This window comes from Pithys albifrons, chromosome 8 (assembly GCF_047495875.1).
Source record: "Pithys albifrons albifrons isolate INPA30051 chromosome 8, PitAlb_v1, whole genome shotgun sequence".
Taxonomy (NCBI): Eukaryota; Metazoa; Chordata; class Aves; order Passeriformes; family Thamnophilidae; genus Pithys; species Pithys albifrons.
In genome coordinates this window covers 6784256-6926150 of record NC_092465.1, presented here as the reverse complement: position 1 = coordinate 6926150, position 141895 = coordinate 6784256, and the positions used below count along the sequence as shown (strand labels likewise).

The 141895-nt window shown below is 44.0% G+C and overlaps 5 protein-coding genes across 16 annotated transcripts in view; 2 read left to right on the top strand and 3 right to left on the bottom strand.

Annotated features, from left to right (window-relative positions):
* The window catches only part of ZRANB3 (zinc finger RANBP2-type containing 3), a 42257-nt gene extending 22594 nt beyond the window's left edge, over positions 1-19663 (bottom strand). Inside the window, exons 1-2 of the mRNA XM_071561674.1 lie at positions 19110-19663; positions 13167-13319 (exon numbers count right to left, since the gene is read on the bottom strand). Coding sequence (XP_071417775.1) covers positions 13167-13319; positions 19110-19552 — 596 coding nt within the window. The 5' untranslated portion in view covers positions 19553-19663. The remainder of the gene's footprint in view (positions 1-13166; positions 13320-19109) is intronic.
* A 30746-nt stretch (positions 19664-50409) lies between these two features.
* Positions 50410-97253, top strand: R3HDM1 (R3H domain containing 1). 11 transcript variants are annotated; one of them, XM_071562799.1, is made up of 26 exons: positions 50410-50500; positions 51371-51581; positions 58245-58286; positions 58732-58821; positions 64056-64170; positions 66120-66198; positions 67690-67749; positions 67831-67971; positions 70421-70529; positions 70625-70720; positions 71879-71916; positions 71999-72049; positions 72178-72404; positions 74779-75033; positions 76374-76525; positions 77626-77727; positions 79984-80235; positions 81161-81281; positions 85831-85985; positions 86480-86628; positions 88518-88621; positions 92372-92535; positions 92739-92889; positions 94090-94169; positions 94923-95007; positions 95970-97253. In XM_071562799.1, the coding sequence occupies exons 2-26, from the start codon at positions 51411-51413 to the stop codon at positions 96299-96301; spliced, it is 3321 nt and encodes a 1106-aa protein (XP_071418900.1). In that variant the 5' UTR covers positions 50410-50500; positions 51371-51410; the 3' UTR covers positions 96302-97253. The 11 variants fall into 11 exon arrangements, with proteins under 11 accessions (XP_071418900.1, XP_071418898.1, XP_071418909.1 ...); XM_071562797.1 differs by having other exon boundaries at positions 85831-86087; XM_071562808.1 differs by lacking the exon at positions 67690-67749.
* A 3690-nt stretch (positions 97254-100943) lies between these two features.
* UBXN4 (UBX domain protein 4) lies at positions 100944-115167 on the top strand. Its single transcript, XM_071562327.1, has 13 exons — positions 100944-101146; positions 106117-106219; positions 107054-107082; positions 108082-108200; positions 108760-108928; positions 109367-109469; positions 110901-110955; positions 111048-111212; positions 111970-112097; positions 112890-112992; positions 113323-113454; positions 113792-114000; positions 114545-115167. Exons 1-13 carry the CDS (start codon positions 101068-101070, stop codon positions 114681-114683), a joined length of 1533 nt encoding a protein of 510 aa, XP_071418428.1. The 5' UTR covers positions 100944-101067; the 3' UTR covers positions 114684-115167.
* A 365-nt stretch (positions 115168-115532) lies between these two features.
* Positions 115533-133885, bottom strand: LCT (lactase). 2 transcript variants are annotated; one of them, XM_071562229.1, is made up of 17 exons: positions 133231-133885; positions 132315-132391; positions 131003-131086; positions 130244-130346; positions 129604-129679; positions 128159-128843; positions 127135-127780; positions 124324-125883; positions 123596-123864; positions 122852-123142; positions 121758-121956; positions 121120-121322; positions 120644-120753; positions 119937-120071; positions 117871-118094; positions 116477-116719; positions 115533-115842 (listed from the first exon to the last, which is right to left on the bottom strand). In XM_071562229.1, the coding sequence occupies exons 1-17, from the start codon at positions 133883-133885 to the stop codon at positions 115631-115633; spliced, it is 5772 nt and encodes a 1923-aa protein (XP_071418330.1). In that variant the 3' UTR covers positions 115533-115630. The 2 variants fall into 2 exon arrangements, with proteins under 2 accessions (XP_071418330.1, XP_071418329.1); XM_071562228.1 differs by having other exon boundaries at positions 128159-128865; positions 129620-129679.
* Positions 133886-136369: 2484 nt separating this feature from the next.
* Positions 136370-141895, bottom strand: part of MCM6 (minichromosome maintenance complex component 6) — a 12696-nt gene continuing 7170 nt past the window's right edge. Inside the window, exons 11-17 of the mRNA XM_071562595.1 lie at positions 141708-141863; positions 140553-140681; positions 139433-139594; positions 138259-138394; positions 137825-137992; positions 137193-137332; positions 136370-136581 (exon numbers count right to left, since the gene is read on the bottom strand). Coding sequence (XP_071418696.1) covers positions 136468-136581; positions 137193-137332; positions 137825-137992; positions 138259-138394; positions 139433-139594; positions 140553-140681; positions 141708-141863 — 1005 coding nt within the window. The 3' untranslated portion in view covers positions 136370-136467. The remainder of the gene's footprint in view (positions 136582-137192; positions 137333-137824; positions 137993-138258; positions 138395-139432; positions 139595-140552; positions 140682-141707; positions 141864-141895) is intronic.

Sequence of the window (141895 nt, the reverse complement as noted above, 5' to 3'; positions counted from 1 at the left end):
AACTACAAGGAGTGAATTTGGTCTGAAATTGAAAGCATGCCAATGACTCTAAAGAGATACATTCCATTTCTAGCATTACTGGAGAACTTGCCATTGCAAAATGGGATTGCTGCTTAGGTCTAATGATACACTAATTGTAATCTTAGGAGATGTTTTCAAGGCAGAAAGAGCATCTTCAATTCTTTTATGTCCTTCAGAAACAACTGGGTTTTGCTACTTCATGTCTAAAGATTATTTATATGTCAGACTGATTTTAAAGATCTGCCTTCCAGAGCTGTCACATTTATTTGGAAATAAAAGCAGACACTCCCTCTCCCCCACCAATTGCACCAGGTAAAGTACCAGAAAATTAATTTGATTTTCAGTCCATTTTGGAGTCACTTGGTCACCACTCCATATAAAGACAAGGACAACTCCAAGTCCTCATCCTAACCCAGGAAATTCTGCTCAGCACATTGATATTTTCTAAACATTAAATGCTATCCTTGATGTGAATTTCTTAAGGGTATTTTAAGATATTTAGTTTACTGTGTGCATTTTTACCCAAATTGGGTCTGAAATGTTTCTGGCTCATGGAAGCTCCTCATGTGGAACTTGGGGATCTTTAAGTTCCTCCCAACCCAAACCATCCCATGATTCACTTTGTACCCTCTCTCTGCCAGTGCCAACACCAGGGTCTGCCCATTTCCTTAGTGTCTTTCAACCAAGAGATTAATTCAAAATTAATTCTTACACAGCTCCATTTTTGATGAGTAACAAACTGTGTCCTTGCAGTTGCTGCTGGGGATGGAGCCATGAAAACAAAGGGAGAAACCAGAACAAGACAAAGCCCCCAGGTCTACTCAGACTTCCAAAGGGAAAAAGGCAGGAAGGGAATTATTTGTAGTGGCAGCTCCTGAGTCTGGGGCCTGTGATTTGCAGCTGGGCAAAGACAATTATTTGCAGGCAACTAAGACACAATTCTAATTTTAAAATAGCAGGGTTTGCCCAAAGACTGATTTTTTTTTTCATTCAGTGCTCATTGTTAATAGCTTGAATGGAAGTTTACAAAACAAGCATTTCTTTCTGCAGAATCTTTGAGGCCAACTGCTCTCGGTGCATTAATCATGGATTTTAAAAACAGTCTGAGGCCTGAAATCAATTGGAATTCACAACAACCCACTGCTGCAGTTGTACTTCACACACAAGTGTAGAAAATGACTCAGACCACAACAATTAGAGCAGAGGCATCTCAGAAACAAACCACAGACCTCCTTCAACAATACAGGTTATCTAATATGAGGATATCAGAGCAAAGATACAAACACAGCAGTGCCCAAGCAGCATCTGGTGGGAGGGAGATGTGGTGAAGAGGACAGGAACACAAATATTCCTTGCCAACGTGTGCTGACAAACACAGCATTTCTCAGCATATCCACTGAAATTCCAGTAAAATGCACAAACAGTGCCATGTTAACAATGGCAGTTCAGACACACAGACCAAAGTGAGAGCACACGGGACCCCTTTGCACTGTGGGACCCCTTTGCACTGTGGGATCCCTTTGCACTGTTCTTCACAGAATCATAGAATTGATTGGGTTGGAAAAGACCTCTGAGACCATCAAGTCCAATCCTTGGCCCAACTCCAGTCCCTTTACCAGATCATGGCACTCAGTGCCACGGCCAATCTCACTTTAAAAACCTCCAGGCAAGGTGAATCCACCTCCTCTCTGGGCAGGCCATTCTAATGCCTGATTACTGTCCCTAGAAAGAATTTTTTTCTGATCTCCAACTTCAATTTCCCCTGGCAGAGCTTGAGCCTGTGCCCCCTTGTCCTACTGCTGAGTGCCTGGGAGAAGAGACCAACCCCTACCTGGCTAGAACTTCCCTACTTTGGCATATGTGAGTTATTTGGAGCCTCCTCCTTTGGTTTCAGGATAAGGAGCTACAATGAAGAAATCCAGAGGGATTTACAAATCACTCTGACAATTAGAAACTGAAGAGCAAATAAAACAGAAAGCTTTACAATTGCATCAGCCACAGGAACAGATGGTTTTTCCATAGGATTTTTTCATTGGAGTGAACTGCAGCCACTTAATCTTTGATGCCTTGAGTACCTGCTGATGAATCAGAAACTGTCCTGCTTTCCTTTCTGCACTCCTTTTCAGACTGCAACCACAAAACCTTTGGGGCCACAGAGGATCATCTCCTTCCATGGCTGTTGATTTCCATTTAATATGTCTGAAGTGAAGCTCCTCATGCAGCAGCAACAAAGCTTTTTAGAGCTCCAGTTATAGCTCTGAAGGTGTCAGGCCCTCTGCTATGATACATTCAGCAACACAAATCACTGCTTTGACCCACACTGCTCATACCCAAATTCCCAAAGCACTACTCTTTTTAAATTGCTAATTTATGCCAGTTAATTAATATTATTGACACTCACACCTGATCAGACTCTGATGTGGCACACCAGGTTGAGGTTATGGTACAGGTAGGAGTTAATAAAACTAATGTAAGTGGAAATGGAGGATATTCAATTTAGAATATTCAATTTATTTTATGACATAACACATTTCAGAGCATTCATCTTCTGGAGCTTTCACAGTGTTAAAACAAGAATCCTAAAGATGCCTGATTAATGTAGCTGCAAAATATAAGTCCCAATTTTTTCCATTACATTCCAGGGCATTGAAAAACAGCTTCTGTTACTGAGAGGAAAATCATCAAGTGCTTCCAGTTTATAATCACAACAATTAGATTTGAAAAGCAAAGAACCTCCCCATCCTCAGAGCCCACATCACACAGAACTTCCAAGGTGCCCAACAGTTGCATTAAGCTCTTAAAAAGCAACACTTTACATAACCTCAGAAATATGCAGCCCCTATTTAAACCAACCCCCAGCATGTTCTGTATCCCTGGAGTCAGACAAGCTGCCAACATGGACAGAAAGGTTCTGTGCTGTCAAAGCAGGAGAAACAGACCTTCAGCTACACTGAAGGGACAAATATGTATTTTTGTTTCACGTATTTTGACTGCAAGAAGACAGACTTCTTGTTCTCTGAAGTTCAATTAGTCATTTCCTCTCCACTGGTAGTTACCCAATCTGAGCTTCATCATTCCTACCCCATCTGTTCATATGACACCTTAATAACAGCTCTCTCCAAGAATATAAACCAGAGCCACGATACACACATTCATATCCTGTTAGAAGCTCAGCCCACATGGGCACAAGTTTCAGAAAAGCACAGAAAAAAATCATTTTAGATGTCTCAGTTGCACTTACTCTCAGCAGCAAAGTCCAGCCCTGCAAAAAGCACCACAGTCAATGGCAAATTCTTGCAGGTCTGTTCCCATTTCATTTTTAAAGGTTTCCCTTCTTCAGAGCAAGTCCTGTGGTTGCACTTGAATCTCTGTCCATTTATCCAGGAAATCTGCTATTTTTTCCCAGCAGAAAGCACTGGGATCTGATCAGGATGCACAGCACGTGCTGCTCCAACCTTCCTACTATTCACAGACTATCTCAGGATCACAGACTATTCTGAGTTGGAAGGGACCCACAAGGATCATCGAGTCCAACTCTTAAGTCAATGGCCCACACAGGGGATTGAACCCATGACCTTGGCATTATTACAACCAAGTTTTAACCAACTGAGCCAATCTCAGGGTTGATAACATCTTGCAGAGTAGGGGCAGCAATGGCTTTGGACACAGGAGTGTCACAAACAGAAGGGAACCACAGCTTGGTCTCCACTAGGATTTAACACTCCTTTCATCTTGAGATGTATCAGCTTTCAGATAACCTACATTTTCCTTTAAAATGCACCCTGGTGAGTGAAAGCACATGCAGACAGCCAGGTTTGTGTCCTGGCTCACCTCAGGTGCTCACAGCCCCAAACCCTTAGCCCTGATCCCTGAACACAACATATGCAGACACCTGAGGGTACCAAAAACGCATCACTGGGTGTGAAGATTTCCTCTAAATGCAGAGGATCATGAAATCTAAGGCACCACACAAAGCTGGGTGGGGCAGAACCTCAGGACCAGATTTTCACACAAGTCTTGTAAAGGTATCAAGCCCCAAGCAAAGGTGCACTTACAGATTCTTCCTGCCCAACCCTGTAGAGAAACCAGAAGTAAGTGAAAAACAGGTAAGGGAACTAAGAGAGAAACCCAAACCCAAGCACTCTGAAAGCTCTCATCAGGAAAGTTCTGCCTCTGAAAGGATAAAAAGAATATTTTTTACATCCTCAGAGAGTACAGAAAAAGCTCCTGGCTGGTTGATGTCAAGAAGACTGGAATCAACTTTGCAAAGCAGAAGGAGAAACAGATCTTGAAAATTTTATGCAGATGAGCTCATTGGAGAAGCAGGAGGAAACTGAGGCTAAGCTTCTGTGGCATATGCCATAGAGCCACACAAAAATAGACTGCATAAAGAGGGTAATGCTGGAAGAGTCTCATAAAATGAGTTTCAGGGAAGAACAAATGTTTAAATGAAAGTCATTTCTATTTCTGTGTGTCAGGGTTGCATTCAGGTCACCCCTTCTGAAATGTTAGCACTGTTAACCAGGCAAACAACACAGGTAAAGTCTCCTAATTAATTATGTCTCCTTCAGCAAGATATCTGTAAAGAGAAATAATCTTTTGAGCTTTGCTCTTGAAGGAATGTTGATTAACAACACATTGGCACATGTATAAGGTCTGTACAATCAAGGATCCCTCTAAATCATACAGCTGGTGTTGGAGACCTCTTGTAACTACAGAAACATTTTGCAGTGATATCCTCTCCAAATTAGACTTCCTTACATGAAGGACTAATAGCTGAAGGGCCACAGCAATCCAATACACCTATTGCTTGCTTGTGGGGATAATTGAACTCCTTGATTGATCTTCAACAGCCATTTATCCATCAAACAAGAACAGCCAGAACTGCAGGTTGCTTTCCCAGAGCAAACTCCTTCCTTTTAAATGCATTTTCCAAGGCAAACAGTCAAAGCAGTAGCACTTCAATTTTTAAAAGGCTGGAAAATTTAGTTACTACTGAGGCAAGTGAAGGCTGTTTTGTGTCAGGGCAGGCTTTGGAACACGCTGTGCAGAGGAAGCTCACGTCTCTGCTTCCCCAGTGTGGGTGTCCTGATATTCTTGGGATTCTCACCTACTCATGTGAGTCAGTTTTATATAACGCTACAACATATAATTTACCTCCTACTCACAAGCCAACACTTCAGCACCACCATCTTCTCCCAGGGTTATTTAAGGAATCTGAACCTGGTACATTTTCGTGTGGAACTGCGCAAGCACCGCTCCATTTGTGTGTCAGTGATCACAGCAGGCCTGAACTGCAGCAAAGAGCTCCCTGCCCTGCAGAAATCAAGGTTGTTTCCCCAAAATAGTGCTCCAGGAGATGTGAGATGGGTTGTGCCCCTGCTCCTGAAATACACTAGGTCCTTAAAAAACCCTAAATAACAAAAAACAACCTTTGGTGCAATGTAAGATGCACTAAATTGCCACATCTGCGGTGTTGGTGATTCTCCAAAGGAGTGTAGAGGAGAATGGTTGTGCTGTCTTGTGCTTTCCTCCAACACTCCTCAACTGGAAAACCCACCTAAAGTGCTTTATTAAGATTTGAAAGCTCTCAGACCACATTTTCTAGGATTTTAGCTTTGACAAAGATGTGTGGAGTTATCTGTCTTGGGCTGAGCTGGCGAAACATCAACTGTCCAAGACAAACACATACGAGAGTGGGCAAGTCGAAGGTTAAACTCAAGGCACATCAAAAGGATTTCAGAATATATTAATTGAACTGTTCACTGAGAGAAACTCATCAATGAGACACCAACCAGTGATAGTGAAAACTCTCTACCTATTCAGTCACTGGCTGCAGAGACAGATTGGTTCATCAGCTGAGTCAATACAGGGAAAATAGACTTCACTTCACCAAGTAGTTGGAGTAACATGAACTAATTTCAAGTCCTGATGATCTAGGCTGCAGACACTAACCTTGCTGTTAACTGGCAGGGCTGGAACACCTGTGAGCAACAGGAGGTCTTCTCTAGTATCCAGACTTCCAGGAAAATTTAGGAATTTGGCACCATTTTCCCAATGATGTCTGCATTCCCAGGTGACTCTCCCTCTGCATTTTCTGCACTGCAAGAGCTGCAGAACTACTCTCCATGTCTTTCTCCTGTAAGTTTAGCTGAATAACACAACAGGGGGAAAAATTACCTAGAAAACTGTCTCATGACTAGTCTCCCCATTTTCAACAGTTCCCAGGTTCAGTCTTTTTTTATTCCAGTACCCCAGTGTTTTCTCCTACACTTGGTTCCTCCTTCATACCAATCCTTCATATTACTTTTATACCTTCCAAATACTTCAAAACAACCATCCATTCAGCTGTTAACAGAATACCCACTTCTTTTCTGACATGTATCTCTGGACTAAGCAGTATTGCTGATCTTTTCTACACTGATTTACCCCCTCTACTCCAACATGTACCCCCTTCAACACAACACAAGGACATCAGAGAACATGTGGATTTAAATTGCTGCCCCAGTCACCCTTGGGGGAGTTTCCCCTTCTGCTCTTCCTTTCCTTCCAGCTTCCATTAAGTCAGTCAGAATGTGACTCAGACTTAAGGCTTTACTTCTCACTCACATTAAAGCCACTCAAACCTGACCACTCCCATCCTTCCTCTCCCTGATGTTTTAGTTGAACACACTGACTTTTCATGGATTCTCACACTGCAAACTCCCAGTGCACAAAACTATTTCCTCTTCCCCCTCTCTCCATCACTGCTGACAACCTATTACCTGCACTTGTCTTTATCTCACCTGGTTCTCCTTTTCCATTCTAACAAATTGGGCCCTGTATGCACAAATCTGTATTTTCTCTCTTTCCTGCTGCTGCAAGTCCACATTTAAGCCCAAGTAAACTCTCAGATTACTACCATTGCTTTCCTTTTTCCTTAAATCCTTTTTTTTAACCCCACACAGTTCCTCTCCTAAATGATATTCCACATTCACTTACTGACAATGCATTTTCTGTCCCATCTGAATTGCTTCCCAGTTCCTTCAGCACCACTTCCAAAGGAGCTTCCCTGGCTGGGAAAGCTCTGCAGAGCTTGGCTCAGTCTCTTATTCATCCTTCCTGCATCTGAACCTCATCCTGTGAGCCAGCACCTTCATTGAATCATCTCTCTCTTCTCTGGCACTTCTCAGATGTGAGATGTTCTCTGAAACATCACAGACTAACATCTTTTTTAAAGAAAAAGGAAACATTTCTTTAAAAACACAGTACACTCAGAGCTGGAATGTATCCACTGTTTGATCCTCTACATGTTCACTAAATAGTCATCCCATTCTTTTTCCCCAGAGGTTGATTCTGTGCCTTGTTCTCTCAGACTGGAAACAAGTGCTCACCTGATACTATGCAGGGCTTAAGGACTCACATTTATGACAAAGTCATAATAATGTTGTATCTGAGTTGCTGAATATATTGGACTAAAAATTTCCTTTCTTACTCTAGCAAGAGACCTGTGCCCTGTTTCAAATCTCTCAGACTATCAAACCACAAACCACTAGAACTAGAGACAAATCACACCAAAAAAGGTACAGTTCTTTTATTTATTCACAACTCTCTCTGACCAGAAGATCTACAAATAATAGAGACGCTTGTTGGTGGCATTTGATGCTGCAAGACACCAAGTACAAATTAAAATAAAACACTCAAAGAAATATTCTTGACTGAAAAAAAAAACAAGAAGTGAAAGGAATTTCATTTTCTAACATGCAGATTTAATTAACTTGGCTTCTATTGAAGCCAGTGTGAGAAAACCAGAGAATAAGTAGATTTTCCAAAAGACAGTGTGATTACCTTCATCTTGTCTGTGAATTTATCTTCTTCAGGTTGAACTCTGAACTCTTCTTCTTAAGATCAAACTGGTCAGGAGTTTAATAACAGGAATTCAAATTATCTCCAGACTCACAACAATGATACTAAAAGCTGTGGAGTCATTAAAGGATATTCTGTTTGGTACTTACACCTTACCTGCAGCACATAAGAATGATAAATAGTCACTGTTTTGTGCTTGCAGGGAAACACCCAGAAGGGTCACTAAGTCTTTTAGCAAATTAAGCACAAAATGGCCCAATATGAGCAAAATCTGAAGAAAAATTCTTCTTATGAATGTTCTCCATAAATACTGACAATTACCAGTATAAATACTGGCATAAATTCTGATAATTACCAAACAACAATAGCTCTATTAAATACTAACTCTTTATGTCAACCATTTCTGTTACTTTTCTCTTTGTTTAGAAGTTAATGGTTGATTAATGTACAAATGAAGTTGTGTGCTTCTTGTTTAAATTAAACTAAGACATTCAAGTAAACTAATACAAAGCAGTGTTGTGAGGTCTTATAAAAGAGATGAAAATAGCGAAGTAAAATTCACCTGAACAAAACCATGACTTATCTCCCAGCAGAGAAATACAAGTAATAGTGGGGGGAAATTCAACAGAAGCCTGTAAAATATTTTTAAGTGCTCCTTTAAGCCATGTAGCTGATTCTGAGAAAAAAAATAATTTAGAGAATGGTAAGGAGCAGTTGCTCTTGCATTTAATCACAACATCGACTTGCAGCAACCTGTGACCTTTCAAACAAAGGACAGAAAAATCAGACAGGGACAGGCACAGAGAGGCCACCAAGCTTGGGGCTTCAAATGGAAATGAAGACAAATCTGTTTTCTCATTCGTACCTACTATCAAAGATAAGAAACTGAAGAAAAGAAATACCCTGAAAAAGCAAATCAATCAGTAATCATGGATTGAAAATGGTAAAGATAAAAGCAAAGGAAAACCAAAGCCCTGGTAACTTCAAAGGGCAACACGAGACAGAAAGCAACAATGGCATGTGCAGAAGGAGAGAGGAAGGTTAATGCACAACGTAGAAATCAGAGGCAAACTCAGTAATGATGACAAAAATAAAAGTGAAAAACAGTTAAATGAAAATGTAAGACAAAAGGCCCCACTGCTCCAGCACAAACTGAAATGTGCATGGAAACAAATGAACTGAACATGTTTTCTCTTACCTTATCAACTTCCAAAGTCTAGAACTGTAATTCCCTTGGACACCCAACCCAGATGGAAGGGACACCTTTCACACTACCCCAGAAAGTTGAAGAAATCTGTGTAGAAATTTGCCCTAGAATTTAAATGGTACTTATACCAGAAATTCCTGGCCCTACAAAGGGCTGTGCCTGGGAATTTTGAACATTTCTATTTGCTTCCTGCCCAAGAGCAAATATTCCTATGGTCCAACCACTAAAGCCTCAGCAGGCTGTGGGTGCTCCACCTTTCCAGTGGGAACCTTTCTCTGCTCATAAGCTTTGAGGAAATCTTGATTCAAACCTGTTTTTTGGTGCCTGCACATCCTGATATTGCCCTGATATCCATTAAATACTCTGCACATCCTGATATTGCCACCCAGGGCCATTCACCTTTTGTGCTGTGCCTGTAGTCAATGAACAACATTAAACCAGCACGTATGGGACACTAAAATCACATGCTCCAGAATAATAAATTAATGTATTAGCTCTAAAACTAACAGAGGAAACAAGATTACTCCAGTAAAACAGTTTGAGCACACAATTACAGGTGAAAAGCTCTTTTCATGGGTGAAATATCTCCAAATCTTCTTCTGCATCCACAGCTTAAACAAACTGTTCTGCCAGCAGGACTGGGGTGGAAGATACCTGTGTGTCTGAAGGCACCCACAAGATGCCACCCACAAGGCAAGCAGAGCTGAATAATGATGTTTGTTACACCACCTGATAAAGCCTTTAGAGGTGCCCAGGACCAGAAGGGCACTCTCAAACAGCAGCACTTTCACAGTGCACTCAGGTGACCAAACTACTACAGCACAGACTTCCCACACTTCTATAAAGAGCGGAGATCAACCAGGAACACATGGTAAAAAGAGACTGAGTTTCCAAGTGCCACATCAGTGAACAGCAGCAGGAAAACTCAATAATATTCAGAGAGATGTGGGCTCAATACAATCCTTATCAGCACCATCAAGTCATTTGCCCATATATCTCTGCATTTTGGACATTCTGCCCAAGCTTCTACCACTTTTTCATGTCTTGACACCACCCCTTCCTCTTCACTAACACCTGGTGACTCCTCAATATTTCCTAAGCCCATTCCTAAGAGTTTATGTTCCTAAAAGGGACAGGTTTGCTGGTTTTTTACTTAAGAGACAGTTTAAAGCACTTACAAATAAATAAATACACACTGTTGCTCAGTTTAAAAGTAATTTACACCTTTACTGAATGAAAATCACCTAAATAAAATACTCTTCAAAGACATAATTTGTGTGCACCCATCTTTTCTGCACAGTAATGTCTGAGGTTAAAGAAAGACTAAATATTGCAGGCTATCCCTAGGTGCATTCCCAAGTGCATTTCTGAAGAATAAACTCTAGGAAGGAGTAGCCCTGCAGTTATTTCCCTTTATGGCATGTCTGTGAGGTAAAAGGTATCTTAGCATATGTGTCTTGTTAGGTCTAGAGTTACCATTTCCTAGAAAAGTATCTCTGTTACTCCTGATGATGCCTTCGGAGCATCTACTGAAAAAGCCTTTGATTCACCTGCTAATGAATCAACAGCACAAACCACAACACTGTATTTCTTTTATGCTGTCGGAACCAACAAGGGAAATAATAGTTTGCTTCCAGCCCCGTCCATGCAAGAAATAAAAGTTTGTTCCAATAATAAGTCCCTTTTCCATGCTGGGTGCTTGTCTAATCTAATCTAAGATTAGTTGAATCTCTTCAGCCAACAGCAGAGCACTTGCTCTTCACCAGTTTCCTCCCAGCACAGCAAAGCCTGGATTAAGTGATGACTGCAGGGAGTGCAGAGCCCCGGGAGGGAAGAAAGATGAGCTGGGATGCACATCCTGCTTCTTCCTTCAAGACTTGTGTTTATGTATTGTTAAAACTGGAAAAGACACTCCTACAGAAAAGCATCAGACCCTGCTAAAACACACCCTGGGGATACTGAAAGGAGGTTTAAATCATTATGGAGTACACAAAAGGGGAAGATCTGGGTGAGCCACGGGCTGACAAACTAACAAGAAAATTCAGCTACAAGCACCAGAGGTTCTTGTCTGTTTTAGGACAGGAAGAGAAATGGATCTGCATGAGCAAGGGACAGATTTGCAAAGTGCTCCTCAGGAAAGTTTGCCTGCAGACATTTTCCTTCAGACAGAGCTGGCTGAGGGCACAGGACATTTTCCTTCAGACAGAGCTGGCTGAGGGCACAGAACCCCTCAGTCTGAGCCAGCTCACACACAGAGTTTGGCAAGCCCAGGGGAGAGGTTTCCTGCCATCTCAGGAACACATTTCCATTTGATGCCACACCAACCCCAGCAGTGCCATGTTGGGCAAACCCCCTGCTAGTGAAGGGCTTCAAGAAAACAAAACCATAAACCCCATAACCCTAACAAAAATAAGATCATTCCCTCCTTGACAGAGAGTCATCAGTCTAATTCCAGACTCTCCCAGATTACTCACTGCAGGCAATTGTTACTTCTTGAACAAAGAGAATAAAGAAATACCTGATTAAAATTTATCTAGTCCTAGAGTTAAGCTGCTTCCTGAGGAACCTCTATATTATATAATAGGCTGCAAAAGACAATGCCACTTTCAAATACATCCACTAGCCTACACTAATTAAATGTGTATAGTTTCCTTAATGTTAATGGCTTCTGTTATTTCACTAATTGTACATGCAGATGCACCTCAACTGCATATTCCACAAACTTCAATTCCCCTTATTAGAATCAGATCAATTAAGATATGGGAGTCAAGGGCTTTCCATATGTTAAATTCAACTCTTAACACTGACTTTGCTGTGTATTCTATCAAAGCCTTAACTGGCCATTAAAATGATGTGCACCCACTCCCAGTCACCCTGTGCAGCAAGGAAGGGCCCAGCGTGGCCCGTGGGCACAGAGAATTTAATGCCAAAGCAGCACACAAAGCTTGTCACACCTCAGGCTGACACATGAACTGGGCTCCTCTTTCTGCTCTGCCACCCAGACTGGCAGCACCAAAGGGATGTCTTGTTAATTCCCTGAGACAGCAGTGCTGGAATTGCCAGAGGTTTTTGGCCAAAGGAGTAGAATCAAAGGAAAAAAAACTCAGAGGAAATTCTAATTGATTAGAAGTTCCATATAGTTGCAAGAACTGGGGATAAGTATTTCCTTTGCAATTCTTCACCCTTAGAGGAAAAGATGCACATTTCTTTCCTCCTGCAAATAATCACAAACGTTGGCAAGCAACCCTCTTAGGCCCCGAGCCTCTTGCTCCAAGTGAGACAAAGAAATGATCAGAAATTAACCTGATCCCTCTCTACAACCAATTCCATTGCAATTGCATTTGTGCCAGACCTCTCAAACACCATTACTTTCCAAGAGAACAGCATACAGGCCTTCCATGGCTTTAGGTTATAATTGCCTGCATTGTCTAAAATTTATAAACGTGGAAATAGCATTTCCCTCCCTCCTCTTTGCCCTGTACCTCAGTACCAGGCTCTTACTCAGCAGAATATTTCCAGCCTCTGCTGCACAAACCACTTTTTGTGATTTATCAGGTACTCAGCTGTGGAATGCCTCCCCATCAGCTGCTGCTTTGCTAACCGAGCACTCGGCAGGGTTTCTCTGCTCTGCTGCTGCAGCTCAGCGAGCTCCACCACACCCTCCTCTCACACCAGAATTGTACCCAGTTTAAAATAGAATTAGCACACAGATGCATCAGGACCTGTTAGTCATTCCCTTAACAGCTCTGCCATGTCATTAAGAACTGAAGAACCAAATGTGAATTAACTTATTTTAAGAATTCTCCATTAACATAACAAAAATTATGGTCCTGCTGATATCAGCCTCCTTTTTCAGGAGAACTTTGATACTACAATTCTCTTTTGCAGAATGCATTATTAGACATTTCTTCATCCTCTGTGGAAAAAAAAACCCCACAACTTCTCATTTTAAAACATGTTATCTTAGAGTTTATGAAATATTTCTGTAAGACAACTTAGGTAAGAGCTGCTGCTACTGAATAACCTTTGTAAAAATTAATTTATGTTTACCTAAAATAACTATTTTGAGCATGTGATACAGTAAGGATCTTACCTGCCACTTCTCTGAAGGGCAAATATGATGCCCTTTTCCTGAAAAGGAAGCAGCTTCTTTCTCAGTCTCTCAGGTAGAAAGGACAGCTCAGCATCAACATTTTCTGCATGAGGAGCCTCAGGTGTTTCCTGGAGTGCACCAGCCATGCTGGACCTGAGGAAAACCAAAGAAAACAAAAAAAATGTTTTACTTGCCACACATGTCTGCAATACATTAAAAAAAATAAAGATTCATGAAACAATACTAATCCTTTCACCTCAAAATATTCAGTAGCTACACAACTTTCCTTGAGTCTTGAGAGTTCCCTCTGGAAAGCATAAAATAATGCACGTGCTGGAGGAAGAGCCCACCATCTAAGTATCAATAAAATGTTCTGAGATGAAGAGGTCAGCAAGTATCACTTCCCTTATACTATGAAATAATTATGTAAGGAAGTCTCCTATTCAAGAATGAAAGTTATTGGCCATGCAAATAGCACTTGCTCATGAGCATTGAAATGGAACTCCACTAGTAAACACTTTTCAGAAGAGTTCTAGGAAATAAACTCTGCCTACTTAACCTTCTGATGTTGGAATTAATAGCCTTCTAAAATGTTTAATCCTAATAATGAAATCAGAAAAAAGGGGGAAATATGCCCACTTTGGAGCAAGGAAAAAAGAAGAAAGAAAAAAGAAACAACCTTAAAGCACAATCAATAAACATTCTCATAGTGTGCTTAAGATTAAAAATGTGGATTCTTCACTCATTTTTGTCCAGGGACAGGGTCAGACATTTCCCAAGAGCAGTGGAAGGTCCCTGTCCCAGAGTCCCCTCTGCACAGAACTTGTCCAGGTGGTCGTGGCACAGGGAGCCCCCAGCCAGAGTGTGGGGCAGAGATTCCAGAGTGGGATTCAGCTCCCAGGTATCCCAGTCAGCCAGGTCCTGTCTTGTTTGATAGTTAAAATTATCTTAAAATCAGGGAGATACAAAGAAAAAGGAGAAGAATAGAGCACAGCTTGTAACTTATAAGGAATTTGCCCCATTTGGAGGAAAAAAAGAAAGAGGAGCTCCCAGTACTGCGGATAACAATGAGAAAAGGGAAAAGGACAGGACCTGAATGTTCTGGAAATCCACTAACTGTTGCAGAAACACAGAAAAATGAGGATTTTGGAGGATCTGTCAGTGGCATTGCCAGTCAGACTAATGACATTCAGGCAGACAGAAAATGAATAAGTGCTTTTTTTTGGATATAGGATGAATTACAGGCACGTCTATCAAGATATGCCTCACAGACATTCAGGGAATGTGAAGAAAATGCTGTGGATGAGCCTGCAGGCAAGTTCCAAGGCACTCTCATTGTGAAAGAACTGAACTGGAGAACTTCCATGCATTCCTTCCTGGGTGTCTATTACCCCTCCTACAATGAAGGGGTGTGTGAACACAGCTGTTTGGATGCATCATTCTGCTGGGCCAGGAGGGAAAAATAGTGAAACTAAATTTAAAATACTGATCAACACTCAAAGTTGAGACAAAAAGGATGTGTTTCCCATTGCTATGGATTTTGTTCTATTTTGTATTAAATCACTTAGCTGCTAAAGAACCTATTTTAAGAAGAACACTCTTGAAGAGGTATCCTTTGTCCCACATATAAAGCCCTAAAACTGCTATTGCACATGTATGGAAGCAACAATCCTGCCTGGAATCATAGAGATGTGTGTGTACACACTCAGGACTCCTGTACAAAGTGGTCCCAGCACTGCCCTCAGAGGGCTGAGCACCTGCTGTCCCTCACTGCACAACTGCAGGTGACAGAGCAGGGAGAGCTCCACAGCTGGAGAGAGGATGATGTGCTTCCAACAGGAGGATCGAGGCATAGAAAGCCAGTTCTCCAGTCTGGTACTACCAGCAGAAAACCAGGACCTTTTCTCCCTAAATTCCTACCAGGTTATGCACTCAAGACGCTGAACTACTTAGAGACGAGCCCAGTGCTGCTAAACATAGTCCTGATACAGAGCACTGGCTAAAGACTTCTGGAACATACCCTGTCCAAAGACAGAGGGGGACACCTTTTGAATGTCAGGGAAATAACTACTTATAGAAAAAAATATCAAAAATAGCGTGGCCAGCAGGCCCAGGGCAGTGACCCTTCCCCTGTACTCTGTGTTGGGGAGGCCACACCTTGAGTGTTGTGTTCAGTTCTGGGCCCCTCAGGTCAGGAAAGAGATTGAGGGGCTGGAGCGGGGCCAGAGAAGAGCAACAGGGCTGGAGAAGGGACTGGAGCACAAGTGCTGTGGGGAGAGGCTGAGGGAGCTGGGGGTGTTTAGGCTGGAGAAGAGGAGGCTCAGAGGTGACCTCAGCACTGTCTAGAACTCCCTGAAGGGAAGTTCCAGCCAGGTGGAAGTTGGTCTCTTCTCCCAGGCACTCAGCAATAGGACAAGGGGGCACGGGCTCAAGCTCTGCCAGGGGAAACTGAAGTTGGAGATCAGAAAAAAATTCTTTGCAGAGAGAGTGCTCAGGCATTGGAATGGCCTGCCCAGAGAGGGGGTGGATTCCCCATCCCTGGAGGTTTTTAAACTGAGCTTGGCCGTGGCACTGAGTGCCATGATCTGGTAAAGGGACTGGAGCTGGCCCAAGGGTTGGACTTGATGATCTCAGAGGTCTTTTCCAACCCAATCGATTCTATGATATCTAGATTTCTTCTGTAAACCAGGCATTCTGTGCCACTTGAGTGGAACTGCACTACTGACCGTGGTAATTCCTCCCACCCCTTTCACAGATCTTTAAAAAAACAATACTCCTGGGCCTCTGGAACATTCAACAGCAGACACAAATCCTGTGATCAGCACCAGGGCCCTTCCATGCATGTCCACCACAGAACTCAGTTTCACAGAGGATGGAAAGCCTTTGCTTGCCCAAGAGATGCATCTCACAGAAAAGCACTCCAGTAAACACCCAATTCAGCTCTCAGTTGAACAAACAGAAATGTTTCAGCTCTAACTGTTGGGAAAGCAGTCATAACCACTTCCACACTTCCATCACAATATTTTCCACAGAGTATTTAATTCCTTTAAAAGTTGATTAAGGTACTTCAAGAATGGTGGTGAAAAAACAAACACTAAACATTTCTGTAGAGCCAAAGCTTGAACACAAATACTGCAGGACTGGTGGACCCAACAAACCTGTTCAACACTCAGTTCTGTGATTCACCTCCAAAGGAAATTGGTGACTCATTTTCTGTGATAATTTTCTATTCTATAAAAGCAGAGATAATGATATACTTCTGATCAGCTTGCTCTATAGTCTGCTGTGAGTGACAACGTGAGAATGAAACGGTAACATAATTAACTTTCTGTTGAACCAGATCACGACAAGATTCTTTCACTGAAACACTGAGTAGGGACAATGCAGGTTCAGAAGCAGAGATCTGAATTAGAGGAGGCACAGATTAGTCATCAGCACACAGCAAACAATCACGAAAGTGTTCCTACATCAGTCATTAACAAGGTTCAGACTGACTTTGCAGTTCCAGCTTGGAAAGCAGCAACACAGAAAGCACCAACTACCAGATACATATCTGGTTTTCTTTAGCTTTTTCTCTAGGTGAATAATTACATAAAGGGACAGTGAATAATTAAATAAATGGACAGTGAACAATTATAGACTAGGTGAATAATTAAAGCACTCCATGTGGTGAACAATGACTATTATAAAAACACACACAGTGACTTTGGCAGTGGTGCTCATTTATGTTTTGTTTTGAGACAGATTAATGATGGACAGCACTGTGGTAATGTCAAGGGAAAAAAATAGCCTTTTTTAAAAGAAATTTAGTCAGTGTAGGAGAAGACCAGTTTGTATCTGTTGTTGTTCTACCCATTGCAGACTCAGAAGATGTAAGGGGAGAGAGTAAGATTAGTGCACATATTCTTTAAGTACAATATTTCATTAGTTTCTGTGTCCCTGATGTGCAGTAATATGCATTCCATGGCTCCTCCCACTTCTCCAGATCACACACTCTGGAACTGGGTCTTTTCAGAAAAGGTTTGGTGTGGAGACTCAGCTTTTCACTCAGAGTTCCTTCAGCTGCACAAGTCTCATGAGTTAAAAACCCCAAACTGTACAGTATTTATTCAAGTGTTTTAAAGGAAATCAAGGGTGAAATTGAATAGCTATTCATCAAAAAATACTCAAGTACTCAGCACTAGCTGGTGGCAAATGATCCCAGCATTTAAAAACAGGAATGAGGAAGGCTCATGGACCTTGATTCGTTTACAGGACATAAAAATCAGTAAAAATTATGCATTGCAGGATTTGTAAACACCAGGATAAATTCACCTATTTGCTCTGAGTCACCAGGTGTTTTGCAAAGGTGAATCTCACCTCGCCAGTCTGCTGAAGCTTTTTTGAAGGGGCTCTACAACAATGTACCTATAGACTATTTGATGCAATCTGGTTCACTATTTTTCAACACTAAACTAAAAGAGACACTACGTTTTATAAACATATTTGTACAGTAATTATAATTTCCAAGAAATCTCTTGAGAAAGTCCTTTGAACTTTTAAGAAAACTGAGCTTTCATATAAAAATTGTGCTGAAACATTTTTTTAAATTCCAGCAAGTAGACTGTTCATACATGAGAGAAACAACATCAGCAATATTTCCAAGTAATCTGCTCCAACTTCTATTGTGTTCAATGAATCATAAATTATCTGGAAAAGTAACTCCTGAGGGATAAGGGCAGTGCAAATACTAGGAAAATAAAATCTAACCTGGAAAAAGCCCAACCTTGGAAATCTTTCTGTCACTGCTACTGCTGTACTGCATTTCACTATACACTGTTATCCTTCTGGAGGCAGGAACAGACCCAGCTTGCTGAGGATGTCACCCCATCTGACATCTCTATTGGAAAGCTGAGTGCAAGACTGATGGTAACTTAAGGACTGTTTTAAGTTTTCCAATAGCTGTTTGTCAACACAAGCTGATTACATAAGCCCAATGCTTTTTTTTAATAGGTCACTAAGTATAGCCTTCTAATGCAGCTCAGCAGCAGATGTCTAAAACAGACAAGTCTTTCCATTAAGGGTTTTACTTCATAAATTTTCTCTTGATGGCCTTAACTGCTCCATGAGTGTGTTCAATCGAACTTAACAGGGAATTCCAGGCTCGAAGAACATCATGGGTCCTCGGCTGACTGATTAATCAACTATTTCACAGAATCACGGAATTATCAGGGTTGGAAGGCACCTCTGGAGATCATCCAGCCAACCCTCTGCCAAGGCAGTACCCAGAGCAGGTAACACAGGAACGGGTCCAGGTGGGTTTGGGTGTCTCCAGAGAGGGAGACTCCACCACCTTCCTGGTCAGCTGTTCCAGTCATGGAATGGTCAGGGTTGGAAGGGACCTCTGGGGATCATCCAGCCTGGCCTCCCTGTCAAGGCAGGGGCAGCTGGAGCACGTGAGGCAGGAATGCTTCCAGGTGGGTTTGGATGTCTCCAGAAAGGAAACTCCATGACCTCCCAGTGCTCTGCCACATTCAAGAAGTTCCTCCTCATGTTGAGGCAAAGATCTGTGTTTTAGTTTAAGGCCATGGCTCCTCATCCTGTTGCACAGGACACAGAAAGGAGTCTGGCACTGCTCTCCTGGCATCCACCTCTGGGATATGCACTGATGAGATCCCCTCTGTCTTCTCCAGACTGAAGAGGCCCAGCTGCCACAGCAGCTCCTCCCAAGCGAGATGCTCCAGACCCCTCGTCATCTTTGTGGCCTCTGCTGGACCCTTCCCAGCAGCTCCTTGTCTTCCTTGTACCGAGGAGCCACCAGCGGGGTAATAAAGAACTGAAAAGACTACCCGAGCCAACAGAACACAGCATTTAAAAGCAACCAGAGCACAGGCCGGCGAGCCGGGCTGGAGCAGCACAGACACCTCAGCACCTGCCCGGAGGCGACATTTTTGTTTTACTTACGCAACTCCTGCGGCACCGCCCGCGACGAGCCGGCACCGGAGGGTCTGCGGGCACCGGAGGGTCTGCGGGCACCGACGGGCTGGGCACGGCGGGGGTGGCCTGTCCCTGCCTGGGGACACGGACCGAGCCCCGCGGTCACTCCTGGCCGGACACACGGACTGAGCCCCGCGGTCACTCCTGGCTGGACACACAGACCGAGCCCCGCGGTCACTCCGGGCTGGGGACACGGACCGAGCCCCGCGGTCACCTCGGGCTGGGGACACGGACTGAGCCCGGCGGTCACTCCTGGCCAGACACATGCACCGATCCCATCCAGCCGCCCCAGCCCGCGGGCTCCGCGCTCGAACCGCCGCCGGGAAGTGACGCGCGGCCGCGGGGTCACGGCCGGGAAGCGCTTCTGGGCCCGGGAACCGCTTTTCCCGTGTTTTTCCTGCCCTCCCCATCCCTCTCCCCGCCCCGCCGGCAGCGCGTTAAAAGCCGTTTCAACGTCGGTCCGGGATGGAAAAGGGAGCGGAGTGGGAAGGGAAGCGGGATAGGAGCGCAGGGCTCTGGGGCGGGCCGGACGGGGCTCGCCGCGCCGGCTGCGGGGTTGGGAGCACCGAGGAGAGCCGGGGCCGGAAGGCGAGAAGGGGAGGGGGCAAGCCCCGACTGCAGCTCCCAGCCTGCCTCGCCGCGGTGCGGGAGGGCTGGCGGGGGCACCGGCGGGGTCAGGGCGCTCAGCACACCCCGCACCCCGGGCGGGAGCGGCGGGCACCGGGACCCCGCGGCGGGACCGCGCCGCCCGCTCGCGGCCATCGGCGGCGCGCCGGGGCGGGCCGTGCTGTGCCGGTGCGCGCTCCTCATTGGTGCTCGTGCCTGTCCGTCAAGGCAGCAGAGCCCTCCGATTGGTCACTGCCATGCGGGCGGGCTCGTCTTCGCGTAAGCGCCGAGCGGCGCCTCTCCGCGGCAGCGCCGGGGGAGGGCACGGCGTCGCTGATTGGTCCGCGGGCCTGTCCATCAGCGGCGCTCCCCGCGGCCATTGGCGGCGGCGGCGCGGGGGGCGGGGCGCGGGGCCCGCGGCAGCCCCACCGCAGCAGGAGGCTCCGGGCGGCGCTCGGCGCTGCCATCGCGCCCCGCGTGTGTGAGAGCCGGGCGCGGCCGCCCGGGGAGGAGCCCGGCCCGCGGCCCGGGAGGGAGCGCCCGGCCCGGTGAGCAGCCCGGCAGCCGCCGCCGAGGCGCTGCGGGGGGCGGGGGTCGCGGGGAGGAGCGGGGCCGCGGCCGCAGTGCGGGGCCAGCGCGGAGGGAGCGGCCGCGCCGCCGGCCCAGGCGGGGGTCGCGGTCCGGAGGGGCCATCCCGACCTTCCCCTGCCCTAATATAGCCGGGGCTGGCCGCGGAGCGGGCGCGGCGTGGTTCGGGGGCCGTGGGGTTATTTATTTATTTATTTTTATTCCTGCTGCATGTTGGGCAATGCCGCGTGTGGATGTACCTACCATGTTATAATCCAAAGTGTAAGTAGACTCGGGAGCAAACTACGCCACAGCCTGGTTTTAACTGTCTCTTAATAACGTTTTTAAATGAGTTTTCAGCACTGGAGGGTTTCGCTTTATGAGGAAGACGGAATGTGACAGGAAAAGAAGTGAGGTATAGCTGTTTCTTACGTGGAGTCGCAGAATTACTCGGGTTATTCACTTTAGGAAATTTGCACACATCCTGCTTGTTGGATTTGTGTGATGTCTGTAGAAAGCTGGATTAGGAAAGTGATGGGAAAAAAAAACCCTAAGGAGTGGAGCACACTTTTCTTAGGGGGCATTGCCAGAGTATAACCTACCATAGTGGTTTGGGTTTTTCTTTTGGGGGTGGGGGGTTGTTAACAGTCTTAATTTTTAATTTTGGTGCCCTCTTGTCATTAACCCGAAGCTGGAGAGATCCTGTGTGCCCCACGCAGAACAAGGGGATGTGCTGGGTTTTTTCTCCTGCAGTGCCTGTGACACTTGCCTTTTTCATTGACACACTAACCTGCAGATTTTAATGGGGTTCCTTTTTCATCGCTTGTCTTCTACAAGCAGTAATGTATTTGAGACTGGCTTTTTGCCTCAATATTAAGCAGGAATCTTACAGGGCACTCTGTCTTGTGAATGTTGGATTAAGAATAAGTATTTGCTGTTGAAGTGAAAGCAAGTATGAATCTCTGAAATTAATTTTTCGAGATGTTTCGTTCAAATAATTGGCTATTCAGGAGAAACAAGTGGCAATGGAAACACGTTTTCTTTGACAGTCTTTCATTGGTTTATTGGAAATTATAGTACTTGCCTGCACCTAATATTAAGCATTTGTTCCACAATAAATACTGTGATGTCAAGAGGGTAAGTATTTTGTAGAAATTAAGTAATTTATACCTCGTACTTAATTAAAGCAAACCCGATGTCAAGACTTGTGTCTTCACATCTTGAAAGATGAAAAAATGTAGTACTTGTAACTGCGTTGCTTGGTCACTTTCTATTTTACAAACTATAAAGTGCTATCAAGATCAACTAATACTTTCTTGGGAGTAGAATAGGTTTGACTAAATACCAGTAATTCTGAGGGGTGTGTAGCATACTGGGTTAGGTTTGTTAGCAGTTTTCCAGAAACTATGTTAAAGCTTTGGGAGGGGTCAGTCACCCAAATCTGTTGCAGTGGTTGTCTGCTTATATTTTAATTTTGTATGTCTGTTAAGAGAAATAAAAAAATTGAGGAGGATGCCACTCCTACTTTGCTCTTTCTCCTCTTAAACACAATTCTGTCTGTGCCTTTCTTTTTCTTTGAACTTCTGTTACGTTTTTGGTTTTCTTTTCTTCTGGCGTTCCAGTATATTTGCCTCACACTGCAGTCTTGCTTATTTTATACGATTTGTCTGTGAAACTGCTTCAAACCGTTCTTGGTCAGGTGCTTTGGGCACAGCCCTGGGTATGACACACAAATACCCAGATTTGGGTTTTATTCAGGGGAAATGTGCTGTCAGTTGCTACAGTAATCTCGGTTAATTCAAGTTCTTGCCTTTGTATCACCATTATCATACATTTACTTCTCCCCATAGCGAATTTGACTTTAAGAGATGTAGCACCGTATGTTTTACATACATTTATGTGTTTAAAGTTTCAAGGTGCTGTATTTCCAGGCTCTTAAAAGTAGTTGATACAGTTGCATCTCTGGGGAAAATGGACCTTGTGACACCATGTTCCCAGCGAGTGAGTTGTCAGGTAATGGATCAGTATAAACAGTCCGTTTCCTAAAAATCTTTTAAGATGTATTGGCAGCATGGTTCAGTTTTGGGGAGTTGGACAACTCTGCTATAACTTTTACTACCAGCAGGAAAAAAACCCCAGCTTTGGATGCCCTGATTAGTTGAAGTGTATTCGCTCTGAAATTTTTCAGCGTGCTCGAGTTCTTACTTTGCAGATACGAGGGGAGTTAAGCAGTAGCCAGTAAATATAATTCATGGGTGTGACCGCTAAGGAGCTTTCCATAGGAGAGGGAGAGTATCCTGTAATCCTGGGCTGAAGGAAGGACTGCAGGAGTGTCGGGAGCCCTGACAGGCTTTTCCCGGTCCATTCCAGCTGGTAATGGCCAGACAGGAGCGACCCAGGGGCTTTTGTTAATCGCTGCACTCCAAATTGAGCCTTTTAGAGATGGAAAGATGAGTCGTTTGGCAAGGGGAGACCTGGATAATAAGGTCAATCACCCCGAATTCTTTTGGCAAGAAGACTCTGGGAATGCTTAATGTGGTGCTTACTCTGGATGATAGGTGGCATCTCTGCAAGGCCATTAAAATAGGTTTTATGGCTTCCTTTGTGTTTCTTCCTTGGCTTTTCTTTGAGGTGATGGACTGGTGTGCTCTCTAACTATGTTAAGAGATTTTTGAAAGTGGTGTTAGAAAACTCTATCATGAGTTAGCAGCAGATCGTGATTGAATATTGTTGGGAAAGCATCACTTTCAGCCTGCCTGTTATCTTATTTTGATTTCATAACTTTTTGAAGGAGTGCGTTAGAGGAAAGAATGTCTGAAACCAGATTTCTGGAAGTGCTGCAGCCTTAATTACAGAACAGCCTGCACTGCCACCCTTGTGCATGAGTCTCCTGCCGTTTAATGTGTGTATTATGAGAATCCTGTCAACGTGTCATTTTATGATGCACACTTTTCTCCAATATATAGAATTAAATTTTCAAGAATATTAAAATTGGTTATTATATGTTCCTATCCATACTGCTGCAGCAAAGTGTAGGTTTGGGGTGGCGTGGGATGCTCATTGAGGGTCTCTTTTCTGCTCTTTATCTTGGATCTCTGTAAGGGAATGGGCCGTTTGCCCTTGGGGCCATTATCTCTTGGGGCCATTATCCCTTAGCAGCCCTTGGTTTCTGCAGAAACACCTCTATACTACATTGTTCACCTGCCTTTTTTTAAATCTGCTCCTAAGTTTCTGTTCTTTTATCTCCTCCTCAACATTGATTCTTACTTCAAATTTGTGTATAAAATGGAATTCTGTCCGTTCTTTAACTCTCTTCTTTGTCCCCTCCCCAGGTTTGTTAGCAAGTTTGCCCTGCTGTGTGTGACAGGTCTTTGTGCAATCCTGGATACAATGGTCTGAAGGCTCAAGCTTGTCAGGACAAATGCCCTAAATATCATTAAAGCTGTGGCTGAATAGCATAGCGGAGTTGCTCCTTCATTTTGAAAGCTTAGCATTGGATAACTTGCATTACTGGGTCTAAAGATAACCTCCAGAAGGCATTAAATGTAGAAGGTGTCATTGTTGGATTTGGTTTAGCAGAAACCCGGTGCTGAGTTTTGTATTTTTCAACACAAGAGGTGTGACAGCTCTCTGTAGGTGTCCAACTAAAGCATTTTAATTTACATTACTGTGAAGTGGGACATAAATAGATGCACTCCTGGCAAATCCCTGCCCTTGTGAAAGAGGCCATCATGCTGTCACAGCCTTGGCTTTTTGTTCATGCCCTCTGTCACCTCCTCCGGTCTGGCAAATGAGCTGTCATTGAGAGGAATTTCCCAACTTTTAGCCGTGTAATATGTAGGTCTCTTATTCTATCAAATTGAAACATACATTGGGAGACTTAGAGGAGCAGTTTTAACTGGCAGATGGAGGAGATGGTGACTGGAAGTGAGATCGGTGACTTCTTTAGCACAGCTGAATCTGGAAAGGGCTGTTGGTGTGCGGCTGGTGAGTGAAGTTCAACCTGATTCGAGTGTTTCTGCCAGCAGCAGATTGGGGAGTGTTCTCACAGTCCTTCCCCATGGCAGAGCTTTGGGCATAAAAGCCTCCTGCTGGTGGTGAGTATTTGGGAGCAGTTGCATCACGGACCAATCTGGATCCACAGGCACATTTCCGTTTTTGTGTTCTGAGCTCAGAAGAATTCTGTATGTTCTTGTGGAGTTGCTGTAGGAGTTCTGGGGGACATTGGAAAATTGCTGGCTCTTATAATTTAGGCTTTGATCAAATAGTCAGGTTGTGTACCCAAATGATGCAGTAGCAAAAGAGGTAAGTGAATTTATGGGGAATTCTTGTCCATATTATCACAGTGTAATTTGGAGCATTTCACCAGCAGGTACAGAAAAAAGCCTTTTTCCTTTAAAATGTTGTTAGTCTCTCAAGCTTTTGGATGAAGAGCTACATTTCAGGTTCCATGTAATCTGTAGCTGTTTAAAGAGTAAAACTTGCTGCTAGGATTAGATTCTTTTTCTCCCTTTCTTTTATAATCTATTCCATAATTTTAAGCAAGAACTGAGCCCTCGCCAGTTTGTGTCTTCCCTCAGAAGTAGCTTCATGGATCAGCAAAGCTATACACAAAGTCAGTACTTGAAATAAAACCTGGCTTGCCTTTTTGAGGTGATGGATCCTTATCCTTCTTCCATAAGGGAAGTCAGACTCTTCCTGAACAAAAACTTTGCCTAATGGCCTACCAAGGGAAAATGATCCATTTTCTTGTGTTGGTGACTGTTGCATACACTTTAGTGGCAGAAACTGGTAAAATGACAACTGGATGCTCAGAGTATCTGCTCACGGTAGTTCTACTGTTTGTTAGAACTGACTGTAATGAGTCCTTGATTTTTACCCAAAATGAGTATTACAAATTATTAGTCTCCTAGTTTAGATGTTGTGGTTTTCTCTTTTTAAGTTACAAGCACATCAAAGTGATGTTTAATGTATTTTCATGGCAAATAATCTCTCAGAGGGATTCTAGGTGTGTGTCTGGTTGCACATTGCCTTATTGTCATGGAAAAATAAACTCCTCCTCCTGGGGTTTGAAGTTGTACCACAAACCGGTGCCAGTGTTGCTCTGAGGTGCCATCCCTGTGTGGGAGAAGGAAGAGGATTCCCAGGACTGGAAAGCTGTTCAGTGACTTTCAGAAGCTGCCATGGGAATGTTCCTGCCTTCTGGTTAGGCTTGTGGTCTAACAAATGGGATGTGAATCTTTCACACAAACTATTGTGTTGGTTTATAAAAGTGTTATGATTTTCATCCTAATACTTTGTGTGGTGATGTTGTCTTTCCCTCTGGCTTCGAATATTGGCTTCTGGAGAGGAACACCTGAATCTGTGTGGACATTCTTGTTACTGGAAGAAGCAACTGAGTCCACATTGAGCTTGTCTAGTAATGATTTAAGTACAGAAGACCTTTCATCCAGTGTGATAAGTAATACCATGTTTTGAGGAAGATTTCTGAGTTCCAAATGGTACCATTAGACTGAATTCTTAGCACAGTAATATGAAAAGAATAAATGATGTTTCTGGGCTAATCCCATTATTGCAATGTCTGATATTCCAACAATTGGCTGTTCATCATTGGTGTGATGACATCCCATTAGCTGCTACTTAATCTTGTGTTTACTGACACTGCAAAGTTCGATTTGGAAAGCACAAAGAGCAATAGTCCTTATTAAGACTTTCATATCAAAATAGTAGTGGAAGCTGCCCTAGCACAGAACACAATCAGCTTTTTATCTGGCCTTTTCTGCTCAAATATTGGACAGTGCTAGAAACTGGATTTGTGTGTCTTCCTTGGTCCATAGCAGTGTGAAAACTTAGAATTTCTGTGTTCCATAAAGATCAGGAAATGTAAATGTGTAGATGTTGTTTCAGTATCTCTTTTTTTACCCTATTTTCCAGTATGCAGTGAAATAAAGGCTAATTTTAAGCAGGAAAGAGTTTAGCCCATTTTTGACATGTGGAATGATGGGGATGGGAGACCTTGACAAGATTTTACAGCTCTGGTCAGACAATGTGTGAACTCAGGCATGTTTTAGATCAGGGGTGACAATTCTGTAGCCTGTTGCTTGACCGAGATCGGAGTGATCTGATGGGTTCTTAGTTGTCCATGTAAATAGTTGTGTCTCCTGCAGATCCGTGTCACTCCTGTCTGTATCTGATGAGCTGCCTGGCTCTGGGTAGGACAGGACAGTCCTGCGTGCACAGTCTCTCAGCTGCAGTGCTGCTCATGACTTATTAACCTTGGGACTCTGCTGTTTGCAGTACCAGGAGCTGTTTTCTGCATCCATAGTTTATTCATGTCTACGTACACTGTTGTAATGGCAGTGCTTCCAAAACCTTTGGACTGTGTTTGTATTCAGAGTGCCTGTATGAGGGTTAAATGTAGGCATGACCTCTGTGAGGAGGGTGGGACTTCCATGTATGTTTGATAAGACAGGCTTCCATATAAAATGTGGGAAGACTTAAAAGTGGTTTTAAATTATCCTTGGAAATTTTTAGAAATAAAGTACAAGTTGTTAAGCCTGGAGAAGAGGAGGCTCAGAGGTGACCTCAGCACTGTCTAGAACTACCTGAAGGGAAGTTCTGGCCAGGTGAGGGTTGGTCTCTTCTCCCAGGCACTCAGCAACAGGACAAGGGGGCATGGGCTCAAGTTCTGCCAGGGGAAATTGAAGTTGGAGATCAGAAAAAACTTCTTTGCAGAGAGAGTGCTCAGGCATTGGAATGGGCTGCCCAGAGAGGGGGTGGATTCACCATCCCTGGAGGTTTTGAAACTGAAACTGGCCGTGGCACTGAGTGCCATGATCTGGTAAAGGGACTGGAGTTGGCCCAAGGGTTGGACTTGATGATCTTGGAGGTCTTTTCCAACCCAATCGATTCTATGATTCTAAGTGGACTTTCTCCAGTTTCTTTTAATTCTAAGAAAAAACATTCTTGCTGGTCCTAAGAAGGCTTTGTAACAGGCTAATTGAACAAAAAGGTTTTTCAGTTGATTCCCACTGAATCCCAACCATTCAGGTACCTTGGTATTAAAAATCAGTAATTATCAGCAAAATAATGGAACGTTTAGGGGCAAGGATTCAACTGGATGCACTTGTGCAGTGCATGAATGTGTCTGAAGGCTGAAAGGAGAGACTTTGTGGGTCATTGAGTGCAGTCCTTTCTTATTACAGGAAATAATGCTTTCATAACTGTGTCACGCTCTATCTTAATGTTAATTAAATTGCCAGCTATCTTCTTTCCTGCTGAACAGCAGTTGTAAAATCTGGTTCTGTGATATCTACTGGCCTCCAGCCTGGCTGACTGTGGAAAACTTAGAGACACATGGTTTTGTGGCAACATTTTCCTCTAGATTAAGTAGCTCTTCTACCCATCTGTTATCTACTACAGCTACGTAAAATGATGTTTTCCATGCAAGTTTTTATCAGTGCAAATGCCATCCTCCATATAAGGTCTCACCAGGGAGTTATTATAATGGCATTTATACTTCTGTAGCTTTTCTGAGAATAAACGGAATGGTAGTTGCATATTTAAAATTTGAATTTTGTTAATCTCCATCTACTTTATCAATTTCCTGTGAAATGCTACCTATAATTCAAATAGATTAGGCCTACTCCATTTATTTTTTCTAGGAACTATTACTTTGTTAAATAGAGCTGTTTGGCACGATCTCTGCTACACATGTTTTTCTGTCGTTTTCCATTGACTGTGGTGCCTTTGATTAATTCTTTCCTTAGAAATTCATTCAAAAGTCAGGCATGTGGTTGTTTTTTCCTTATATTTCATTCTGTGCTTTTCATTCTAACATCAAATGATGCCATCATTTTGCATTGTTGAAAAAAAATTCTCTGCTTTGGGACTTCTGATCTGATGAGAGACTTCTAATTTTCTGCAGTTAGTGGGTATGGTGTCTCCAGCACTTACTTTGTGAATCTTGTTTTTCTTTTGAATGTGCTCTTTCAAATTCAATTTCAGATGTGCTATAGTGGTTTTCCTGTGGACTTTTCTGTCTATATGGATAAGGAGCTTTTTGTAAGCAAGTTCTGACTCAGTGGTAACTTTTGTTTCTGACGTCCAAGGCTTATCTTTTGGTTGGTCAGTGTATTTTGGGGTGGGTTTTATTTTGGGTTTTGTTTGTTTGTGAGTTGTTGTTGTTTGGAATTTTTTTCCCATCCTCTGGATTTATTCTTCCAGCTAAATTTGTGGTTATTCCTTTCAAAGGGCTTGCTTTCCTTCCCAGCCTCTTCTGCCTGTGCTTTAGCAAGGGCAAATTCCATGGGTATTTTAGGGAAGATTCCTTACACAAATAACACTGTTAAATGCTACATAATATTCATCAGCATCTTTTAATATATATATAATAACTACATTGTATATCTGTATAAGGAAATGGTGCATCAAGGACAGACTGATTGTCCTCAATCCCTGGTTTGTTGTAGGCTAAAGCCATGTCAAAGTCCCTGTCCTGAATTGCCTGTAAAGTACAGCCTTCTGTTCAGAGACATGCAGAATTGTAATAATTATTATAATATTCTATTAATTATTAATAATCCTTTGCTTGAATATTCTGCCTGTATGAATAGGATTCTTGAGGATCAATTTGTCCAGTGGTGGAGAAGTGTTAAAATTTGCTGTCTCTTTAAACCATCCCCTTTTCTTATCCCACATTTGGTACCACAAGGAATGATTGTAGCCCTGACCCCCTGGGCAGGTCACACTTCCAGAATGTCTGGCAAAGCTTAATGCAGGTTGTAAGTGAACACCCTTCAAATGTGAAAAATCTGATTTTCAGAAAAAATTTTTGTTTCTTTTCTTTTAAGCTTTCAAAACCTTTGTGCCCCCAGACTTGGGTGAGCCTGTCTGTGCTCAGCTGGGGAATGGAGCACTTGGAAGGTGCATTTTGAGGGTGTTTTTTTTTCTCCTGTCAGATTTGCACTGGCTTGCACATGTAATCTTTGATGTATTTTTGAAGAAAACATTAGTGCTTATTTTTCATTTCCCTCATGCCTTTATGCTTGTCCATAAACTAGTTTTCCTCAAAGCTTTTCTGATAAATTCCTTGTGTTCTAATGCACTGCATTAGTTTGTCATCTAAACTTTGAGTTAGAGAAATCCTTCAGAACATAAACTTCCTGGTGGGAGTATTTGTCCTCTGTTTGTACTTTTTTGAATGAGAAAACCCAACTCCATCATGCTATAAAACAAATCTTCATTAAGTTTAGTTTTCCTTCTCCCTCCTCTCTAGAGAGAGATACAACCTTTGATTTGGGTAACTCTCTTTGATGCAGAGCCTCTTTTTTCAGAGACGATGCCATCACCAGAGATTGGTACTTAGTGTAAGTGTTGCCATTGCATCCTTGACTGCCCACTCTGCTGCTGAAGAAGATAAATTACCCTTGCAGGGTTTGAGCACCAAAGGGATGCTGTGAGGCTTTTTCACTTGGGGAGAGCAGAAATCAGCTCCCGGAGCCCTCCCGTGCCTCAGTCCAGGCAGTGAAGCTGCTGCTCTGAAGAGGATCCTGTGCTTTCAGAAGTGCTCAAAGGGAAGGAGCAACATGCTGGTTTCACTCTGCTTTGCCTTGTTGCTGGGTTGTCAGTTTGAGATACAGGATCATGGTTAAACTGCTGTTCCATGAGGCCATCCCCTGAGTGAGGGAATTGCCCTCTGAGCAGGAGGAGGAACAAAGGAATGTACAGGATTCAGCTGCAATGCAGGGAACTGCTCAGCACTGGGTGTTAAACCTGTTCAGACTGAAGCTGCTGCAGAGACAGAAGCTCATTTATAAACAGTGCAGGAAGAGTAGCTGTAAGAATTGGATTTTTAATCTTCTGTGAGTTGGACTGTCTCCACTGAACATTCTTCTTGAACTGTGGATTCCACAGAGAGCTGCTTTAGCTGGAACGTGGTTCAGGAAGCTTTGGTGACATGGAAAACTTTGCTGGTAAAAGCTGACCAGATGTCAAATTGCTCTTGTGAGATATCATTGGATGAACTTCAGTTTAAACCCCAGTTTTAGCTGTCTGTGGGGTGCTCTGATCTGAACAGCTGTCACACTTCCTGACAAGGCAATTTAATGTGTAACTTGTTCCAGGGGTTGTCCTCAAATTAGTGCACATCGATTGGAAATTGGATAAACTGAAGCCATGGCATATAGTAAATAATAGAATCATGGAATCGTTCAGGTTGAAAAGACCTCTAAGATCACTGAGTCCAATCATTCCCCCAGCACTAACCCATGTTCCCAAGTGCCACATCTTTTAAATCCCTCCAGGGATGGTGACTCCTGGGCAGCCTCTGCCAGGGTTTGACAACCCTTTCCATTAACAAAATTTTTCCTGATATGCAAAGTAATCTCCCCTGGTGCACCTGGAGGCCATTTCCTCTTGTCCTGCTGTTTGTTACTTGGGAGAAGAGCCCAACCTCCATCCACCTTTCCACACCATTCTGTCAGGGAGTTGCAGAGAGTGATGAGGTCCCTCCTGAGTCACCTCCTCTTCTCCAGGCTGAGCCCCCCAGTTCCCTCAGCTGCTCCTCTCAGGATTTGTGCTCCAGATCTTCATCAGCTCCTTCTCCCTTCTCTGGACAAGCTCCAGCCCCTTGATGTCTTTCTTGTTGTGAGGGGCTTCATGGAGAACTGAAGAGTATTTCTATAAAATAATAATGAAGAGTATTTATCAAAATGAGATTATCTTTCGCTGTGTTTAGGACATTTTTCGTGATAGTGTCAGCTGTTTGTAAAACAGCTCTGTAGTTTGTATTTACAGACATTCATATACAGTTGTCTGGTGGCATGGAGATTTATTTCTCAATACATAGGTTATGTTCATCTTGAAAAACAGGGAACTTTGCTTAAAATAGCTACAAATCTTACTGTTTTATTGGTATTTAAAACAGATTTGTGACAAAAGGCCCCAGAGGTGGAGCAGTTTTTTTTCTTATTACAGCATCTCAGGGAACTCACAGGGAGCTCATGGGGAGAAACAGTTCAGTCCTAGAATAAGGTAAAATAGTAATTTCTTCAGTCCTAGAATAAGGTAAAATAGTAATTTCTGTCATATTCAGCAAAAGAAGAATGTTCCAGCTGGCCCTGCCCAGATCCTCAAACTGTTGCTGACCTGCTAATCAGAGTATTCATTGAAAGGTGACGGAATTTAGGAGTACATTGACTTACCAGACTTTATGTAAGTTAACAAAAATCTTGCTCAGTATTACTGCCATGGCTTTTCAAATGCAGTAATAGACCATCTCTTGACTGTCCATATAAAACATCCCCCCATAGCATTTTATATCTGGCAAAATTCCTGCAGTGCATGTGCATGATGGATAAATTGTGTCCAGTTCTTCTCAGTTAGTCTGATCCTTACTTGTAATTGCCAGGATTTGTTGCTGTCCTTCTGGAGTTGCTATTGAATCTGTACAAGGGGAATCTTGGATAGAAAATTAGATTTAGCTTTGGCTTAGAAAAACTGGGTTTTTTGATGTTGAGTAACAGTATTTTATGGAAAATAACTGTTTATGCCTCTTCATGCCAAAGGCATGAGCCTTTTCATTCACATAGTGATCTTACCTTGCATATCATGTTGAAACAGTAAGAAGAGATGCATGTTTAGAACTCTTTAATATTCTAGGCAAGGTATGTAGTGTTTCCATTTGTGGTGGTGGAATAAGGCTATTGCTTTCCTAAATCTCACTATTCAGGATTACATATAAATAATTCAGTCAGGAATCGAAGATCTTTGTATATTGCCACCTGCTCGTTATTCAGAAATCCTTGTTACACTCTGCTGTTGCCCTGGCAACATTCTCAAAATTAGTGTTGCATCTCTGAAAAAGCTTTTGTTTATCTAGCAAAGCCCACTGTCCAATCTGGATTATTGCAGGCTGTGTCTCAAGTGACGACTCCAGGTCCCAGCCCTTGCTGTTTAAAAAGTAATGATTTCCTTTTATGTAACATTAATTGAAAATCATTACCATCTATTTTTTTCCTTAACTAGTCATAGATAATTAAATATGATGCTGATTTTGCTTAGATGCTCTTCAGGGTTTGCTGATGCCATTGTATTATCTGAGTAGAGATGGTTGGCTGTGCAGACATGGAAGAAAGTAAAACAAAACCACATGTTGAGTCCTGGTGTTCTTTGGGGCCGCTCTCTGCCTCTCCTCCCATCTCTCTGCTCCCTCCTTTCTCCTCCTTATGAACTTCTACATGGAAAGTCACATCTTGTTTAACCTTAAGCACTCTGGGATTCAAAAAGATCCTTCTTTGTACTTCTGGAGTTGCCATCAGCCAGATGTGGGGCAAGAGTAGGGGTGGTGTCAGCAATGTCCCTGAAGCTGCTCCTGCCACAGCCCACAGGAGTCTCCCCTGCAGCACTCCCTGCTTTGGCTTGGACTGTTTATCTCAGATTTACTTTTAGAACAAAACTGAAGAGTAAGACTGATAAGCTGAATTTTATTTTTCCCAGAGAGAAAAATTCATTGAAAAACAGTGTTAAAAATATCCTTCCGTCCAAATCCTCTCTGTTGTCCTGAAGCAGGAGAAAAGCTCCACCCCCTCCCTTCCCCTCTATTGTGTGTTGTTCGGATCCTCCTGGGCTGTGCTGCCATTTGTTGGGTTCAGCCATACTGTTCCTCTCATTCCTGTCTATGTGGGTGGAAGATAAAACATATCTGCACCTGCTCTGAGAAAATTTGCTTCTCTTGTCTTATCTGACCTGTTGATTTTCAGGCTCTGAGTTCTAGAGAGTCATAAAGACTTCTGGGACATTAACAAGCTCGAGTCAAACCACTCTAGTAAAACACAGCTTTGTTCAGACTCTTGTGTCTCCCTTGGTTTCAATTAACGTGTTCCTTAGTCTTTTGCCTCTGAGGTACTTGAGGATTGAAAGTGATAAAAAGTTTTGTGGTTTCTGAGGATTTTCTTTGTGCCTGCAAATCCCAGGCTTTCCAGGTGACTGGGGTAATATTGTTATTTTCAAAAATTGGCTAGTTTGGGTTCATAGTAAAGGTCAGGCCGTTTAATTTTGGCACCTGTTAACCAGTGACCTAGTACAGTTAGTAGGGAAAGGACAGGGAACAACTGAAAAAAGGGAGGAGAAATGTGGGATTCTACCTGGAACCTCCATCTCTTCTCTTTTCTTGCATTTAGGCACCTGGCACTGAAGCCCTGTTCCCATGCTCTACTTGTTTAGAATTTTTGGGATGATAACACAATTTGTTGTGCTACCAAAACATGGAATTTTGCAGACATGAGTTAAGTGTTATTGTTTAGGTTTTTGTTATCTTGGGGATAGACTTTATTATTTGGGAACTTGTATTTCAGCTGTCTCTTTGCAGAAAATAACCTGGGTTAGTATAAACAGTTTCTTAAATTTCTCTGTTCTTGTTTCTGTGTTCACAACTCCTGCTGGTCGTTGTGAATAGACAAAACCTTATCAAAACTAGCTTGGCCAGCAGGCCCAGGGCAGTGACCCTTCCCCTGTACTCTGCATTGGTGAGGCCACACCTTGAGGGTTGTGTTCAGTTCTGGGCCCCTCAGTTCAGGAAAGAGATTGAGGGGCTGGAGCAGGGCTAGAGAAGAGCAACAGGGCTGGAGAAGGGACTGGAGCACAAGTGCTGTGGGGAGAGGCTGAGGGAGCTGGGGGTGTTTAGCCTGGAGAAGAGGAGGCTCAGAGGTGACCTCAGCACTGTCTAGAACTCCCTGAAGGGAAGTTCTGGCCAGGTGGAGGTTGGTCTCTTCTCCCAGGCAGTCAGCAATAGGACAAGGGGGCACGATGGGCTCAAGCTCTGCCAGGGGAAATCAAAGTTGGAGAACAGAAAAAAATTCTTTGCAGAGAGAGTGCTGAGGCATTGGAATGGGCTGCCCAGAGAGGGGGTGGATTCCCCATCCCTGGAGGTTTTACAGCTGAGACTGGCTGTGGCACTGAGTGCCATGATCTGGTAAAGGGACTGGAGTTGGCCCAAGGGTTGGACTTGATGATCTTGGAGGTCTTTTCCAACCCAACTGATTCTATGATTTTATGATTAGCTTTTGTGGTTACTTGTACTGTCTGTACTAAAAATTTCCAACCCCTACCACGTGTGGCAGCTCTGTATGAACTGCTCATGGGTGTTGGACAGCACAGCTTCAATATCAGTGTATTCTAAAGAATGAACATTTGCATATCATAAACCTTATGGAAACCAGGTTTTGTTATGGGGGAAAAACGTACTTGGAGAAACTTGGAAAAAATATACCCAGTGAGACAACACAAGTTTGTTCCTAGTGTTGGTTCTAAGGCAGTGCTGTGCTTTTAAAGATTCTGTGCTCAGCATATGCCTGGCCCATGTGTCAGTCCACTCACTGGATCACTTATGGAGCAACCCACAGGCAATTTACCAGGGATGTTATTTTGTGCTCAGACAGTTGCTTTTTCATTAAAAACCAAAACACAATGAACCTTGTGTGGGTGAGAGGATATTACAGATTCTGCTTTCAGACAGTGAGGATGACCTTAAGCTCCAACCTGTGAGTATTTTATGCTTATCTAATACCTGGCATTTAGGTGAGACTGTATAAAACAGAATGTCTAGAACTGTCTGAATTTAAACTGCAGTTCAGGAAAAAGGTAATATCAAGATAAGAATGCAAAACTAGACATGATGTGTTCACTGGGTTTGCATGAACTAATCATTTTGAGACTAAATTTGCAATCCTTTTATTTTGTTTCTGTTAACAATGAAGTAGGTTGGATTGTGGAGAAAATGTGAAAATCTTGGGAGGGTCATACACCCATTTTTAGAACTAAGAGTTGAATGAGAATGCTCAGCAATAGGAACAGGTGGGGATGGAAGGACAGGAATTAAGTGACAGAACATCTGACAAACTGAAGGAGCTGATCTTTATTCTTGCTTTGTGATATATTCACTCCCTGGTTTAGCAAGAGACATTTCTAGTTGTTTGCTTAAGTTGCAGAAGCAATACTTTGTTCCATTTATTGAGCAGCAGTTTTCTGTGGATCTCAGAAATCAGGCTGTGGGTCAGTGTGATCTGAGTGGTTCTTGTTGCAGATCATGGAGAGAGGCCAGAGCTTTTACTGGTGGTATTTCTTCTCCCTTTCCCCTGTAAAACAATTATCTCATGCTTAGAAAATTAGAAAGATAGCCTTTTAAAATATGTTCTAGTGTGCTTTCTAGAGGAAGAGGAAAAGGTTTGGGGGTTTTTGTCATCACTGAGCATGATTGTGAGGACCACAGTGAGTGATCCCTCAGTACTGTGGGATCATCTATTATAATGTGCTTTCTCCTAAGTCTCCCTCACTCCTTGAAGAAAATAAGAGATTAGAGTTGCCTTTTTCAACAGGTGAAGAACTGGACAGAATGTATCTTCTGGCTTCCTTACCTGGTCCCAAAAACATCCCTCCCACATTCTTAGTAATACCTTTTATGAACTTGGAGAAATGCCAGGTTTGGTTGGGTTTTTTGCCTTTCAAAAGTCTGATCATGGGAATGTTACTCCTCTTTAATTATTTAGAATTTCTGTACTCCAGGTGACACCAAAAGTTTACTATACACAGAGACATATTTGATATTTTCTAATAGGTTGCTATAATGAGAACTTGTAAAGAGATCTTTAATCTTGAATTCTGCAAATCCTAGAAGTATTTTTTCAGATTGCTTTTGTACTGTTACTCCAGACTTTTTAATTAACAGTAAGTTAATCATCAGCAATTGGATTACAAACAGGCCCACCAGAGAGTCACCTGCTCATTTGGTATCCATTGTCCATGCATTTGTATTTAGTCTTTAAGACTACAAAGTCAGTGTTTTGGGATTGTTTAAATTTCAGGCTTTAGCTTCAAGTCTGCTGTATTTAGACCTGGTCAACACTTTGTCGTTAGTAACCATGGCTAAATGGTGACTGGTTTCTGAACAGCAGTAAAATTGTTTCATTTATACAAATAAGTGAGTATATATTTAATTTCTTAGAACAAAAATAAGGGCACCAGAGAAAGATGTTTATTTAACTTCATCACTATAGTGTGTTTATGGCCCAAAGGAATGAAACTGGCAGTGCTTGGGCATTTCTGCTTTCTTGGAAGTGCCAGGTTTTTATAGGGAGCTGAGCTGAACTAAATACAGAATAAGCATTCATGACCAGTCTGGAATTACATCATTTCTCTAAGGGGAGACATAAATGTATTTCTGTTCAATCAAATGTTTAAGACTCTTACTAGCAGTTCAGATGGGGCAAATTTGGAATCAGCCAAGTGGATGGAACTTGGTGTAGCCTGAAGATGCTTCATACACTGTTATGGGACAGACACTTCTAAGTGTCTCCCTTTCTCACATGGCTGGGAAAAGCTGCTCTCTTTCATGGAATCATAGGATCATTTGGGTTGGAAGAGACCTTTGAGATCATCAAGTCCAACCCTTAATCCAATCCCACTTTGATTACCAGATCATGGCACTCAGTGCCACGTCCAGTCTCACCTTAAAAACCTCCAGGGTCGGTGAATCCACCCCCTCCTGGGCAGCCCATTCCAATGCCTGACCACTCTCTTTGTAAAGAACTTCTTCCTGATATCCAACCCAAACCTCCCCTGGCAGAGCTTCAGCCCGTGCCCTCTTGTCCTACTGTTGGTTGCCTGAGAGAAAAGACCAATCCCCACTGGCTTACAACATCCTTTCAGGGAGTTGTAGAGAGGGATGAGGTCTCCCCTGAGCCTCCTCTTCTCCAGGCTAAACACCCCCAGGTCCCTCAGCCTTTCCTCATAGGACTTGTGCTCAAGTCCCTTCGCCAGCCTTGTTGCTCTTCTCTGGACCCTTTAGGTTTATAGATAAACTTCATTTTGGAATTGTGATAATGAGCTAAAGTATCGAATTCCATTATTTTTTTTAAGTTCTTCGTGTCTCAAACTTTTTCTTAAATGTCTTTTGGTTGGTCCATAGGCTTTTCAGCTTGTTCTTTATGAATCTTCAAAGAACCGATTTTCTTTCTCGTCTGTTTTTCTTTCTTCTGAAAGGAAAGGCTGTTGTTAGAACATTTCAGTTTGGGGTCTGCGTGTGTCCTTTCCCAGGAGTTTGTGCCCTGCCTTTTCTGCCCTGAAAATGTTCAGGCCTGTAAATCTTGCTGTGAGTTGTTCTGGGGGAGTGGGGCCCTTATGCCTCAGTGATTGGATATTGGCACCTGCTTCCTGAGCATATCCTGTGTCACTTATATCCAAACTTTTATCAGTTTGGATTTCTGGCCTTGTGTCAGTGCTCCTTTTGAAGTTTTACAGAAAACTTCCTTTGGGTCAGTCCAGTCTTCCCTACACCGAGTCAGATGCTGCTTTGGAGACACTTGATGGGGCACTTTTGCCACTTAGTGAGTTGTGTAAGTTTGTTACGAGTTTAAAACAAGAAAGAAAGGAAAGATGCCTTTCCACAGTCACTTATTCCTAGTGCAGTTTTCAGTACAACTATCAGAGGGGATTGTTTTTTTCAGGAAAATGGTTTTGAAGAGGTGGTGTTGCATATCTTCACCTTGTTTTTTTAAAGGCTAGAATCCTTCCTCCCTTAGCAAGCACCTGATTGCTTTCTAGACTGTTTGTCATTTATCTCTTGAATGTCTGTCTTGTATGTTTGATATGTGGCATTGCTTTGAAATTTAAATTGAATTGAAACTTTCTATTTGCTTACCTGTTTCTGAGCTTATGATGCCTATTCTGTTAGATGGTGTTTCAGCAAAGGTATTTGTGTGTGTCCAATAGCAGACAATTTATCTGTGCTTTGAGTTGAATATCAACTAAGTCAGGGTTGCTAATGCCATTGTAAACCATCCCTTGGTGTTCCAACTGCATTTTCCAGGAGAAAATTAATCATGTGTCTTGACTAATTTAAAAGAAACACCAAGGCATTATTTTTATGATATTCAGTTAAAATTATTTTCCTATTTCTCATATGTCAGCATGTTATTTTTGTGTTCCTTTGCACATTGTTGCTTTTGGCATGATCTCTGTGTAAAAGCTGAGGACACAACATCAGCTGAGCATTTGCAGAGAATGTTTCCAGTGCAGGAGGATTTCAGACACAAGTGCTATCCCCATTTATAATCCTTCAGTTAGAGCAGACCCATACATTTGTGTAGGGGGAAAAAAGATTATGCTAATCAGAAAGTAAACCCAGACCAGCCTCTCCCCTCCTGCAGGATGAGCCTCCAGGACAGGAGTTACAGGAGCTAATAAAAGCCCAGCTCTTTATGATGTGTGGGTGTGTGAGTTTTAGAAAAATTAACAAAATTTTTCGAAGGGGCAGTGCAGAATAGCACAGTAATTCATTGCTCAGTCCTGTGTCCTCACTGGGTACTCCTTTCTGTCCTGTTTGGACTGAGCTGCATCTTGCTGTTGCTCGTGGTGATTAAAGGCTGCTCACAGGTGCTGTGCTGTGGGTGCAAAGCTGATTATGCAGCAGTCAGACACACACACGTCTGCCTCGTGTCGTGTGAGGGCACTGCTTAAAAGATTATTCTGACATGATTGTCATCTGTATAATGTGTCCAGAAATTGAGAACTCTCCTCTCTGGCAGCATTCAGAGTACAGGCCCTGCAATGAGTGGCTTGTGCACGTAGGTGTTCACCTATTTAGAATTCATTATGCAATTCAATAAATAAAAGTAATTTTTTTTTTTGCCTAAAATCCTGCTAACCAAGTCTTTTCCATGACAAATAACACTCCCATTGCAGAAAGAGGTGAAACCTCTGAAAATATCAAGGGCCTCCCAGAACTTTTGTGTGTGTTTGCTTGGAGTTGTTAGAGACGTGGGGAGCCAGCTGGGGGTGTTGATGGGGCAACACGTGTGACCGTATCTGGATCCAAAGAGCTGCCCTGAGCCATGGCTGGGGATGGGCCAGGCATGGGAGTGTGTGTGCTCAGGAAGGGAGGGAACTGGTGTGTGGGGAGAGGCACAGCTGGCAGCTACACTGAACTCCCCATGCACAAGAGAAATAACTGGTGTTCCAAGAGCTGCCGTCTTCAGCTAAAGGAAAAAATGTTCTTTTTTTTCTCCATGTGATCTTGCTGGTCAAGGGTGACAGCCAGGGTGGGTGGAGTGTGTGTCACTGCCATGTGTGGGCACAGAGAGTGGAGGCTTTAAAGCTGGAGCACAGAGGTGGCAGAAGAGGGGAACAGCACGAATAGAAAGGCTTAGACCTGTCACAGGCTGCAGCAGCCTCAAAAGATAGTTTTATATGTATTTTTTGTTCATATTTATAAAAATTATTTTGGTGCAGTCTGTGACGAGTCTAAATCTTATGGTTGTTTTTGATTTGTTATTTTCTGTATTTGTTATATTATAGAAATGAGTGTGTATATACACACACATGTCTGTGTATGTATATATAATTTTTTTTAATCTTGTCACTTAGATATTTAGGATCCTGACCTGCTGTTTGTCAGGAATTACAGCCCCTCAACATTGTACCTCCCCTCTCTGGAACCCCCAGATTAAAAATACTGCCCCACTTCTTCCAGCCTCGCGTGTTGTGCAGACCCTTCAGAGGACAGCAGGGGGTTCTCATGCTGCTGAGCACTGGGGTGGTGCTGCAGGTGGGGCAGGGAGAGAAGTTTCTCACAAGCAAGAAAGTTGGAGACCCTTGATCTGGATAGTGATTTTGGAAGTATGATAATTACTGTATAACTATTTTTTTCCTGCCCCCCTGTTTAGAAAACATTTTTCTTCCTTATTTGGGTTCTGACAGTGGTGATGTGCCAGTCCAGAAAATTGCTGTGGCATCCGTACTGCTGGTGACAACTGCATTCTTCTGCTGGCACTGTGAACTAACTCACTGCTGGCTTTTTGAGTTGTGTTCACAGTGCCAAACTGAAGAAATAAAGCTGTGTAGAAAGGAAATTAATATCTTTAATGTGCAAGTGCTTTTATCCTCCTTCTGTGCCACATCAGAGTTTCTGGCTGTGTGGTGCAGACTTTCATTCTGAGGGAGGGCTGACTGAGTGGGGAAAGTGATTCAAAGCTGGACAGCCATTTTCCAGCACCCTCGGGCTTGTCAGGGCTGTGACTCCTGACAAGGCACTCCTGGGTGGCTGTGCAGTGCCAGCCCGTGGTGACAGTGGCACTCCCTGGGTGACAGTGGCACTCCTGGGTGGCTGTGCAGTGCAGTGCCAGCCGGTGGTACCTGGGCGGGTGACAGTGACACTTCCTGGGGGGCTGTGCAGTGCAGTGCAGTGTCAGCCTGTGGTGCCTGGCTGAGTGACAGTGACAGTGGCACTCCCTGGGTGACAGTGAGAGTGGCAGTGGCACTGCCTGGGTGGCTGTGCAGTGCAGTGCCAGCCGGTGGTGCCGGGCCGGGTGACAGTGACAGTGCCACCCAGCTGTGGCTCTGCCATTGTCTCCAGGCACAGGCAGCCCCGGGTGGGAGGATGGGAAGTGGGAAGCACGTCCTCAGGGACAGCTGATGGAGCAAAATGCCAATGCCCTGCAGGTGGGTGGGATCTGAAACCAGGTATCGAAACAGTGTCTGAGGGGAGAATAAATTATCTGTAGACAAGTTGCAGTTTGCGTTTGGTTTCCCTTTTCCCACAAAAGGCATTTTAGGCTTAATCAATTAACTCAGATCATTAGCATCCCTAAATCTCTTGTTTCTTTAGTGATTTGACTTGAAAAAGGTTTTTTTCTTATATCCTCTCATTTGGTAATGGCATCCTTGCTAATTTAAGTGTAACTGTTATCTCCATTCCAATGAGAATGTGCAAGTAAGATTAATTTTTTTTATAATGGTAAGTTTTGAACAGAAAAACAGGTTCCAAGTCAAAACAGCAACAGTATTTACAGTAGGCTCCATGAAAATGTTTTTCTCCTATGCAGGATGTTGATGACTGTCCTGTGTTGTGGACCAAATACCTTTTTGTTGAGACAACAAATAATTTTCAATGACTGTTAAAAATGATGACACTTGATTCCCTGAAGATTAGTCATTTAATTGTGATCAAGTTTCTGCACTATCTAAGCATATCTTAGGGCTCTAAACACAATCTTTACTCTGGCCTGGTAACTCCAGGGCTCTATTCCTGCCATCCACTGCTGAACTTTGTGTATCAGTTTGAGATACAATTTATCCTGTTATTGATGGAAATACATGGAAAAATGTTAACTTACCTATTGTAAGGAGGAAACTTGAATTATGCCTAGAAAATTGTTAGCTGCTCTGTGCAGTTCTGGGTGGCTGTTTTCTAAATGAAATGGGGATTTCTGTCTTTTTAAGAATGCTGCTATTTAAAGGATATCCACTGAAAATAGTCAAAGTTTCAGTTTATTAAAATAAGCAGGGAAAAATCAATCTTTGACTATTCTGAGGTTTTGTGTTTGCTGCTGTGTCATGTGAGGATGTGCAGATGGCATGGACTTTATTTGATGTTACGTGGTTTCTACATGTAGTTTTTGTCATGTGCTTTCCATGAAGTGTTTTATAAAGCACGATGATTTTTTTACTCTGTCTGAGCTGACAATATCTATGTACTCTTCTGTTTCTAATATAGTGACATTCATCAATGCTGAGCTGAAAAGACTCTTGAAGATACCTTTGGTTAGTTTACAGTTGGGTACTATTTAAAAAGTTTTTATTCTTCCTTATTTAATTGTTTTTAAAGCAGCCCAGGCTATACTTTATTGTGCTATAAACCCTCTGATGTTTAATAATTATCAATAACCACATAAAGGGAAAACAAGTTATTGTTTCCCAAAGTAGTGATTTCCAATTGACACAGAAAAAGCATATTGTTACTCTTCTCCCTTTCCATTTCAAGGCTTTAACACTAGAATTGAAGCTTCAGGGAATGATGGAGTAACAGTTGATTCTCCTCCAGCTCTTAAGGGCTGTTTTCAGTAGGAAAACTGACTGTTGCTATTTGGTAGATGCTTCAGTTTTGGGTCCTTGTTCTGACTGACTTATAGATATTAAATAGATACAAACAGATAAATATTAAAGAGATTATGTGGTGATGCAGAGTTTTGGGCTGCGTGGTATTACAGAGAGTGTTTCCTGGAGTTGTTGAAGCTTCCTAAAAATTAGTGAAAAATTTATGGAAAGAAAACATGCAAGATAACAAAAGGAGCTGATAAAGGGTGGTGTGTGAGCATGGAATATAAACAACATGAGGATAGAAAGGGCAGGTTTGGGGATTGCTGCAAGGATGGATGGCAGGTGTGGGAGGTGCTGGTGTGGGCACAGGGACACGGAACTGGGTGAGACTCAGCCAGAGCTCCCCGAGTGGGAAGGGCTCAGGAGCCAGGAGGAGTTTTTCTGCTGTCAGTTGGGTCTCTTTGAATGATGACAGCTAAGCCAACAAAATCTTTGTCAGCAGAGCTGTCTCCACAGAGCTTTTGCTGGTACAGCAATGTCACATGAGGAGGGCATTCATTTCTCCCCTCCCAGGCCAGCAGGACTGAGCTGGCAGGAGCTGGAGATCCGTCATGCTGCATTTCATAAGCATTTCTAAAGAGCTCTTCCCTCGTACCTTTAGACAGGCACGTTCTCTGGGGGAGGAGAGGCTGAGCCGCTCAACAGATGCATTTCCCACTAACCTACAGCTCTGCTCTCTGAGGTGTGGCATTTTTGAAAGGTTAATGCTGCAATAGTGTTCAGGCTGAAATGGCTTTTGTCTGCCAAGGTACATCTGCCCTGTGCAGATGCTGCCAGGAGATAATTATGTAAAAACAGCATTTAGGTAACTGTTTGGAAGTCTTTTTCCAAAATTGGTTTTTTCCCTTCTCTTCCTAAAGCAAAAAAAACCCCAAACCAAAAAACAGATGCTATAAACCATTTAAGATTATTTTTGTTACCTTAATGAGCCCAGAGTTGGACTTTATAATAATGATGTGCAAATGCAAGCTGAGTTGGTTTTCATCCACCACGGGCTGTTCAATGCTAGGACTGTAACTTCACCAGAAACCCTGCATTTGTTGGAACTTGGACTTCCATTGTTCTTCGTGTAGGTCCCCATGTGAAAACAAGGATTGTAGTAGGATTTTTTTTCCTTAGGTAGTATCCTAGTGTGCCAATCCTTTCTTTTCCTAAGTGGTTGAAAGAAAAATACCTGAAGCATGCCAGACTCTAAGTAAGATGGAAGCACCTTAGCAGAACTTTGGCGTGTTCCATTGAAGCAGGAGCTGCATCCAGAGGACTGTTCCATGAGGAAACCTTTAATTCCCTTGATGGACTTGGCTGTGATTGTTCATATCCTGCAAGCCCAAAGTGAAGTGCAAGAAGGGAACTAACAGGATGGTGGGAGTGCTCTGTGCAGTGGAACAGCCAACCCTCCCGAGGACCAGATTACTCTGAAGAAGCATTTCAAAGTGCCAGTTTATTCAGTGTACGTTTCAAGTTCTATTTTTTGAGTTTGTGGATAAAAAATGACAACAACAAACTCCCCATAAGTACCTGAATACTGTAGTTTCCTCTCAATATGTAGAATAAAAGACTGCTCTAGTCTGGCTGGTTGTTAAATTCTTAGTCTCATTTATGCAGCTACATTCCTGGAGGAATTATCTTGTTATCCTTTGTCACTGTCAGCTAAGCATTCCTGTTGCACTGAGGAGTGAACTCACAGGAGGAGGTGAGGCAGGATTAAAGAGCCTTAGATTATTGCTCAGAATTTAAAATATAAAAGGAGGAGGAGGGATAGTTACTAATAATACACCTTGGCTTCTCGCATGCCTGTTCCTGGGGAAGGTGTCCTCTCTAAAAGCCTGTCCCCCACCCTGTGAATGGTGGTAGTGTTCTACCTTAGGCCTGAGTGTGACAAAGAAGGGCACTGTATTGTTCTTTAAAACTATTGGAGAGGTTGTAGCAAAATGTCTCAGTAAAGAAAAGGAGGTATTTAAGGATGATGAACTACAAGACTGAGGGCAGGTTTCAGTTTTTGTTTCTGGTATGCAGCATTATTGTTGTACAAATCATAACCCTTACACCAAAGCGTGCACAGGTCTGAAGTGGGTGTGTGACAGCTTTTTTCTGGTGCTTTCAGGCTCTGTCTGTCCGTTCACAGTCGTGGGATTTTCCTTCCAAACTGGAGGGATTTTTCTCAAGAAAGTCTGCAGGTGTCTTGTGGTACATTTGGTGCTATTTCTGTCCAGTTAATTTTTTATGATGCCTGCACTGGGTGGTAAGACATAACTTGCAGGGTGCATTCAGTCCTCAGTTAATTTTGGAAGAGGTACAGTAACTGCACATGGTGTGTTTGTATTCCAGTCTGTCACTGTGCTGTTTCTTTGAAAATCTGATTACTAAGTAGCTTGGTAAATTGAATCAAGTAAGAAGTATCTTCTAGTGTTAATGCAATAAATAGCATTGAGTTGTTAAGTGATTAATGTGGAACTCCAAAACCTGTGTAAATAGCAGCATTGGGAAAAGCATAAATCTCTGATTTAAGTGTATTTAAGTCAGTGCAGCGTGGATTCACTTGTGCAGCATTTTCCAGTCATAAATGTAAACAAGATTAGGGAGTCTGTGATTCATGATTCAAAAGTGGATCAACTTATTATTTATTTGTTATTAACAATCGTATAATTAAGATCAGACCTGCTCAAGATCACAGTGCAGTAGGCAGACTGGCTCTTTTGGCTCCCTAGTTGGTCATTTAATGGGTCTCAGACTTTAGATATAACACATGGAAAACAGGTGTGTGTTGTCTTCTCTGGGAAAAGGGAACAGCTGCCTCTGCAGAATTCCAGATTCTGTTTCTCATCATTGTACAAATCTGCTTTGAATTTTCTGTTAAATGAATGTCAGTCTTAAAATCAGCTGCTACATTTTTATAGACACCGTGTGGTGGATTTTTAACAGCCTGGGCCACAGAGGCACTATTGGAGAGAGGGAGAGCAAACCTTTGGTTACAGCCCTGGCTTATGGCTCCTGGACCATCTGTGAGCACAGCCTGGGCTGTCTGTGGCATGAGAATTGCTGCTCCCTCTGCAATCCTCCCTTGCTCTCCAAGTCAGGATTTTCAAGGTTGTGTGGAGGGGCTGTTTTGTTTTTTTCTCCTTTCCTCTCCTTTATCTCCTCGGGCATTTTCCTCCAGTCCTTTTCCCACCTCTGCCCTAAGGAAAGTTTCCCAGAATGGACTAATCTGTTCTAAATATAGCTGTTAGTCAGGTTGTCCATCTTTTGTTTCAGAACTCATCTACAGGCTCTCAGATAATATTATTAATCTGCACCTTCTTACATCTTTATTTTGGTTGTGCTGATGCTGCCAAAGTGCCCTTACTGTGCTGCTGTGGCCGAACTATAAGACAGCCCTGCAGAGAGAGCTGTACAGCAGCTGCTCCTCCTCCTGTGCTTCCTCATGCTGGGCAGTGCTCAGAGACACTCCCCGTGAGAGCTCACAGACACTCCCCGTGAGAGCCCCCAGAGCTCACAGACACTCCCCGTGAGCCCCCAGAGCTCACCAGCCCACCAAGGGCTGCCCTTGCAGAGAGCTTTGTAGCCCTTGGCCATTGAGGAATCACACCTTGGGGAAGTTCTAGCCAGGTGGGGGTTGGTCTCTTCTCCCAGGCACTCAGCAATAGGACAAGGGGGCACGGGCTCAAGCTCTGCCAGAGGAAATTTAAGTTGGAGAGCAGAAAAAAATTCTTTCCAGAGAGAGTAAACAGGGATTGGAATGGCCTGCCCAGAGAGGGGGTGGATTCCCCATCCCTGGAGGTTTTTAAAGTGAGATTGGTCGTGGCACTGAGTGCCATGGTCTGGTAAAGGGACTGGAGTTGGACCCAGGGTTGGACTTGATGATCTTGGAGGTCCTTTCCAGTCCAATCGATTCTATGATTCTGTGATTCTATGTTCAGCCAACACCAGAGCTGATGGAAAGGTGCAGGTGGAACCACACCATACCATGGGGCAGAGGCTGAGGGAGGAGGAGGAGGGTGAAGGAGGACCTCCCTTTGTGGCAGCAGTGAGTCCTCTGTTGGTTTGAGTGTCTGAGCCATCGGTCTGACTTGCCAAAGTTCATTCTTACCGAGAGCTGTGTGTAGGTGGTGGCCTTCAGGAACTGCCCAGTAGCTGGGTGCTGTAATTCTCTTTCAGTTATACCCATAGTTTGTGATAATGTAAGAGTAAAATAATCTTGACTGACATCTCTCTGCTTAAGGCATAAACATTTCCCCCTTTCATCCTTACAAAGAAACATATGTGACTTTGTGTTTTCCATTGGTGAGGACAGTCGGTGTTTGTTCTGATCCCAGGAACCCTGAGGTTATGATGCTCATATAAATACGTTTATATACATGAGGTGAAAAACAGCTGGAAAAAGCTCTTGCTGGGGCAAGTCTTTTAATTGAGTCTTCAAGGATCTGGTTTTCTAGGAAATGTCCTGACTTTTCTCAAAAAAATACATCCCAGGAAGGTTTGTCCTACTGTTATTCAGGGGTAAGGCAGGACTGTTCCCTCAGACTCTGTGTGCTCATCAGTCTGTTCCTCCACTGGAGCCCTGGGGGGAGTTGCTGCACGAGCTGCTGTGAAAGTTGTGGTAAGAGGCCAGTGATGGTTGGTTTGAGTTTTTTCCTCATGCAGCTACTTCTGTAACAGGATTTTTGAAATAACATGGATCTTGGACAAAACTTGTGTCTCCAAAAAACAGGTGGATTTGTGGATTCCCTTTAAGCAGACAGAACTGCTCTGGTGAGGATAACACTCTTCTAGTCTTTTTGTAGTAATGGTAATTCTTTCATACAGACCATCTTTTATGCATTTTTTCCCCCTTCCTGGTATTTCCTCTCTAGGGAAAATTATCCATATAATCAGTTTAATAGAACACTTGATAAATAGTATAGAAAATAACCTGCTGCTGTTATTCCTCTGGGCATGTGTAGATGAATAAAGGGAAGTTTTCACGTTATAAAGTTAAAACAACTTGTTTTGCATGGAACTCAAGCAGATGGTGGGAGCTAAACCAAGGTACAGCCACAGATTTTGGAATGACTTCCAAAAAACCTCTCTGGGAATTCAGCCCTGGCTGATTTTGACTGCCATGTTGGGGTAAACTCATAACCAGAATAAAAATGAGGTGGGTCTTGTCCACAGTCAGGGATACTCTTAAGGCCTGTGCAGGAATTCTCTCGAGGTATTGGTGAACAGAATCTTGTTTAAGAAATAAATTTTCAATTTACCTTTCCACTGACAGTGTGTCCACTTTCTGTGTTGAATTCAGATTTTTTCACCCTCACCCTTCTAATCCAGTTTCCTTCCCTCATTTTGATACCAGTTATTTTGACAGCTGTTCCTGGGGTCTTGTGACAAGAGATCAATAATAACTTTATCAAAGAACAAAAAAAATCACCTTTTGTCTTTTATCTTCTTTTTAAAAGAAAAGGAATGGATTTCTTCTGTCCTGGGCAGAGCAAAGCTTCCTTTCTCCATCTGCACTGCCAGCAAGGAGGAGATAGAACTCTTGATGCCTATTAGAGAAATTGGATTAAGATGAGTAGATCCTGTTCCCAGAAATACCTCTACTCATTACAGTCGATTTAGTGGGTTTGCCTATGATGATCTTGAGGTCAGCACCTGACACAAAGCACCTGGTGATTTCCATGTGCCATGATCCAGGAGGCTCCTGTCACAAAACTCAGGAATGGCTTTGCTTGATGGGGGTTTCTTATGCCTTGTCCTGTAGGTTGTGCAAAAGAGAGCAGGAAGAGCACAGCACTGACCTTTCTGTGATCTGACTGAAGAGCATGTCCATGCAGTACTAGACTGATAATTGCACATTTCCCTCTGAAAAGGGGAGAACAGTTGCATGGACAAAGTGGGTCCAACTTTTCAGATTGAGAATTGTGAGTCTTCAGGATGAATGAATGGTGGGGGAATAGTGTTACTAATATGGTGAAGGAGAAGAACATACATTTCAGCACTGTGTTCAGATGGGACAGCAGTCCTGAGGGTGAGGAAGGTGAGTATGACATGGTGTCCTCCACTCTTAATGCAAGTCTTTGTACTTCCTCTCTATGCCTATTTTTGTCACCTATAAAATGCAGTAAAACTGGAGGGCTCTTTTCATGAGAGCTGTTGTGAGCTGTTTGAACTTCTAATTGCAAACCCAGGTAATGCTCTGCCCATAATATTCAGTCCTTTCACTGTTTAGGTAACTTCAGGGTGAAGGTATCATATCTCTCATTAAAATGTGCAGATTTTCGTTGGTCTGTACTGCAGTCCTGTCTGGCCAGTGCTGGGATTCAAATGTCAGTCAGTCACTGACCACAACCTGTTTTCTCCCCAGGCAGTACAGCAGCTCCTTGGGAACGTTCCTGCTTTTCATTCCCTTTTTCTGTCCTGCACAGGACACAAGAAATTAACATCCAACTATATGGGAAGGTGAAAGAGGTGGGATTTATAAGGATGCTCTGTGATTTACCCCACCCACCCCAACATCAAATTCCTAAGGTCTTTTTTTTTAAATCCAATCTGTGCAGTTTTAGAAACTAGAACCAGATTGTCTCAGCTAGGAAAATTGTCTGAGGTAGAGAAAACTTCAGGGGCTGGTATCCAAGTACTCATAACTCACAACTCAGAGTTGTGGGTCACAAACACAAGGTTGCATTATCAATTGCAATGAATCTATGGCTGTTATTGTTAAAAAAATCAGGTTAGCAAAGACTCATTTTTCCGCTGTGTGTGTTTTGCTGTTACTCTGCAGCACAGGGTTTGGCATTTGCTGGTGGATGCACATATGGTGATTCCAGTTGACTCAAAATAGCTGCATTCTACGAATCCAAAAACGAGATCTTTTTTGTGAGAGTTGAAACTGCACAGCTTTTCCTCAGTTCTCTCCTCTTCACTGTAGGTTATGTAGCACCAGATCTGCACCCTTCAGTCTGTCTGCAAGGGAAAAATCTGTCCAGAACAGGTTCTAAGCTGATTTGCAGTCAGGTTGGTGTAGGAAGTATATTTTTTCTGGATTGCCATGGGCACACAATGTGTTTGCAGCATGAGTTCCATCTGAGGGTGCTGATGGTGCCAAGGGACAGGAGCTCTTAGTGGAGTTGGTGGGGTTAAACAGAAAACTTCAAGATGCTGATTACAGTTACTGTATTTGTGGCTTGTGTAGGGAATAACAATTAAATTGCACTTATTTTCCAATATTCTTTTTGCAACTGGACATAAGTGGTTTGAGTTTTGGTTTTTTTCTGTCTTCAGCTGGTAATATTTTTTAACACCTCTCTAAATACAGTACAAATCATGTATCAGTCAACAAAATCAAACAGCATTTCTATTCAAGTTCTCCTTGCAGTAAAGATGGCTAATCTGAGCTTCTTCATAAATCTTAATATTGGCATCTGGACTGCCTGGAAGAACCATCCTTGCTTTGCAATTAGAGGTCTGCCCTTGCCTGCACCTCAAATGCTGCCCTGGCAGGGAGGGGTGGGGAGTGGGGTTACTGCTCAGAAAGGCAGATATGAAAAAGAGGAAAGATGGAACATTACCAGCTTTGTTAAAACACTTAAATCCTCATTGGAGGGCAATTATTTTGTTGAATAAAGTAAAACTGTCTTCTGTCATTCAAGTTGCCCAAAATACAGGTTGTGTATTGTGCTCACAGATTATTAATTACAACAAGGAGGAAAATGCTGTGGCACTGGCAGGGGTTTGGGAGCTTTCCTGGTCTGTTACTGCCCCACAGCCGCTGGAATGCAGATTTCAGGCTCTTTGGGAAGACACCTGCTTGCTTATAGAAACAGTGTCCCCAGGAATGCCAACTGAATGTTTGTTACCACAGCTGGTTAACTCTGTAATGTCTGGAAATCCAAGGAAAGCTGTTCCTGCTGCTGGATAGGGCAAGTGGAATGGGCAGGACAAATGCTCATTCTTCTGTGGTTCTGTTTTTTCTTCCTTAAAATGGCTGTTGAATCTCTTGGGTGTCATCACGTTCCCTGTCCCCTCCCACACCCACTGGAAGTGTAATGTGTTTCCTTCCTTGGTTTTCAGGCATTCAAAAGGGATGTTCCTGCTGATTCGAGACTACACAGTTCTGTGCAGGACTCTGCACTGGGGATAAGGACATGGGACTCCTCCTGCCAGATTCCAGATGGTTCATTCCAACTGACATCCTGGTTGACAACTGTGAAAAGGAACTTCGGATTATTCTACGTTATATTCGTGGGAGACAATCCCCGAACTGTAGGACATACCAGGTACTGAATCAGACAGTGACACTTTTCCATAATGTCATTTCATTGTTATTTGTTTCCCATGGATGATTTTAAGCATTCAGGTCTTACTCTTTGTTTCTCTTACTAATGGGAAATTCCTGGGTTTCTGTCTTGCACTGTAGCTGAGTAAGGACAAGATATTTCTTATTTTCTAGGAAAAATCTGGTGTGGTTCTGTTACAACTGCAGCAATAAGTTGTCTTTTAGAGAGTATTTAAAATTATTATTATGAATTATAATTGCTGAAAATGGTTATTATTATTATTCTAATTACCAAACCTATCTGTCCTTTTTTGCTTTTGAGAGAGCATGCCTAATTTTATTAAGACTAGTTTCACTACATTTAATTGGTAAGATAGCAACTGAACAAGTTTTGAGTGCAGGAAATACCTGGCAACAATAAAACTTTAAAGTTTTAATGAAATTTATTATTTTTTGCACATGTGGGGAATTATGATTCATCTCTTTACTTTCAACTCTTTAAAAATAAATCTGTATGTAATTCTCTTTTCCTTGGAGAAAATCTTCCCTTGCCTCTGTTGGAACCTAGTTGGGTTTGGGGTACTTGAGTGTTCAGGTATTTAGTTTTAAAATAGAGAAAGAAAAATCTGAGTGTTACCCAATAGTGTGGCTCTTGGCTCTTGTTTGCAGAGGTGGCTCTTACAGGCCTCTCAATAAAAGTGATTAAAAAGAAATCACTCCCTGTAATACAAGACAGGAAAAAGTATCATAGCAAAGGGGGGATTCTTTTTGCAGCAAAATCATGTTTATTTTGGGGAGCTGTTCAGGTGTGGGTGGGATTTTTTGCCTAATTTTAAGTTACTCAATGATCCACTTTTTCTTTGTCCTAAAGGTTCCGTATTTCTTGTAGAATTTTAAAATAACCTTTTCTAATGAGGATGTCTGATATTCTCACTGTAAAAGATGAAACTGATGCAATGAAGGGTTCAGAAGCTGAATTTAAAGACACAGACCCAGTTGAAAACCTTATAAAATCAGGAAGTCAGGAGCAGATTCCAGCAGAAAAGGATGAAAATTGTCCTGATAACAAAAACAATATGCCGGTAAGGACTTTTCACTTTGTTTTTCACTAAGTGTATCATGTTAAATAAGTCCATGTCTGTGCTTCTCCATTCTCCTGATCCTCTTAGATGTGCCTTTGGTACAGGTTAGGAAGGCCTGGCTGGTGCTGGGGAAGCAGCTGGGATGATTGTTGCCTCCTCTCCCCTCCTGCAGAGTTGAGACAGCCATTTTTAAGAATTTCTTCTCCTTTACTCTATTCCTCACTGCTTGCCCACTTTGGCACGTGACTTGTAGGCAGGAAAGCTTAGACAGCCCCCATGATCCATCCAAGCAAAAGGCCTTTGCAGGTGGGAGATGGACCCGCAAAGAAGTCGTGGCATCACACTGGAAGTGAGAAGGAGGGTGAGGCAAATGGTGTGGACATGCCATGTGCTAATGGAGAACACACTGATATGGGGACTTAGGAGTTTGTGGCAGCAGATTTGACACCTCTGAGGTTTAGTTCAGTGTTTATGCTCCAGAGTCCTGGGAGAGAGGTCTCTCTGCAATGGGACAATCTCAGTCCTGGCTGAGGCTGCCCACCTGAGGGCTCTGAGCAGCTCAGGGGAGGAGGAGTTCAAGAAAGCAGCTGAAAATCTCTTGACACAACCTGGAAAACAGGCCAGATTTATAAAAGAAAACATAGAAATTTGTGTTTTACAAACCCAGCTGTCTGTACGAATTTTGTGTCTGTGGGTTAACACCAAACAGTTTTTTGATAAAAATCCTGATTGGGATATGGGGGATACTCTTGTGGGTTGCAAAACCGGGACAGTACTTATTAAATTCTTGTTATTGAGAATTCAGGAAAAGGTTCTTTGGGGAGTAGTTTTGTTCAAGACTAACAATTCAGTGCTCCACTGAGTGAAGTAAGTTTTATCTGTATGTTAAATTGCTTCCAAGCAAATCTTGTAGACCCTGCAATAACAATAGTTTTACACTTTAATATCTGCTGGCTTTATTAAGGCTGGCATCAGTGTAAATAGATAATTTTATGGAAAAAATAAATCCTTGAAATGAAATAGTTCTCTGGTAACATGAGAAATAACTGCTACTGAAAAGCTGGTGCCATTATAGCTGAGCTGGTACTTCCTTTAATCAATGCAATATCCTACTAGTGAGTCTTAAAATTAACTTAAGCCTTATTTATTTTCATACAGTTCAGTAATTTGGAAAAATCTCATTCACATTTTCTCATTTAACAAATCCCATTCAACAAATTGTAGTGTGGAAACTTCGGTGAGACCCAAGTGGCAAATAAGAAATAAACCCCCCAGTCAAGAGTCCAGAGGAACAAACCTGTCAGGGGCTGTGGGTTTGTTTGGCAGGGGGCTGATTGCTTGGTTGGGAGTCTGTGCAGGATTAAGGGCTGAAACAATTATGTCCCCTACACAAAATAACTGAGTAACTGCTGAAGGCTGTTGGATGGAGAGAGCTGCACTGTCTCCTGCCTTTAGTGTTCTGCTGAGTGTTGTGTCCGGGAGCCTCCAGCAGAACTGGACCATTCCTGCTGCCTGAGCAGTGTCATTAAACACTGGGTTTGGAGGCTGAGGATGTGGAAGACAGTCAGTTACAAAGTGGAACCTTGGTAATGTGAGCAGGCCCTTGGCAACAAGTGAAACTAGTCCAAGTTCAGTCACTCGTACTGTGGCAGCTGCCAGTGCAAATATATATGTCATATATTTGAGGAGCTCTCACTGAAAGCATGTTTTGTGCTGAAATACAAAAATTTGGGATGGTCCATGGTAAAAAATCCTTGTGGAACAGCAGAGCAATCAGCAAGGTTTTAACTAATGGATGATTAAATACTTTGATGAAATTTCACAGACGTGCAATTTGTCATTAAGTGCAGGTTAAATGTTACTGTGGTGGTGGGAAAAAGAGCAAAAAGTTTGCTGAGAAATGTTAGAGAACATTATCAGTTTGGAATTTACTTCTGTTTGCTAATTGAATGTATTAAAGAATGGGCTGGGGTTGGGAGTTGTGTGGGATTTGGTTTTGGCTTCTCCCTAGCAGCAGGGTAGGTTTTATACTTCTTGACAAACTGCAGTAATAATCCTGAGTACAGTTACCACTTGATTTCTGTCTAAACTTACCATGGTTTGAATTCAGGTATGTTTCTGGATGGTGACAGTTCAGAAACTGGGTAACTGTGTTTCCGAATTCCAGTTTATTTTGAGGGGTTGTGCATTAGTAACCAATTTGCCACAGTGACTGCTCTTGGAAGTACCATGTGAATGAGAACAATAACTAATTAGAGCACTTCCAATTTCTTTAAGCAGTGCAAGAGCAATTTGATTGATACAGAGATTTCTGAATCATCATATTTGAAGTGAGGGTCAAGTGTCATTTAAACGGCACTGGAAACAAGAGGCACTCATGAATGTGCATGGCAGCACTGGGGTGGTTTCTGTGATCAGAGTGGGTTTGGTTCACCAGTCACTGTTGTCTCCCACTTGTTAAACCTATCCAGGTCAGGGGACAACATGCTAATTTAGAATTATCTGGAATACAGGGTCTGAAGTGTGTTGCCTTTGTCCCTGGGTGGTGAGACAGGCAATACATCATCCACTGCAAGGGCAACTTGTCAGGAAGTATTGACAACCAGTTAAAGCTCCTGGATTTATCTTGGAAGATGGTCCCTGTGGTTATTATTAGAAAGATTTCTTTTATTAAACCATAAAAGCCTTGGACAGGATGGAGACTGGTGCATGTTGCATCTGCTGGGTGAGATGGGCAATGCAAGTGTTGTACTAAGTGAGTGTAATTCTCCTTTTGGTTTACACTAATTGCACAGATATCCCTGTCCTTTAGGGGCATTTGGTTAATTTTTTTACTCAGCAACTTGACATCTCTTTCTGCAAGTTTCTCCCCCCCTACTAGGACAAACCTTGGGTTGTCTCTGTTTCACAGCGTGAGTTCTGTGAGGCCTCTCTTTGCCTCTCCCCCCCTGTTTTGGTCTTGTCAGTATTGACCTTTCTTTGTCCCCAAAATATGTGACATAAGAATTTTAAACAGGTAAATGACCTGGTAGGTTCTCTACTTTGGAACTGCCTCCATGTCCAGCGATGAAACTATTTTTCCATCAGTCATGCTCTTGTGTGTCATGGAAAATTGCTGTCCCTGCTGAGTGATACAGGGCAGCAAGTAACCAGAGACCACACTGTTCTTCCCTTCAGTGGTGCAAAGCTGTCTGTGGTGCTTAGGATGGAGCCCTTAACTGCATTTAAAACTGAGATCCAATTGAGCAGAAAGGTGAAAACCTGAATGTCCTTTGTTCAGGTTTGCCATGGTGTGCCTGTCCTTAGAAATGTCCCCAAGTGGTGCTGCAGGAGCAGAGCTCCTTCACAAAGCCTTTCACACCTCTGAGTTTGCCATCTTGTGCCTGACCTGCTTTTGTGCAGCTTGTTCAGACAGCACAGTGCTGATGGAGCAAGGTGTGTAACAGCTCCACGTCTTTGCTTTGCATTTAATATGCATAATCTGCTGAGGTCAGTAGGAAAAACAAGGTAGGCAAACACTGCTACTGAAAGCCTGGATCTTTATGGTTACATGTGTTGGGTAAATGCTATCTTAATTCCCTTTTTATTTTGCAGTTGGAAATGTAACATAATAGTTGGTCTAAAAAGTTGTGCTTGTGGTTTTTCTTTTTAAAGACAAGAACCTAATTATTATTTTCATTATGCAATTATTTGGAATACTTGCTTTTAAACACTGTCTTGAAATCATGCCCATAATGACTATAAATAGAGCTTTCATTAACACAGTGTTTTCTCAAGGCAGTAAAAGTCTTTGAGAGCTGCAAATATAAAGGAATTGCTTAATTTGCACTCACCGAGGATTGCATATTCTAAATTAGCTATAAATTCTTTTTCACAAGGGAGGAATATAAAGATGCTCTGTAGGAGCAAAACTTGGTAAATGCAGAGAAATTAGGACAGAGTTAAAATTTATGGGCCTGAAGAGAGAGAAAATGTGCATTAACAGCTCCAACGTGCATTGGCTGCCTGTTGTCCCCAGAGAATGCTGACCCAGAGGTGTCATCCTCTGTCCAAGAAAGGAATCCTTGGATTGTGCCCCATTATCTTCGTGTTTTAGGAGTGCAGTGACAGGACTTTGGGGTTTGTACTTCCAGGCCCAGACCTCACACCATCAGCCTGTTCTGTGAGCTGTCCCAGCAGTCCGGCCCTTTATTCCAGTGCATGAAGTTTGAGTCATTTCAGCCAAGGGACAATCTCCCTCCTGCAGTGCCCCCCCAGTGTTGTTAATGTTGGTTTAGTCCCTAAAAATTGTCAGGTGCTGATAACACTGAGCCCTGTGGTATTCAAGTTGGTTTACTACCCTAATATCCTGTGTTTTCTTGGTTGATTATTCCCCATAGGTTGCAAACACCTCTCATTCAAAAATTATTCACAGTGTTGTCTTGGCTTCCCAGGCTGGAAGCACAACTGTAATTCCACAAGCAAAACAAAAGATGACACACAACAGGCGTAAAACCCTTTAAGGAATGTACAATCAAAGTTGTCCTATTGTCATTGAAATACAAAAACCACATTCATTTAAAACATTCTCATGAAGAATTCAGATTTGATACTAGGTCACTTCAATATCTCAGTTAAATTTTGAGGCATTTGCTTCACTTTATCTGGCATTAAACTGGAGTTTTGGCTGCAGTGGATTCCTGAGACTTTATGAGGTAGAGATATTATGTGCTTTGTACAGATCTTAACTGAATTTAATTACAATATGGTTTCTGCTTTCAGCAATAATCTCTTCTCTGCTGTTTTTTTAATCACTCTTAAAAATAACTGAAATGTGTGACTTATCTAATTAGTGAGTAGTAGCTTGTGTGTCAGGTTTTGGTTAACAGTATTGGAAATTCTGTTTGGCTGGTTTGAAGTGCTGATGCCCTGTAGAACTAAATTGGTTTCCCCCTTGTGCCCTCTCAGATGGCGGATCTGGAGTGTTTGCTTCCATATATTCTTTTCACTTCCATACTGGCTTCAAAGCTACCAAAATTTTGCAAAAGACAGACACTTGTCCAAGTGTGGGGTCTTCTGCCTCTTGACAGTGATCTGGGGAGCTCCAGTGGCAGTCCTGGTTGGACTCTGAGTTTCCTTGATGTGAGTGCCCCTAAGCTGATTGAGGCTGCAGAAACCCACAGGAGCTTGGGAACCATCCAGTTCCTGAGAGTGTCACAGCCACTTTGTCAGGGGTGTGCAGAGTGCCAGCTTCAGGATACAAGGAATGCTTTCAGCAGGGATGATGGAAAGGAAGAAAGTATTTTGCAGGTAACAGAAAAACACAAAGTCTCTACATGTTTCCAGTCATGGAAACAGCGAAACTCAAAGTCCGAATGGTTCCAGGTATGGAAGCTTTTGAACTGTCTCTGCTGCTCAAAATCCCAGCAAGCCTCCTTTGAAAAGCTGCTGCTGAGTTCAGTCAGTTTGCAGTGCAGCTGTTTAAAATGCTGTTACACAGTGAAAAGAGCTCCCCTTCTGCTGCTCCTCAGCTGAGCTGGTGCAACATCCAAACCAGACGTTTGGGACTTGGGGAAAATGAGAGACAAAGCGGTTCTGCCTTATGTGCAGAGCTCTTTGCTGGAGGCCAGGCGTGCTTTTTAGCAACCTCTACGTCCTGCTAAGTGGCTCAAGCACTTAACAGGCCTCTCCTGAGGAGGGCTGGCTTCAGGCAGGTTTCCAGTGGAGCTTCTATTTAGTTTCCTTCTGAAAGGAGGAAATATTGCCCATAAAATTGCATTAACGATGCTACTTTCTCCTTACGAATATTAGGCCTGTGCTTACTAAACCCAGTTGTGTTAAAGGCTTGTCTGTTCATGAGTTACAGTTCTCCAGGGAAACCAGTACTGAAATTATGTGATGCCACTCTTAAGTGCTTCTATTCCTGTGTCACTGGCACAGAGGGTTGAGTTAGTTTTAACTGTGCAGTTAACACATTGTTAAATGCTTTTGTTGACTCAAATGTACCTTTCAATCACACATAGTGTAGTAAAATCTGGTGAATTTTTCCTTTTTAGGAAGAGTAGTAATAGAAGAAGGGCTCTGGGAGGAAAAAGGAGCAAATTAATGCATAATAAGTTACTTAAAGTGGCTCTGGGAGGAGAAAAAGCATATTAATGCATAGTAAGTTATGACATTAAAGGAAAAAAACATGACCAGCAGCTCATTTTAAAATACAGTTTTATAGGTCCTAAGATGAAAGGGAAAAACCCCCCATGTGTTTTAAGCTGCTCGTGGTAGGGCATCATCTGTTACCCATTCACTGGTAGAGACAGTGCTTGTTTTTCCTTCTAATGATCATTTTTCCAGGTAGGTTTCAGGAATAGGAAACAAAAATATTATAAAAACCATGTCATGTTGCCAAGGAAATTAGGACACGAGAGTTTCAGAGGTGTGAGCAGTCTGAGCCAGTGAAGTGCTTGGCTCTGCTGCACCAGGGTCGTGCTTTCCTCCTGCACAAGCCCCCGATACCCGTCGTTGTACACGGGGCAGGAATCAGGGCCGAGCCGAATCTGATCCCGCAGCACCTGCTGTTCCCGTCACAGCTTTGCCGGCGATAACTGTCACAGCTTTCTCTTGTACAGACTTTTATTGACACTCTTGTGCTGTCGAGTTTAACCCTCCCTTCTCTGTTGTGTTGTCCAGCGGCCAGTGCAGCCCTTGGGCCAGGCAGCAAAGCGCTCCAAGGTACGGTAGCCCTGTGTTGGCATGCAGAGGGAGCCCTTCGTGCTGGGGGGAGCTTTGTCACTTTGTGGAAAGTGCCTTTAGTTTTATTTTCTGGCATCGTAGCTTTGTTTTATTCTGTTGGGTTTTTGTCTTGCCTAGTCGTCTGCTTTTGTGATTTGCCTTCATATTTTTAGTGGCTTTTTATTGTTATGGAGAGAAACACTTTTCCCAAACACTTTTATTTACTTTTCATTAGATGTGCTCTGTTGTGCTGGTAGTGCCTTCAAAAGCTGCAATTGCTTGGGTATTTTCATCCTAAAGGAATTATTTATTCTATTGAAAACATTAAAAATGCTGTTTTCAGCCATTTTGTTTTACGTAAAATGAATGGAAAAGTAACGGCTTATGGTGTATTTCTGCAGTTTTTTATAAGCCATAGTTGTTAATTTTACATACTTTCCTTCAGTCAAACACAAAGTTAAAGTTAGTTCGGAGCCTTGCTGTATGTGAAGAGTATCCACCACCTCCCACAGCTGAAATATCACAGGACTTCCAGGTAAAAACCACCTTACTGAAGTTTCTGAAACAATTTGAAGTAACTTGTTGTTCAAAAGAAAATCTACTGGGTATTCTTTAAATATGCAGACACCATCTGGTTTTAATTTTTTTTATACAGCTCTAATAAGGGTTGATCATATCAGTTGAAGAATTTGCTGCTTTGTTTTTCTGACTCTAATGATTGGTATCTGGGGACAGGAAGAGGGGGTTTATCAGTTGTTTTAACTTTCTAGTCCTGCAGTGCTCTTGGACTCTAAAACTGCTCAAGTGCTGTCTGCAATCAGTAAGACAGAAACCTTGTGATTAGTAGGGAGCACAGTTTATCAGCTTTTTATATTTAGAAAATGGAAGCAGTTTTAAGTTCTGTGTTGTAGCTGAATTCCTGCAATTAGTCACAGCTGCTGCTGGCTCTGTCACAGCTGCCTCAGGTGTTTTTGAAGACTTATCTATTAGGATGATTTAACACACCTAAAGAAGTTCCTACATGCTGAACAAAATATGTGAAAATACTTTAGAGAATTTAACAGAATCCAACATACCTGACTTTATGCCTCAGAGAAATCCTCTTGCTTTGGCTTTAGGCTCTGTACATGAATGAGGGCCACCAAAGTGCTGGAGTTTTTGTCACACCTGCCAAAACTGAGATTGTCCTGTGCTGTTACCAAGAAGCTTCTAAACTGTCTTTTTGTGAAAAGTCACTTTTGTTAAGAAGCAAAAGGAACCAGTAGAATAGCAAGTTGTGAGGGGGTTTTGCTGGGGATTGGAAATCCAGTGCTGTGGAAGGACAGACATGGAGAACTCATGTAGGTGTTTATCAAGCTACTTAAATTTTTTTAGGGTTGAAACACAGAGTAGTATCTAGGTTTGTGCGTTTTTTTCTTGAGAAAAATGAAAAAATAGTATTTTTTGTAGGCCTTCAGTAATATACCACAATTTGAGGAGTTGAGTAAAGAAATCCCAAAAACAGGCCTGCTAATTTGATGCAAATCCAAGTCATAGATTGGTACAGGCTGCAGAGTAAGAGATGAAAAGCCAACAGGAAAGCCACTGCTGTTTACAATCATTTACATCCCTGTTGCAGTGCTTTGGGCAAGGTAGGAGACTGAGAGGTCTAGTTGAGACTGAGCTGCTTATTCTGAAGCGGGGGGGTTCAACTTTTTCAGTCACAACAGCTAATTGCAAGAAAGGACAGGATCCTGGTTTGCTGGATGGTTCAAACATCAGATCCACCATGGCTCTGGCACTGGCACTGTACAAGACCATGCATTGAGTGGGGTGAAGTCAGACATTTATAGTAAGTGTCCCCTGCAGATGGCATTTGTTCCCAAGCACTCTGGGAATGTGTCCTTAGCTGTGCCCTGCCAGGTGGTTCTGGAGAGGAATCCCTGCAGCAGGGGAAGGGAGGTTAAGGCAGGTTCTGCAGGATGAATTGCTTTGTGTGATAAGTAAGGTGGTACAAAAGCTGTGCCATAAAGCAGACTGCCTGTTAGGAAACAAAATTAGATCTAGCTGTGAGTTTTCTTTGGAAGCAGTAATGTAGAAGGAATGGCTTATGAATCCCAGTAGCTATGCAAGTGATTGTGAGAGCAAATTTAGTTCTTCCCTGCAGAGAGGAGAAATGCTCTTGGAGGGTTAGAAGTGGGAATTTGTTACAAGTTCTGATGCTGAAGAGAACATCTGATGGGACATGGGTCTTCCATGACCCTCTGGAACAACTTACACAGGCAATTTCTTCATGCATTTTGTTTTCTTTCCCAAAAGAATCTTTAAAGTGCAAGGAAGGGCCCTTCTCTAAGCACCAATCAGCTGCTGGCTGCCTAAAGCTCCCCACCCTGGAGCATTATTTGTGCCTGGGATGTGGGAGATGCAGTGGCTCCGAGAAGGGAGAGACTGCCTTGCACAGCATGGGAATCTTGCTGGGACAGTCACTGCTCTCCTGTATTGGTGGTTGCAGCTGGAAAGTGGCTCCCAGCTTTGTGTCAGTGCTTAAAATGGAGTTTAAGACACAGGAAGAATAAAAGTGAGGTTAGTGTTGCAGATCACATTTGAGGAATCCTGGTTTTTGATTATTAGAAAGTGTTAGCCCTGGTAGGGTGAAAAATTCATATCCTCAACTAGGAACTGGAGTGAGTTTTGGGATAACTGCAGTCATGCCTGTGGCTGTCCAGCAGCCACCCCTCCCACCCCAGAGTGTGCAGCAGCTCCAGCAGGGAAAGTTCTGGCACAGCCCCCTGTACAAGTCACTTCAGCATCCCTGCTGCCACTGCTGCTGCTCCACTGTGCAAGACTGTGATGGAAGAGGGTGACAGGCCAAATAAACCATCTCCAGAAGATCAGTTTATTTTCTGAGATATGAGTTTCTATTTTCCTGAGCCATTGCAACATGAAACAAGATACTGTTCCTTACTGAGAAACCCAGGTAAGAGCCTCACAGGTGTTTAGTCCTTCTTAAAAAGCACTGGCAGCCCTTCACTAAAAGGTGCTGTGGAAGTACAAGCTTAGACATTTATTGTTAGAGGAAGAATGTAACTGATACATTTGATCTGTTATCTTTGTAAATACAGTAACTATTTTCTTGCCATCCTTTGTCTAAGGGTTTAGTTGTTCTGACTTTCTACTCCAGTATGAAGTACAAGCACTAGCAAAGGATGATCCATTCCAGCCCCTTTTAAGGAAGGGCTGTTTTCATATGAATGACAGTTGTTATTATGGGCTACAAGTAAACAAATCTTCAAATGATTGACCTCTTTTATTTAGGGAAAAAAAACAACCCAAAGGAGGGTGAGTGAGAGGAGAAGACAAGGGTGTGTCATGTTAGTTTCTGTTGACTTGTGTAAATTCAGGTTGGTGTTGGCTTTGGAGATTGCTGGTAAAAAGCCAAGACTCCAGGACACAGAGCTTTGGGAAATATTCCATAATGTCTCCTGATTTTTACCTTTTCCCCAAGCGTGTTAAGCTGGAAGAATTTATCAGGTTTTGATGGTTTTGGGGGGGTTGCTTTGCTTTTTCTTGTTTAATCAGAATTAGGTGACAATTTCCTCTTCCACAGTGAGGGTTTGGGATGGGTCATGTGAGTTAGGATGAGGAGTCTGTGCCTGTTTGTTGCTGCAAACAGGGTGGGATCAGGAGAGTTTTATAGGGGAAGAGAAGTTAAAAGATTTCTCGGCAGCTTTGCAGTCAAGTAGGTCATATTTAATTAGATGCTACAGTTTTTATAGCATGAAATCACAAGAAAGTGCCCTTTGGTGCACAGTTCTGGTGTATCACACTTTGAAGTAGAACTGGTGTAGTAGCAGAACTGGCTGTTCAGATGGTGATTCCTTTTTTAGCTCTTGTTGGGAAAGAAGTATGAAAATGATTACTTGCTGAGATCCTTTGACTGAACTATTGCTGTGTGCATTGACTGGGGATGAGTTTAGAACATGCAGTCAATCAATTTTCTAGTGAAGAAAAGTCAGACTATGAAAATTTCCTTAATTTTCTGATAGTTTTGTAGAGTATTATTGTAAAATTGTCAGATCCAAGTCAAGAATAATTTCTTAATAAAGACAGAAAGATGTTTCTTTTTCAACAGCTACACAGCTTCTGGGTGAACAGTGAGTGTAATGCACTCTGGAGGGACAGTAAATTGCTCATTTGAACTGTAGTTGGATTTATGAGGTAGGGAATGCAAAGATTTGTTCTGGGCTGTAAGGTTTGTAGCCAAGTGAGTGCTCAAGACAGGAAAGAGTTACACAAGAGAGTTCCTTGCTAGTGACTGGTGATGGTTTTTATCGGATGTGGTTATAGAGGATCTCAGGAGCTGAGAAGTCTTCACACTGTGAGGCTGTTCTGGGGGTGTTCATGAATTCATGAGTTTAATTAGAACATTTAGTGTGGGGAAAAGTCATACTGAAGGGGAGAGCTGGAAAAAACTGCCAGTGAACATTTTTCCCCTCATTTGAAGAAGTTGCTGCTCTCAAGCTGCAGGTGGGAAGGGCTGTGTGACCAGGACAGGGTCCCCCTGTGCCAGAACAGGCAGGAGTGGCTGCAGGGTGGGCACGTGAAACAGGCTCCAGCCTTGGAGAATCTGGGCTATATTTAACCCTGGCCACGTTCCATGGGTGAGGTCAAGCTGTGCAGTGACACAGGAGGAGAGAGGCTCAGAGCCAGGGCCTGGGTGTGGGTGAGGGTGGGTTGGAAGGGACAGCCAGGGCTGCTGGGAAAGGATCAGGTGCAGGGCAGGAGAGGGATGGGCAGGAATGGATGAGGGGCAGTTCCTTGGAGTGGGAGGTGTCAGGTGTCCTTGGATGGGGAGGTGGCAGCATCCACTCAGCTGTGGGGGAGCAGAACTGGCTTCTGAGGGAGCTCAGGGGTAGCAGGGCAGTCCGGCCCTGACAGGACTTTGCCTCCCCTGCCCTTGGGTCACTCAGACACGGTGTCTCCATTGCTCCAGCACTCCTGGATTTGCTGTCTGAGGGCTGTCAGTTCTTCACTGACAGTCCTGGGGAAGAGGGAAGGGGCGGGAGAAACAAACTGCATCCTTTCACTGCTTAGGGGAGCATTGTATCACTAATGGCAAAGGGAAACTTTTTGCCGTATTTGTAGAACAGGTTTTGTGGTAGTTCACCTGTTTGTGTAGAAACAGGGATTTTGAGATGATTGCACACAAGGCTACTCTGTCAGAATACACAGGAAGTTAAGAATCTAAGTCTTGATGACAGGTTTGCAAATTTTGCCTTGATCTGTTGTACTGTAAATATTTCCCTCTTTTTTGTGGATCTGGAAATGCTGCTCTGTCTGAAACTTTCAGGTTTGGGGTTTTTTTTCTTCTTGGTATAAATCAAATTGAAACTTGAAACAAGCTTTTATAGTAGAAAACTGAAGAATTGGGGGAAAAACACCATGGATGATGCATTACTAAAATATAGAAGCTGTATAAAATTTATACATCTGAAAAACTGGAATATTTTATGTGTATGAAACCTTTAGATTATTTTTTCAATAGCATTCGGGGCCTGGAACTGTGTATAAATTCTACAATGTGTGGGGTCCTTTCTATGCCTTCTCTGTACTTTTTTATTTACTGGTAAATAATTTCATTGTGTGGTCACACAGAACACGTGTGGGATTAGAAAGACTATGAAGACAGTTTTTTTGGTTCCTTCATTATTCTGCAGGTAATGTAGTGCAGAACTCCTGCAGGTCTTGCTTGAAATAATTTGTATGGTGACTGATTTTTACTTTTGACAGGAGAAAATTCAGATTCAGTTGTCACAGTCATTTGAAAAAGAAGAAAAACCTGCAAAAGATGAATCAGAAAAGGAAAAATCCAGTGATAAACTATCGAGGAAAATGTTATCAAGAGGTTTGCTATCTGTCATTGTGCTTTTAAATGTACTGTGTAGGTGAAGAACGTGTGAAAATACAGTTCTGCTTCCAGGTCTTCATTGCATAAACATTATTTTTTTATTTGTTTTTGAAAGTGAAACAAATAGATGAGGCACTTTTGTCGCAGAGAGCACGGAGCTTTCCGGGCTCCAGCAAGTGCTTTTCCTCTGGCCCTTCTGGCTGTGCAGACCAGCAGAGCTGCAGCTGGTGGTGCCTCAGCTGTGTCCAGGTGTTCTTGGGAAAACTCTGTACTGGTCAGTGCAGGTTCCTGTCTGTCCTCAGACCTGACAGTTACAGGACCAGTGAAACTCAGTGGGAATGGCACAGCTCCTCTTTTACTGTTTCTGAGCTTCACTCAACAGAAGCCCCTGTTCTCTACTTTGGACAGTACCTGGATTTTTTTTTTACAAAGTTTTTGAGTAAAGGTGGAACTACATCAATGAAAAGGGCAAGTCTTATGTTTCCACTTAGATATTATTACACTCTGAATTGCAGAACTGGTCTATCTGCTGAAAATATTTAGGTTTTAATCTGAAAGAGAGCTGTAAAGTTAATGACATGAGCCAGTTCCTGCCCATTCTGCCCAATGCCTCCTGCAGGTAGAAAACCTTATACATTTGAGTTGACAAATCATTGTACAGCTCTTTCTTTAAACATCCAGTGTTTATCCAAATACCTTAGATGAAACAGTGTGTAGGAAATACCTCTAAAGACAGAATGCTCTTGGAGACGGGTGGCACTTGTCACCTTGCTCCTGCAGTTCCATGAGGCCTTCCTCATGTGGCATTTCAGTGCAACTTCTCCCAGCTGGCAGCCAGGTATTTGGGAAATAAAAAGCACTGGGATGGAGAACTTTACCTGCCTTTAGAAATCTCAGTCTTTGAAGTGATGCCTTAAAACCCCCACAAACACCCAGAGGTGACGATGAGGAGTTAAGAGCAAAGTGACAAAATGCCTGTGGTAGAGGTGGCTGTTCTAAATTCATCCAATACCTCCTCTGGAGGTTCATTGCTTCCCAATATAGGATGTGCTAAAATAGAAAATTATGGAATTTAACTATCAGTCTTCTAGTAATTATAACTAAATCATTGCTCAGTTGCAAATCAAGAAAATTAAAGTCAATAATCATTGAATCTTGAAATTGTTTTACCAGGCATAGCCTTTTTTTTCCCATCCCCTTCTCAGAATCAAGAGTAATCCCAAACCCTAAATGGTCAGACTGGGGCCTGGCACAAGTTTGAGTTGTGCCTAACTATGTTTAGACTAAGTTAACCCATAAGTAGTTCTTGGAAGAAATCTGCTTCCAAAAATACTGCTAAAACACGTGCTGGTTTGAATTCCAGTACCTGGAACTTGAAGGTGCTCCTGTAAGGGAAGATTTGGTGTTAAATCATTTCTTTCAGGGGCAGATTTTAGAGGACAGTGTGTGACTTGGAATACTTTCTGTCACTGAAACCTGAAAGGAGGCTGAAGGTTGTGAGATGTTTTTGAAAACACCTAAACATGACAAAAACAAAGCCCAACAGAACAAGGATTTTTAGTGATACAAAACAACACTTTGTGCAGGTTAAACTGTTACAGTCCGAATTACAGTATTTCTTTGGGCAGCACCCAGTAGTGCTGTAGATTGGCTGGTGCACAGACGTTGAGGGAATGTGGATATTGGTGGAAATCAGGTGCCTCGGGGTGACAGACTGCAAACTATGGCCATTGTTAATAGACTGCTGGTGTCACTGAAGCTTTTGCTTCTGTATTACCTGGAGTCATTGGGGGATAGTGGGTGGAAGTGTTTAATTTTGGGAATACTGTGCTTAATAGTTATATAGTATTGATCCATTTATATTCTGTTCAGCAATAATTGGAAAAAAAAAGTATTATTAGTGTTTCTCCAGAGTGTGATTTTTCTCTCTTCCTCCTTTCCCTTAGATTCTAGCCAAGAATATACAGATTCCACTGGTATAGATCTTCATGAATTTTTAGTAAATACATTAAAAAACAATCCCAGGTAAGAGGCTGTAATGTTAACTTTCTTCATGTTTTTCTTTCTTCTTATTGCCTGAGGTGTCACACTACCCAGTTTTCATTTGTGGTTTCATTTTTGTCCCCTCTCTCATGTCTGACACCATGTCAGTTATCCAGGATGAGCTGATGTTGCACAGGCTGTCTCAAACATCCATCCTCTGTAATTGGGGTGGTGTTGAGCCCAGGTTCAGGGCATTGAAAGGGTTTAAATATGCTTTTAATGTTGAATATGCAAATAATGTGTTCAGTCTGTGTGCAGTTCTCTCCCGGAAGGAGAGAATGCAGTGTCTCTGAAACTTGTACTCTGTAAGCACCTGCTTGTTAGAGACCAAACTGCCTCCTCTGACTCTAACCTGTCTTGCACTGTATTTATAGATAAGGCCATTTTTTAAGCTGTACTATATGACTGTAGTTAGAGGTCTTCACTCTGCACCTCAGAAACCAAACCTGACCTCATCCAAGTCCATCCTTTGTTAGTAGCAGGGTTGCCCTGCTCTGGTTTGAGGTTTGCAGTGTCACAGGCTGCCTCCTTTGTCCTTCCCTCAGTGGGGGCTTGGACTGGGTTTGTGTCTGTGTGCAAGCCAAGAGATTAACTGGGTGCAGTTGTGCTCTGGCACAAAAGCTGTTTCTCTGCTATTTGTTATTTGAGTTGGGATTTCCAATGCAATAATTTATTGGAGTTCCATTTCTTTGGCAAAAATTGTAAGATGAGCCATAGTAAAGGGCCAAAGCCATAGTCTTGTGGAGTAAAATTAGAAATACAGACCTCTGCAATCCACTTAAGTAGTTCCTATTTGAAGTGATAAAGCAATCCTAGTGGAAGTCAGGAATTGGAGGTGCAGGTCTCCATGCACATTACCTGGGAAGCTGTTATGGGTTTAGCCTAGTTGTGTGATGTGCACAGTTATGAACTGTGCAGCAGTGAATTCCATTGCATGTCAGTGGTTCATGAGAACCAGCACAAGCAGTTCCAAGGACAATGTTCATTTCTACCCACTTTGCATTTCCAGTCCCTCATTCCATGGCCCACGTGCCAGCTCTGCCCCCTGGCTGCTGGTGTTGTGCCTCCTGTGCCCAGGGCCCTGTCCCTGTGTCTGTGACCCTCTGATGTGCTGCCAGCCCAAGGAAGGGCCAGCTGTGGCCTCAGCACCTCCCAGTGCCCAGCACACAGCCTGGCACTGCCCTTCCTCCTGCAGCCTCTCCTCTCGGTGACTGTGCTCTGTTGAGTCTCCTGGGCAGAGACTTCTTGGTGGGTCTTTGTACTCTGGGATTAAACAGCACATTTCACTGGGAAGATTCAGGGCAATATAGCTTAGCAAAACCAAAGACTACTTCGTCCTAAAATGCTGCATTTGCCAGCTGGTGGTCCCGTTTACAGTCTGCCATCACCCCTGTGACCTGTGTGTTCCTAAGATGAGTACAACCACAGTTATTGGAGTGTCTCATATGTGAGTTGCTGTGTTTTTATTTTCAGGGACAGAATGATGCTGCTGAAATTAGAACAGGAAATTTTAGATTTCATTGGTAATAATGAGTAAGTACTGTACTCTCATAGGAAAAAAGAATTCAAGAGTGTTCCTGTTTATTTAATAAAGCTACTATTCCTTTCTTCCAGAGTTCCAAGAAAAAAGTTTCCCCCCATGACATCTTACCATAGAATGCTGTTGCACAGGGTAGCTGCTTACTTTGGATTAGAGCACAACGTGGACCAGAGTGGGAAGTCAGTCATAGTAAATAAAACTAGCAATACAAGAATGTAAGTGTGAAAGTCTTGAAAAAACCATTTTGATGCGTAGATCTGACCCTTGGGATATCTGATGCAGCGATGCTGTAGCAGGTGGGGTCTGTCTCCTTGCTGCATAAAGGAGAGGTGGTTGTGAGATCTTCACTGTTCATGTTCCAGTGCAATGTCATCTGTTTCATGTTCAAACTTCCCTGGGCAATAAAGGATGTCACCTCTAAGTTAAGAATTTTTGATGCTTCTCTGCCAGAGATGCATTGCTAACTTTGCTTCTGTGAAATAGGAATTTATGTCAACTGTTTATTTGTTTAAAGATTTACACCAGTGCAGTGTACAAAGTACATTCTTTGTTTCTTTTGGAAAGCAGGACCAGGCTTTATCGTAGAGCCAGGGTCATTTCTGATGTGGTAAAGGGAGAGGGGACAAGACTTGCACAACTTTGGCTTTTGTACTGGGAAATTCTACTGGGAAAATTCAGGTGTTGAAGTTCCATCAGTTGGAGTAATGCTGCTTACAGATCTCATGTGGCCTTACACATAAACATAGCAGGGAGGACAGGCAGCACTGGAAGTGTCAGCCAGGTTAACATGGCATGGTACTTTGCTGTGAGGGCTGGGGAGTTCTTGGAAAACCCTCTAGGAAAATGCATAGTGCCAAAAAGGGAAACACTGGGGCCACAGCAACCCCAAAACCCAGGCAGAATTGAGGGTTTCATTCAGAGGATCCACCTGTTCTCTCTGTTCTCTGCACTTGCTCTGTCTCCTCATTCTCTCCAGAAAGACAAAAGTCCAATGTGTTGACTTATTTATGCCACCTAGTTTCTAATTTTAACTTAAAGCATTTGCCTGACACCATTTTGTGTTGCTTTTGAACATGAAAACAGGAGTTTACAGTGCCTGCATCCTAATCCCAGTCTCTGGATACACTCTCTGCAGAGAAAAAAAATCACAACTAATTATCCACTCTAGTTTTAAAGTCAGTAGAACTGAAATTATATACCACACTGACATTTCACTGAGGTAAATAGTTTTTAGAAAAATATATAGAGCCTAAATACATGTAGAATACTTGTGTTATTTATGTATGTGTTTTGCTTTGGCTGTGCATTCTCCAAACTGATTTAAAAAGCCAAACATTTCGAATTTGTTGCCCTTGCATCCGCCAGCATCTCTAGACTGAAGCTTCAGTCTAGCACTTCAGTTGTGGAGTAAGAACTAAGAAAAGATGATTTCATTTCCCTGCCTTATTTTTAGCCCCTATTTAAGTAGCTGATGGCCTCTGGAAGGCCCTGTAGGTGTAGTTACTAATTAGCAGGCATTTCATCTAACCTGCAGACATAAGGATCCTCGATGTTTTCAACATTCTTATTTTAAATCTCTTTGGATATAAAATAAGAATTTAGAAAGAAAACCTTGGAGATGTGCTCCATGTGGAATAAAGCCCAACTTACCTTTTCCTCATAGGCAGGTCCCGGCTCCATCGCCGCTCAGTGATGTTTCTGACATCAACCACCCAGTGCTCACTGGGACGACTCAGTGGAGTGGGAGTTGGTGATTGCAGGGCAGTAAATTCAGAGACCTTTAAAAGAAAGAGGTAAGACAGTCTAAAGGTTCTCTGAAATGCCTGCTAATTATGCCTGGGCAGCCAGTGACTAGTAGGTAGGGCTGGCTGTTCTGTGGCAATAGCCCTCCTGACTCTACTCAGATGTCCTGGGCAATGAATGAATAACAGAAAGAGAGAAGAATGTACATTTGTGTTGTCTCCTATTAGGCAAATACTTCCTGATTGTCTGAGCTCTTTTCTTGTGATAGCAGTAGTTTCATTGTCTAGGTACTTGGTATCTCTTTTTAATAACAAGAGTTTGCAAAATAGTGCTTTTTCTTTCACAAAGTAGATAAAATACCAAAGCAGTATCTATGATTTGTTGTTTCACCCTTTCCTTATGATCGTGTGAAGCTCTTGCTTGCCTGCACTGTACTGTTCTTCTCTTACTTATTTCTACTTAACTGTGTTTTAGAAATCTCTAAGTTTCAGTGCTTTCTCCTCTATCTTCTTGTCTTCTGTTTTCCCTTGAAATGAACTCTGAGGTATTGCAGCTCTAGCAGCAAGCAGTTGTCTGCACTTCCATGCATGCCCAGTCTCCATTGCATGGCACCAGTCGGGATCCAGAGCACTCCTGATTCCCCAAGGGCATGTGGTTTGCTTGCCACCTTAACTGGGAATTGCAGCAAAAGCTTTGAAGGAGGAAGAGGTTTTTTGGGAGCAGGTTTGTTATGGCTCAGGAACAGGACTTGTCAGGGGTGCACCTCTCATCTTTTCCATTGCCTGGACAGCCAAAATCTATGACTTCAGTTAGAATATTAAGTATATTTAACATTATTCTTGAGTATATTTCAGTTTGTTCCACTTTGTGCAGTGTATGTTTACAAAACCATAAATCTTTCTTTGTAACCCCTTTTCTCAGACCTGACCAAAAGTTTTGTGAGCATATAAAGGATGAGAAGAGCGATGACTTCCAGAAGCGGTACATCCTTAAAAGAGATAACTCTAGTTTAGACAAAGATGACAACCAGGTAAGGGACACACATCTTGTTCCCTTCCCCTTACTGAACTTGGCTGTATTCACACAATTTTCCTGTAGAAGTTGACACTGTATCACTTACTTTAGATGAGGATACGATTAAAAGATGACAGAAGAAGTAAATCCATAGAAGAACGTGAAGAAGAATATCAGAGAGCCAGAGAAAGAATATTTGCACAAGATGTATGTATCAAAGAAAACCTTTCACTGTTTTCTGTGAGTACTGCACACACGTAGAGGCACATGTGGGTTTGTTAAAGGGTGCTCCTTTCCAGGAAACTTTCTGTTTCTGAAGGGGTCTTAGCAGATAAGAATCATAGGAATCACAGTATCACTGAATCAACTGGGTTGGAAAAGACCGCTGAGATCATCAAGTCCAACCCTTGGTCCAACTCCAATCCCTTTACTAGATCATGGCACTCAGTGCCACGGCCAATCGCAGTTTAAAAACCTCCAGGGATGGGGAATCCACCCCCTCTCTGGGCAGCCCATTCCAATACCTGATTACTCTCTCTGGAAAGAATTTTTTTCTGATCTCCAACTTAAATTTCCCCTGGCAGACCTTGAGCCCGTGCCCCCTTGTCCTATTGTTGAGTGCCTTAGTGTGGCCTGAGTGAGTTTTAAATTACATTGAAGTTACTGAGAAGTCTTGTTTCCTCACATCACTGCTGTGTGAAACCCAAGTGACCTTCAGGAAATGCTTTGGTATGTTCTGTAGCACCACCTACTTCAATGCACTTCTCCCCTTTGCATTGTTTTGCCCCTTACTGCGGTTTAAGTCACGCAGCTCTGGTACTGCAATCATTTCAGTTGTTGCTCAGAGCAGTGGTTAAAAAAGGGAAAAAACAAGCAAAGAAAAATCCCTTCTCTCACTTATATCTATAGCAAGCACGTTTAAAATGGTCACAGTAAAATCATCTGAGGTCCCACATGTGAAATTTTGGTCAGGAATCTCCAGTCTCACCCCGCAGTACAACTTTGTAAGCTGCTTTTCAATTGCAAGGAGTGATTATATTGACTGAAACAGAACAAATATGTCTTTAAAAATATGTATTGCTTTTAATAATCCAGATTTTCGGACATTTATCAGTAGACTTGGACATCCAAACCCACATTCTTGTTCTGAAGAGAGAGTAATGAGCTCTGAGAGGCTCGTTTATTTCTTTTTGTCCACCTTAGTTTCAAACACAGAGAATGGGCTTTTGGATATGAAATTACCTTTTCCTTTGGCGTATTAGTTTACCATGTACATGTATTACCACATCTATATAATTTACCATTTACCATAGTAGGGGTTCCAGATGCCATTCATATTAATTTCTGCGCTTCTTTGCCCCTCAGTCCCTGTGTTCCCAAGAGAATTATTTCACTGATAAAAGGTAAGAAAATTTGCCGTTTAATTCTGTTCTGTTTTCCTATTTTCTTAATAAATATTAAGCTATCTTATTAAAATGTCAACAGAATCCAGGAGGAAGAAACTAACAGTACCCAACAAAGACGACAGATACTTAGGTATTTGATGCTTTCTTTAAAATCACTAAATCCCCCTGTATTCTGCATGCATTTCACTTTTTTGTGTGTGTTTGTTTTATTTTCCCTTGTTTCGCAATTGGTGCTAACAGTACGTTTGTAACTCCCAGGATCAACAAGGAGACCTCGGGGCGATCAGCCAACAGCCACCAGAGCAGCACTGAGAACGAGCTGAAGTGCTGCGAGCCGCGGCCCTGGAGCAGCACCGACTCCGACAGCTCCCTGCGCAACCTCAAGCCGGCGGTGACCAAGGCCAGCAGCTTCAGTGGCATCTCGGTGCTCACCAGGGGGGACAGCTCTGGCAGCAGCAAGAGCACGGGCAGGCTCTCCAAGACAGGTACAGCACGGGCTGATCCACTGGGGAAGTGGAATTCTCACATGCGCTGTAGGTGGTTTGAAGGAGAATCCATTTTATCTCATACAAACAAAGGGTTTGATGAAAACATGACCATAAATTTCTTTATATAAAATACTTGAAGTTCAGCTCTCCAGTTCCAGTGTGGCAAAGCTGCCTTGTACACTTAGGAAACTGCACTGCTATCCTACTAGCTCAGATAAAGCAGCATGAAAGCCTAGGAATTGGTAGTTACAGTTTTTGTGTTATCTTGGTTTTGTTAAATTTCAATGAATGTGGTTAAAATGCTTATTCAGTTTTTAGGTTGCTGAGAAATGAGGTCAGTGGAACAGAGTGTACTGTTTAAGATTCAGAAATGTTAGGCAAAATACCTCCTAAGAGCCTGGGTTTGAGGTGTGTTAACTTGCAACTAATGTGAAAACAAAATCTCAGAAAATACGGATATGAATCGTCTGTGGGTCAAAAATGAAATGTAGTAAATATCTGTATTCCAAATGCCAACATAATATGATCCAGTCGATAATTTGGTTGTGGAGAATTTTGGGGCTTGTAATCCATGGGGATGGACTGCTTCAGACTTTAAAGTAGAACTGGAAAAATCAGAATGTAGTTGCATACCTCATTAATATTGCCTTTGATCTATTCCTAAAACTTGTTTCTAATAAGGATCTGTTCAAATTTTTTTGCTTTTCCTTAAACCACCACCACCTCTTAGGTATATTGCCACACTACTCTATCTAAATGCAGTAAAACAGTTACAAATCCTGTTTGTCTGTTGTATATTTATATAAAATAGTAGATTTCAAGGTGCTTCTGCATGTGCTGTAAAACTGTGCCATCACATGGAGTTACTTCACTTAGCAGTGTAGAAATGCTGTTATTTGGCACAGCTCAAAAAGAAACTGCAACCTGACAGTGTGTATAAAATACAGTTTTAGAAATATTTATTGTCTAAATTTAAAGAATATGAATGGTGTCCTAAAATTTTGCTGGAAAGTTTATTTTGGCATTCTGAGAACATTCCAAGTTTGGAATGCCTTCACTGCAGTGCCAGGTTGTGGTGCCTTGGCACGTGTTGGGATGGGATTTGTTCATTTGGTTGAAGGATGTTATTGCCTTTGGTTACAAGGGCTTTGGCCTGACCCCTCTACATAATCTAGAAGGGAACACACCTGCAAACTAATCCCACCCAAGTAACTCTGGCAGGTGAAGCTGCTTTGGCAGAGCTGGGATATGCTGTTTTGCAAAGTTTGCTATTAATACCTTTGATTTTCACTTTTTCCAGCGATAGAAAAAGGCCAATGGCATCAGTCAGTGCTTCAAGCTCTGCTCTCTTTATAAGCACAAGTGGAGCGGTTACAGCTTTGTGAAGGACTGCAAAGTAACTTCAAACAGCAAATAAATTCCATCAGAGTGCTTTGAGTCTTACTTTCTCTTCTAGATTGTATAGAAGCTGTTAATGAGGAGTTCTTTAATTTAAACAACTATATTCTGTTTCCAAGCGCTGCAAGTATCATTACACTTCCTCTGAATCCCTGCTAAACTGTATGCCTAGAGCCCTAGGTATAGAGTGATCTGGGAACAGCAGTTCCACAGACCTCTCCATATTGGACTGCTGGAATATTGCTTTGACTGCATGTGTTGGCTTTTAGGAAGCTCGGGATCTTGTTCTTCACTGCCTTGCAATGTTTATGGTCAGTCACAGCTGTAAAATATTGCTTTCAATTGGCTGTTTGATACTCCTTTTGAAATTTGAATAGTTACATAAAGCCAGGCTGAAGTTCCCACTTTACCCTCATTGTGTCTAGATGTATTTGTGATTTCAGCCTGAAAATTGTCAGACGAGTAAAAAAATAGTTTTGTGGCTTTTAGTGTCCTGCAGATTGTCCAGCAGGTGAGTCAGAGAAGATCTCTGACACCAATTGTATAAAGAAGCTACTCCTTGCTTGCCTGCAGGCTGTGTGTGCAGAGCACGTGTTTTTAGCTGGTTATCCACAGGGCTCTGCTGGATCTGCCTTGCTCCTGACCTGCACAGGTGTATCCAATCCACATGTACATCCATCATTCTGGAGTAGGGACCAATCACTTACAGAAATTCTGGATGTACTAACATGAATGTTCTGAACCCAAAACCAGAGCTGGCAGTGAAAGCTTCCCCTTGCAGTGCAAAGCAGTGCTGAACTGATCCTTGTGAGACTGTTCCATGGGACATGAAGGGGGAGTTCACTGGAAATGCTGCTGTTGAATCATGTACTTAATGCCAAGCTTTAAGGGTGAGCACTTACAAGTGTGTGTTTTAAGTGAGCATGATGTCTCTGTCTCGAGGTAAAACCATTTCTCGTTACTCCTTTCCTAGGTTCAGAGTCTTCTAGTAGTGTAGGGTCCTCCACGGGGTCTCTCTCTCACACCCAGCAGCCCGTGCCTGTGCCAGCTCTAAGCCAGCCCTCCCCTGGCACCCCTGCCGTCTACCCAGCTGCCAGCACTAGTAACTCTCTTTCCTTTGATGGTGGCATGAGTGGCCAAGTGGCACCTGCTGGCAGTAGCTTCTTTCTGCTTCCCTTGGAAGCGGCAGGCATCCCTCCTGGCAGTGTGCTGGTCAACCCCCAAACAGGTTGGTACCCTTGTGGGTGTGTGTTACACAGAGCTGGGAAGTGCACGAGTGTTTGCATCACACTGTCGTCCTATGTCCTTTCTTTTTCATTTTGGTTTTTCTTGTGCTTGTGTTCATTCAGTGCACTTAATTTAACAGGAATCATAGAATCGATAGGGTTGGAAAAGACCTCTGAGATCATCAAGTCCAACCCTTGGTCCAACTCCAGTCCCTTTAGCAGATCATGGCACTCAGTGCCACGGCCAAGCTCAGTTTAAAAACCTCTCCTGACCACCTGCAGTCCAGCTGCATGATATTTAGTGTATTTTTGTGAGCCTGTTCTTGCTCCCTATTTGTCTCTCCTGTTAATTCCTCAATCCTTTTTTCAGAAACTTACTTTTTCTGTTGTCCAGTTGCATTTAAATATGATGGGACCAAGAAGTCTGGAGGAGCTCTAATGTGCTCTGCCAGGACTCTGGCTAGGTGGCAAAGGCTTTATTTAGTCTTAGTTTATACCTTTCTGGAAAGAATCTCAGACAAGGATATATTTATATCAGAGGAGAGAAAAATCTACATCAGTATTTGGGCCTTAAGCATCTAAATAAGCCAGTGCAGGACACGTCATGAAGCAGGTGGACAGAGGTCCTTGTCAGCCAGGCTCTTATTCCTTTGATTTGTTTGGTTTTTCCCCAGCCCAGGCACAAAAATAAATCACTGTTGGTCCATAATTTACTTTTAAGGAGTTTATTTTCCTATTCTTTTCCTTTAGTCCACTGCTGTAATATTAAGTTGCAAATTATTAAGTAGGATGCCAATACTGTGTTATTTATTTTGAAAGCTAAAAGCCAAATCATCTAAGAATAGGGGAGGAGATTCCTTTAACAGTAATCTCATTAGCAGCCATGGGAATATCAGGGCAGCTATTGCTTTTATATATTTTTTTAATGTTTGCCCTAAAGCTCTCCTGTGTTCTGATTGGTGTTCAAATTGATTAAAGAAGATTCATTTTTAAAAAGTCCTTAAAATAGTATTTTTAGTAGGGTTTTCCCTTATTACTGCTGTCCTTTTCAATCCACTTGATTAAGAATCAGGTTTCAGGACAAGCAGGATACAGCAAATATTTATCTGGGTATCTTTGTTTAGCTTAAATGTTTTGGTTTTTTACTGCATGTAGTCATTGCTATTATAAACATGGTTGTGGGGATTTGGCATAAATTTGTCATCTAAACCAGCATGACTTTACATATTTTTGATATGATTTTATTATTTTATCCATTTTTGCCTACTGTCAGTGTATTTGTCTATTTTCTCCAAGCTCAGATGGTGCAGCTGGTTGTGTGTGTTCTGTTCCCCCTTCCCAGGGCAGCCATTCCTGAACCCAGACGGCACTCCCGTGGTGTACAACCCTCCCGTTCCTCAGCAGCCTGTTCGGACCCAAGTGCCTGGCCCAGCCCAGCAGCCACCCCTGCCCAGCGCGGCCCCGCAGCCCCCGGCAAACCCCGTCCTCTCACAGGTGCCCTGGCACGGGGTGGGTGGGACAGGGAGGGCTCTGGGGGACACTCACAGCACCACAGTTAGCCTGGAGGTCACTGCCCAGCCCCAGGGATCCCACAGTCCTGGCACAGCCGGGGCAGCTGAGGGCTGGGAGGGTGTCAGTGTCTGCAGGAGCACTTGGCCGCTCTGCTCACACACTGCACATGCAAGTGCAGGGTGTATTTATTTCATTCAGTAAAACAGGCCAGACTAAGCATCACCTCAGCCCTGGAAGGAGAAGAAAGGCCAAAAGTGTGTAAGTGCAAGGAAAGGGAAGGCTCTGCCCCTTTCCACAGCAGCCATTTCAGGCACTAAGCTACTGGGATTCTCCTGTGGTATTTTCAGATGGGTCTTATATTTTATCAAAAAGTTATTTATAGAGCTTCATCTAAACTGTTACCTGTGTTCATTTTTCCTGTTTAAAACTTCTGTTCAGATACCTGTGTATGCCACAGCAGACCTGATATGTTTGAAAAAGGCTCATTTGTGCTCCTTCTGGTTCACAGAAGGGTATATCTGGTATTTGTTGTTGTCTTCACAAATTTCTCACTAATTCTCTCATTGCCTTCTCAATGGATGCTGGAGTTTAACTGCTGGAAACACTGTCAGCAGTGATACCCCTCTGGTGTTCAAATACCACAGTCTAGAGAAAATATTTTAGTACTGTTGAATAAATGAAAGTATTGTGTTTGAATCTGTGGTTAGCAATAAATTCATTCTGCCTTTAGATGCTTTGAAGGAGCTTGTATTTAAAATGCATGTGTAGTTTCTAATCTATAATTAAAAAAAGTCTCTCTAAAGGAAACAGTAAATGTTAAATAGAAGCAGTTTGCTGACTTAGAGATAATAAAATGTGTAACATAAATCACGTATTTCTTCTGGGAGCCTGAGATATTCTAAGTTCCTTCTGCTTTAGCTCTATGCAGTCTAGAGCTTTAAAAAAAAGCAGTATCCATTCTGTTTCTGGTAGTGGAGTGAGTTTCTTTTCTGGAGCATAGTTGCTTTTTCCTGTTACAAAAGACTTGTTTTCACTTCTGTTACTCTGATGTTAACCTTGTTTCCACCCTGTTGTTTCTGCAGCCTCTGCGGGCTCTGCAGCCCTCCTCCCAGCCTGTCCAGTACTCTGCAGTGTCCTTCCCACCCCCGCTCCTGCCAGCCTCCTCCACGCAGCAATACTCTGTGGTATTACAGCTTCTCTTCTCTGCCTCCTGCTTGGGTTCATCTGCGGTGCTGCTGCCCTTTGCTTGTTGTTTGAGTGGTGTGTGACACCAGGCAGTGACTGGCTTTGCAATCACAGCAGCAGATTGCCTGAGATGTGAACATTTCAAGTTCAGCAGGAATATGCAATGGAGGCTACATTTGTATACCTCTATATTTAACAATATTTCCCTTTATAAAGGGAAACTTTATAAAGTTTTTCAGTGCTGTTGTTTTGTTAGCCAGTCAGTATCTTTTTATGTCTCTGGATTAACTTCTTTGCATCACTTGTTCCTTTGCTCTTTCTTCTGCTAAACCTTAGTTAGTACATTTTGAGGGATCACCTGCTCTGTTTTTTTGAGGTTACCTTTTTGCCAGAACTCTTAACACTCCCACTTCACTACTTGTGAACTTCCCTTGTTTAATACATAGAGGCTGGAAATGAAATACCTTAGCCTAAAAAAAAATGGATGCAAAAAAGAAGAAAACCCACACAAACTGAAACTGAAACTTAATAAAGGAGAGTTGTTACCCAAGGCAGAAATTAAAGTTCCCCAGACTTCTCCAATACTCCAGTGAGTCTGTGCTGGGTGATTGTGACAAGAGTTTGGTAGCGGAGGGGCAGGGGTGGCTTCTGTGAGAAGAGACCAGGAGCCAGTTCCTGAAGGATTGCAGCCTGAGGGAAGAGCCCACATTGAGGAGGTTCATGAAGGGACAGTATCCCATGGGTGGGACTCCACACTGGAGCACATGAGGAGGAAGGAGCAGGAGGAGGGACATGTCTGGGAACTCACTGGAAGCCCCATTCACCATTCCATGAATACTCGAAAGAGGAGGCAGAACATCTGCCTGGGAAAAAGCAGAGGGTTGTGTGAAGCTGGTTTAGTTTTGTTTCTATTTCTCACTGTTCTACTCTATTATTAATTGGCATAAATTAAATTAACCCTCCCCAAGTCAGATCTATTTTGCCCGTCATGGTAATTGGTGAATGATCTCCCTGTCCTTTTCTTGACCCATGAGCCTTTCATCTTATTTCCCCCCCTGTATTGCTGAGATGAGACACAGGATTCATGGAGTACCTTGAGTACCAAGGAGCCAGCATCTCTAAACTCAGTATACTGAAAGGCAGAAAATGTAAAATCCAATGCAGAAGAGCATTATAGTTGCATTGGCAGGCACCATTAAAGAAGTGAAATGCCAAAGTCGGGTTATTGAGCTAATGAAAATAGGGCTTTTTATGCTATAAAGATGTTCTAAATTAGGGTTTAGGTGCAAATTCGTATTTCCAGTGGTAATTAAGAATATCTTTAGCCTGGAAACTAGAAAAATTCATCATAAAATACAATCACAGCTAATCAGTAAAAGATGGAGCTTGCATTTACTTTTTCCTGATTAATTCCTATCTTCAGGATGATCTAAGAGAAAATCAAGTGGTCTTAAAATAGTTTTAATGTTCCTGCATGTTTGCAGAGTCCACCTTGGAAGTATGAACCCAATCTTCCCGTTCAGCACAAGAAGGGCAGTACTAGTTAGTGATCCATTGTGATTTCCAGGATGTTGCTGATTTGATGCTGAATTGCTTGTGAAGAAAAGGAGCTCTGGGTTACAGTAATGGAAGTTTCAGGTTCCCCAGGACTCCTGCAGTGCTCAGTGCAATCAGTGTCATCATTTCAGCTGTTACTGACAGACAGAGGGCAGCCACTGGGACACACATTTTGCAGCTGTTACTTGATTTCAGATGAAAAAATAATTAATCTTTGCATGAAGAATAATACCTAGTTAGAATAATGTACCTCGTAACTCAGGATTAGAGCCTTGTTATCTTAAGCTCTTAAAAACAAATTACTTTAGCAATACTAATGCCTTCTGCTATTTTAACTGGGCTTGGATATTTTCACTTCAGCTTTGAAGTCCAGTCAGAAACTGTTAGTGACGCAAATTCTGACTTTTATTTTTGACAACTGAGTTCTCACAATGAGTAGATATAGGCAGATGTGATCTAAAAGTTGAATATTTACAGCGAAGAGCAAAATCTCTGAACGTGGATGTTCTCTCCTCCTGTCAGTCCTGAAGATAATTCACTCCTGAGTTCCTTTCCTGTTGTCCTTTGGCTGCTGTTGCTACTGCACAGTAATCTGAGACATTGCTGCCTGAAGCTTGCTGAGGTGTTTGGCTGTTTTATTCTTTTTTCCTGAATGTACATTTGCAAATGTTGTTTTTCCTGTTTTTTGCCCTGTGCAGCAAGACAACCTGGGCTCCCAGTTCAGCCACCTGAGCCTGGCGCGGCAGCCGCCGGCCGAGGCCGCGGAGCCTCCCGGTGCCCTGTTCCAGTCCACGGTGGTGCTGCAGCCACCCCAGCAGCCTGGCTACATCCTCACTGCTGCTCCAGCCTCTGCCCAGCCCGTGTCTGCCCCGGGATACTCTGCACCCACCCACCCAGTCACCCAGCCCGTGCTCCAGCAGCAGGGATACGTGCAGCAGCCTGTGCCGCAGGTACTGGGGCCCTGTCCCGTCCCCACAGCGGCTCTGTCCCGTCCCGACCGGGGCCCTGTCCAGTCCCCACAGCGGCTCTGTCCTGTCCTGACCGGGGCCCTGTCCCTGTCCCCACGCGGGCCCTGTCCCGTCCCCACAAGGGGCTCTGTCCCATCCGTGCAGTCGCCCTGTCCCGTCCCCACAAGGGGCTCTGTCCCGTCCCGACCGGGTCTCTGTCCCCGTCCCCACGCGGGCCCTGTCCCGTCCCCACAAGGGGCTCTGTCCCATCCGTGCAGTCGCCCTGTCCCGTCCCGACCGGGGCCCTGTCCCGTCCCCACAAGGGGCTCTGTCCCGTCCCGACCGGGTCTCTGTCCCTGTCCCCACACGGGCCCTGTCCCGTCCCCACAAGGGGCCCTGTCCCATCCGTGCAGTGGCCCTGTCCCGTCCTGACCGGGGCCCTGTCCCGTCCTGACCGGGGCTCTGTCCCATGTCTCATCCCAACAGCCTGGGACTTCTCTGCTGTCCCTGAGCTGCTCACAGGGACTGGGGCTCCCTTTTCAACTCAGCTCTGGGCATTTACTCTGGGCTCGGGTTTTCCTGCCCCAAGTGTTTTGAAATTAATTCCTTCGGTTTACTTGAGGAGCAACAATCACACAGGTTTTCCTGTTTAATCATAGCTGGTAAAACTTCATGTCCTGCTTGGTTTTCTTGTGTCTCAGAAGTTTCTTTGTGGAAATTGAGAGCTTGTTCTTTCTGTAGTGAAAGTAAAAGAAATGGGCTGTTAAAGAGGGAATTTATGTGGTGTAAGTGGTTTTTCATTGCTCAACTATTTAACATGAGTTGCTCCCTTTAATAAGCTCTAACAATCCTTTGATGATGCGATGGGTTTGCCCAGGGTGTGTGCCCTGCCCAGGCTGCAGGCAGTGATGCCCAGCTGTTGTTTCAGATGCCAGCCTGTTACTGTGCCCCGGGGCAGTACCCGCACTCCAGCCCGCAGTACCGGCCCGTGTCCGTGCACTACAGCGCCCAGCAGAGCCAGCCCCTGGCACAGCCTGCCCAGCAGACAGGTGGGTGCAGCTCCTTCTGCATGTCGGCAGAGCACTGTCTGTGGGTGTTCTCCTGGGGTTTCATTTTTCCTGTAAAATGTCAAATAAAGTAGATGTTCAGATATGGGATGCAAAGTGCAACTAACCAAAGGTGGAAAACTTTGAGTCAGTTGTGCATGAAATTCAGATTTGAGCCATTTCCTGTCAGTGGCTCATGCTGCAACTTTAATCATACGGGTTTTTTAAGTTTAGAACTAAATAATTCTAAAAATGTTTAACTTGGTAACTAACTTTTGAGTAAGTTGCAAAGATGAATTAGAACCTTTAAGTGATGCAATGTCAGAGATGTGCCTTAAATGCTAAACAAACTTTAGACACTGTGACTGAAAACAGACTGTGCAGAAAATACTGGTCATACTGTTTTGTCTTTCTGGACTTTGATTAAAGGTATCAGGGTATTGAATGGAATATATAATGAGACTTAAGTGGTTAGAATTAGTTTTTTGCTCCTTCTATAGTTAGTAAAGACTTTTCAACTGTTTGAGTTACCCTCCTATGAATGCAAGCCATATTTTCATGTCCTTCCTTTCTTGCTTTCTATCTTTTTGCTTACAAATTGTAACTGTAGTAGCTCCCATTGTTCTGATAACCTGCACTTCAACATATTGCTATGACTTGATTCCTGAAACAAAGTTACTGCTCAGTAATATCCTGCCTCATGGTCAAAACCTTCAGAAGGGATTGGTGGTTTTTGGAGGCAGAGATCCTTAAGGACCAGGCTTTTGTACCGTCTCTTAGTTTGGATACCTTAGACTTGGTGTCCTTTGGAGTTCCCTTCAGGAAAGATTTTTTTAATTCATCCCCTGTCCCCAGCTGTGTGTTGCTCTACAGAAACAGGAAGAAAGATCAGCTTTTACAAATATTGACTGGATTTCTTTGTAGCTGTTGTCTAAGGGGAAGGGCTCTTCCTCTGTAGTTCCCCTAGGAAGTGCTCCAATAGCTGCAACACCTGAAGTTGTTACTCAAGGTTCAGGTCACAAACTTACACAGGATTATTTCATTGCAGAATCATCAAGATCTGATACCCACTTATGGTAGAGCAGTCAGAGTTTTAAAGTACCACAGGTACCTGCAGGAAGCAGGTAAAATAGATCACCACCTTTCACTCTTCAAAAGTGAAATTATATTGAGATTTTTGTCAAAGGAAAACAAATTACTTGGGTTTGCAACTTGTTTTATCCAGTGGTGTCAAAGATGTGTTACCCAACTGTATTACACAACCTGCTTTCCTTCCCCAGAATTTTTAATACCTAGACTACTTAATAGCAAAAAGTCTGAGGCTCAGCTGGGATTAGTGCCTGTTGTGGGGACACCCTGTGTGAACACACACAGGCCCAGGGCAGAGCTCAGTGTGTGTGTAGCTAAACAGTCTGAGTGGGAGAGTACAGGGGCTGAGGTGCAAAGGGATGAGCTGGATGCTGCTGGGTAAGTCTCCTTCTCCTGTTTTCAGCCCTTTACATTTAACTGACCTTCAGTGCCTGTGGGTGCAAAGTGTCAGCAGAAAAACTTTTCCTCTCTGTCCTGGAGAAATAAAATTATAAAGCAGTGACTGCTTTGATATGTGCCTTGTACCTGTACTCCTGACATCAGAGGGTCATGTTCAAGTAGCTGAGGGATAGTCCAGCCCATAACTCTGCTCATTGTGTGGTTATTTGGTGTTTACTGGCACTGATGGGAGACAGAAGGATCTTACCAGCAAATGCATTAATTAGAGTTTAACTGAAAATCTCCAAACTGCTCTCCAGCCATTGCTTGTTTTCATTTACTCCTTTATAGGTAAATCTGAGTCAGTATTCTAGAGATGGAAGGTTCCATGTCATGTTTTCTGTTCTGAAAACTGCTCAGGAGATGGTGTATTTGAAACTTCACTTTTGTAATTTATTTCAGACCATTAATGTTGGTATTAATTTGACATGAAGCTGCACCTGAAGTGGTTGATGCTGATTAGCAGTGGCTGTTTCTGAGCCAAAGGGCAGCACATTGCTTGGCTCATACAGCACCATGCCTGGTCAGAAAGGAGAGTTACAATCTTGTATTATGTAAAAGCTGTGGGGTTTATTCATCTCCCAAAATGGTTACTAACTATGACATAACTTTGCAAACACCAATTCAGGTAAAAGGTGACAGCTTCTCAGCTTGGCAACTGGAGCCACTTCTGCTCTAATGTTGTGGAGTGGCCTGACTTTATGGATGAGCTGCTGGATTCGGGGCCGTAACACTGTCTGAGAGGGTTACATTTCTCACAGTGAACCGGTCTCTTTTTCAGCTGCTTCCTGCCTTCCTTTTTAGAGGGGTTTGGGGGGGCTTACTTTTAATAAAAATGCTTTGGTTGCCCAAAAGATGCTGGGAGAAGAAAATTGTCCTTAAGAAAAAGGCATTTCTGATTGCCGTAATAACGCAAGCCCAGTTACTACAAGAGCTGACTACAGGTAGCTTAAAAAAGTCTGTCAGAGCTACAATTCCTGTAGGAGCAGCAGCTGAAGTGCCACTGGCTCGTGCTTCACAAGGGCCAGGATAAACTGTTGTACCTGTAGCTGTAGTTGTAATAGTTGTAATCAAGCCCATCAACTCACGGCTTGTTAACCAGGTGGTTGTACTTGCTCCTCTGTTCCTGAATAAAGGCTGTTTCTCACTCTTAGTGTGTTATTCACAAAATGTATTTCTATATTCTGTAATTTACCTTTTCTTATATTAACAGTGATTTTTTTAATTATGTCACTAATTAAACTGGGAGGCTAAAAACAGAGCATTCTTTGGAAAGCTCTGGGGAACCTTCGTGGCAGTCTATTGGTGTTGTTCCAGTTCTGTCTGCTTGCAGAATTGATTGTGTCTGTCTCTGGCAGTGCCAGAAAAAGCTGAAAAACTACTCACAGCTCCGTGGCAATTTCTGGGACATGAGGGGTTTGGGCTGCAGGTGTATTGACTGGGTCTTGTCACACACCACAACTTCCCATTCTGCTTCTTTTAGGGACCACAGAGCACTTTGGAACAAGGCATATTTAAGCATTTTGTTTATTACAGATATGAAGGGGATTTTGTGCACAGTTCAAACTTAAGAGTTATTAAAAATCCTAATTACTAATCCTCCTTCAAGCATGTATTGTTCTGAAGTTTTGTCTAGTCTTCTGAAAATATTTATGGTGTTGTGTGTTTCTAATGAGTAGCTGTCTGGGTTTTCACAAACTGCACCTTCTTCCCTTTAATTTTCCTAAACAATATTTGATCCTATTAACAGTCTTCTTTTAGTGTTCATTGTTGCAATTTCTGTGGAGACATTTCTGCAGAGCTGAGGCTGTTCAGAGGACCTGGGTGGGTGTAATCAGTGAACACTGATGGGTGTTGTTCACAAAAAGGTGTTTTGTGGTAACTGAATTACTTTCCGAATAGACTGTCCTGTTTTTTTAACACAGTTGAAAGAAAAGCCAAGTGAGTTTTTGCAGCTAAATGTGCTTTGTTATAGTTCTGTGCCAAGGTAGGGGCATGGGGAATGCTGAGGGCAGTAGCCTGTGAATGTGCCCAACTCAAACACAGACTCTTCTTGCCGTCAGTGCATCTTGACAAGCCCAGTTTTGTTATTGTGGAGCGATAACTGGCTTTGTCTCAGACACACTGACAGTGCTGGGTTTGCTGATGGGTAAGTAGTGCACACCTGTATGACAGGACATGACAGCAAGGACTGTGTTCTGCATGTGTTTGGTCATGGGAGCAGTTACCTGCTACTTGCTTTCTTAAAAAAGAAGAAAGTGGGAGTTCAGGTTGGATTTAATAAATGCACAGACTTGGCACTCATGCTTGGGGTGGTTTGGTTTGGGTTTTGGGGTGGGGTTTTTTAGGCAATTTTTGAAGGACACAGTTTAAGCAGTAACAAACTGTTGTAGAGACACTGTGGAGGGGTAAATATGAAAATCTTTCTTTTTATCCCTAAGATAACTGAATGTAGAAGGTCTTCCACTGCACACCAGTGTTGCTTCTACTGGGAAGATTTTTCTCAGTCCCCAGTTGGTTTCAGCATTACAGATTGCAGTAGAAATTGCCACTTTGAAAAAGATTGGCACACCTGCCTCACACTGATTCTCCTGAAGGCTGATTCAGTTTTGAATGGCAGTCAAGATGCTCTGACCCCTGGGCACCTGAGGTACCAGCTGGCCTTAGCTGGAATTTCAAACTGGTGTGCTGGAATGGCCTTATTCGTAACAGCAGACAGTGGGTTGGGTTGATATTATCCAGCATGCTTTGTTCAAGTGCTTCTGAGGTGGTAATGCATGTAACTCCAGTGTCAATAAATGCTGCACGCATGTGGGAGCAGCACTGCCAACAGTGTGTGTAGGATTTCATGCTGAATCCAAGTGAATAAATATATTTTAATGTTGGCTTCTTTTATATATGCATGAGAAGTTCAGTGTTATGAAGGTGCTGGATTTAACAAGCCATTGGAAAATGCTACACGTATGTCAACTGTGTATAAAATGTGTTCATTATTTCGAAATAAGATTTAAATGTATAATTTCAGGTTACCAGATTTTGCCCAACCAGCAGCAAAACTACCAGGGCTTAGTTGGAGTTCAGCAGTCCCAGAATCAAAGTCTAGTCAGTGGCCAACACAACAACGTTGGGAATCAAATTCAAGGTGTGATTGTCCCATATCCTTCAGTGCCATCTTATCAGGTGGGTAACGTGTTCAGAACTGCCTGTCACCCTGCCATGTGTGGGAGTGTTTGGGGGGTTCAGGGTGTGATTGTCCCATATCCTTCAGTGCCATCTTATCAGGTGGGTAACGTGTTCAGAACTGTCTGTCACCCTGCCATGTGTGGGAGTGTTTGGGGGGTTCAGGGTGTGATTGTCCCATATCCTTCAGTGCCATCTTAGCAGGTGGGTAACGTGTTCAGAACTGTCTGTCACCCTGCCATGTGTGGGAGTGTTTGGGGGGTTTAGTGCATTGCTTTGTGAATGGCAAACAGGTGTCAGAGTTGACTTTGGGGACAGAAATTAAACAATACAAACCCACCACTGAAGCGAGACGAGAGTCTGTCACAAGTGCACAAGTTCTAGTCCTGTTGAAAGCTGTGCTGTGTTAGTTGCTGTTGAATTCAGAGGGGAGGGTGGTGAAGAGACAGAAAGAAACACTGTCTGCAGAAGATCTGAGTGTGTTCCCATTGCAGGTTTCGGTGCCTCAAGGTTCCCAAGCAGTGCCCCAGCAGACATATCAGCAGCCTGTCATCATTCCCAGCCAGTCCAACCAAGGGTTGCCCACCACAGGAATGCCAGTTTACTACAGTGTCATTCCATCAGGTCAGCAGAATAATTTAAGGTGAGTTGAACAGATACTGGATTTCTCAGCAACCAGGTTTAATGACTTGGTGTAACTGATAGATCTGCCTTTAGTACTGCAGATACCAAAACCTGTTTTAAAGGCAGACTGAGAGACAATTTCTGTTTATTTTTGCAATTAACTGAAACAACCAGTACTGCTTTAATTGTGACAGACTTCCTGGGCTGGAAACATTGTCTCCATATCACTTTCAGCAATACTTCACTGCAGTTCCACCTCTTAAATTGTCTGCATTCCTTTTCTTACCCCTCAAACACCTTGTGCTCAGCAGAGATGCCTTTTGCAGTAGTCAAATGACTGTCCATATTCACTGGTTTAGTCAAGGACACTACTTGAATAACATGCAGACTAAAAATAATTTGAATCCCAGAATGAAACAAGTATAGAAACTTTTTCCTATGCTTGGCTTTTGTTTGATATATAAAATAACCTTTTTTTCTCTTTTTTTTCCTTACCCACATGTACAGCCCTCCCTGCATATACACCTGTGTCCCCAAAACAGACTGAGTGCTTCAGAACAGATAAGCATGTACCTAAAAGAATTAATTAGGATTTATGTTGGTTACAAGTATTTCTTTCTCTAGTTTTTTGAACTTAAAAATGTACAGTATTCAAAAATACCTGGCAGCTTTTAAACAAGCAGCAACAGTGTGGAGCTTGTTTCATCCCTTTGAGTGCAGAGACTTCAGTGGTATTTGTGTCATTGCCCTGTGGCTTCACCTGCTGAAATCTGAATCCTGCTGCTCTCTATTTGAAGGGGTTTTATCCCTTTCTGTAGTTGTATTTGGGGTTCAGTGAAGTCACAGGTAGGCACAGTCCCAGACTTTTTTTGAAGTAAGTTTTGTTGCTTGATCTCTTGTGCCATTTAGAATGTGCCTCTCTTTTGAACAGGGACACATTGATTAGGAATTCAGAGCAGACAGCATCTTGTTTTCATCACTAGTTCTGCTGCAGCACTGGCAGGGAAAGCACAGCACTGTCCTGCAGGAGTGAAAGTGCCAAACCCACAGGTCACTCCTGGAGACAGAACCAGCAGATGAGAAGCTGTGTTAGCTTTCAGTGGGTTTTGTCTGCTCTAATGGAAGGGAATCCTTAAATTAAAATTATGGAATTGAACTGTGGGACAAAGGATGGAAGAAACTTGTGAAAACATAGGTAAAAATGGCAAGTCCAATAGGACTAAACATTTTTTCCACAATTTGAAGGCTTTTTTTTTTCTCAGCATACCTGTTAGTACAGGATTCTATGGGCACCACTGGGATTATGGCCCTGCAACCTGATGCTCTGGCTGGGCAGTCTGTGGTGTGACAGAATCTGACTATCTGTTACACCCATTCTTCCCCTGATTACCCTGAAAAAACACCTGGCATAAATAAACTTTGAGAGCTCTGCCTTTCCTACATGTTACAAACAACTGGATTGTTGTTTATCCCCTTGAGTTATCTTCTTTCTCCCACACTCCATTTGGAAAAGCCATGGAAAGGCAGTCACCTCTGGGCTGTGGGGATTGGTGTGCTGGATCTGTAGCCTGAATTCTGCCAAACTGAGCAAGGCAACAATTAGTCTTTTTTAATTCTTCTCCCTATCTTTGCTGATCCAGCACTACGGACACAAAAACAGTGTATCACAACATGTGAATTAGCACAGCTTCTCAGTGTGGGCAGGGCATGTGTTGTTGCCAAGGAACAGGTGTGAAACTTCAGTCTTCTGAAGAATGAGTGGATTCAGGGGTAGGTGGGAATACTGATTTAAAATTAACAAAATCCCAAGCTTTGCAGTATGTGGAGACAGCAAATGCAGCAGTCGTGATTAGATAAATGAGCGTGGCATAAATGCCTGTTAGTCATGTTCTTTTTTTATTATTGCAGTTCATCAGTAGGATATTTGCAGCCTCCTGGATCAGAGCAGATACAGTTTCCTAGAACAACATCACCATGCAACTCCCAGCAGCTTCAAGGACAGCAGTGTGCAGGTTGGGGGAATAAAATTTTCATTGAATCTTAAACAACATGTCTGTTGTTACTATGCTGTGTGATCAGATATCTGATATTAAGGGCTTGATTTAGAATTAACTCATCTGTTCTGTTTCCTCCTTTGTTCCATTTCTGAATTTATTTTCCATTTTTAACCTGAGGCGGGTTCCTTTGACATCTCAATTTGTTTATCTTTGAAATCTCTCAAGCTGCTTTCTTACAATCCAGTAATGCCTTGTAAGGCCACTGGTGAGTTGGGACAGACATGGGGACTGTGTGTTGGCAGCAGAGGGACTTCCATTCCCTCTGGAATAGCCAGATGGGTCTGGAAATTTGGAGATTTGGGTTTATACTTTACAGCAGGAGCAAAGTCCATTTTGGGAGCAGTTCAGTTACTCCAGCAGCATTCCAGATTTCACTAACAGCAGGAGAAATGATTCCTTCGGCGGTCCTGAGGAGAGTTTGCAAACTGTTCTGGGTTTGGATAGAGAGGAGACATCGCTTTGTGACCTGCTGAGGAACCAGAAGTACTTGGAAGCCGTGTGGGGTGTTTTGTTTTTATGAGCCTTATTCACTGCTTCTGCTTCCATAGTTTATAGCAACCATTCAAGTGAGAAGCTACCACCTCCTACATTATTGCCACTTTCATCCAGGTCAGAGCCACAACAGGCTGATTCATTGTGCACCACAGCAGTGTCTCCACCCTCAGCATGTAAAAGTTCACCCACTGCTCTGTCCATCATGCACCAAAGAAAGGTGTATTTTATTGGGATTTTCATCTGAGCCATTCTGTCTGAGTGTGCTATAAGTGATCAGATTTCCTGACAGCAACTCCCACCTGAGTGCCAGTTCTGAATTTCTTTTGTAATTCTTCATCTGAATTGCTGTTATTGGAACTCTTAACAGTTTAGAACTTAAGTGAAACAGTGGCCAGTCTGGCAGCCTTCAGCAGGTAAATGTCCCTTAGCAAAGCACAGGTTCACAAGGTTTTGGTCCATAAAACACTGGGGCACTGTCTTTATCTTACCAGTAGGGAGTGTGATACTTTACTGGCTTGGCTGGTAGAGAGGAGATAATCTCAAATATTGCTATCTCAGTATTTTGCAAGCAAGCAATAGATCAAACAACCCTAGGTCAGTGGCCAGGATTCTGCTGCAGATGTGGTGTTCCTTACAAACATTTCTCTTCTAAGATATTTTAGAGCCTGATTTAGTAAATAGATAACATGCAGTGAAGTGGCAAGGCAGCTGGATTAGCAGTGTGTTACAGTTCATGGGCAGGTGGGGTCTTGTTTCCATGTTGCTTCACGTTTGACTTTAATTCTGCGATATTGTAGTTTCAGAATGTCTGAAGTGGGCCTTGCACTCATTTGTTTTTCTGCCCTCCTGTCCTGGAAGGGCAAGTTTTGTGCAGGTTTGATGGCCTCGTTCAGACCTGTTAAACTGTGATTTAAAGAAGTTTGAGGAAAGGCAAAGCCCTCTATGGGGAGAACAGATTTGGAGAGAATAAAGAAAAACCAGCTCTTCAGTAAGTGACACTGAGGTGCTGAATCAGGACCACTGAGGAGGTACAGACAAGTAGCAGAGTTGTATTAGAGGACCAGACTGTAAATCTGGGAAGGCTTTGAAGGATTTCTTTTGGTTCTCTCTTCCCATGGGATTTGGCAGATGATAAAGTGTCTGCAAACTGACCTATGGGCTGTATGACACTTCATTTTGTCAGGATGCCTGTTGAGGAAAAGAATTCCATTTATTTTGCTCTACTGAAACGCTGTGGAACTAGGAGCAGGAGAAAGAACAAGATTTTCTGGATGTATAAAGTTTTCTTTTGTAGTTTAAATTGCATTTGAGATTGGAACATTTTTAGAAATAGTTCTGTAGATGGTTTCAAAAGACAAGAGCGTTTTTGGTGGGTGTTCCATTCTCACAGAACAGAATCCAAAGTGAGTGCTGCAGAATAAATACTGCACTATCAACCAGTAAGATGCAAATGACTCACAGTATTAATAAATAAATGCATAGAATATTAACATGAAACCCATTTTGGTGGGTTAAATGTAGTGTGTTTAGAGGTGTTTGGAACATCTCATGTTTGCATACAGGGACTACACTGGTTTATGGCTTTACCACTTGGAAACTGTTGTTATATATTGTTCTGGTTATGTAGTAGTCATAAACAGAGCTGTATTTTATTCTGCTGTGCAACAAAATAGAAATATTCACAATGTGGCTCTTGCAGGGACTCCTAAATTTATATCCTCTGCTAAAGCTGACCAGGTATCTGGTGCTCCAATTGCAATCTGTGACACACTGATAATGCATTTACTAATGTAATAAGTATTTCTGAATACAGTTTACAAAAGCCAGTGTAGTTTAAATGTTACGAGTTCATTGTTCTACATGGTTTGGTTTGATTTTTGAAGAAGTCTGTTTCTTTTTGTGGAGCCCAGGGGTAGTGAAAACAATAACCCAGTCTAAAAAATACCAGATTGAATGCATTTTATCGTCTGTATCTGCCTGTCCCTGACGGATGCTATGACATAGGTAGGACACTGAGAACGTTGCAGACTGGGTGACTAAATGATGTTTGAACAGGGTTTTTAACGGTGGTTTCTGAGAAATGCTGTGAACAGTGGGTAGAGCAAGAAGGAAATTGCAAACAGCCATTTACAAGTCAAAAGGACATTCTATAAATTATCTGGGGCAGAGCCAGGTCAGAGGGGGAAGATGGTTTCTCTTGGGCAGCCTCCTGTCACAGCTTCTGGTGGGAAACCTTATGGAACAGCATTGGATGTTCAGGTGTTGTCCCCTGACTCTGCCACTTCTGTAGCTACCACAGTACTGGAGTGGGACAGGATGTGGGATCTGCCCAGAAAAGTGTTTCTCCAGGGAACTTGTAAGAGAGGGTAACCTTGCCTAGGGCTCAGACTGAAGGCTGATCCCAGGTCTGATAGATGCCCTCCTAGCAGAGAAAATGTGGGGTCTGCATTGCTGTACATCACTGTAATACTAACTAGGGGACTTCTAATTCTGAATGAAGCGTGTTCTTGCCTAGTGTCACATTCTGCAGCACGTTGCTCTGACAGACACTGCGCTGAATGCTGAACACCTCCAACTAGTATTGAACAGACTGGTTTCTTTCTGGAGTACACTCCACTATGAGTTTCAGTGAATCCACCCCTACTCTGGGCAGCCCATTCCAATGCCTGAGCACTCTCTCTGCAAAGAATTTTTTTCTGATCTCCAACTGAAATTTCCCCTGGCAGAGCTTGAGCCCATCGTGCCCCCTTGTCCTATTGCTGAGTGCCTGGGAGAAGAGACCAACCCCCACCTGGCCAGAACTTCCCTTCAGGGAGTTCTGGACAGTGCTGAGGTCACCTCTGAGCCTCCTCTTCTCCAGGCTAAACACCCCCAGCTCCCTCAGCCTCTCCCCACAGCACTTGTGCTCCAGTCCCTTCTCCAGCCCCTCAATCTCTCCTGAACTGAGGGGCCCAGAACTGAACACAACACTCAAGGTGTGGCCTCACCAACGCAGAGTCCAGGGGAAGGGTCACTGCCCTGGTTCTGCTGGCCATGCTATTTTTGATCCTGGCCAGGATCCCATTGGCCTTCTTGGCCACCTGGGCACACTGTTGGCTCCTGTTGAGCTTCCTGTCAGTTGGTACCCCCAGGCCCCTTTCTGCCTGGCTGCTGTCTGTTCCCCCGTGTTTGGGACCTGCTCAGTGAGTGCCCTGTGTCCGTGTGTTGCAGCGGTGGCGCCCCCCCCAGGCGGGGGGGTGGTGATGATGCAGCTCAGCGTCCCCGCCCAGCCCCGCAACCCATCCCCGCCGCAGCGCAGACACGGCAAGTACTACTGTGACCATCCCCGCGGGCACAAGGCCACGGAACTCAGCACTTTAGACGGTGCTGCTCAGGTACGGGCTGGGCTGGGCTGGGCTGGGCTGGGCTGGGCTGGGCTGGGCTGGGGGAGCTGCCCCCCTGCATGCTGTGGAGATGTAAAACCTGCTCTGAGTGTATTTAACAGAGCTGGTTTAGCTCCAGCCTGAGAAGGCTGTGGGTGCTGTTTAGCTTGTTCGGGTCGGTGTTTTTAGAACACTAATGTGGTGGTTTGTTCCAGTTGCAGCACAGTCCTCAACTAGGTAGTCCTGTCACCTCCCCGGCCCAGTCACCAGCACCAGCTCAGCTGTCAAACATGAAGAACATCCGTCCCACGCTAACACCTCTTTCCATCGTGTCCCAGTTTTCTAGACCTTTTGTCCCTGGACAAGGTACATTTTTAGTTAACTAAAATACGTGTATATTCTCCATTTGAATATTTTAAAATACAAGTTATATGAGGATTTTCTGCTCTGTTAGTATTGCTAGAGAAGTAGGATCGCCAAAGTTATTCACTGAAGCATCATGTGAAACTTTACTGACGCCATCCCCCATATTCTGAAAGGCTTTTGGTCTCCTTGTTAGTGTGAAAACTTCTGTAACACAGAATTGCTTTCTCATACTGTAAAATTCCATGTTTCAGCATTGGAAATGTTAATAAAATATTTGCTAAAATTTAGCTTCAAGATTTAACCATAAATCATGAGCTGCAATCAAACCACTCTAAGCAAGCATTCTTCACTCCTCTGTAGAGCAGCGTGGTGGGATCAGAGCCTCTGGAGTCTCTGGCACTGTTGCTCCTTCAGTCAGTATTTCAGACAGTACCCACGCAAAGACAGAACAGATTCCTTGTACAAGCATTTCAGTCCTCTGCTGCCATGTTAACAGAAAAACAGAAAATGAGGAGTTTTCACTGAGATGGGGTAGTTGATAATGGTTCAAAAACAAATGATAAACCCTTTGTCATAACCAAAAATACCCTGATGTAATTCCCAAACTCAAAATTAATGGGTCTGCTTTACAGATTTACTTGGAAACGAAACTTTAAAAAAATTCTGTATGTCTTCCTCGTTGATAAAGAAAATCTTTTTTTCTTGTCTTTGTCTTACCTGCTCCATAATCTTTATGGAATTGCTTTGTATTCTGGTGTTGTAGAAGTGCCAGGTTCAAAACACACCTCTGAGCTCCTTAATCTGCTGTGATACTGAAAACTCCCAGTGCAGGGTCTTTGTGTATCCTTGCAACAATAGAAGTGTGAGGATGTACCTGGCTGTAGTCAGAGATAGAACCATGAAAGTGACTACATGAGCATGCTGAGAGGAGCTTTGGACTTATTAAGCTCATTCTGAAATGAGGGGACTTAGATGAGACTGCAGTGAAGCAAAACTTTCAGTGTAACCCCTAAGTACTAGAGAGCTCCAGTGCTGGCTGCCTGACACTGACCTGTGCAGGTGTGGGTGTGTGAGCCCAAACACACCACTCTGGGCACAGTTACTCTGCTTTCTCTTCTGTGTGACACAGACAGTGCAAGAGCAACGTGGAGGAAGATTTCATGTAACAGAAAACCCCTTCTAATTACCTTTCTCTTTAAGGAGATGCCAGATACCCATTGCTTGGCCAACCCCTGCAATACAATCCATCTTTATTACGTGGACAAGTAACAAGCCAACAGGTATTAAAGAGAACAATCTCTTGGCGACAATAAAAGATGTTCAGGACAACCATTGTAACCACCCTGAACAGGGGATGTGTTACTGCACTAGCAAAGTAATTGAGTGGAAGGTGTTTGCTTCCCAATCGGTTTTTATTTTGTTCTTCTTTGTTGTGTTAAAAGAAAAAAGTGAGAAACATTTGTCTGAAATTTTGCTTTTAGGCACAGTGTAAATTATGGAATTTTTTTTTATGTTAAGCTAATTCCAAAAATCTGAAGGACCCTTTGCTAAGGATTTTTCTTTTATTCAAATAACAATTTAAAAAATAGAAAATAAATGTGGGTATTTCTAAACAAAGAGTGGGGTTTTTTTCTTATAAGAAAAACACACCCAAACTATTGGTGTTAGCAAAGTTAAACTCTTGCCATCTATTTAATTTTTGGGACACACAGCCCCCCTGCCTCTGCCTTGCTCAGTTCTACCCAGTGTCAGCTGGAGGGTGTGATGGCTGGGGCAGGGGGCAGCTGTTCTTCCTGGAAGATTTAAGGGGATTTTTTCCCCATCCCTTCCTTCTGAAGCCAAGGATTGAATGTGCCCAACTGTGGATTACAACACTCAGTGACTAAAATTGAACATGGAAGTCTTTTCTGTGCCATGGTAGTGCAGGTTATTTTCCAGCTGTTCCTCTGCAATGCTTTTCCCTGAGCTGACTAGAAATATTAAGGTATTAATGCAGTGTCACTAAAGTACATTATTTATGTCAATCTTTGCAGTGTCAGCCTGGAAACAGACATGGAAACAGGGGAAAGAAACCAGCGAAGAAGGCGGCGTCAGCAGATCTGGGGGCAGGAGAACCAGGTACAGGATGGCCACTGACACAGTCCTGCGGGACAGTGAGCTGGGATGGTGAGCTGGGAATGCAGAGGAGAAGCACAGGTGAGAGAAGGGCCAGAAGGAAGAGCAGTGGGACAGAAATGGACGTGGCAAGCACTGCGAACACGAGAATGGAGCAGAAAATGTGATTTGGAGAGAAGGGAAGAGGGAGGTTAAATGAGAGAAGTGTAGGAGAAAAGATCCCAGAGAAGGTCAGGATTGGAGAGTACTGAAAGGGAAAGAAGTTTATCAGTTTACTGGACATACATTCTATTATATTGTTACATTAAGTTTTAGTTATGGGCACTCCTGCGTCCTTTTACTGGCAGAAGTTAAATCAGAACTAACCACAAATTATTTGTGTTTTTTTTTTTATCTTCCTATTTCCAATATAAATAACCTCATTAATTTGGGGACATAGTAGATCTACACATTAGCTTCCTGGAGCTGGTAGATGTCATACAAATAAAACCTGAAGCATCTACTTTCTCACCTTTACTGGAAAGAATTTTTGCTGCAAGTGTTACCTCCCATCAACTCTATTAGAAAAAAATTATTTCTCTGTAACACTGCATTTTACTGGAGAGGATTTTTTTGAGTCCAAGCAGACTAGTTTTTCTGGCATGGTGACGTGTGAGGGGTTACCAGGCAATGCCAGTGAGATGCTCTAGTGAGTTCTGAAACCTGCTGCAAAATGAGTTGGTGGGTTTTTTTCCCTTTCTATTCTGAGGACCTTCTTTGTATGCTCAGCTTTTATGTGCACACTTGTGTGTGTAAGCAGTGCTAAGTGTGAAAGCAAAAGGCCCTCTGGAATATCAGGAATGGAAAGCCTGTGCTTTTGGTATCAGCCAACTGGAGATACAAGTATGAAATAACTCATTTCCCACTGTGTGTTGTTTCATTAAGTACAACGACCAATTTAGACTCCCTTGTTTTTCTCCTTTCAGTTGTGGGAAAAGTCCTAGAAATCACTGAGCTGCCGGAGGGCATCACACGTGTGGAGGCCGAGAAGCTCTTTGGGGAACTGTTCAAAGTGGGAGCCAAGATCCGGTGGCTGCGGGACGGGCAGTGCCTGCACCGGCGCGGGGGGGACGGCGCCGAGCCCCCCCGGCCCGGGGACTTGGCCTCCACATACACGGTCCTGGCCACCTTCCCCTCCATGTCGGCGGCGCAGAACGCGCTGAAGAAACAAAGCAGTACCTCAGTGGGCAAGTTCAGGCTGAGAACGAGCAAGAAGCACTACGACTTCCACGTCCTGGAAAGGGCGAGTTCGCAGTAGCAGTTCCGTCGTGGACACTCGGCCTGTACGTCCATGTTCTCCCCTCCTCGGCTGGTTTGATGTCGTGGGTTTCTGCTCTCTCACAGAGACTCCTGGAATGTTTTGTCAGGTGACATTTCCATTGAAGAATAAATAACCCGATGAATCCAGCAGGATGAAGACACAAAGTTACAGAGTTAATCCCAGACAGCAGCAAGGAATCACCTTTGCGACAGGCAGCTTTCCAGAGGGAATGCTGTTGAAATGCCCCTACTTTTATAGTAGTTTTGTTTTATATTTTTGAAATCTTGTATCAGATCCAAAGTTCTATTGTACAGCAGATGTTCATAAAAATCCATATGCAGATTTGTATTTTATAATCCCTTTTCACAGCCAGCACGCAGCTGTCCATTCCAAGGCAGGAACCTGAGGATTGGTAGAGAGGAAAAGAGAACCATTTTCAAAGAATAACATTCATTTTCTAGCAAACTACTCCAAATCTTCAAGTTAACCTGTTCCTTGTCCCTTATGGTTACTTTTTCTTTGGGTTTTCTTTTAAGTAAAAAAAAAAAAACAATTTTAGTAATGTAACTCCTTAGGTGGTCATTTTCTACTGCAATTCACTCAAACAATGTCAAAAGAAATTTCAAGGCTTTACCCTTGAAGGATTTGCTTCTGATCCAGCAAGTTCAATAATTACTTAAAGGGGAATATGAATAGGTTACAAAGAATATTCACTGAATCACATTTTAATATTTCTTTTTAGCAAAAGTGTGAAGAAACTGTGTCTTCACAGGTGACAAAATGTTTGCACTTTAATTGTGTCCCCACAGTATGGCTCTCTTTCTCTTCACGCTAAGATAACTGTGTTGGTAAGTGCTGGAAACCTTTTTAATGGTTTAAGTTTTCATCATTTGCAGATGCTCACTGGACATTAAAGATTCCTTGCACATAAATGAAACCTTTTTTTCAATCTGTGTAATTTGCAAGTCTGTACAAGTTGTGCTGATGCAAGCCTTTTTCAGTTCAAGAGAATAAATGTTTACAAACACAAACCCTCCCAGTGCCTTGTTTAAACCTGGGGGAGTCTCCTGAATCCTGGATGAACTCACAGCAGTGGTTGGGACCCCTTTCAAGTCACTTTGTAAAAGGTGCATTTGTAACTTCTGGAAGTGGAAACTCGAGGTAAATGTTGTGTTTAAAAACATCTTACAGAGCAAAGGTAAAGAATGAGAGTGCCTAAACCAGCGTTAATTTTCATCTTTTATACAAAAACATCCTATCCCTGAGCAACCAACCAACCATGTGATGGGGCAAGAACAGTCTTAGGCATGTTCAACTCTTGAATCCTTCCTGTGATGAAGTACTTGGAAGAAACATGAGAAAACTTGACATTTCTAGGAATAATGTAGCCTAATAAATTGGGTTTGTGGGACTTGGTCCTGCAAAATGTTGCAACAAGTATTTACCTGCACTGAGATGCTCCCCTAAACAGAGGGGAGGATGTTCAGCTGAGAGCCCCTGCCCCAAAGGCAAATTGCTCACCCTGACTGCTCTTCCACAAGGATGGTCCTTGGCATGTGAGTCCTGTGCTGCTGCTTGACTGAGAGGATGTTTCTTCCTGCTTGGGCTGCCCTGCTGTTGTTCACTGCACCCAAACCCAGGGCGGGAAGAGCCCCAGTTTGTGCCATTCCTCTGCTCCCAGCAGCAGAGGGAACGTGACTGATGCCCACACTGTGTGGCTGCCTCTTGCTGATTGCCATGCCAGGTTCAGATTACATTTAATGCTGTAAAGGCAGCCCCCAGAGTGCAGGTCTGCAGTGACAGGTGTCTCAGCCCAGCAGGGCAGCTGTCTCCAGAGTTAACACATTCCACACGATTTTTCCCAGGTGTAGAAGGGGGGTCGATGGCTGTGAGAGCTCAGATCCATTCTCAGCAGCCCGAGGACTAAATCTTGCACCAAATGGAACTGTTCCCAAATGTTACTTGACTGACTTTCCTAAACTCTCCCTGTAACCAGAGAAGAAAAGGTAATGCAAGGTAAGCATGGGCAATGCAATCCGACCAGTGGCAGGGGAGGGATACACTGATCAGGAACAAGGCCCAGGAAACAATTTTTATCAAGTAAATTGTAAACTTGAATGCAGATTCCCCTAGAAGAAAAAACTAGAACATTTAATAAGTCAGTTGTTTTCTAATCCAGAATCCAGTCCTTTCCAATTCCTTTCTGGTCATCCTCTCCGAGTATGTTTTTCTGGGTGTTGCACAGGAACAGTCACTTTTTTGGTTTTGATCTGGCTGTGCCTGTAAGAACCACAAGGATAGAAATAGCAGAAGTGTCAAAGGCTTCCGCTGTCCACAGTGGGCACAGAATTCAAGTATTTCCACTTGACAGTCTCGTGTATTCCTGATTTTGTGTGTTTTCACACTGTCTCTTGTGAGTGAACAGGATGCAAACTCCTCTAACCGAGGCTGTTTGTACCTTCCTGCCTTGTTCACTTCGGCCCCTTTCGGTTCCTTTAAGCCACACAAGCCTCGGCAGAGACTGTGCAAAACCCCTGGAACTACATTTGTTCCAGAGACTTGGATCATGGTCTAGAGAGCAAATAAATGCACTTTATGGCATGAAATCAACGTACCTCAAACACATTCCCAACTGTTCCCAACGCCTCCTGCAGTGGATTTGTCAGGTTGAAAGTGGATCTTCTCATGCAACGTGGCTTCCAACTTAGGATTTCAAGTAAGATGCAGTAGGTGCAAACTACAGTTGTTGGAAATGCCATGAGAATTAGTGCAACACACCCAAATTCCTCATAGAGTTTAGGATATTACCACACCTTACAACCCAACTCCTCCTCTCCTGCACGTGGGTAAGAGACATCTCTTTGATCAACTCAAAAAAAGAAATAGCTTAATACCATCCAACCTTTGGCATTGCCCTTAAATGTGTCGTGACATGAAGAAAGAAAACACAAAAAACCCCAAAACAATAAAAATAACAATAATAATAAACCTCAGAACCGTATTTGAGAGGTATTTCTTTAACAAACTTGCTTCTGCAATACAAAATGTGTGTGCAAAGCTTACCCAGTGAGCAGGATTACTGTGACATGTTTTCCATATGCTGCATCTTGAGGGAGGTAAAACCAGTTTTTGTATGTTATCAATGGCCATTTGCATATTTTTCACTCTTGGTTTGCATTTTTTATTTTCATTATTCAGTGAGTTCTCTAATTAAGCTCCAGGTTACACAGCACAAGAGTGAAAAGCTTTCCAGGTGAGATGGTGTTTTTTGTCCTTCCAGTGTTTGACAGAATCTGCCTCAGCAAGTTGTCCACTGTACAGTCACAGTCCTGGTGGTGTTTCAGAAATACGGGAGTGGAGCATTTTATCCAAAATGTTACTACCAGAGCACTTGAAATAAACTGTGCTATCCTTCTATGATTCTGTGACCTGGGGGTATTTAGCCTGGAGAAGAGGAGGCTCAGGGGAGACCTCATCACTGGTCGATTCGGTTGGAAAAGACCTCCGAGATGATGCATCAAGTCCAACCCTTGGTCCAACTCCACTCCCTTTCCCAGATCATGGCACTCAGTGCCATGGCCAATCTCACTTTAAAAACCTCCAGGGATGGGGAATCCACCCCCTCTCTGGGCAGCCCATTCCAATGCCTGATTACTCTCTCTGTAAAGAATTTTTTTCTGATCGCCAACTGAAATTTCCCCTGGCAGAGCTTGAGCCCATCGTGCCCCCTTGTCCTATTGCTGAGTGCCTGGGAGAAGAGACCAACCCCCACCTGGCCAGAACTTCCCTTCGGGTAGTTCTGGACAGTGCTGAGGTCACCTCTGAGCCTCCTCTTCTCCAGGCTAAACACCCCCAGCTCCCTCAGCTTCTTCCTGTGGCTGGGAGCCCGAGGAGCCTGGTACCAACCCCTGGCACCGCCTCTGAGATATTTACATGCACTACAGAATCAGAGTCAGCCGAGCTGGGAAGGCCCTCTGAGATCGAGTCCAGCCTGTGACCAAAGACCGCCGTGCCAAACACACCAGGGCCCCGAGTGCCGCATCCAGTCCTTCCTTGGACACCTCCAGGGATGGTGACTGCACCGCCTCCCTGGGCAGCCTGTTCCAATGTCTCATCAGCCTTTCTGTGGGGAAATTTTTCTTTACATCCAACCTACACCTCTGCTGGTGCAGCTTAAGGCAGTGTCCTCTCGCCCTGTCACTGTTGCCGGGGAGCAGAGCCGGACCTGCTTCTAGCTATACCCTCTGCAGGACGTTGGGGAGAGCGATAGGCTGCCCAGAGCCCCCTTTTATCTCAGCTGAGCCCCCCCAGCCGCTCCTCAGAGCACTTGTATAAGCGAGGCCCGTGCTCAGCCTTCTCTGGGCTAAACATGGCTGAGCCCCGTGTGCCGGCCGGACAGCACTCCCGGCCCTGGGACAGCATCCTTGGCGCTGGGACAGCACTCCCGGCCCTGGGTCAGCATCCCTGGCACTGGGACAGCACTCCCAGCCTGGAATACACCCTGGCCCCGCCGACCGGCCAAGATGGCGGCGCGGCTGAGGGCGGTGTGAGGGCGGGCACGCCCCGCCCCCCTGCGCGCGGCGGCCAATCAGGCGGGGCGGCGCCGTGGCACGCGCAAGCGCGCGGTGCGGTTGGCGCATGCGCGGCGCCCCCTGTCGCCCCTCCGGAGAGGCGGCGGGTCCGGCTGTCCGGTCCGGCTGTCCGGTCTGTCCGTCCGGTGTGTCTGTCCGGGCGCTCCGGCCGTGCCGCGGCCCGGCCCCACCATGTGGTTCGGCGGCTCCGTGCCCGCCGCCATCGCCGCCGCCAAGGAGCGCAGCTCCGTCTTCGTGGTGTTCGTGGCAGGTACGGCGCGTCCCGGGCCCTGCGCCGCCCCCGCCGCCCCGTGCTGTGTCAGCCGCGGCCCTGCCCCGCCGCTCGCCCGGCTCCCTCTGCCGCGGCCCGGGGCTGGCTCTGGTGCTTGTGTCCCTGCTCTGCTCCGGCAGCGCGTGTTTCGTAACCGTGTGCCGGCGGAACCTGCCCGGCCCCACAGCGCGGGGCCTGCGGCCTGGAGGGAACCTGGGCTGGGCAGCAGGAGGAGGAATTTCTTCACAGACACTGGAATGGGCCGCCCGGGGAGCTGGTGCAGTCACCGTCCCTGGAGCTCTTGAAGGAAGGACTGGACGTGGTGTATTTGACACTGTGGTGTTTGGGCTCGATGTCCCCAGAGCTCCTTTCCAGCCCAGTTGATTCTGTGATACTCTGTGATTAGGCAGGCTCTTTAATTACTTCTTGTGCCTCTTTGTATCGGTGTGCGTTGTTTCCTTAGGTTTTACTCTTGCCTTAAGTGGTCATGGCTTGACGATTTTCAGGTGCCTCACGAAACAACAACAATGTTAATGGTGTGGCTTTCCTCGGGAACTGTTGAACCGAGGGGTTGGTGTGGATTCTGGGAGAAGTTCCCTCCCAACGGGGATGTGACCAGGAAAGTTAGTGCAGTTAAGTTCCCTCGTTGACACAGCTCTCCCTATACTTGGGGAACAGCATTTTCTGCAGGATAGTAAAGATGTTAGAAATGAAGGTCCTCTCACGCTCCAGATCACCCCTGAGGAGGAAGAGGCAGCAGAGACCACGTGTGAGGAACTGACTGCAGGACGGGTGGGGAGGTTTGGTTTTATTTCTCATGATCATTCTCTGAGTTTTGATTAGTAATAACCTACATGAATTTTCCCCTAAGTCGAGTCTGTTTTGCCTGTGACAGCAGCTGGTGAGTGATTCCCCCCCTGCCTTCGTCTCCCACCAGCCTTCCATCCTATCCTCTCCCCGGCAGTGGCAGAGCAGCTGAGAAGTGCACATTATAACTTGCTTCCATTATTTTTTATGAAACTAAAATTACACATAAATCAGGACCTGTTATATGCTGATACTGACTAGGTGGCTGTAGGGATATGTGGATGTGTAAGAGATGAGTTTATGGTTGCTGGGATGTAACCCAATTTTGTCACTGTGATGTGCTGTGAGGATTTGTTTTGTTTGTTCTTGCGAGCCCTGGGAAAGGGAGAGTGTTCCTTCAGTGAGCCATATCCCTGCAATGGAATAGCTGGAGAGTTCTGCCAAGCCCTGGGCCCCCCAGGCACCGTGGGATCAGGGCAGGTGAGCTGTGGCAGAGCTGATCATGGAGCAGTTCTGTTACACGTACTGGGAGCTGGGAAGCCCAAGGACTTACTTTCTCACTGTGTGTGGAAACAGGTGTGTTTGAAGTGCTGAAAGAATACCCTGTTTTTATGTTAGCAGAGGTTGGGTTTGTTGTTTGGGTAAGAAGATCTTTCAGACTGCACAGTGATGGTAACTTTGGGCCTTTGGACCCTTCCCATTGGAGACAGGTATTTGAAAGCAGCTCTGGGCAGGATAACCACGTTTCAGCAGCATTCAGTGTTTCTGCTTTGGTTTGTACACTTCATCCAAACAGTGGCTATGTGCATAAAGAAAAAAAATCAGTGAGAGAAATTGAAAATATAAATTAACTGCAGTTTTGAGGTGGCCACGAGTGCAGAACTATCAGATACAGCCTTGACAAAAATGAGTGAGCTCTGGTAGGTCCATCTCTGGTTTCTGCCTTCATCTCTCTGCCCCTCACTCTTCTTCTTTGCACTTTACATTCTCTCTGGAAAATGAGAACTGCATTATACTTCCTGCTTCCAGAATGTTTTCTGGTCAAGCAAGGAATAACGTGGTTATTTATTTTAAAAATGAGATGGTGTTTGTGGCTGCAAGTGCCTGTTGTTCGACCAGGTTTCTCCTTTAATGTTTTGGTTTGCAGCTCAAATCCCAACGTTTTTAGTTCAGTGTTTGAAACCTCCAGGACGTATCGTTGTGTTGCAGTGGTGTAAGTGTGTTAAAGATCCTGCTGAACTGCTGGGAAGTTGCAGTAAAAGGGATTGCTCCATGGGCTCCAGAGAGCACAAGGTGAAGCCCGTCTGCCTTAGGAAATGGATTTTAATTAATTATTAAGGTGAGATGTTAACTAGAGGCCTCTGTGCACAGCAGGCAGGGCAGTTGTTTGGGGAGCAGATGGGTTACTTTGTGGCATCAGTTAATTGCCGGCAGGAATTTCCCTTTGCTGCTGCACAGGGAGAGAGTATTCCTGCAGGGAAACAGGTCTGGCACACCTGGATACCAAGGGAGGGGCTGGAACTGCATCAGGAGGCGGTTGGGTTGGGTGTCAGGAAAAGATTCTCCCCCAGTGTGTGGTGGGCACTGACCAGGCTCCCCAGGGCAGGGGGCACAGCCCCGGGGCTGCCTCAGCTGAGCGAGTGTTGGGACAAGGCTCAGGCACAGGGTGTGACTCCTGGGATGGGATGGGCCTGTGCAGGGCCAGGGGTTGGACTGATGATCCCTGTGGGTCCTTCCAGCTCAGCATTATCTGGGATTCTCCTCCCTGGTATCCTGTTGGCAGCTGTTCTGTGGATGGCTTTGTAGCCTACAGAGTTGAAAAATGCCTTTCATTCCTTAAGTTATTAATCTAAAGTTCAGTTGTTTGTTTGATACGAAACCTCCTCTGTTCTGGTTGAGGTGTTTAAGGTTATTCTTTCCACAAGTTAGACACGTTCTGATCATGAAAATACCAGGCCACTCATAAAAAGTGCTTTTCAGAAGGGGGATGGTGAAAATAAAAAGCTTCAGGATAAAAATATTTGTGGGTTTTTTTAATATCATTTGTAGAAACCATCCTTCCTTTGGTCATAGCTTTATTTTCTTGATTTTTATTTTTTTTTAGAAAATGGTGGTTTCCAGTCATAAGCCATTTGTTAGTAATTTGTAACCAAGATGTATCAAAGCACTTCCCAAGATAAATAAGTGAACTGATGCAGAGGAGGAGGAGGAGGAGGTGAACAGCTTCATGTCCTGGCTTTCTGGCATTTCCAGAATGGCAATCCTTGCTCTTACTGAGCAGTTATGAAATGTTGGACATGGAAAAGTCAGCTGGGCTTCTCTCTCTCCTTCTGAAAGGAATACACTTTTCTGTGAGGAGCAGGGGAATTGAAGTCTTTGACAACCTGTGATGGTTTTGACTAAGTTCCTTGTACAGGAAATAAATTATTGCAGAAAAAAGTGATATGTTGATATCTGAATTTACCTGACCAAATTTAAGAGATGAGGAAGTGGGGCTGAATTGTGCACAGATCATTCCACTGAGTGAAATAAAGTGTTGCTTTGGTTTGAGAAACAAGAAATCTGAGAGTCTTGGGAGCTGGAATTCTGAGTGGTTGTGCTGACTCAGTGTTTAGCAGAATTATGAGTTATGGCTTGACCTCCTGACCTTTCTGATGTTTTTCCTGTGTTTTCATCCCAGGATATAATTACTACTACCTGTAATAAATGAACTTAACCCCCAGATGAGAAAGGGTTATCAAAACAAAAAGATGTATGAAAGTAACTATGCCTTGGGTAGTCACAATATTAATCTGTGCATCATGGCCCAGAGCTTTATAAAATGTGAGTGATCAGCGTTTGCATTCACAGGTCACATCTCCCAGACTGTCTGTGAGCAGTCTCTGCCCTGTCTGTGTCTTTCAGCATTCCTTTTCCTACAGCAGTTGTTTGTGTGGAAAAGTTAGTGTTAGGCAAGCATTTAGGTATTTTTAGTAGCCTAATCGGATGAGCACATGGCCTTTTGAAAGAGGGTGTGGGGAGCAGCTGTCTCTGAGGGTGGGGACACAGAGGAGCCCGAACTGCTCGAGGCAGAACAGCTGCAGCCACTGCCCACAGTTGGGAGGGGGCACTGACAGCGAGAGGAAACGTTCCTAAAGAAAGTAACCTCAAGATTTGGTTACCTCTGCAAACTAATAGGCATAGAGGTGGATACTTTCTTACTGGTCTAATACTTCCAGGGAAAAGTTGATACTGACAACCACTTTTTCAACGTGGTTATATTTTTGATACGTGTCTCTCTGAGCAGCCTTGTGTCCAGACAGCAGCACTTCACTGGGGCACTCCACGTGTAACTCCTGGTCTTACCAAGTCAAAATTCCTGCGTGGAATGGCAACTGGGATGAACAACAAGTGGTTTGTTGTTGTCACTGAATAATGGACTACTGTGCTGCTGTGCTTGTGACTCAGATTCTTCATGAAGTCCATTCCAGGCTACTAGGAAGTAATACAGAGGGAAGATAAACAAATGGTTGCAGGCCAGGGTACTTGTTGGAAGATGGTTAATATTGCTCAGAATTATTCACTAACCCACATCCCCACTGAACTGGTGCTTTGGAAGGTAATTATATGACTGACAGGTTTCATATGACTAAAATAACACTTCTGAATCTGTGGCCCCAGAACACATTTTCAGTTTTTCTTACCCAAGTAGCTCCTCTGTTTCTGTTATTCCTGTGCCCCTCACTCCTTTTCTTCCCCTCCTATATCAGGAACTAGAATGCAAAACTGAGATACAAGTAATCCTGCAAATAAATGTTTCTTGGTTTGTGTATTTTTTTCAACACTGTCAAACTGTGAAACTTTGTCTGCTGAATTATGTATTTCCAAGGAGTGGAGAACACAGTTTTACCTGTCAGCAGCTGGTGTACCAATATGTAATTAAATTTTTGATGAGGGGTAAGTGGCTGATAGTTTTGCCACGTTAGGAGGTGAAGCTTAATGTGAGGGAGAAGCAGTGGTTCCCTCTGTGCTGTGGGATCTCTGTGCAGATTATTATGAGGAGCAAAATTACCAACTGACTTGAAAATAATTGTGTTTTTCGAAGGTGATTCCCAGCAGTTGAAGCAAAGCTGGAAACAGCAGTTTGGGTGGGTTGAGCTTCTCACGTGTGTTGTGTCCTGCAGGTGAAGATGAACAATCTACTGAGATGGCTGCAAGGTGGGAAGATGAGAAGGTGACTGAGGCTGCCTCAGATGGTTTTGTTGCTATTAAAATCGACACCAAAAGGTTTGAGCCTATTCTAATTCTGTCACTTACACAGCCTTTCATTGTTGATGGTGAGAATAAGAGGCTTTTGAAGTCCTCACCCTGATTAGAAGATAGTGTAAGATAGTTCCAGAGCATAAGTGAATTCAGTGCCCCTGAAGCCTCTGAGCCTGAAAAAATGTCAAAATTTACTGTTGTGTTCTGCAGATATTTATTGTGTATTCCAGTACTAGTAAAAGAATGCTTGGAAGTTGTCCTTTTTCAACAGGAGGAGACATGAAAGTGCTATGAAAGAAGCTGAAATCAGAATGAAGTGCTGGAGGCAGTTCTTGATTTACCAAGTTACATAATGAATTAAAAACCTCTCATGAATTCAGAAAGATAAAAATCTGTAAAGCCCCAGAGAAAATGTGTTTGCCTCCATTGTAACCTACAGAATAGAGAAGCATTGAAGTGCCTGGGTAAATTACTCAGCTATTTTAGTTATGTTTGTGTTCCAGTCCATGTGCACAAAGTGCACTGACATTTCCCAAAATGGTATTATTTTGAAATGCTCTATAGACATTTTATTAGATTTACTCTATTATTGGTGCTCAACAGACTAGATTTCTTTTTCCTGAGTTGCCTTAGCACTCCTTCCCTGAATCTGATGTAGCCAACTGTGATAACCAGGGATTGTCACCATGTCAACACTTATGCAGAATGTTAATGAGAAGATGCAATGCAAATTTGCTTTTAGTGTTCTCTCAAGTATTTAAATAGTTTTGTAGGACAGTTATTTTTATGATGAAAGACTTAATCTGAAGTTGCTGCAAAGTGATTTTTCCTCCTAAATGAATCTTTTCTTTCAAACAGTGAAGCATGCCTGCAGTTTTCTCAAATTTGTATCCTTTGAGATCAGTTGAGATGCTACAATATGATTACAGATAATTGCTCTGCACAAGTTAACACTGTACTTAAGATAAATACTTGCAAGCAACATTATTGAAAATACTTATTATGGCAGAAAACTATGCAATGAATTGCAGTTAACAGAGACCATCTGTGTATTCAACTTGCTGTCAGTTCTTAGAGAGTGAACAAGCTGGGGGGGTTTCTGTTCATCCTGTGTGATTCTCTAAATAGAAAATTATCTAAAATTTATGTAATCAGAATCAGCATTAGCAAACAGGCAATGCTTTCAATTATTGGCTGGGGCTCTGAGGTGCAGGGGAGAAGAGCAAGTGTGGGGGTGACATTGTGTGTGTGGATGTCTTAAGGTCTGAGGTGAGTGATGAATGCATCCTATGGGGGTGACAGTGTGTGTGTGGATGTCTTAAGGTCTGAGGTGAGTGATGAATGCATCCTATGGGGGTGACCGTGTGTGTGTGGTTGTCTTAAGGTCTGAGGTGACTGATGAATGCATCCTATGGGGGTGACAGTGTGTGTGCATTCATCAATCACCTCAGACCTTAAGAGGTCCACACACACACCGTCACCCCCACAAGCAAGCAGTGGGCAGGGCTCTGTCACAGACCCAGCTGTGGGAACATCTGCCTGCCCTGAGCAGGTCACTGCATACAGTTCATGAGTTCTGTGTGGGATTCACAGCCAGCCTGGATTCCCTCTGTAGAGAATTCATTATTGTCTGCTTAAGATGTTGTCTCACACTAAAACAAAATCTCTCAAGTCAAAGCTAGAAAAACTGGAGAAAAACATTTTGGCTTAAACCAGTACAAAGAAAAGAAGAAATACTTATCACTCATGTGCAGTGCCAGTGTCTTTGCTTCCTTCCTCCCTTGGCACTGACAGCTCAGGTGGAGGGGAGGGCTGTGCTGGGAGCTCCTGTGGGAAGGGAGTTTGCTTTTCCCTGCTGCTCATTGCCCTTAACTGCTGCTGTGCAGACCCCGTAGTGTGTGTTCCATCCAGCTTTTTTATAGGAGACAATGGAATCCCTTTGGAAGTCATTGCTGGCAGTGTTTCTGTGGAAGAGCTTGTTTCCAGGATCCACAAAGTTAAACAGGTAACACTCACTGACAGGCTGGATCTCTGAGTGATGTGGGTGTGCTCAGGACAGGTGATGGCCCTGAGGAACTGGGAGTTACTGGTTCCAGGTCTTTCCAACAACAAAACTGCAACTTGGAATTCAGAATTCATATTGGCAGGTTAGAAGCACCGTGCCTGAAGTGTTACATGAATTTTTGTCTCACAGATTGGTTTAGATCATGTGTGTAACACCTGCAGAATTGAAGAAATGTGTCAAGGACTCTAAACTGGAATGACACACCAATTACTCTTCAGCTCATACATGGTTTTGTAATATTGTTCTATAATGTGGATTTATAAAATCATGCTATAGAATACAATATAAGTGTAGATAGTTTCATCACTTTGATTTCAAGTGCAAGACTAAAATTAGGAAAATCTGAAATGCATGATTGCACCATACTGAACAATATGTGATAATTCTAGTTTTGTATTTTCAATAGGTCTGATTCTCCACAAATAGTTCAGTCCTGACTCTTGAACCTGTGAAAATGTTTAAACTTTCATAGCATCTGTTTTCCCCCCCAATTTCTTAGATGCACACAGTGAAAGGGCAGCCTTTGGAAAATGGCAGCCAGTCATCTGCTCCCTGTCCCTCCTCCCAGCCTGGTGCTGCTCCAGAAAATCCACAGCCCAGAGCAGCAGAGTCCTGTAACTCTCCTGAGCCTGCTGTGCCTGAGACAGCAAGACCTTCCACCAGTAATGGTGAGTGTTTTGGCACAAATGCTTGCTAATTTGCTTTGGAAATAGTTTGGGTCTTTTTCTTAAAAGAAAGTTTCCTGTGTACATGGTAGTACCTAAAAGGTAATACATTGTGGGCTCACTGAGAACAAAACTGGGTTTTCCAGAATGCTTCTTGCAAGTCCAGAGGGAAGAATAACTTGCCATTCTGCTTAGTTTTAATGAGTGAGGAATGGTTTACAATGCAGTAAACAGTGTGTCTGCTTTCCTGAAAAAGGATTCAAGTTTTTTTTGGGATCATAACCCAAACCCAAATTGTTGAAGGGGAGTGTAAGTAGCAGAACTTTGTACTTCCTTGAGATACCCTTGCTGCAAATTATGGCATAGCATAGTAATTTTTATTATAAGAAATATGTCTTTATTTTTTACCTTATGCTTTATCTTCCTGTAAATCCCTTGAAGATGGAGCAAACCCAGCCCAAGCAAGCCAGGAAGCAGCTGGTTCTGCAGATGAGCAGGTGAATGATGCTCAGCCTGTGAATGATCTTACACTCAAGGTAGAAAGGTGAGTCTTCTTTTGCAGGCTGCCTAATGTGTTGTCTGTTTCCCAGAAGGTTTTGTTGGGTTTTGGGTTGCTTTTCTTTAACAAGCAGCCTTAATTACAGGACTTTGGTGCTTACTCTGTTGTCATCTGGCAAACACTTAGGTTGTCTCAGTTTTCATTAGATGTCTGTGACAATATTAGGCCTGAGACTAAACCAGCTTTTAACTTAATCTCATTTTTCATGAAAATGAGATTACTCTGAAAGAAAGAGGTAATCTGGAAAACTGCAAATGTTCACCTTTGATAGAACTTTGGCTTTGTGTAGAGATGCCTTCTTATTTCTTCTTCTTGTCTATTTGATGACTTTTTTTAGTTGAGGGATATTAAAAAAGCCAGAGGAATCCTATTTTGAGGCTCTTTTGCTTTGATCAGTGAACAGTAATGAGTTTTAGTATTTTGAATTATGGTAATCAGAAACATATGGTTAGAAACATAGTTCATTCATTACATCAGTTGTCTTTAAATACAGGATTTTGTGTATAAACTTGTTTTTCCTAAGACTGACACTATTTGAAATATCACCTAAAAATAGTTACACATATTTAGCAAATGGGATTATTTATACTGCTAAAATACATTTTAAATCTTTTCTTCATATCAGTTTTCTTCCAAAGTTGTTGGACAATAGGGATGATTTTTACTTAACACGGTTAAGACAATTAAGTCAATTTTAATATAAATATCAATGTTGCTTTTAAAAAAATGCACTGATCTTTATGTACAAATCTGGCATAATTTATCTGCAGCATTTTTTAAGGGGCAAAAAGAGGCCAAGCTCTGTGGTAACTACCACTTACTTTTTAAGAAAACAGCTATCACACAAACAATACTTTTCTGATTATTTGACTTCCCTTGTTTGGCTGTGCCTGCCCTTTCCTCAGACTTAAATTATGTTGGACTGTTATTGTCACTCTGTATTAACAAATTTACTCTGTTTTTTTTAAGTCATTCCTATTCTGAGACATTTTTCTGGATAGCTGAGAGATGCCTGTGCATCTGTGTCAGTGCTGTGTGTTACTTTGTGCCATTTTAGCAAGTGATGTGCACAAAAACCAGATGGCTGCAGTGGCTCAGGAGAGACAGAGATTTGGTCTTTCTGGTACCATGGGTCATAAATAGTAATTGCTTATTGTATGTCTACCTAAGTTGGTTCAACAGTGACAATATGTAGGATTCTTTATTTACTGAATGTAAAAGGACAAAAGGATGTGTTAGAACCCCAGTGGAAGTTGGAAAGCAGGTGATGAATCCCCCCCTGTGTTGTATGGAAGGTGCACTGGCTGTGAGTGGGTTACAGGGGTATTAGCTCTGTGCTGCAGCTCATTGCAGTGTGTTCTGCCCAATTAGCATCTTAAAATAGTGCTGAGCCTTTCACTGTGTTCTTAAACTCAGGTTAACGAAAAAGCTTGAGGAAAGACGAGAAGAGAAAAGGAAAGAAGAAGAACAGGTAACACAAAGATGTAAAACCCTTTGCAGGTTGTTTTATGCCCTCTTGTCCAAGTCCATTTTGGGGTCCAATTTTTATGTCTCTGTATTCAGAAAGAAATTAAGAAAGAAATTGAAAGGAGAAAAACTGGTAAAGAGATGTTGGAGTACAAAAGGCGGCAGGAGGAGGAAATGACGAAGCGCCTGCTGGAGGAGAGGAACAGGGAGAAGGCAGAGGAGAAGGCGGCCCGGGAGCGCATCCGGCAGCAGATCGCCATGGTGAGCTCAGGCTGGGGGAGGCCCTGCTGCTCCTCTCTCACCAGCGCTGCCCTGCAGTGAAATGATACATTCCCTTTCATGAAACCTCGAGAGACTGTTCCTTTTCTGTTTGCGGTCCTGTGGCCTTGTGTTGTAACAATTTCTGTGTTTGGAGTTCATGTGACATTTCCTGTGGATAAAACGAGACTTCTGTTTTCGTGTTCATGGTGATCTTTTCTGTCTGAACAAACATAGTAAGCCATATTGCTTGGGCCTAGTGGAGAAGTATCATTTAGACATAAAAATCATTGCAATTTTAGCATGGCACTGAAGGAGAAGCACAGGGAATAGTTAACTGTAGAACACACACAAGAATGTGGGGAGGATTATTTTCTAAGTTTGTACATATGTGTGTGCATATATGGATGTAAACAGTTTGGAACACCTGTAATTCTTCACCATGACGTTTTGCCATTGTGTAACTTGTAAGATTTTTGCCTTTATCTTCTCTACAGTGTTAAACTTGCATGAGAAGATCATCTATTAACAACTGGCTGTGGGAAGTGACTCAGTGGGAAGTGTGTCATCGTGGCTAATGACACAAGACTGTGCAGTTTGGCAGTGAATAAGTCTTTGCAGCCCTACTGTCTTTTCTCCATATGCTCTGCTCCTGTCAGTGCAGTTGGTTCATGAGTAGAGATCATGGCTGGTTGTTTTTATGAATGCTAAGCAACAATTTATGGCAAGAAATGAAGGTTTCTCTTTGACCCCTCTGCAGGACCGTGCTGAGAGAGCAGCTCGCTTTGCAAAGTCGAAGGAAGAAGCAGAAGCTGCAAAAGCTGCAGCTCTTCAGGCCAGACAGGCTGAAATAGAGGCCAGGAAAGAAGCAGCTCAAAGAGAGCGAAGGTGAGTTGCTGTAGAGAAACGAGTACATATTTCTGGGGAGAAACATAAACTTTTTAAGAGATTTAATATGTATCCTAAACTATTGACAACATGTTGCCATATTACACTATTTAAATAGTGACATAAAAAGTTGGCTTTTCTAGCATTTATTCGTAGCTGTTTACTGGAACACGATGTTCTCTGATAACTTCCATCCTTTTGACACTGGTGATTATGAAGCACCACCTTTTCTTGTGTGTTATTTGGGTTAGATAAGAGCTTTTTCTGCCTCATCTTTGATTTAAATACCACTGGGCTGGGTGTGGGACTAGATAAGGTAAGAATGTGAGTGGTAAATGACTGGACAGAATGAGTGATAATGACAGCAGTGCTGGGGAGGGGGAGCTGATACAGCTGCCTGGCTCTGTGCTGGGATTCTGGAGGCTTGGCTGGCTGATCCAGCTGCATGGCTCTGTGCTGGGATTCTGGAGGCTTGGCTGGCTGATCCAGCTGCTGGGCTCTGTGCTGGGATTCTGGAAGCTTGGCTGGCCCAGCACTGCCCCTGGCAGAGCTGCCTCCTGCTTTGCCCAGCACTGCTGTCACAAGAAGTGCTCTGACCTGTAGACACTGTGTATGGAGTTATGGTGGAGGTGCACGGTGAGAGATAAGCAGTGATTGAATCCAGTCCTGCCACCCCCCTGCACTGCCAGGAGGAGGGGGACTGTCCCTCTGCTGCGTTTCAGTGCTCCCAGACTAAAGAGTGTGTGTCTGTGACTGTTCCCGTGCTGACCAATCCTGGTGTGTGTCCTGCAGTGCAATAGCCAGGATTCAGTTCCGCCTCCCTGATGGATCTTCCTTCACCAACCAGTTCCCATCGGAAGCACGGCTGGAAGAGGCCAGGCAGTTTGCTGCACAGGTACACTGGGGATGGTTCTCTCAGCTACGTGCTGGTTTTGACTTGGCGTAGCATCAATTAGTTGTTGATTGTGGTGGAGTTGCCATCAGCTCCTGTTCCTGCTGAGGGCTGGAAGGAGGTTTTGGCAGCACCAACTGCTCTTGTGTCACTGCAGTGTCATTAGTAAGAGACAGAGACATGAAGGATTTTTCATACCCTACTATAAAGATGCCTGATAGTTTGATAAAACACTTGGAAGGAGATACACAAGATCTACTGGACTGCAGTTGCTTCAAAGTGGGCAGTCATAAATACAGTATAACTAAAGTATTTTCTGTCTGGTTTTCACAGACGGTTGGTAACACTTACGGCAATTTTTCACTGGCAACGATGTTTCCCAGAAGGGAGTTTACCAAAGAAGATTATGGAAAGAAGTTACTGGACCTAGAGTTAGCACCCAGTGCTTCAGTGGTGTTGCTGCCGGTAGGTGTTGGGTTTTGGTTGGTTTCATTTTTCACTGTACTGCAGACAGCAGTGCTGGGGCTGCGGTATTTGCTGGTAGGAAGTCCTGATACTACTTGGCTTGAATTTTGGGCTCTTCTGTGCCTAAACAGCTTGCAAAATTACTTTAGCTTCTCTCAAGATTTATTTGGAGAAGTTTTTGTGAAACAGGCAAATGGTGGCACAGATATCTGTCTAATGTGTAACCAGAGGAGTTCTCTTGTCTCTGCTGAGTTGTTTCTGAATGATGTGTGAAATACTCTGTCTATAACAGTGTGACTTTATATCTGAGAAATGTGCTTGGTGTGTTCATGCCCAGGCGGGAAGACCTGCTACTTCTGTTGTCCAGGCTTCAGGCAGCGATCTCTGGAAGTTCCTGGGCACGATCCTTTACCCCCTCTTAGCGGTTTGGAGATTCATTAGCAACTTTCTGTTTACGAGCCCACCCCCCTCCCAGCCCGCGGCGAGAGCAGCTCATCAGCAAGACCGTTCAGCCCCTTCAGCGTCCAGCAGCATCGAGCAGAGCAGGTGAGCCCCGCTGCCCAGGGCAGTGTCTCAAGCTGCTCGCTGGAATTGCTCTAATCTTGTGGTGGGGAACTGAACTTACAGAGTAGGAAAGCACTGGTTTGCAGTCATCTGTGAATAGGGAACTTGGCTGTAAGGGCAAAGGGGCTTCACTTCAGCTTAGTGTGATATTTATTACTTCAGATAATGTGTTGAAAATGAGATACCAAATGGTTATGGTTGAACAAGAAACTCAAGCAGCTGAAGTCTGATTTTTGACAGGTTTTGTATTGCCTCGAGTGTGAGATCTCCCCTGTACCAGGCAAGCTGCTGGGTGGAGCAGCCACAGCTTCTGCAGTGCCAGGGAATTGAGATTCTGTCAGTTTGCCTCACTGCTAAGTGACAAATGTTCTCCTGGGTATTACTTCCCAAGGAAACAAAGGGATGAAGAAAACTTACTGGGGATAGGAGCGGGAAGGATCCATGACTTGTGTTTATTGCATTTGCTGCTTCTCTGGTGTAGTTGTTGCTGGGGACGTCTCAAACCTGGCTGTCATTTGTGCCCTAGGCAAGCAGTCAGGAAACGAGCACTGGAGAAGCGGGGGGAAGACTTCAAAAAAGAAGGCAAAATATATAGACTGAGGACTCAAGACGATGGAGAAGATGAAAACAATACTTGGAATGGAAATTCTACACAACAAATGTAGTTTTGAGCAACGGCAGTAATTATCTGGCTGCTTTTTTTTTCCTTCTCTTATTTGATCTAAGTCAACTAAAGGTTCTGGACAAGTGGGGCTTATTTTCCACTGACTGAATTACTTAATTCTTATTCCTGTGGTGGAGTATGGAATGAAGTCACCTATGTAAGAAAAATCAAGTAAGTTCAGCTGAGACTAGAAGAAAAAGAATAAAAAGACTGAAAACCTCCATCAGCTTTCATCCTTATTCCCCTCTGCCATAGAAAGGCACTTTTTAATCTATAAATATTCTGCTATGTGAATCTAAGGGCCAGATATATTGATATAAAGGTCATGGTAGACAAGGACTGATTACAATGAGGGTTTCAGAAGCACTATAAGTAGCAAATCAGGTAACTAATTTATGTTTAACTTTTTTCTTGCTTCTGCAACTGCAAGCAAAACCTTGTAGTTTTTAATTCCCTAAGCACTCAATAAACTATTTTCCAGAAAACATCACTGTCTTGTGAAGTTCCTCGGAAGTTCTCGTGCCACAGGGAAGCAAGCAGGGTCATGCACTGGAACTCGAAACACTTTGATCCAGTTTAAATAACCTTGCTGTACATGAAATAAAGGAAAAGGGGTAAAAACTCAATCTGTACAGTTGCTGCACTTGAACAGCACATTCTTCTAAACCACTTCTCAGCAGTATAGGCACTAACTTGTCTTTAAGAAGCTTCTGGGAGCTCCTCTTGAATCCCGTGAAGATGATGAAGCAAGAACAGATGCCAGCTGAAGTTCAGAAACCTTCTGTGCAGGTACCAACACACACTTTTTCTCTGGTCTTTAAGAAATCAAATTTTTAATGCCTGTGGAGAAATATTTTCCTCCCCATTTTAAAGCTGGAAAGCAAACAACAGTGCTTGGGAGCCACCTCCCAGGGAAGACACAAGGCTGCAGTAGAGCAAGTGGAAATGTTACAGTTTATGTCTCAGTTCCATGTGTGATTGCTTACGGGATCTTTTGGATAATTTTCCATATTTGTATGCAAAGACAGCCACTGCCAAGGCTCCAACTCCTGATAGAGCAAAAAGCACATACAGTGCTATTTCTGCATTCTGGGCTGTCAAATCCAGTCCCAAGAAGCTCACGGTGTCAGCTGCTCCTGGAGTGGGGTCTGGTGGTGTCACTGCAAACAGTAAGAGGGGGTTAGTGCAGGACCTGGGTGCTGCTGCTGCCTCCACACGGCTCAGCTCTGGCAGGGCCCTCATTCTGGGGGGTCAGGGATGGACACTGGCTCAGAGCATGGGCACAGCTGAGGCTGGTGGGGCAACTCCTGACAGTACAGGGGAGTATTCCCAGGCAGCCCTGGTCACCCCAGACCCCCACACTAACACTGCCTGCAGTTCACTGTATTCCCCTAGTTCAGAAAACAAACCACAAAGAATCTCTATTTCCAAAGGCTTCCCAGAACACTGGTTCATGCAAAGTACTCAAAACTGTTTAGAAAAAATGTGGGAGTAATGCCTGTGAAGTTTGGGTAACGTCCTGGGCAGTTCCGTTAGTAAGAGAGAAGTCTAAAGGAGTAAGCTACATGTTGGAGACAGGTGTGTGTTGAGGTGCTGTGCACAAGAGTCAGGCATTAGTCTGGTTTTTGCACACACAAGTGACATCACTCCACCTGGTTGATGTCCTCAGTGCACTACTACAGCCCCTAAAAAGAATATTGCAGAAAATGGTGGTGTCTTCAAAGGCTGTGGATCATGGAGATCTTTTGGGATTAGAACCAGCTGCAAGCACATGATTCCCCCTGCCTCGCTTACCTTCTGGCTCCGGCTCCAGCTCCAGACAGGGATGTGGGCCTGTTGCTGGGTCTGGAAACCCATTGCAGCTGACGATCTGGGAGTAGTACCTGGCAGAGGCCTTGGGGCGCCGCGGCAGGGCGGGGTCTGTGTAATCCACGTGGTAGAGCCCAAACCTCTCGGCAAAGCCCACGGCCCACTCAAAGTTGTCCATCAGTGTCCATGCGGTGTAGCCTCGCAGGTCAACACCATCGAGCACCACGGCTGGGGCAGGAGCAGAGGGAACAGCTCAGTGTGCTGTGCAGCCAGTGGACAGGAGGTACCACCCCTTGGCCACTGCTCCACAACACCCACACCTGCCCCACCTCCTCACTGGGTTTGTTCTCCCTGTGCCCACCTGTCTCCTGTGAGACTGAACTCAGTTGCTTTGTAGTAGTTCAGCTGCCACGTTACAGGCAGGGCAGTTCATTCAGTGCCCACTACTGGAGACTGCTTCTCTCTGCCCCAAAAAGCAAAGCTTTTGTCCAAGAAACAAATGTTTGGGGACAGAGAAGAAAAGCCATCAACCACTGTTTGTGGGGCCTCGCAGCTACAAGGCAGTAAATGGGCCCTTCTGAACACCCTGCTGGCAGTTCCCAGTGTGCCAGAAAAGCAAACTGAAAAAGCCCCTTCCTGAAGTTGCCTGAGCACTGATGTAATTGAAACTAGTTTGGGGGTTGGTTTTGACTGTTTTTTTAAAAAAGATGCAGTTTTTAGACACAGCAGTAGTCAAACTAGAAGCCAAAATAGGTGTTGATCAGTAGTTCTTTCTCTTGCCAGGTGCAGCTAATCAGGGAACCTGCAGTTACCCTACGAAACCCAGGGTTTGTTCCTCCTTCCAGCACCTTTTCTGGCACAGTATTGACTCGAGCACAAGTCCTATGGGGAGAGGCTGAGGGAGCTGGGGGTGTTTAGCCTGGAGAAGAGGAGGCTCAGAGGTGACCTCATCACTGTCTAGAACTACCTGAAGGGAAGTTCTGGCCAGGTGGGGGTTGGTCTCTTCTCCCAGGCACTCAGCAATAGGACAAGGGGGCACGGGCTCAAGCTCTGCCAGGGGAAATTTAAATTGGAGATCAGAAAAAAATCCTTTGCAGAGAGAGTGCTCAGGCATTGGAATGGGCTGTCCAGAGAGGAGGTGGATTCCCCATCCCTGGAGGTTTTTAAACTGAGCTTGGCCATGGCACTGAGTGCCATGATCTGGTAAAGGGACTGGAGTTGGACCCAGGGTTGGACTTGATGATCTCGGAGGTCTTTTCCAACCCAATCGATTCTATGATTCTATCCATGGGCAGTCCTTGGCGAGCCCTAAGGCTCTTGGACATGGATTCAGTAAACTCCTATGAGTGTGTGTTTCGGCTCTTGCTTTATCCTCCTACCTTTCAGCGCCTCGTTAATGTAGGCCCGGTAGTAATGAATTCGCTGGGTGTCGTTGAAGACAAAGGCTCCCCTTTCCGAGATCCCATTCTCAGTCACATAAATGGGGGGGTTGTTGTACTCCTCCTTTATCCACCTCAGGATCTTCCGGAAGCCGAAGGGTGTCACTTTCAGCCAGGTGGAGCCTGAGCCCAGCCAGCTGCGGTCGCTCACCGAGGCGACGCCCCTGCGGAGGAGGAGACAATGGGGAGAACCTTTCCCTTTTCCTAACCTCCCCTTGCTGCTGCATCTCGGCCTCTGTGGTGCTAGACCTGTAGGACACTGGGCTCAGTCTTGCATTCCTGTATGTAGGTGTAAAGGGAATTGTACATGCTCAAGCACTGCATGGTATGTTGAAAAGTATAGAGTTGGTGTCAGTGTACAAGACTTGGAGCCATAACATCCTCAGCTGTAGCTTATTTACACAGAATGTGATTGTAAAGCAAAGCATGAGTAATGTTCTCTACAAAAAACACCTGTGAGTGACCCTGAGATTAGCTCAGTTGGTTAAAACTTGGCTGTAATAATGCCAATGTCATGGGTTCAATCCCCTGTGTGGGCCACTGACTTAAGAGTTGGACTTGATGATCCTTGTGGGTCCCTTCCAACTCAGAATAGTCTGGGATTCTGTGTTCAGTTTCACAGAAAGTTGTCCAGCATCAGTAGTGTACAAATACTATGCTCCTGAAACTCATTCTGGCATTCTGTAATTCTGTTTTTAGGGCTGTGAGCAGCAGCAGCCCCAGCGGGGCCCTGAGCTCTGAAGTGGCAGGAACTGCAAGACTGACCCCAGTGTCCTACAGGTCTAGAACCACAGAGGCTGAGATGCAGCAGCAAAGGAAAGTTAAAACAATTTTGTATGTTCCCTGTGGAAACCTCTCAGGAAGCAGAGCATTCACCCCCAGGGGTAGTCCCACCATAACTTTTGTTCCCATCAGGAAAACTAGTAAGCTCCTACTCTTTACCTTTTGAATCTGGGGAATGAAATTAAGTATCTAAATAAAAAATCTTGAGTTATATATACTTAACCATGAAGCCACATGTGGTAGTTTTGTCTTTAGGCCTCAATTTAGCAGGCCCAAAGGATGTGACATAGATCAGAAGGGACAAGCATCACCTGATGTAAGCAACCAAAGAGGTATTTCATATCATCTGACATCATCAAGAAGTGTCAAGAAGTATAAAAAGAGAGCGAGGAGGAGCTTCTGTCTCTTTTGCCCTTTGCCTTGGACCTGTAAAGATGCACTGCTCTGCCTCTGCCAAGATCAGGCCTTGCTGCCATCCCTGCTGTGTTATCCAGGGAGGGGAACATTTTCTTGTCAATTTTTATCCTCTCTTGCTGGGAGTTTTCTGTGGAAGAGTTGTTGGGAGGTTTTGTGGGGTTTGAAATCTGTATTATTTGGTTGGGTGACTTGGTAGTTATTGTTGTTAGTCTGGTTTTCTTTTCTCACATTTGTATATATATGTATTACATCATATTCTGTTTTTAATTGTCTTTCTTTTGTATAATATAAGAAGCTTGCTACTTCAGGTTTTGGGTTTTTTTGACTCTCCCTCCTTTCCCCCTAGTTGGGGGACCTTTTCTCTCTGTTGGGCAGTTGGCACTTTGCCAGCTCAACCCAACACATCACATTTATCCAATGTGGTGAAGGACCTAAAACTGCTTAACAGCAAATGGAGCAGTATCCATAATGCAGGATAACCTCACAGTTCAAACTGCAGACAGGAGGCAGGAAATGGGATAAAAAACCCTGTCTACAGCTGATCCCAAACCACTGGGAAACTCACAAGTGCATATTCCTCCCATTAGCAAATCCTCTAATTTTCCGTGTTATTCTCTGAAGACTCCTGTTACTCATGAAAATAACATCCCCACAGGTGCTGTAGGGGGCTATTTCCCCTAGTACTGGTTGTAACAGCTTTAAATACCTGTCTCACAGCTGGACTTGCTATCAATTTGCACTTGTCAGTTGGCCCAGGCTCCAGGTTTGCAGATTTTACTTTACCAGTAATTTACTTCACCTCTTACCTGTCAGAGTCATACGACTGAACTGCCCTAGGGAAGTTGAGGTTGTACGCCAAAACTGTGGTATAATGATTCAGACCAAAGTAGTCATAGGTGCCTCTAATTCTTTGTTTTTCACTTTCAGTAAACTCTGGAAGCCTGCAAGAGAAAGCAGAGAACACACCTTGAACACACTGCACATGTAATGCTGAGACCAGCACCACAGGCATAAGGAGGAGGTACCATGATCCTTCTGGAGGAACATGGGAAGAAATGGGAGAAACTGGGAATGGGGGATGGAAAGAAACATAATTCAAGGGGACTGATGAGTTCTCAGTGTTCAAGTTGAGAACGTAGTTCCAAGAGAAGTTAAAACAAATTTACCAGTTATCAGGTGAAGTTCTGTGTCTAAGGCAGGACATTCCCTGTATCACAGAGCTGCCATCTTGTTACCCCAAAGATATGTTAAATTAGTAAATTTAGTTTGTAAACGAAGCAAAGACAAGAACAGGCAAATCCCCCTGCTGTGGAACTACATGGTCTCAAGGTCCCTTCCCACTCAAACCATCCTGTGATTCTATGAAAATGTTCACTGAAGTTGTCTGTGAGGATACAACAAGCTTTGGACAGTAACACTGCGACAGAATCATTGAGATGTGGCACTTCTCCCAGAGAAGCTGCAGGTCTGACACAGCAAGTGAAACGGAAGCAGGATGTGCCTGGGCTCTTACCGGGACTGGCTGAGCCCCTGAGCCAGACTGCGCTCCCGAATCCTGCTCTTCATCACTTCATTATAGTCGCCATTCTTGAAAATGGGATGAGCAAACCAACCTAGATAAAACTAAACCAAGAAATAAGGGAGGAAAATGATGTATCAAAACAAGGGATTTCACCATTTCTCCATCCTGTGCTGCTTTATAGGTGACAGCTGAATTTACACCAAACAGGCCCATGGATACCCAGCAGTGCTCAGGTTACACCAGTAAATTTAATGAGCTTTTGCCACTGCAACCACACTTTGTCTTATTTCTGTTGCATCCTTGATGAGCCCACACAGGAGAGAGACATTTCCTTGCAGTGATGCCTCTGGCTCATGCTGTTCCTTCAGCCAGATGCTGCCCTGGGTTCTGGGCAAGTCCAGCACCCGGAGGGACCCCGTGAACAAGCCCAGGGGCAGCAGGAGAGCCGTGACCAGGGCTGTGCGTACCTGCACGAACCGTCTGGAGGCCTCGATGTCCTCCTGGCTGTGAGGGTTCCGTGGCTCTGCCCAGTCAGAGCTGATGGTGATGGAGATCAGCCCTCCCTGCCTGGCCCGGTAGGTCTCGTTGTAGAGGTGCCAGACCTCAGCATGGGCCTTTATCAGGTTGTGTCCCACCACATAGGGCGCTCGTCCCGGCCGGGTGGAGACTCCTGCAGGGACAGAGGCAGCACAGGCACTGGAGCAGCCCTTCCCAGCTGTCTCATAGCTGTTTCCCAGGCTAACACAGCCCCCAGGATACCCAGAACCGTCCATCAGTGTGCAGCACCTGGTGCCCTGAGCTGAAACCAGTCTCTGGAGCTGGTCTGGAAGTGGGATCTGCTACAGGCAGCAAGTGCAATCCAGAGGCTGCAGGCGAGTGCTGGGTTAGAGGAGCTGAAGGAGGAGGATGGATCTTGGAGGTGAAAGGCAGGGGGAAAGAAGGGCCTATGCACCACAGCACAGCAATCCAAACCCCATCTATCCATCCACACCACACCTCCTTCCTTGTGCACCTCTGCAAGCCCCCAGCACCTGCTCTGCTGCAGCACAAACCAGCTGTGCCCACAGTGCTGAGAAGGCTCTGAGCTGGTGCCCAGCAGTCCTACCTGGAGCAGCTGTGCCAACACCATAGCCAAGATATGCAGCGTTGTAGGGTTCATTGAGGGTTATCCAAAATTTCACTTTATCTCCCAGTCTCTGGAAAAGGAGCTCAGCATATTCCTTAAACCTCTGAATTATTGTATCGTTCTCCCACCCACCGACATCCTGCAGCGCCTGTGGGAGGTCCCAGTGATAGAGAGTTACCTGTGGGAAAAGACAGCAAGAAAAAGGACTCAACCAGTCAGTCTTACTCTTGGAAATAAGGGCAGTAACCCAGACTCATTTGAGAACACAAATAAACTGTGCTTTGATCTGCAGCCACCTGTTCCTAACAGTGATTGAGTTTTCAGGGATCAGTCATGCACTCACACACATCTCATGCACTCAATAATTAAATAAATAATAGATCAATAAATAGTAAATACCTTTTTGCCACTGTTTCAGTTTCTTTAGGCTATGGGGAAATGACTGAGACTCTAAGGACTGCCTGATGGTGAAGATGGAGCTTTCACCAACAATCACCTTGTGACAGCAAGAATTTGTCAGTGAAGAACTGCTGTACCAGCACTGACTCTCAGGTGAAACAGTCCCACAGAGCCACCTGTCTGGGCTGTTGGGGACTGTGGGGACAGGTCAGATTCACTCAGCAGTGCTGAGAGAGCTGAGTGGGGCAGTGCTGAGATCACTGTCCGTTGTATGTGACATTTGTACGTGGAGATTCCTGGCTCCTGAGAAAAGAACAGTGTTACACCTGTCTCCAGGAAAGGCAAGAAGGAAGATCCTGGGAACCATGGGTTGGTCAGCCTCACCTCAGTGTCTGGAAAGATCACTGTGTGGGTCCTTGTGGACTCTGCTTCCAGCGAGATGAGGGATAGAAGGTAATTGGAAACACCCAGCAAGGTGACTGTGACCCTCCTGAGTAAAAATACCCCTGTTCCCAGTTCATTTGTTCATGCAACCCCCCTTGTTTCTTTGCAGAACACGATGAAAACCAATGAAAAACAACTTCTCTGGGAAGGAGGGTGTGGATGGAAATGCACACATGGCTCTGAGAATCCAGCTTGGGTTCTGCTGGTTTTTAGTTACAGGTTTGACTTACCTGAGGCTTAATGTTGGCTGCCAGAAGGGCATCGATGAGCCTTTCATAGTAGTTCAGTCCCATTTCATTGATGTACCTGGTGGTCCCATCTGGGAGAACACGAGGCCAGGAGATGGAAAAGCGATAGTGAGACACCTTGAGGCTTTTCAGCATTTCCACATCCTCCTCAATCCTGTGGTAGCTGTCACAGGCAACATCTCCAGTGTCATCGTTGCTGATTCTCAGGGGAGTGTGTGCGTATTTGTCCCAAATGCTGAGTCCTTTCCCATCTGCTCTCCACCCTCCCTCAATCTGCAATTGAAGATGGGGGGAAATTGTCAGTAACCCCTAAATTTACATCTTGGCCCAACAAAGAACTCACACTGATAATCTTCGTGGTGCCACACAATGCTTTGACTTATCAGCTTAAGACTAGAAATACAAGTGTTTTTTCTGTACCAAACCAGCAAGACGTCTTGGGCCTCAAGGCAAGACACATCAGCCAAGTACAATGTCCCAGAGCAGGCAGTGTTGCAGCTCAATGTCCCAGAGCAGGCAGCGTTGCAGCTCACCTGCTGCCCTGTGTTGGCTGCCTCCTGAGAAGCCCAGGCTGCTGTCCCACTTCCTGTGGTACAACCATGCCCTTAAACACTTTCAAGTTCCCCCTTTCACAGCAGTTGCTACGCTAAACCCAAAGTTACAACAGCTGCAGGTGTCTCATCCAAAATGAATTAACTGTTCACAGATATCCAAGAGCCTCCTGACCTGGTATGCTGCAGTGGCCACACTCCACAGAAAGTTCTTTGGGAACTCTCCATACAGGAACTGCTCCTCCCGGGGCAGCGGGATGCCGTTGCTGCGGATGATGTCTGCATAGTACACGGCAGAGCGCTTCACAGTCCTGGGCCTGTTGGGATTGTCAAAGTCCACCTGGAGCAATCCAAACCTGGGATCATAACCGTCCCGCCACTCAAAGTTGTCCATGAAAGACCAGGCGTTGTATCCTTTCAGATTAACACCATCTAATTTGTAGGCTGAAAGACCAGAAACAGATGGAAGGGCATTAATGGCACAGTCACACATGGGATGAACCCCAAGGAATTCCCAAGCAAGCACACACAGCCTTCCAGCTTCTGCAGGATCAGTAAGAGACTCTTCACAGCTGGAGGACACAAAGCACAAATGGCCATGCAAAGATGATCATACAAAGAAACACTATGTTTAATTGTGTTCAGAATATTTAAAGCCTGGTATTAGAAGCATAAAATCATAGAATCATTTGGGTTGAAAAAGACCTCTGAGATCATCAAGTCCAACCCATGGTCCAACTTCAGTCCCTTTACCAGATCATGGCACTCAGTGCTATATCCAATCTCAGTTTAAAAACCTTCAGGGAAGGTTACACTTTTAAAAACGATTCCAGAGGAATGAAGTAACCACAACCCTGGAAAGGAGACACACGACACCAAGAGAAGAAAAGCAAACACTGGTACCTTTTAAAGCTTCATCAATGTATGTTTTGTGGTAAAATATCCTGGTGTTGTCATCAACATCTGACTTGGTCTTTATGCCCACCCCATTCTCAATGATGTATATTGGGGGATTTCCATACTCCTCCTTGATCCAGTTCAGGGCCCTCCGGAGCCCCCAAGCCACGGCCCGATAGCCACTGACAGCTGAGGAGGGCCAGGAGCTGTCAATGCTGATTGAAACCCCCTGGTCATACTCGTAGGAGAAGGGCTTGAGGCGGGTGGTAGAGTGGGTGACGATTTTGGAGGTGTAGGTGTTAAAGCAGAACACGTCGGCAGTGCCGCGGATGTACTCGCGCTCCTCGGCGGTGAACGCTGGCAGGCGCGATGCTGGCAGCCCCTGCAGCTCGCTCCTGTTCCCCACTGCCCACTTCATGGCCTCGGGGTAGTCCCCGTTTTTGAAGATGGGGTGTGCAAACCAGCCCAGCAGGAACTGCAGGTACCTGTCTGCAGCCTCGATGTCCCTGGGGTCGCTGAGTGACTTGGGCTCTGCCCAGTTGATGTGGGGGCACAGGGCGATGACCCCGCCCTGGCTGGGCCTGTATTTGTCATCGTAGGTGTGGTACACTCTGGCGTGGGCCTTCAGCAGGATGTGGGCAACCCTGTAGGGAGCACTGCCAGGGTCCTGCACATTGGGTGGGAACGTCCCAGGGCCATAACCCAACCAGGCAATGATTTGGGGCTCATTGAACGTGATCCAGAACTTCACCCTGTCCCCGAAAGTCTGGAAACAGAAGTCTGCGAAACTGTCAAACAGGTCAATCATGGCACTGCTGTCCCAGCCACCAATGTCCTGGAGAGCCTGGGGCAGGTCCCAGTGGTAGAGAGTGACAATTGGAGTGATGTTGTTTGCAACCAGCCCATCAATGAGACGGTTGTAGTAGTCAACCCCATGGCTGTTGATTGAGTTGTTCCTTCCAGTGGGGAAAATTCGAGGCCAGGACAGGGAGAAACGATAGTTCTTTACACCTAAGGCTCTCAGCAGGTAAACATCTTCCTCCACCTTGTGGTAGCTGTCACAAGCAATGTCCCCAGTATCATTATTCTTTATATTCCCTGGGACATGGGTGAAGGTGTCCCAGATGCTGGGCCCCTTGCCATCAGCATCCCAGCCCCCCTCAATCTGGTAGGCAGAGGAAGACACTCCCCACGTAAAGTCCTCTGGGAATGTCCCATAAAAGTACAGGTCTCTTTCAAAGTCACTCTGAGATGAAAACTTCTCCCAGACAACCTTTGCCTTGGAGGGAACTTCCGATGCTGGCAAATTTGGCAACTTGGATGGCATGGGTCGGTCAAACACAGCTGGTGTAGAAGATCCTCCCGAGGCTTCCGATGGAAAACCATTTTTATCAATAACACTGGAATAGAAATAAGCAGATGCCTTGGGAGTCCTTGGTCTGTTGCTGTCTTCAAAGTCCACGTGGTGCAGCCCAAACCTGAGGCTGTAACCCCCTGGGCCTTCAAAGCCATCAACCAGGGACCGAGCCACGTACGACCGAACATCGACGGCGTCGAGTTTCACCGCTGTCACAGACACAACAGCACACACTGTTACCCACTGGAATGTTCCCTGAACACAGCTCAGCATGACCAGCACCACAGCTGAGGGTGCTGTGACAATCCAAACACCTACAAGTGGGTTCTTAGGTAAAAAAACTCCCAAACAATTAAGAGTTATAAGGCAAGAAAAACAGTCAGACTCTAATAGAAGCTGGACAAATGCTTAGTGATAAAAATGTGTGAGAACAGAAGTATTACTCAAGAGATGTTTGAGTACAGGACTCTGGTGCCACTGGTATCCCTTTCCCTGTGTTGTTTTCAAGCAGATTTTATCAATTTAGGTATATGGTGCATTTTAGCTTTAACTATAGTTAAACTGAAACATTTCATGTAGTTAGTACTTGCCTTTCTTCCCTGAGCACAGGAGAGGTTCCTAAGGCAGAACAGTGTATTCAATACCAGCAGGGGCAAGTCCAGCATCCTTCCTCACACTGTCTACAAAAAAGCACTAAATCTCTCTCTTTCCATAAAAGTTCACTTCCCATGTGCCCTCCATCTCCTTTACTTCTGCTGAGAAAGAGCAGCAATGCTGAGCTGCGTTTTCTGTAGCTCTTTTAACACTTCTAGCACTATGCTGAGAACCAGGTCAAGAAGATCAAATGCTGTATGCTGATCACCAACATATTTAATAACGTTTTCCTGACAGTATTGTTCTGTGTATCTCAAGAGAATCAGTCAAATCTCTGTTTGAAATCTCAAATCTCTGTTCCTGTTCAGAACTTCAGCCACTAGGAGCATTTTTACATAAATTGATACCCAGCTTGCAAAGATATAAGCATTAACTTGAACCTTTTAAAAATGATTGAGATATAAATATCCCCTTGAAATTTCTAAGCTGAAGTGGTGCAGGGTGTAGCCAGTTATATACAATTAATCAGTAAAGGCAGTTCAGCCCTGATCTGAGATCTCCGCAAGCAAGAGCTTGCAAGAAAATCACCCTCAGGGTAGCTGGGGGATATGAACTGATCTTGGGGTCCAGCCTGCACCAACCCATACATATCAAACACCTATTCCCACCTCTAAAGAGAAGGAGAGCTCCATACGTGGAGACCAGGTGGGCTGGGGTAGGGAGGGCACATTCGCTCCCCACACAATAGGCAGCTGACCTCGTGTCACCTGCAAGTGATGCTGTTTTGAAGGTAACCACCACAGAAGTGCTGAAACCACCAGTTGCCATGATTAAAAAGAACACATAATAAGCCGATTTCTCCATACCTTTCAGGGCCTCATTGATGTACTGTCGGAAATAATCCACCCGCAGGGTGTCATTGAGGAGATCCCCCGTGTCTCCTGTGGGCACACCATTTCCTGCTATGTATATTGGGACCTTTGTCCCGGTGTATTCCTGGGATACAAACTTCAGCAGCCTCCTCAACCCCCAGGGGACCACATGGACCCAAGAAGAGGCAGCCTGTGGCCAAGAAGGATCCACGTGCACGGAGAAGTTCCCAATGCTCTCGTAGCCCGGAGTGCAGGTCCCATCAGTCCCGGCACTGACCAGGCGGGAAGTGTAGTGGGAAAGACCAAAAAAGTCTGCAGTCCCTTTCACCCAGGACTTCTCCTCCTCTGTAAACACAGGCAGCTGTGCAACTGTTGTGGAGCACTGCTGGTTCACCTCCTGGATCTGAGCCTTCAGGATCTCTGGGTAATCGCCATTGACAAATACGGGGTGAGCAAACCAGCCCAGCATGAACTGCAGGTACCTCTCAGCTGCCCTCACGTCCTCGGAGCTGGTCGGAGTCCTGGGTTCAGCCCAGTCTGAGTTCAGCACCAGCCCCACTTTCCCCAGCTGCTGAGGTCGGTATTTGTCATTATACAGGTGCCAGACCTTGGCATGAGCCTTGAGAATTGTGTGAGCCACCTGGGAGCAGAAAGCAGAGGAACATGTGTCACATTGTCTTGCACAAAAAGCCTTGAACATCCAGTTTACTGCCATGTTAAAATGTCCTCTCCACACAAAACAAAAACCCTTGGCAAAATGATCATAGCCAGAGGGCAGTAGGGTTTAGAATAAGCTGGAGAACCTCCCTACCCATCAACACCAGCTTTCAGAACAATGAAATAAAAACATCAAGCCTACACTAACAAACCCATTTTTTGCCAAGTTATCATAAACCCAACAAGCAAATAGTTGTCTCAGAGGCCACGTTAGGCTTGAAGGTTGTTAAAGTACAGAACATCAGAGGAAAACAACCCAACAAGAGTAGCTGCAGGATCCCAGTTTCTCCTGTGTCCCTACCTTGTAAGATGCAGCTCCCGGGTCAGTGATTCCCGGGGGATGCTCTCCAGTGCCATATCCGGCATAGCTGATGACCCAGGGCTCGTGGAATGTGACCCAGAACTTGACCCGATCCCCAAAAGTGGAAAAGCAGAAGTCTGCGTAGTTGACAAAGGCATCTATGATGCTGTGGTTCTGCCACCCCCCCAGAGCCTGCAGAGCCTGGGGCAGGTCCCAGTGGAACAGAGTCACCATGGGCTCCACGCCAGAGTCCAACAGACGGTCAATTAACCCATTGTAGTAATCAACACCCTTGGAGCTGATGGTCTCCGTGGTGCCAGCAGGGAAAATCCTAGGCCAGGACACAGAGAATTTGTACAGCTGGGGATGAAGGCCCCTGAGCAGGAAAACATCATAGCTGGTTTTGTAGTAGCTGTCACAAGCCACGTCTGCTGTCTGGTTGAGGTGGACATGCCCTGCATGCCCAAACTGATCCCAGATGCTCTCCCCTTTCCCATCCTCTGCCCAAGCTCCTTCAATGTTAAAGGCACCTGTGGATGTGCCCCAGAGGAAGCCACTTGGGAAAACGTCCTGGAGAAAAGAATCCCTCTCCAATTCAGACTGTTCAGCAAACATTTCCCAAACTGTTTGATAGGAGGAGCGAGGGGCAAGATCAGCACTTGGGTTCTCCTGTAGAGTATTTGTGCTGGAAATGGAAAAAAAGGAAGTTAAAATCCCCAAGGTGAATGTCAGTGCCACAGAACTCGCAAACATGGAGGATAAAGGAACTGTTTACTTCCCATTCAGGTCACATAAGGCACTTCAGGGTGTAGTTCCTCTGCCATCTGACCAATCCAAGCTGCTGCCACCCAGCTGGGGATGGGGGTGGAGGGCAGGGGGGTAACTGCTGAGCAGCTCAGTGCCAGGTACCTCATTCACAGGGAGGTTCTCATAATTCATTAGCAAAGCCAGAGGTGCAAACAAAGTCCTTGCAGTGCGTAGTCATTTCACAGGCTACAACTGTTTCCTGAGTTTCCACAGGATAAGCTAAAACTAATCAATCCTGCTTCTGGAATCCTCAGCATCTCCCTGCACAATGACATCTCTCACATTTCCATTGGACCAGTTGGCTTCTCCCCTAGAAGGATTTGTTTACTTATAACTATTTTGCTCTTGAAAAGAGCAGAAGGCTTGGAAAATGTACTTGCCACTGTTGGCTTGAAGGTGCAATTTGGGTAACCAAGGATGAGAGAGTGGAACAGGATTACATTATAGGATCAGTAGCAGGATAGAGGATTGCTTGTAATCAGGAGAGACTGGGCTCAGCAGGAAGGATCCCTTTCCAGCCCTTTAAGCAACTAACAACAGATTTTACCACTAAAAAACTGTCCTGTCTCTTCCTGCTCATGGGTTTCCAGAGGACACCATTGTATTAAAGTATCTGATCTAAAGATCAAAAACTGTACCTTAAAACATGAGGTAAGTAGTCCAAGAACTCATTAATGTCACACCCAATTGTACGTTTTGCTCCTTTATTGAGAGCTGAAAACAAACAAATGGTAAGTGAGGGATTTGGTCCCAGCTCCGGACCAGGCACTGCTTGTACAAACAGGTACTCCTGGAGAAACAGCTCGTCATAACCAAGAGCTGTTTTAATTAGAACAAAAGTATTGGGGGTTTTATTAGATATTTACAGGTTCATGTTAAAAATTATCATAGAATCATTGAATCATTTAGGTTGGAAAAGACCACTAAGATTATCAAGTCCAGCTGTTAATCCAGCACTGCCAAACAACACTAAACCACATCCCAGGTGCCACATCTGCACGTCTGTCCAGCCCCTCCAGGGATGTGACTCAACCACTGCCCTGGGCAGCTGTGCCATCTTATACCTCCCCTGCCACAACTTGTGGCTGATGAAAATGATAACAAGCTTTGGGGAAGATTTCCTGCTTCCCTTCCCTTAACGTTCACCATCCACCCTTAACTTTCCAAGAAGGCTATGAAAAAAACCATAAAGTTATTTCATCCAGTAGCAACAGCCTAAACTGGACAATTTTGAATTTTCTCTGCAATTTATAATGCAGAGCTTGAAATGCCACTTACCTGTGACAATGGAAGCTACTGGTATGAAGGGATTCTCTTCCATGGAAGCACAGTCAAGGAACTTCAGACTAAAAACCAGGACCTCTTTGTCCTTCCAGACACTCTGTAAAACCAGAAGTCAGAGAATAGTATGAAAAGAGGCATCAGCCAGCTCATAAACCCATACTCTTGGTATTTGTTGCATTTCACCTGGCAGCTCCTTATTTTGCTGCCCAGATCCTGGATGACTCTTGTTTTATGGAGTTTAAGAACACAGTTCACCCCCACAGGTTTGATGCCAGGTACCAGCCTACAACATCCCTGATGTTGTTGCTGCACATGGTCTAATCCTTTCCCAGACTCATCCTCAGCAACATTCCTAGCACTGTCCCTGCTGATGAGGGATGTGAAGTTTGGGAGTACAACTGCAGAGCCCATGCTAGAGTTTAACAGAGCCTTTCAGTGGGATGGTATGAGCCCAACAGCTTATCAAACACTTAGGATGGGAGAGAGAGGGTGTTTCAGTCCTGGACTGAAGAATTCTGCCATTCCAGTCACTAAGAACAAGCACTGACCAAGAGGATCCTTCCCAGCACTTCCCAGCGCCTGTTCTACGTCAGAGGAACAAAAGAGAAGTGAGGACTGTGCAGCTGCTTCCTGGTGTAGCTGCTGCCTGAGCCCTCCCAGAAAGTCAGGACTGTTCAGACATGCATCAAGGAACATGAAATCCCACTTCTGTTTATAGTCTGCTGTCTGCTGTTATAATTTTCATAATGTTACCTGGAACTCATCTAATTTCTTGTAGAAATCTGTTTCATTTCCACAATGGTACTGAAGGCTGAGAGACAGAAAGTCTACTGAATCCTGGAAAAAAGGAAAAGTAAAAGAATCATCCTGGAGTAAAAGAGGAGGGGTTTGCAGATATTACATTAAAAATACATAAAATTGTGAAAGGTTTGATAAAGACACATTGCTGGAGTAAGAACCCATAGGGGTACATGGACAATATAATGAGCACAAACTGGATACTGTGTGGGAAGGTTTGGTTTGTATGTCTCCTTCTAAACAAAGCAACATTAAAACAGCTAAATTAAATTCTAGTATTATTTTATGAATTTAATATTAAAGACTGACAGTTAATTTCTTAATTAGTAGGACTGTCTATGATTAATCAGAGGAACCTTTGCAACTCTATGGTTCAAGCCTTATCAATAACCCTCTGGGGAAAGTCCACTTCAGAAATCTTTAATCATTCCAAGCCACGAGTGTTGCCCCACTAGAAGTCATCAAGCTCAAGGAAACAGATTGCACTCTCTTATTAAACCACCTGATAAAGTTGGAAGAAAACTGATAAGCTCTCAGTTTAGTTTTCAGTCCAAGGTTCTCTCCTACTCTGGCCAGCTCACCTAACACAACTTCTTTTCTCTCCCTATGGATTGCTACAGATCCCCTTGCTCAAGCCCTTGCAATGTCATGCCCACAGCACTGGTGCTGCATTTGGGAGGGTTGTGAACACAGCAAAACCCTGCACTGCCTTTTGTTCACATCCACATCCTCTGGGTGAATATGGACAGAGAACCTGATCTTTCACAAAGGATTTCATTGTCTTCGTGGAGATTCATTTCTCCTCATCTTGTGCCTTCCCTGTGCAACTGCACCACTTTTGGCACAGCTCAGTGTTTTAACACAATCAGCAGATTTTTTAAATAGCAGTTATCTAAAATGAAGTATCTGTGTCTTTGGTGGTGCATTAAGTAGGTGCAAAGCAAAGGATAATGGATACACTTTTTGGGGACACCTTGTCATTCAAGCTAAAACTGCCAATTTTGAAAGCAAATATGTCTCTGCATGTATCTTAACCAGTGCTTACCAGCCAAGAAAGGAGGCTGAAGCAGCTTTTAAAATCAGTGAGCTTCTCACAATCAGCCTAATGAAGTAAGTAAAACTTACCAAACTGGTCAATTGGTCAGTTGCTAAAAACTCAAAAAACTCTAAAATTTTAAAAATCTTTATAGACTTGCAACAAGTCACTTGATCCCATACATAAAAATCAAGTTAAATCAAGCAGAATTTGTATAATTTTGGAAGTCACCTGAAGAGAAACTGAAAGTTCTGATGACACACTGTCCAAGACACCACCCAGTTCTAAAGCAATTGACAGCTTTGCACCTGAAAGAGAAGAGGGGGCAGCCTGTCAGTAACATATTGAGGACAAATAAAAACTACAGTTCACTGCAGTGAATTTAAAATCAGTGTTAAATCTTTGAAGCTGTGGAAGAGCAGACAGTGCCCTGGGCAGGGGATTTCAGAACATCCACTGTGACTGAATGGAGAGCTGAAGGGAGAAACTCAAAGGCAGAGTTCAAGAATTGTCAATAAATGTACCCTTCCACTCCCTGCATAATTATAAGTAATATCATTAATTTTCATGCCTTTGTGGAGGTTGTATAGGTTGTTTTTTTTAAAGCATGCTGTGCTGAATGGTTCTCAGGTGCTGGGGTGCCAGGAATGTGGGGGGACAGGAGGTGCAGGAGAGCAGCTGGGCAACTTCTAAGGGCTATCAGCAGGTAGGGTGAACTGTACAGCAAAATACGACTGATAAATGCAGGAATTAAAAATAAATTCATTCATTGAAAATTTGGGGGAAAAAATGATGACTCAGCCAGCTCTACCAGTTGTCTGTTTGACAGAAAAATTCCAAGCCCAGAAAAGGCAGACCCAAGGGGAGAGCTGCTTGCAAAATCCCAGGTACTCACCACAGAGAGGTGAAATTCTGTTGCTCTGTGTAACACAGGTAGGTTTTAGATTTAATTACTGCAAAACTAGTGTCTCCGAGGAAAGTCAAACAAAGGATATTGCAGACCTCCTCACACTATGATCATCTCATAGGAGACTTCTTATTTTTTCATGATTTCAGGTACATTTCAACAAGTTTTTGGCCTTTGTGGGTCAGGAGGAGGTACACAAAAATAATAACATGGAAACCTCCCCGTCCCCACCCTCCTTACCTGCTGGCGAGTGTTGTCCATGGAAGATCCTGTGAAACCCTTTGTGGGCGGCAGCCACGGCCTGGGCTCTGTGCTGGGGCTCAGGGAAAGGCAGGCTGTGCAGGACCTCCTGCAGGTCGCTGAAGGTGAGCCACACACCCACCAGGTCCCCAAAGGCACGGAGGCTGAACTGGGCGTACTCCACAAACAGGTCGGCAAAGGCACCGGGTTCCCTGGGCAGGGCCAGGGCATCAGGGACCCGCTGGTGCAACAGGACCAGCACAGGGCTGAGCCCTGCATCATTCAGGGCCTGCAGCAGCACCCTGTGGCACTGCACCTGAGCCTCGTCCGGCCTGCTGGCTCTGCCCCCGGGCAGGATGCGTGCCCACGGCAGGAACACCTTGTAGTGCGTCACCCCCACCTTGCGGAGCCGCGAGAGGTACCGGGGCAGCTCTGAGGCCACGAGATCCTGCTGGCACAGGGCACTGTGTCCTTCAGCCACAGCAGGGCCAGGACCCTCCTGGGGCAGCGCTTGGTCCTTCAGACCCAAGTGATTTGCCAGCTCGCTGGGCAGAGGCCCAGCAACGACGATGAAATTCCCAGCGAACTCCCCATCTATCCCAAGGCTGGGAGAGACCAACAGAAAGAAGATGACTGTCTGACAGATCAGCCCCATTTCTGAGCCTGCCTCAGAAATAGCTATTCCACACTACTTATATTACAGTAGAAGTAATATTTAACTGGAACTATCTGTTACACAGATAAATGTTCCCAGAACTGGCTGACACCGGAATGATAACACACCAGGACTTCCAATCAATAGAGGAACAAGTGGATGAACACAAAAAACTCTTGTCAAACTATTAGTTGGAAAAAGGTCATATGAAAACATCTCCCAAGATGCTCAGATTGCCCTTTAGACTTGGGTATCAATTGACATTTGCTGATATTGCCCCCATTTCAGAGGGAGATAAAAGAAGTAGGTTTACAATTTCCCCCTTCTGTTGGCCTTTTTTGGGTCAGGAAGAATCCCAGCCCAGCTCTGGATGCAGAAAACAACAAAAGCAGAGTTATGTGCATTGCTGGGGCTGGCTCAGGGTGTGCAGGACGTTTGTTCTCCAAGTCTTGGGTGCACAGAGGAAATCTGAGATGTGGCACCTCACCCAGCTGGAAAAGTGGCTGTTAATGAGAATTTGGGCAGCAGGAACAATAACAATGTGCTTCCTGATGCCAAACAACATCCAGGGATTTGAATATCCTTTCAGTGCTTTCCAAGGTACTCCTCTCCACTCCTGGAAACACAGGCTGTCCCAGCAGGGTGGACACACTCAGATCACCTGAACTGCTGCAGGAAGAGGTAACTCAGCTTTGCCACATTCACATACAGCAAAACCGAAGAGGTGAGAGCATTTACTGCCTCAAAACAGAACACACTGATACCACTAAACACAAAATTCTACGTAACTATATTGGAATGTCAGATCCATCTCAGAGTTTGTTCCCTTTAACAACCAGCTTTTTGTCTAAAACATACCTGGAACCATCTGGGCAAGTCACTGCTGGATCAAGCAATAGTGAGGTAAAGCAGAAAACACCTCTCATCGTTTGCTGTTACTCCAGTAGCCAACCTCATACAGGACTGCAATTTGTGTGCTTTGACACAATTTGCTTCCCAGATGATTTCTTTTTCCATGAAGCCTTGAAGAGCTGTCACCTTGTGCTTTCTTTTCTGAGCAACTACAAACCCTCTTCCCTTCACAGCAGTGTTTGAGTAACAAGTGTGATCAGCAACTTCACAGCACCACCTGGTGCTTATTTTTCAGAGCTCTGTTAACTTGGAGAACACCCTTCCCAGCCTGCAGAACTGAGGAAAGGGAGGCAGAAAAAAACACTTTCTCCTGTGTGAAATTTATTATCAAACAAAGATTGAGAGGAGGGGAGGGAGAAAACAGGTAATGAAGTACAAACATCTTCCTATTTTGAAAGTAAAAGAACAACAGAAACAGGAAACTGTTGTTGCAGGTGGGTGGCAATTTCTAATGAAATGTAGCATTTCCCTAAATGTGGTTTATGAAGGGAATCAGTGGAGAGAAGTTACTGCAGGTGGAGTCAGGGCCCAGTGATGTGGCAGTGTTGTTGGAGATAAACATTTATGACTTCCTCAACTCCTTAAGTATCACTGTTTATCTTCAATATGCTTACTTAGGCCAAGGTATATCTCCCTGGAGCTGGGAGAGACCAAAAGGAAAAAGATGCCTGCCTTATAAACCACTCCCATTTCTGAACATGCTTCAGAAACAGTTATTTCACACTATTCCTAATTAAAATATACAGCCTTGGTATCTTTCATGCCATTACAAATGTTTCTTAGGTGCTGGTATCAAGTTGGCAAGACAAATATTCAGGTATTTTTAATTCTTAATAGATTATTTAATAATCCCATTTCTTATGCTAAAAAATTGAGAACAACAGAAATTTAAGTGAAGTTTTCTCATAGAAAAATCTACATAAAGGTTTACAAATATAGTCTTAAAAATCCCTCACGAATGGTGGTAGTTTTCAATTCACTCACAAGTCAAGACACTCATCAAGGTGGGGGTTTCTGCCCTCCTGACTTAAAGCCTTGCTTTGGGCTTGGCTATTTCCACTTTTCTACTTCACACATGCAACAGGAACATGCACATCTTTAGTCCATCTATAAAGAAAGAGAAGCAATCAGTTCCTTGCTACCCATTACTGGAAGTTAAAAAAAAACTTCTTAAAAACCAGCATCCAGGAAACTTTAAATCTTTCTTAAACATTTAGATCACTACTTTTTCAGCCTCAAAGCACAGGCACAGAAAACAGCAATCCCACATGTGAGTAACAACAAATCCACCCCCAAGCATTCAATGAGCTTTTATTTATGTTAATAAGAAAAACAGTAAAAACCTACCCCATAAAGTCTACTAAATGCAACAGAGTAACAATGCAAAATTCAGCCCATTTAAAACAGAGGCACCTAAATAGCCTGATGACAAAAAAACCTATTGAATGATCCTCCTCTGCATCCAGATGACAGCACTGAAGCTCAGATTTAACAGTGAAACTAATATATAAATTTAAAACCTTTCCAGGTATGCTCAGTGTAAATGACCAATCACATAGTACTGACCACACACTGGAACATTCATGGGAATTTAAGCAATTGGCTGTAGAGAAACCTCTGCAACAAAATAAATGCATTTTCCAGCTTGTAACCCATGCAGTTGTCAGCCCTCAGTCTTCCAGCAGATAGTTGGGGTTGACAACCAGATATGGATCTTCATCAAAAGTCTCCTCTTCTCTGGATCCTTTCAGCCCAGACTGGGACAGTTCTATCAGAATGTGGTCCTACAACAGACAAAGAACTGTATTAAAACAAAGTCTGCACTTCTTGAAAGGCATCTCCTTTTTCTACTGGTAGCACCTCCTAATTACTTGACCATTTTAATTGTGAACTCCCTCAAACAGGTTCCTGATCTTAAGTATTACACTCAGTGGAAATCTCTTCTGTGTTGGAAGTCTTCTGGGAGTCTTTCTGGGAACTTTTCAGCCTAGAGCTTCCCCAATATAGGGGGTTTGCACCTTTAAAAGTGAAAAGTAGTTTCTATTTTCATACTTTTTCCTCCAAAATGCCCTAGTACCCCTGAAAAAAGTGCTATTTGTGTTTCTGTATCCTAATGTACAGCTAACACAACAGAAACACAGAAAAATACCACACTTCTGTAGGGACATAATATAGCACTTTGGACTTTTAATTACACACATCTCTAATTTATATCAGTGTTTTTTCTATAATTATTGCAACAGGTGTTAAGCAAAGAAGGCATTTAAGCTGCATCAGTCAGTAACACAGACACACAGAACAGGTTTCTCCAATTAGGAGGTATTCCATTAAATATCAAACACTGCCCTTTGTAAGTCCAAACCCTTTTTAACCATCCACACATCTCTATACGTACATAATGTGTAAGTCGGTGAATGACTCTCTCTATGATCTTCTTCTTATTTATTAGTTCTTCTTCAGATTCAATTTCAGATTCGATTTCCTTTAGATACCAATTAATAAGTTCACTTTTCTTCAATGATGAATCATCCTCTTCTGCAAGGAAAAGAATTTACAAAAACTCAGCAGCAGTAAAATACCATTAAACCATTTATATGTTAACATTTAAAATGTTCACAGAGAAAGATGCTTTCACATGTTTAAGTAACATCAGACTTCCTTCTGTTCCTCAAGCACCATGTTTGGTAAGGAAGATGTTGTGTCAGGGTTTAATTGGAGATAACAGACTGAGAATTGATGCTTTCAGTTGTGTGCACCCAAGTGGCTTCCAAATCACATCAGCCTTCAAACACAAATCCTTTTCTGGATCTGCTCTGTTAACATTCTTCTCACTTAATGGGTTTTGACAAATGACTAAGACAACAGAGCTAAAATCTCCAGGAAGTCAATTTGTACCACCAGACGTAGTGCTCTCCCGAGGAGGTTGTTGTCTCCAGAGTGAAAATGCCCCGTGCAACAGTGTAAGTTGCAATAACAATTAGTCCCTGAGCTCAGGGTCTGCTGTGTGGTTAATAAACCAACCCTTACCCTCCTCTGCTTTCCTGAGGTGCAGCACCAGGAGGTTGGAGATCCGTCGGTACTCGGCAAAGCCCAGTCTGAGGGAAACTCTGGGTGCAGCCTCCTTGTCCCCCTCCTCAGGATGGCCATTGACGCCGTTCACAAGGCCATTGACTCCGGCTGGAGCTGCTGCCTCACCTGTTTGGACACATACCCAGGGTTAGAGCTGCAACATCTTTTAGCTACTTGATACTCTGAGCCACTGAAAAATGTTGCACTGACCAAACAGGTGAGCTGGTGAAAAAGGCTGAAGAAAGAGTTAGAACAGAAGTCAAGATTTCCAGACCTCATTAGATGAGGAATAAGTGAGAAATGGAACAGGAAAGTATGTGCTCAAACAAGGGAAGCTGTAAAAAGGCTGGAAGGACTTTCTGCTTTGAAAACATTCCCTGTAAGCAATTTACCATTGACTCCATCTTGGTGCTCTTGATCCTCCATTTGCTGTTCATCATCTTGGTCTAAATTGACGTCAGGAGTTTCAACCCTAATGATGGACTTATTTAAAAGCCTGAAAGCTTCCTTCACGTGTTTTGGGTGCACCTGGGGAAGATTTGAATCATGTATGAAATAGGCACCGTGGCTCTTCTGGTTTTCCAACAGGTCCAGAAACACATCTCTCACTCTGACAAAGAGCTGTTCTACCCATCTCACCCAATTAATCCTAAGCAGGAAAGACACTGCAAGTTAAATTATATCCCACTTCAAGTACTCTGAGGTCACACAAGGTTATGAAGGGAAAAAGCTGCCTGATTAATTTTTCAGGATTTAGTGATCATATGGAGTTGATAAAAATTTTATTTAAGACAAGAACAGTTGGAAGAAAGATCAGTGGAGCAAGAAACATGAAAGAAATTAGTCTAATGAGACTCTTCCCCAGAACTGAACAGCAAAACTGGAAAAACCATCTCTAGCTGAGCCATAAGCTAAAAGCTGTTCCTTTATAAGCTGAATTTAATTTCCAAGAACCCAGTGGGTACCTCTACGTGCCAGAGAGCAACGTTCCATCCCTGCATGTGTCACATAATCCACATTTCAGAAGGCCTGCTGGGTTTTGGAACAGGGATTAGATGGGCAGGAGTCACACTACAGTTAATAGCCAGAACGCAACATGCACTTCAGCACTGGCTGATGTGAGGAGGAGCTCAGACCACATGTATGGGACTCGGGGAGGTTCAGATACTTCAATGAACTTTGGCTTTTTAGACTGTGGATGGAAGACAGCTGAGAGACTACAAACTATGAAAAATCAGAAAAGACACAGCCAATAGCCCTGTCTGACAGAAGCAGATGATTGTTCTTCTCCTTGGTCATGATCTGACAGATAATAGGCTGAGTGCTGACAGAACTGTAAAGCAGAAACATGCCTGTTCTCAGTTTGCATCAGCTGAACTCAGTTTGGGAAGACACACCTCAAACTCAGTGTTTCTGGCATACAAACCCAGGCTGAGTACGAGCACAGGCAACAACACAGCCCAGTCCCCCCTCACCCACAGGAGTGTGTCCAGCATCAAAGAGCAAAGCCAGAACCCCCCCACACTCCCATAACAGTTACACCCCCTCCCAGGCAAGCCCTGGCACCTCGTCACAGCAGTGCATGCGGGCCATGGCCTCGGACAGCCGGATCATGCTCTCCAGCTGCCGCACCGTGATCCTCCACGACGACTTGGTCACGCCCACGCCGTCGCGCAGCCGCAGCCGCTTGTACTGCTCCACTATGAAGTCCTCAGACTCCTTGGAGATCTGTGGGACATCAAACACCATCACAGTGTGCATTCAGACTATTCAGGTTCATTCTTCTTGCATCAGATTGGCAATTCCCAGACTTTTCATAGAATCATAGAATGGATTGGGTTGGAAAAGACCTCCAAGATCATCAAGTCCAACCCTTGGTCCAACTTCAGTCCCTTTACCAGATCATGGCACTCAGTACACTTTCTGTACTATCTACTGCTTTTCTCTGAGACAGTCTATGCTGTACACAAATACAATGACATTTTGTTAAAATTATAATGCAATAATGATTACATTCACCAATAGTAAAGATATTACAATAACTACCTTGCTGCATTAATCACTTTACAGCAGGATTTTTGAGGATTTCTGTCTTTCTGTTCCACTGACTTGTTTCTGGGCATAATTCATGTCTGTCCATACCAGACAGTTTTGTGTTTATAGACTACTGAAAAATCTAACACACAGCCTCACCCAAGCTGCTACTTGGACAGACCCCAAAAAATCTGTACTTAGAGCAGTTTCCCATGTTCTGTATTTTACCAAAAAACAAGCAAAGAAGTACTGAGGAACAATACCCTTTTAAAATAAAGAAAACAAACTGGTTGAGCAACAAGTCAATAAAATACAAAACTCTCTGCAGAAGTCATGTTGAATAACCCATGCTCCTGAGGTACGGAAATGCCTAAAAATGACCCCTCCATCATTCCAGAGAGAGTTTTAAAACTGCCACCAAAGCAAAGACTGCTGAGTACAACAGCTTCAGCTGAGCTGGGTGGGTTTCTGGAGTTCAAAAGAGTACATGGCTCCAAAATATGCTGTTTCCAGGTAGTAACTGAGTTTATGGAGGCCTCCTTGAGAGAACACCACACTAAGTGTCTTTGTGTTTGCTGTACATGAGCACACAGCAGAGTGACAGTTCCTTGGGACCCCCTCAGACAGAACTTACACAGAAAAGCAGAATTACCTTTGGTTTGAACTGCCTTGCAAACAGCAGATATCTCCTGATGTCATCTAAGGAGTAGACACGGTCAACAGACTCTTCTACTCTGGAGTGCAGGTCCACGATGCGTCTGGCAATGGCATAATCCGTGACCTGGGACATGGGGGCTGTCAGATCCCTGTCACAGCATCAGCCCAATGGCAAACAACAGTTATATTCTTCCTTACCACCCCTTCCCTCATTTGCCATCCTCATGGCAGAGCTAGTTTTTCCAGAAGCCAAACTCTCTGCCAGAAGGTCTAGGAGAAAGTCCTGGAGGTTTTTAATACAATGAAACACAGCAAAGGAGGGATAAAAGGCAGCTTTAGGATTTATAACCACTTGGAACAAGTCAGCCACAGAACAGGCAGAAAGCAGCACTTTGCAGCGTGGGAATTGCTTTCTTCCTTTTCAGTCTGCTCTGTCTCTCAGTCCCTTCCCAATTAGGTAACCACTCCGAGCAGAACAGTGGCAAGAGCAGCACTGAACCAGCATTAATCTCTGGATTCTCCACGTTCCCAAGGCAAATGCCACACAGACAGGTGGTAGCAGTGCCAGCCTTAGTGACCAGCCATTTGTAAAAATGACTAATGGTGTTAAGATTGAGGGTCAAACTCCCACAGGATGAGAAGGCAGAGTCCTTGTATTCAGCAGGGCATGATCAGATTTGCACTGTCGGCTCTGAGCTGCCCAGACAGAGCAGGAAAGCAGCAGTAAGACATTCCCATGGGATCTGCTTCACCTAAAACTGCAGGGGGCCACCAAGATGGTCAGAGGGCAGCTGTGTGAGAGGCTGAAAGAGCTGGGTCTGTTCAGCTTGAAAAGAAAGTAACTGCCTCACTGTCCAGTACAGAGGTGATGGAGCCAAACAGTTCTTGGGTAAGAGGCAACCAACACAAACTGAATAATGAGAAATTCTGATTATATACAGAAGTTACTATTTTTTGAACACATGAGAACTGTCAAACATTGCAGCAGGGGCCTAGAGAGACTGCAGAATCAGTTCCTGGACATACTTAAAACTCACCAGGTCAGAGTCTTGGCGACCTGTTCCCAATAATCTGTTTGGGAACAAGGTTAGGCTAGAGACCTCCAGAGATCTTTTCTGACACAAATCAATCTACAGTTCCTTACAATTACCTCATTGCATTCATCCACAAGGATGAAGAAGAGATCAAAACGAGACATGATGGGAGCTGAGAGGTTTATATTCTGTTTCAGTGACTTGGATCTGTCATAGCGCCCACCAATTGGGTTTGCTGCAGCCAAAATGGATGTCCTGGCATTCAGGGTAGCCTGACAATGGGGAAAAATAAATTAAAAATAAA

Coding starts and splice junctions, on each gene's coding strand:
- UBXN4 (XM_071562327.1), top strand. CDS start 101,068: ATGTGGTTCGGCGGCTCCGTGCCCGCCGCCATCGCCGCCGCCAAGGAG. Junction 110,956..111,047: donor AAAGGAAAGAAGAAGAACAG/GTAACACAAAGA, acceptor CTCTGTATTCAG/AAAGAAATTAAGAAAGAAAT. Junction 114,001..114,544: donor AGCAGCATCGAGCAGAGCAG/GTGAGCCCCGCT, acceptor TTTGTGCCCTAG/GCAAGCAGTCAGGAAACGAG.
- R3HDM1 (XM_071562797.1), top strand. CDS start 51,411: ATGAGGATGTCTGATATTCTCACTGTAAAAGATGAAACTGATGCAATG. Junction 72,405..74,778: donor GGGCAGGCTCTCCAAGACAG/GTACAGCACGGG, acceptor CTCCTTTCCTAG/GTTCAGAGTCTTCTAGTAGT. Junction 88,622..92,371: donor TCAAGGACAGCAGTGTGCAG/GTTGGGGGAATA, acceptor CGTGTGTTGCAG/CGGTGGCGCCCCCCCCAGGC.
- LCT (XM_071562228.1), bottom strand. CDS start 133,885: ATGGGGCTGATCTGTCAGACAGTCATCTTCTTTCTGTTGGTCTCTCCC. Junction 129,680..130,243: donor AGTAGCTTCCATTGTCACAG/GTAAGTGGCATT, acceptor GTTTGTTTTCAG/CTCTCAATAAAGGAGCAAAA. Junction 115,843..116,476: donor GCTGGAGCCGGAGCCAGAAG/GTAAGCGAGGCA, acceptor TACTGTTTGCAG/TGACACCACCAGACCCCACT.